Genomic DNA, 121,896 nt, shown 5'->3' with positions numbered 1-121,896 from the left:
TGGCTTTGGTATCAGGTAATGTTGGTTTCACATGAATTTGGGAATATTCCTTCCTTTTATATGTTTTGGAAGAGTTTGAGTAGGATTGGTGTGAACTCTTCTCTGAATGTTTGGTAGTATTCTGCAGTGAACCTGTCTGGGCTGGGGCTTTTTTTTTTTTTAATGATCTTGTCAATTTCTTCTTTTGTTATGGGTCTGTTTAATTTTTTTACTTCAGTTTTTGTTGGTTTAGGTGGGTAGTGTGTTCCTAGAAATCTGTGTATTTCTTCTAGGTTTTCGAATTTGTTGGAGTAGTTTTTCCTGGAATTCTGTTATGATCTTTTTTATCTCAGTTTGTTCTGTTGTAATGTTGCACATCTTGTTACTTTGGTTATTTGCATTTTCTCATTCTTTTCCTTTGTCAGTGTGGCCAGTGGTTTGTCTGTTTCATTAATCCTCTCAAAAAACCAGCTCTTAATCTTTTTGATTTTTTCTATTGTTTTTCTGTTTTCTATTTCATTCATTTCTGTCCTGGTGGCATAGTGGTTGACAGCTTGGCTGCTAACCAAAAGGTCGGCAGTTTGCATCCACCAGCCGCTCCTTAGAAATCTTATGGGGCAGTTCTACTCTGTCCTATAAGGTCATTATCAGCTCAACGGCAACAGAAATCTTTGTTTCCTTTTTTTTTTTGTTGACCATGGGCTTCTTTTGTTGCTCTTTGCCTATTAGTTCAATCTGTAGGGTTAAGCTATTGATTTTTGGCCCTTTTTTCTTTTTTGATGTGTGCATTTATTGCTACGAATTCTCCTCTGAGCACTCCTTTTGCTGTGTCCCTCAGGCTTTGGTGTATTTTTGTTCTCATTTGATTAAAGGAATTTCTTTTATATCATTTTTAATTTCTTCTATTACCCAATGGTTTTTCAGCAAGGTTTTATTCAGTTTCCATACATTTGCTTTTTTCCCTGTTTTTGTTAGTTTTATAGTGTTGTGGTCAGAGTAGATGTTTTGTATTATTTTGATGTTTTTGAATTTATCGAGGCTTGCTTTGTGGCCTTAATGGTCTTTGTATGCTGGAGAAGAATTTATACTGTGCTGCTGTTGGGTGGAATGTTCTGTATATATCTATGGGGTCAAGTTGGTTAACTGAGTTCCTTAGATCTTCTGTATCTTTGTTTAGTTTCTATTTGTTCTGTCCTTCATCAAAAGTGGTGTGTTAAAGTCTCCTATTATTATTATGGAACTGTCAGTTTCTCTTTTCAATGTCATTAGAGTTTGTTTTATGTATTCTAGAGCTCTGTCATTGGGTGCTTAGATACTTATTATGGTGATATCTTCTTGGTGGATTGCCCCTTTAATCATCTGGCAGGGGAGGGGTGGGTGGCTGGGGGTCATGCAAGCTATCTCTCTGGTGGAGGGAGTGGGGAGGGCTGGGTGGGGCGGGCAGCCAGGGAATGGGGAGAGAAAAAAAAGGGGATAGGTCTTACGTATTGCTCTGTGTTTACCATCCACCCTATTAGTCAGGTATTGCCACCCGAGAGTCACCCTATCTCTGGGTCCTGATTTCCTCCCTGTTCTGTGTACACCAGGATGCCTGAGCTCTTGTCCTCCCTCCTGTACTTTCCCTCCTTATTTCCAGTTCGTGTCCTGCCTGCTTACTTGGCTTCACTTCGGGTAAGTCTTTGCAGTTTCTCTGTCTCCTATTGGGAATTTCCTGATGTTGTCTTCCTATGCACCTCACCCAGGGTAGCTGCTGGCTTTATCTCAAAATCGCCCCATGGTGCCGGACTGGCTGGCAGGCCACCTCCACTCCATATCTCCATGTTTGTTGGTGTCTTGCAGTTTCTTATTCCAATCTGTATTAGATCTAATTCTATATCCTTTCGTCAGATGCTCGGGGTTCTAGGGTTGTCACCTCTGTTACACTTTCTTGGGTCTTTGCTGTAGAGGGATGGTGTGGTGCATCTGACTAGGCCACCATCTTATATCAATCTCACCTTCGTTCATTTCATTCTCTCAGGCTGAATGCCCTCTCCTTCCTAAAGCCTTGCTTGAATGAATAATTCCATTCTTGGTTCTTATATTTCTATCTTGTTTTTAATTGACTCGCACTGAATAAACTTGAAAGAATAGAAAGTTGAGCTGGAGGCAGATGTCAACTCAATTTTAGTGCTGGTAGAAGCCACATTAGAACTTACTTGAACAGGTCCAGAGTTCTGGGTACAGCCACAAGAGCTCTGAAAAAATGGGTGTTCTGGATGTTGTGTAAAATGTGACATTTTTACATCTAAATTATTAGAAGAGGACATTGGGGGTCCAGTGGTAGAATTTTCACCTTCCCTGTGGGAGACCTGGGGTTGATTCCCAGTCAGTGCACTTACTGTGTAGCGACCACCCATGACAGTGGTAGCTTGCACATTTGTTATGATGCTGACCAGGTTTCAGAAGAGCTTTGACTAGGAAGATAGGCCTGGTGATCTATTTTGGAAAATCTGAGAATTGTAGATCACAGCAGTCCAATCTGCATCCCAATCACGGGGATGGCACAGGAGTAGGTGGTATTTCATTTTGTTGTGTATGGGTTCACCATGAGTCAGGGGCCAAATCAACAGCAACTAACAAGTTGTTAGAAAATTCCTGAAATTGAGTTGTGACCCGAGGTAAATCAACTTCTCTAGAAATGAATTCTTATTCCTAAAATGAGGGGGTAGAGCTAGATTATTTCTCTGAGTTTCAAATTACATATCTTCTGCTTATTTCAGAGCAAAGATACCATGAAGTCTGAAAGAACTTAGGAATCTTGGAAAGGAAGGCTCTGGATCAGGAGTGAGTTGGACTTTATGTGTCCACTTATTAAGTTTTATAGTTTCGTATAGTTTATACCAAGGATTGGCAAACTTTTCCTGTAAATGGCAAAATAAAGCCAATAATACGGCTTTGTGGGCCATACAATCTCTGTCACGGCCACTCTGCTGTTGTAGTGTGGAAGCCATTATTCACAGACAATACATGAATGAATGGGCATGACAGGGTTTGGCACACACTGTAATTTGCTGACTCCTAGTTTAAGTCCATAATACCTATCTTCCTACCACTTGAAGTTAGGTGAAGAAAAATGAGGGAAAAACACTGTTGATTCAATTTTATTAACTCCAAGTACACATGTAACTGGTCTTTCCCATATAAAGGTAACAATTCAACGGTTTATTATCATTTCAGGTTATACGTATTTTACATTAATGAACAAGATTTATAAAAGATACAAAAATATTCCACAAGCTTGGGGAGATATGATCATGAGACTTCTTTGTAAGGAGTGGTATAAGACAGATTTTTTAAGCTTAGAGAGAACATTTCAAAATTTACACTGTTTAAGAAAGTTCTTGCTTAATCAACATTTCTTCATTCATCAGAAGCCTTTAGTAGAGCAGCTTTCTTCTTATACTTGTCTGCAATCTCTCTAATATTTTCTAAGATATCTTCAGACATGTATTCTTCATACTCTCTATCAACTTTAGCAAGCTGCTCCTCAAGATGTTTCTAGGGGAAACAATTGTTAATGTAAATACATTATTTTTTTAAAAAGTCTTTAATTCTAAAATTTACAAACAAGAGTGTAAAATTTGTAAGTTAAGAACAGGAATAAAAGGAGCATTCTCGTATCTACCATGCAGTCCCATTTTGTGTCCTTTTCTAATCACGTCCCCCTTTTTCCTCCCTCAGAGGCAACCACTCTCCTGAATGTTTTTTTTTTTTTTGGTGGGGGAGAGGTAGCAGGATTGAGAGTGATTTTTATCTACTTTTTGGTTCTTCTGATTTTTTAAAAAAACATTTTATTTTGTTTTTGAGAATATACACAGCTAAACATACACCAATTCAACAGTTCCTAAATGTACCATTTAGTGACACTGATTACATTCTTTGAATTGTACAACTACTTTCGCCCCCCTTATCTGAGTTGTTCCTCCCCCCTTAACATAAATTCATTGTCCCTTAATGTTCCTATCTAATCTTTCAAGTTGCTGTTGTCAATTTGATCCCATACAGTTCTTATAAGAGCTTAATGCTCAAGGTGGACTTTTTTTTTTTTTTTAATTAAGCTAAACTATTTTTTGGTTTTAAGATGACTTCAGGGGATATTTTTGGCTTAAGGTTTAAAGATTATCTAGGGGCAATAGTTTCAGGGGTTCGTCCAACCTTCACGGTACAGGAAGTCTCAGGTCCATGAGAATTTGAAAATCTGTTCTGCATTTCCCCCCTTGTGATCAGGATTCTTCTAGAGAAATCTTCGATCAAAATGTTCAGTAATGGTAGTCAGACACCATCTAGTTCTTCTGAACTCACAACAAAAGAGGCAGTATTCATGGAGGCTATTAGCCATACATTCCATACCCTCCTCCTATTCCCTTCTTTCTTCCTCAGTTGCTCCAGGAGAATAGAGACCAATTATTGTGCCTTGGATAACCGCTTGCAAGCTTTTAAGACCCCAGGCACTACTTGTCTTAGTCATCTAGGGCTGCTATAACAGAAATACAAGTGGACAGCTTCAACAAAGAGAAATTAATTTTTTCAAAGTCTAGTAGGCTAGAAGTCCAAATTGAAGGTGTCATCTCCATGGGAAGGCTTTCTCATCAATCTCCCCTGGACTAGGTGTTTCTCTGTGCAGGAACCCTGGGTCTAACAGATACACTCTACTCCTGGTGCTTCTTTCTTGGTGGTATGAGGTCCCCAACTCTCTGCTTGCTTCCCTTTCCTTTTTGTCTCTTGAGAGATAAAAACTGGTGCAGGCCATACAGCAGGGACTCTCTTTTCATTGGATCAGGAATGTGACCTAGGTAAGGGTGTTACAACCCCACCCTAACCCTCTTTAACATAAAATTACAATCACAAAATGGAGGACAACCACACAATACTGGAAATCATGGCCCACAAAATTGATATACACACTTTTCAGGGGACATAATTCAATACATGACACTACTCAATGGACTAGGAGGTAGAGCAGAAGCACTAGACATGTTGTTAGGCCAGTTAACTGGGATGTCTCATGTAACCATGACCCTAAGCCACCAAACCAAGGAGCCAAATCCCATAAGGGTTTTGGTTGTATATTAGCAGCCTCAGCAGTTTCTCTTTTTGTTGTTGTAAATATATCACACAACTTTTTACAGGTGTACAATTTATTGACAGCAATTACAATAATCAACTGTACAATTCTACCCTTATTCTATATATTTCCATTACCGTTAATCCCCCCTTGGCCATCTTTCTTTCCCTGGTAACCACTAATAAACTTTGTTCTCTGTACATTTGCCTTATTTTGTCTTTTTCTGTAAGTGAGGTGATACAATGTTTGTTTTTATGATTCACTTATTCCACTCAGCATAATGTCTTCCAGCACCATCCATATTGTAGCATTCATCAAGACTTCATTTCTTCTACTGGCTGAGTACTATTCCATTGTATGTATGTACCATATTTTGTTTATCCATTCATCTATTGATGGATATTTAGGTAGTTTCCATCTTTTGGCTATTGTGAATAGTGTTGCAATGAACATACATGTGCAAGTCTGTTTGCGTCTTTGCTTTCAAGTTTTTTGGGTATGTAGCTAGGAGTGGTAGTTCTATTTTTAGTTTTTTGAGGAACTGCTATACTGTTTTCCACAACGTCTGACCCATTTTGCATCCTCAGCAGCAGTGGGTAAAAGGATTCCAATTTCCCTACATTCTCGCCAATATTTGCTATTTTCAGTTTTTTAAAAAAAATCTTGTGTCATCCTAGTGGGAGTGAAATGGTATTTCATTGTGATTTTGATCTGCATCTCTCTGATGGTTAATGGTGCTGAGCATCTTTTCATGTGTTTGGTAGCCACTTGAACGTCCTCTTTGGTGTATTCAAGTCCTTTGTCCACTTTATGATTGGGTTATTTGTCTTTTTGTTAAGTTGTCAAAGTTTTATACACATTTTGTTTACTAGATTCTTGTCAGATGTATGGTTTCCAGAGATATTCTCCCAGTCGGTAGCTTGTCTTTTCACTTTTTTGGTAAAGTCTTTGTCTTTTTAAAAAATTTTTTATTATGCTTCAAGTGAAAGTTTACAAGTCAAGTCAGTCTGTCATACAAAAATTTATATACCCTTTGCTATGTATATTCCTAGTTGTTCTCCCCCTAATGAGACAGCACACTCCTTCTCTCCACCGTCTATTTTTGTGTCCATTCAGCCAGCTTCTGTCCCCCTCTTTGTCTTTTGATGAACAAGTTTTCAATTTTTATGAGGTCCCATTTTTTAATTTTGTCTTTTGTTGTTTGTGCTTTTGTTATTAGGTAATCCATTGTTAAAAGCTAGGCCTGACAGTGTAACCCTTGCTTTTTCTTCTAAAAATTGTATGGTTTTAGTTTTCACATTTAGATCACATTTCACTTTAGATCCTCAATCCATTTTTAATTTGCTTTTGTGTATGGTGTGAGGTATGCACCTTGTTTCCTTTTTTTGCATGTGGAAATCCAATTTTCCCAGCACCATTTTTTGAAGAGACTCTTCTTTCCCAATTGAATGGACTGAGCACCTTTGTCAAAAATCAGCTGACCTCAGCTGCCCGAATGGTATTTTGCTTTTCTTTATAAGTTACTACACACACATACACACAGACTCCAGATATAGATACAGTAGTGTGTCACTTAATATCTATGATACATTCTGTGGAATAGGATGTTATGTGAGTTGGACACTGTGCCAACATGCCTAAATCTCCAGCAATAGCATTCACTGATTTTCCACCTTTGTGTTGTTTAATAACCTTTTGTTTCACTTCCAAATTGATGCTTCTCCTTTGTATCTTGCTACTGCTATCAGTAGCACTGGTTTTGCTATGTTTGGGAGCCAGGATGCACTTCACGGTAACATTTTCAAAAGAAAATTAAACAGAGAGATAACACTACAACACTCAAACACGCATCATACATGAGGTTGGATACTACCGCCTATGAGTCGAAGCATACACTGTCATATGGTAAACTTTTTATTTTTAAGTAGGGAAAGTCACATTAAAATAATGATAGAAAAACACAGTACAGTACATACATAAGCCAGTAACAAAGGCATTTATTATGACTATCAAGACAAACGTATTATAAGTTATATATGTACTGTACCACTATACACCTGTCAGCGCACTTTGTACACAAGAGACATGAGATACATGTGTTGTGTTGAGGGAAGTGGTTGTGTTTCCTACGTCCCATTCACCAGTCAGAATTTCTGAACTCTATTATAACCTTCTGGGACCATGAACGTACATGTGGTCGGATGTTGCCCAAATGGCACTATGTGCAGCGTGACTGTGATACATATGTGTCTGTAAATGATTTATTAGTTTAGTGTTATCTGGCTTTAACTTTCATATTTATAGTGGTATTAAATGTTAGGTTCTATGACTTTTTTTTCATTCAGTTTGAGATTCATTCATGTTAATGCATACAGCTGCAGTTTATTCATGTACTGCTATATGGCATTCTACTGAATGAACATATCAACATCTACTTATCCATTTTACTGTTAATGAATTTATGTTTATTCCCAAGTGTGGTAGGCTGAATAATGCTCTCTCCACAACCCTAAATGTCCTCATTCTAATTCACAGAACTTGTGACTATTACTTTACATGGCAAAAGGAACACTGCAGATATGAGCAAATTAAGGGTTTTGATATGGGGAGATTATTTTAGATTATCCAGATGGGTCCAATGTAATCATAAGGGTTTTTATAAGAGGGAATCAGGAGTATCAGAGTAAGAGAGAGATGTAAGGCAGAAGGAAAGGTCAGAAAGGAGATGGAGGAACGGGCCAAAGTGAAGTAAGCAGCCTCTACCCAGTAAAAACCCAGTGCCGTCGAGTCGATTCTAGATGTTGGAAAAGCAAGGAAATGGATTTTCCCCTGGAGCCTCTAGAAACGATGCAAACTTGTGCATCCATTTTAGATATGACCTCCAGAAGTGTAAGGTAATAAAATGTGCATTTTAAGACATTAAATATGTGGTAATCTTCTATAACAGCAACAAGAAATTAATATACCAGGTTATCTGTCTATCTCTATTTTAAATATTGATACTCTAAAAGAAAAAACCCTGAGAGCAGCTCGAAAAAAACAAAAAGTCACATACAGAGGAGGAACAATAAGACTAAGCTCCGATTATTCAGCAGAAACCATGCAGGCAAGAAGGCAAAGGGATGACATATATAAAACCTTGAAAGAAAAAAATTGCTAACCAAGAATAATTTATCCCACAAAACTTTCATTCAAATATGATGGTGAAATTAGGACATTTCCAGATAAAGAAAAATTAAGGGAATATATAAAAACCAAACAAAACTTACAAGATTTTTAAAGGGAGTCCTTCAGTCTGAGAACAAACAACATCAGACCATAGCTTGAATGTAGGATGTAAGATTGTACCAGCCAGATACCAACCTAGGAAATGAACTCTCATCTACTATCCAAAATCAAAAGAATTGCAACAGGGAACCAGAGAGGTTAATCCGTTAATGACAACAACGTCAGAATAATGAAAGAAAGAATAAAAGAAAGAATAAACAGGATAGGTATAGAACTTTCTAATGGAGAGGAAGGCAAGGTGAAACCAAGTAATAACAGACTGGTTTAAACTTTCAAGGTAACCACAAAGAAAGTTAACAAAATTACTCACCAAAATGAAGAAAAACAAAGTCTCAATAAAAACAAAATCTACAAAAACAAAAGAAATGAAAAAGAAATCAACAAGCGAAAGGAACTCTGCACAGCAGAGTAAGAGGAACAAAGAAAATGTCAGCACCACAAAAAAAAAGCACTAGGAACTGACAGCAATAAACTCATAAAAAAAAAAACAAAACTCATACCTATCAATAATTACACTGAATGTAAATGGCCTAAATGCACCCATAAAGAAACACTGGGTGACAGAATGGATTAAAAAACAGGATCCATCAATATGCTGTCTAGAAGAGACATACCTTAGAAACAAAAAATGTAAATTTATTAAAAATCAAAGCATGTAAAAAAATATATCAAGCAAATAACTACCAAAAAAGAACAGGAGAGGCAATACTAATCTCAGATAAAATAGACTTTAAGACAAAATCCACCATAAAAGACAAAGTAGGGAACTACATAGAGATTAAAGGGATGATCCATCACAAAGACTTAACCATAACAAACGTCTATGCATTCAATGACAGGGCCCCAAAATACATAAAACAAACTCTAACAGCACCGAAAAGAGAAATTGACAGTTCCACAATACTAGCAGGAGACATCACTCTTGATAAAGGACAGAACATCTAGAAAGAAACTCAAAAAAAGATACAGAAGAGCTAAAGAGCACAATCAGCCAACTTGACTTCACAGACATATATAGGACACTCCACCCAACAGTTGCAAAGTACGCATTCTTTTCCAATGCACATGGAACGTTCTCCAGAACAGACCAGATCGTAGGCCACAGAGCAACCTTCAACAAAATCCAAAACACTGAGATAATACAAAGTATCTTCTCTGACTACAATGCCATCAAAGTAGAAATTAACAACAGGAAGAGTAAGGAAAAAAAATCAATTACCTGGAAACTGATTAACACCCTGCTTAAAAACCACTGGGTAATAGAAGAAATCAAAGGTGGAATAAAAAATTCCTAGAATCAAATGAGAATGAAAACGTATCATACCAAACCTTTGGGACATAGCAAAGACAGTGCTCAGAGGTCAATTTATAGCAATAGATGCCCACATCAAAAAAGGGATAAAATCAAAACATTAACTACACAACTTGAATAGAAAGAGAACAGCAAAAGGAGCTCACAGCCACCAGAAGAAAGGAAATAATAAAGATCAGAGCAGAAATAAATGAAATAGAGAATAGAAAAACAATAGAAACAATCAAGAAAACCAGAAGTTGGTTCTCTGAAACGATCAACAAAATCAACAAACCACTGGCCAAATTGACAAAAGAAAAACAGGAGAGAATGCAAATAACCCAAATCAGAAATGAAATGGGGGACATTACAACAAGAGTATTATGAAAAACTATACTCCAACAAATCTGAAAACCTAGAAGAAACAGACAAATTACTAGAGACACACTACCTGCCCAAACTAACACAAAATGGCATTGAAAACCTGAACAGACCCATAACAGAAGAAGAGATTGAAAAGGTAGTAAAAAAAACTCCCAACCAAAAAACGCCCTGGCCTGGATGACTTCACTGGAGAATTCTACCAAACATTCAGAGAAGAGCTTACACCAGTACTACTCAAACTATTTCAGAATATAGAAAAGGAAGCAATACTTCTGTATTCATTCTACGAAGCCAGCATAACCCTGATACCAAAACCAGGTGAAGACCACAAAAAAAGAAAATTACAGACCAATATTTCTCATGAATATAGATGCAAAAATTCTCAACAAAATTCTAGCCAATAGAATTCAACATCGTATCAAAAAAATAATACACCCATGACCAAGTAGGATTCATACCAGGTATGCAAGGATGGTTCAACATTAGAAAATCAATTGATGTAATGTACCACATAAATAACAGAATCCCATGATCATATCAATGCAGAAAAGGCATTCGGCAAAGTCCAACACCCATTCCTGATAAAAACTCTCAATAAATACCTTCTGTCAGTTTGTGACTTGTTTTTCAATTTCTTTCTATGTCTATTGGTGTAAACCAAAAAATCTTAATTTTAATAAAACTTAATTTACCAATATGTATTTTGTGGTTTTTGCTTTTCACGTCTAATTTAAGAACTCCTTTACAACCCTGAAGTAGTCTCTTACGTTTTCTTCGAAAAATTAAAAAAGTTTGTCTCACATTTACTTTCTTAATCTATATGTTCTTAATCTGGAACACACTCTATGTTTGCAACTTCTTTTTGGTGACAACAAATTCTCATGAATACTTACCATGTGTCAAGCATAATGAAAAATGAGAGTAAATATTATAAAATGGTAACAATTTTAAGGCACTTACTATTGCTAGGGGTACAGTTACAAAGATAAAGAATAAAAAAAATTACCAACAGTTCTGTGGTTAGGTGTTTGTAACAGAGCAGTGGTTAGCTGAACACTTCATTCTGCTTCACTAATCTGCAATACTGCTTGTCCCATACATCAGAGCTCGGCTGCTAACCTCTCATTTATGTTCTAGCATCTATTTCTGGACTTGCAATCATATAGACGGTCTGTCTACATCAATACTAGAATGTTAGTTATTATAGCTCTACAATAATTATTGAAACACCTAAACAGACAAAAAATGATTTTGTGTCCCTCTTGGAGGCAGGCGTCCAGAATAGGAGTGAGCAAACTTTTTTTGTAAGGGTGAAATAAATATTTTAGGCTTTATGGGCCAGATGATCTTTGCTGTAACTACTCAACTTCATTGTTGTAGTGAGAAAAGAGACAGTACAGAATGAGTGTGGCTGTGTTCCAATAAAACTTTATTTACGAAAGAAGGCTACAGACTGAATTTGGCCTATAGTTTGCTGATCTTTGGTCCGGAATACCAAGTCACATTAGGACCTGTAATCAGAGACTGCTTGAAGAAACACTTTGTCCCACAAGAAAAATATACCACCCATTAAAGATAGCACTGGATCTAAACTCCTCTGTTTTCTTTAGTCCAACTGTTTATCATTCATTACAAGATTTTCCACTAGGTTTTAATGATGATCTGCTTGCCTTTCTGTGCTTCTTCCATACTTGACTAACTTTACTAAGAAAACTATTATGTTTAATAGATTCACTGGCTAATTGTAAATTTTACATATTGCGAATTAAGTGCTCAGGTAAATGTTTATTGAATTTGGTCTGGTCCTTTTGAACAATACTGTATAGAAAATAACTAAAAACTAATAGTAATCTACCATTAGATTTTCAAATGCAAGACTTTATGTTAACGGATTTAAACTAATCATTGTGGTTACCTTTTATACAATCTCTAGTGATAAGTAGTTACAGGTAATAGAAAGTTAGAGGCGCTAGGGATATTGGAAATTATTTAGTACAACACCCCTCATTTTGCAGATGAAGAAACTAAAGACCAAAAGAAGTAAAGTGGTACATGCAAGTGGAGCTCCTCAGCCAAAGGCATCCATTGTACATTATGAACTTTTCTCCTATACTTCTAGTAATGGTACTATTACATGCCATCTTTGGGAGAACTGGGAAAATCGTCATTCAAATCATTTTCTGGTCTGTGGCTCAGATGAACAATAATGGTTGAAAAAGGCTCCACGCAAGGTTATAGAGCCACTAAGCCCGTTGCTATAGATTCTGACTCACAGCGACCTTACAGGACAGAGTAAAACTGCCCCACAGGGTTTCCAAAAGGCGGCTGGTGGATTCCAACTGCCAACCTCTTGGTTAGCAGCCAAGCTCTTAACCTCTGTGCCACCAGGGAATCACTAAGTGGTTGAACTAAGTTGAAGGGGGGGGGTGGGGGGAATCCAGGTTTTCTGATGTCGTATTCCGCAATGCTTTTCTTAGTTCTTACAACTAAGTAATGAGGAGACTTGGAAACAAGAAAGCAAGAGTTCAATGTCTTTCAGGCGAGATGATACAAACCAGGGTATCTATCACATGCTCATAACGTTTCCAATAAATGTTTCCTATTAATGAGGGTTGCTATGAGTTGGAATCAACTCGACGGCAGTGGGTTTATTAATGAGGTATAATGAGGTTTTTTCTTTTTAAATGACTCTCAACAAGAAATATGTTACCACCTAATAAATTATAGAGAAGTTTTAAAGTTTAGCAATTTATCTTAGCTTTTAGGGCTGTGTACAGCAGGATGGAAGAATAGTTTTTATTATGGAACTTTCAAGCTATGTGAAGAGTGAAGCTAAGGTAAATTAACCACCTTTCAGAAATTCTTTATTCTATGTTTAAATGAAATCAACAGAAAGGAAAAAACATTTTTCATAAAACAGACTTTTCCATCTCAATGTTAATGAAATCTCGTATGTGCCAATATGTTTTTACTATGCAAAACGTGGCCTTGCACATTATCAGTATAAGCTACCGAAGTAGTAAGTATCAGTTTGTTTTTTATGTCATAAAGCAGATTACTTTATAAAATGCAGAAGTGTCCCCTTGAATTCCCTTGCTACACTACTACATAGGATTCTTCTGGTAAATTTTTACTAGATGTATTTTCCATAGAATTAACTTATCTTTTAATTTTTATAGAAACAAAACAAAAATACATCAAAATTAAAAAAAAAAAAAACTTTCTTAGAACGTAGGAAAGACCTTCCCAAACTTACCTCCACAGACCCTACATGTGTAGCAACCATTTCTAAAAGACGCTGCAAGTTATTTCCCACTTTTCGTCTTTCTTCACTTGTGGTCTGCACAACTAGCTGGTATCTGAAGAATAAAATTCTTGCTTTAGTTATCTAAGAAAAAACTTGTGTATCAGCTCTACTTAGCTCACTTCTCATTTCCACACTCAATAAAACCAAGCTGTGATTGGTATATGTGCTGCCTCCTATATATATAATTCATAGAGGCCCTGCTATTAATCATTAAAACAGAAGTAAAAACATCTTCAAGAATCCTTTGCAAGTTAGGTTAATATACCAGCACAAACATAACAAAGAAATTCATTTTACTCAATCAAATATTTACCAAAACAGATTTCCTGACTTAATAGTGTTAACTACATTAAGCACAAAGATGGGACATTGAGCTCTCCTTGGAGAACTGATTAAACATATGATACAGAATAAATTAATTCTTATTTTATTACTTCATCATTTTACCCCCTCAGTAGACATGGGCCCAAGGTATAGGTGAGTATTAAACAAAACCAAAACCTCGTGATTTAATACATAAATTTCTGGAGCAAATGGTCTTACCTGGGCCTCCAAAAAGACTGTAAACTCAAAAGCTTTCAGGGGCAAGATAGATAGACTTGTGAATGGGGAGTAGAAGAGTAATACATTGTTTGAAGTGTAGTGTGGGGCCATAGTTAACTGGAAAGCAGAAGTGCTGTATTTAGGCATTCAAATTCAAATTAAAAACTGTAGGTCAAACAAATCACAACTGAGTTTTCTACCCCTAGCCTGTTATTGTGGCTCTGTGCCCTTGAGTGGATTCCAACTCGTAAGGATCCTATAGGACACAGTAGAACTGTACCGTATTTTTTACTAAAATAACACACACCTTCTACATTTGTTTGCCAAACTATGTCCTCCCCCAACCCTGTGAAATATTTTCATAAGCGCACTATGCTAATATTTTTTTTTACAGCAACATGTAAAAAAATTGGCATAGTGGTGCTTATGAAAATACCTTGTGGGGGGCTGGGGGGAAGAGGGTGTGGTTGGCATGTTATTTGTGTAAAAATACAGTAATCTTCTGGGGGGACTGGGAGGGGTAGATTACCAGGTTTTTCTCCCTCAGAGTGGCTTCTAACTGCTAACCTTTCGGTTAACAGCTGAGTGCTTAACCATTGTGCCACCAGGGCTCCTACTCCTAGCCTACTAATAAGGAAGAGTTGTGACTTTCTCAGTGCTTGTACTTGCAACTTTAATAAGGTTTTCTTGTTATTTGAGGGTCCCTTAATTGAGATTAAAGAAGCCCTGGTGGTGTAGTCATTAAGCAATCAATGTTAACTGAAACGTCAGCGGTTCAAATCCACTAGTCGCTCTGTGGAAGAAAGATGTGGCAGTCTGCTTTCATAAAGATTTACAGCCTTGAAAACCCTATGGGGCAGTTCTACTCTATTCTATAGGGTTCCTAGGAGTAGGAATTGACTTGAAGGCAATGGGTTTGGTTTTTAATCGAGACTTTAAAAAAAAATGGATATTTGTATATAAGAGTACATAGAACCTATGGATTCAATATATTGATGTATTATCAGTATATGAAAGAACTACATACAGACTACTCTTTAAAGAAAGGATGCCATTAGTTTTAGTCATTACTTAGTGCGACTAAAATGTTTCCTATATGAGTGCTAAATTTTAATGGGAACCAATAGAGAAAATCTGACAATGTATAATTTGAGTATAAATAACTTCTAAGAAATATAACAGTCAGTTCTGCTATAATGCTTGTTTAGAAAAAGGAATTTGTTCCAACTTGATCGATACATTAAGTAGCAATTTGAGCATAATGAAAATCTTGCCTTTGCATATGCCATTTCTGTCATGAGAAACATGAGGTGAGCCCAGAAAATGGCACCCAGCCAAATTTAGATGTATAGGGATACACAAAACGCACATACTTCAAAAGGTCTACCAGCTATCTCAGCTCAGTTCATGCACACTCACCTACAACTGCTTACAGCTTTCTATCTGATTTCAGATAATGCTCCTTCCACCTCGTCACAATAACTCACAAGCTGTAATTCTCCTGACAATCAGCTCCCCAAGCAAACTTCAAGGTAAAGTGTCATATTTATCATAGTACTTACAAATTTCTTAACCAGCTAATATATGGAAAACTGTGCTAACATTTTTCATTTCTATCTTTTATGTATGTTCCTGATGAAGTTTTTGAATATTGTGCCCCAATTCCAATTTTCCCCTAAGTCTTGTGGTTTTTATTGCACAATTTTGCACAGCATGGTGATTTTTAAGAAGGCAGATGTTGTGTTACAGGACTGTATAATTTATAGTCTAATTATATTTTAGTATAAATATATATAATTTCTACAAAATATATCTTAAAATATGAGAAACTTATGGGAGTTTAGTGATTTTATTAAAATTCACTAAAAAACAGCCAAAGTTACTTGAATTCATTTAAAATTCTATGTTGCTTTTAGGAATTAAAAGCCATTTATTAACTACATGTAAAAATGAATGATTTTTTTGGAAGGCACTAACTATAATAGTAGTAGAATGTATTTGTAGACAGAAAATATCTCAAGTTATAAGCAAACTTGTAATTCTAAGTATGCTGTCCTGCTTAGGTATCACTCTCCACCCCAAATAGCTCTATAATATAGATTAAAGCAAATTAAAATAGACCTAATTTTACATAACTGTTAATTAATCTGATATACTGTAAATCTTGGAGAGATGAACTTACTCCCGCTGAATAGTATCTAATTCATTCATTGCTTCACTGAGGCCTTCATTAACCCCACTCTCCAGTAGGTGCTTGTGTTTCTCCAAGGACTCAAGCTCATTGGCACATTTTTTGTCCTCTTCCTCAGCTTCCTATAAGGATAAACTCATGGTTACAATTTTTGATATTCCCATTCTATATAATCCAGGCAGATTATTTTCAAAGCATTTCTTCATCAGATCGCATCATTCATATTCTCAGGATGCTTACTGCTTTACGTGTAGAAGACTCTAGATGATCTTTTGGGAATTCCATACCATAAATATAAATATGACCCTTTAAACAGGCCTGTATAATAGGATTCATTCAGCAATACTTTCAATTGTGAACTACTAGAAAATCTTACGTTACTTTGTTTTAAAATTTTTTTACATGAGCATTGAGGACTAGCCTAGGTCAAAATGTAACTCTTATACTACCATCATTTTACATTTGCATTAACTGTGTATCAACCATATTTTCTAGCTTCTGTAAAATGATATTTTAACACCCACACCAAGTGACTCGTCTCCACCCATGTCTGCTGTACCTAGATAAGAAGCTCCCTCGTTTCCCCTTTGGTAAATGTCCCAAGTCCTAAGGTGTATTTCAAATATATATAGGTGATCAATAAATTCCCCATGTACTCTGACCTCTTCCTGTTCCGTCTTCCACTAAAACCACAATAAAGATGCTTGCCCCCTTTCCAGCTCTGTCTGTGACTGTTCCCTGCATTTTTCCCATGTGGTGTTGCTGGGTATGCTGTGAACACCAGGGCCTGTGAGCATAACAGCACATTTCCAGACCTTACCATATCTTAAACATTTACCATTATATCAAGCTACAACACTATGCATAGGTGAAGTGGCCAAATTTATCAATTCTTAGATTTCTCAAGATAAAGTATCGTGAAGTCTTTCATTTAAGCACTTCAGAGAATAAACTAAGTATTGACATAGAGGACAAATGAAAAAATAAAAATCGTTAACAAATGTCTCACATTTTACATGTAGGTCATAGTAAGTGGTATATTTTCTAAAAATTTCACAACTGACTTAAAAACAACAAAAAAGTATAGACCTTAAATATGATACAGGTCAAGAGAAGAGCTTTCTACTCCTGAAACTTTTTTGGCATAATTATGTACAAAATATTGGCATGGTTAAAATTTCCACACCAACTGTGTAAGTGGTGATAAACAGAGTTATCTGAGTACTTCCGTAAGTCAAATGCTACCTAGGGGTTGGGGGAGATGGGGTATGGAATCAATCTTGTTACTTTACCCACATTCTAGATTTCGCATAAATGTTCTTTGGAATTTGGCCAGGATGGTCACTTTGCAATGACTCTTGATGGGAAATTACATACACAAAAAGGCCTTGTTGTTGTTGTTTGGTGCCGTCAAGTTGATGCCAACTCACAGCAACCCCACAGGACAAAACAGAACTGCCCCATAAGGTTTCCAAGGAGCAGCTGGTGGATTCGAACTATCGACCTTTTGGTTAGCAGCTGAGATCTTAACCACTATGTCACCAGAGCTCCACAGAAAGGTCTTATTGGAGCCCTGGTGGCGCAGTGGCTAGTGGTTAAGAGCTAAAGCTGCTAACCAAAAGGTCAGCAGTTCAAATCTACCAGTTGCTCCTTGGAAACCCTGTGCGGGCAGTTCTGTCTTTTGGGGTTGGTATGAGTAGGATTTGACTTGACGGCAACAGGTTTGGGGTTCAGTAACACCAAATCTCTACAGAAATGTCAGCCTAAAAAAACCCAGTGCCGAATGTTTAAAAAATGTTTTAATCTTGCAAAAATACTGAATAGTACATATTCAAGTGCAAAGTACTAGAAACGGAACAGTAAACATGTTCTATGGTAAAATAGTCCTAATCCAGAAATAAGTTTTTTAAAGAATAAAATAACATAATTCCTTACAACAAACTTTTGGAATGGAAGACTAAACTAAAACACAAGTTATAAAATATATTTTAAAATTTCAGTTATGACATCAGAATGTGCCTAGTCAATCAATCCTGACACAGCTTTGGCTAAACTCATACAAACCGTGGCAAAGTTCTTACCTTAACCTTGTGTTGGTAGAGGTCATCCAATTTTTGAACTTCTTCTTTCAGAGTTCTTACACTTCTCTTGCTTTCTGTTACCATTATATTCAACTAGGGGAATAAAATTTTGGTTGAGAAATTATAACTATATGAAATATTTTTTAACAAGTTATTGAATTTTTATATTGCCAATCAACTAACGGAACCATATGATTTCTTCTGGTCCTTTTGGACTCTCACCTTTCACTTGTCCAACAATTTTATATTCCTCAGAGAAATTTATGGTTTTTAATGTATGATTTATACTTATAGTACAAATAAAAAGTGCTTACATAAAGAAGCATACATAATGATTTACTGGAAATATTAATTACCATGTTTAAATGCAAAACGGTAAAGTGGGGCAATAGTTAGGAATGAAAACTTAATTCTCAGTAACATAAGGGTACTAATATCTGCTCTTTCACTAGTGGCTGTAAAAGTGTTTTTTTCGGTTGCTAACCGCAGTTTGAATCCACTAGCTGCTCCCTGGAAATTGTGTGAGGCAGTTCTAGTTTCTCCTGTAGGGTCCCTATGAGTCAGAATAGACTCGACAGCAATGGGCTTGGTTTTTCTTTTTCAGTAGCTATTATACAAATATTACTTACATTACATGTAATATTAATACATTACAGATATCATTATAAATTGTTTTTGAAACCTAGTTTTGAAGTCCAGTTCTATTAGATTTTATCTATGTTAGCTAGTTATCTAGCTTTCCATCTATGCACTCACTTTCTGGGGTGTTAAAGGGACTATTTATATTAGTTTTACTGGATGATGTTTGCTAATTGCTTATACTCATGCCTTCTTCCCAAGAGGAGTAACCACATTTAATTTTGCTAAAGCTTGAATTGTACGATGCATTGACAGCAAAACTGAAAAAAGTTTTTTCTAAAGTTCATTTCCTATTGACAAATACTGATACCAGCTGATGCCAGTAATTAATACAAAGTGTTCTTCAGCTAGACCAAGAGGAAACAGAAAACAGCAATACATAAACAGCTGAGATTTTTTTTAAAGGATGATTCTACGCATACGTGGATTAAAAAAAATACATGTATTTTAGGAAAAATTCAGCCAAGCTATTGTTACCCGGGAAAAGGTAGGGTAGGTGGTCAAACAATTAAAGAAACTTGTAACTTCTCATTTAATCATCAAAAAATCACTTGAAAGTTTTTTCACTATCTTACAAGTGAGAAGAGAGGGGCTGGAAAGAATGCTATTTGCTCAAGGTCACACAACCAGTAAATGTCCAGTACTCGAAGCCAGATGTTCTAACTTGCACGACCTTTTCTTTAATACCACCTGCCTTTCAAATTAAAGACTAGAGTTAATGAAGCTATAATCTTAGCTTCTAGTCTATTTTCACATGTATAATTCAGTGACACTGATTGCTCAGGCTGTGCAACCATTAACACCATCCTTTTCAGGATGACATGATTTCATTTCATAGCTTACAACTTGTTAGTCAGAACACAATCGTTTCTGAAGTGCTGACTTATAAGTATTTTCCTTTAATTGTTTCGTGTTATATAAACAATACCCTTGGTGTACATCTGAGAAGTAGCTTTTAACTTTTCTTAATCAGCTATAACAATGTTTAAAGATTATTGAATATAATAATAGTGCTCTCTTCCAGGGATGTTGGCGATATTCTGTTTCCAGGACCTCTGAAGCAGGAACTTTCGGAAAACTAGTTTTGGAAATTAACTTTTGTATGCATCTAGGTTTTTGAATTTCCCTGAATTTAATAACCCAGAATGAAAAACTTTGTAAAAAGAAACCTCTTACTCTATCACAGCTAATTTTAAGGTAGTCACCTCAAATCTGTTTTCTGTTACTTCATCAATGAAATGTGAATCCTAAGATGTTTAAGTTATTTACTGTACTTCAAATATTTCTAAGTCAAGGTCACTGCCAACTCTCATTTTTCATAATTTTATTAAAAAACTCATTCCTTAGCAATCAGAAAACACAAATCACATTTAATTTTTATTTTTTAAAATTCTGATTTTTGTTTTTAATGACTTTGTTTCATTACTTACTTGTTCTAAGGTATCCTCTAAACCCATTTTTTTATTTAGAACTTTATTAATTTCTTCTTCAGTTTGGTTCAGGAGTTCCTTGAGTGGTGCCTATAAAATACGTAATAATGTGGTTTATATATGACACGTGTATTTATAAAATTTCTCTCATGAGGCATCTACACATGGTGATGGGAGAAGCCACTTGTGGTTTAATACATTAGAGAAAAAAGTGAAGCCATGATATTTTTAATATAGACTAATACACCATCAACAAGAAAAACCAACCAACCAAAACCGTGAATTTTTAATACAATTTCTATAACTGCAGAATGTAATCTGCTTTTTTTCTTTTAGAGTTAGGGTTTAGTGTTTGTGTTTAGGTTTAGGGTTAAGGTTTGGTTTAAGTTTTGGGTTAGGGCTATAGTTATGGTTAGTGTTCAGTGTTAGGTTTACTTTAGGTTTAGAGTGTTCATTAATTTAGGTTTAGCATTAGGTTTAAGTTTTAGGTTAGATTTAGGGTTTAGTTTATGTTTAGATGTGAGTTAGATTAGGTTTTGGGTTAGGGTAACATACGTTTAGGTTTGGGTTTAGGGTTAGGGTAAGGTTTAGGTTTAGTAATTTGCTTTCTTTTTTAATTAATACTGGCAAAATTCCAGATTTGCCATTTAAAAATTTAATTTCAACCAATAATTGTTACTTTCTGTAGAGCCTATTTTAGCCTGAGTTCTTAGTTATTCTGGAAATTCATCTCCGTTATTTAAGTTTATTGCAGTATCTTCCTTTCAAAATAATTCATATGTAGGTTGTATTTTTATTCTTTATATCTTAGATGCACAAATTTCTCTTAATCTTTTTCAACTGTTTAGTCCCACGATTCTCTGCTTTTATGTTTATTTTCTGTTTTACTGATTTAATTTCAATACAGTACTTCACTGCTTCCCACTGTTTTTCTTTTTAATTGAGGTGAATACACATTTTAACATGGTTAAACAGAAATGGTTAGGTTTAAATCAATTTAAGATAAAACTAACCATTTTAAAGTATACACTTCAGTGGCATTTAGTACATTTACAATGTTGTACAACCATTACCTCTAGTTCCAACACATCTTCATCACTGCAGAAGAAAACCCCGTATCCCACTATGTTTTAAATAGGCCTTTTGAAGTTTTTAAGGAGTTTTAATTTTGGCCTGCTCATTTTTGAAAGATGCAATGGCTCCTTTAATCTATTTAAGAGCTGATTTTCAACTTTTCTTCAGTTGTATTTGTAACACCTGGGACTGCATGCCATTGATGCTATTTCTATTATTCTATTATCATATAATAGGACAAAAGGCCTGGCAATCTACTTCTGAAAATCAGCCAGTGAAAACCCTATGGATCACAGCATTTCCTTCCATTATGCATGAGGTCAACTCAACTGCTGCTAACAACAACAGATTGTGATGTAAAACTATTTCCAGAGATCACAGAAAGTTTTCTCCTTTTCTAAGCATATGCATTCTTTATATGCTTGGTAACTTCTTTTACTTGACAGCACCTAACAATGCAACAACAAACTCTTCTACAGTGATTTAATGCAGCTAATTATTGTCTTGGAAACCCTGGTGGCATAGTGGTTGCTACGGCTGCTAACCAAAGGGTCAGCAGTTCGAATCCTCCAGGCGCTCCTTGGAAACTCTATGGGGTAGTTCTACTCTGTCCCATAGGGTTGCTATGAGTCAGAATGGACTCTACAGCACTGGGTTTTTTTTTGTTTTTAATCATTATATTGTACCAGACATGTCAAACTACTGAAAGCAGTGGTGAGCAAACTCCATTCATCTATTTTTTGATCTATCTACTGACTTTAAGAACAATTCAGTGAAAGACAAAATGTTTACTAGGTATATTTTTTCTATTGAAAATGAGTCTAACTTTATTTAATTAATGTTCGTTCATCAAAAGACTAATTGCTATGGAAGCAGGAGCTGTATCTGTTTTGAGTTAGTATTTTATCTCCAGCACTTGGCTGGTTTGGTACATAACAGGCACTCAATAAATATTTGTTGAATGAGTGAATGGTTCTCAAGCAAGAAATGCATAGCTTTATGATTTAGGAAAAATCATTATTATTATTTTAGTTGTAAAAATATCATAGCCTTATGACTTAAATCCACAATTTTTAAACTTAAAAACGAAGTATTTTGAAAATTGGCATTTTTGAGGGGGTTATGGAAATACTAAAATCTGTAAATAGTTGAGAAGTTAGAATACAGCATTTTTAAATTTTCTTCCCTGAATTACAACTTTTGCCATATTTCAAAATTAGGCACTGATTTTTCGTCATTGACTGCTAGTATTATTTAATGCTCTATTACATGTCATGCCTTCATGTGTGTCCTTTGCCTAGAGCTCTTTCCCACGGACTGCCCCCATAAATAACTCATCTTTCACGATTTCACCCCAGCGTCACCACCCACCACCTCTATGGAGTCTGTTCTATTAAATGGGAAGAATGACTTTGTTACCGTATCTGTAAAGATTTCTAATAAAGCATGTATATAGCATTTATGTCTTAAGGAGACCTGAGGAGGCCACTAGCAACTTGGGAACAAGTGTCAGGTAATACTTGTCTTTATAATCCTGGTGTCTATCATAGACCCTTATAAAATGTACTATATGTAATCAAATATTTTATTGATAGTTGAATAGATAAGACAGAAAAAACAGGTTTTATAATTTGAAGAGTAAGATACAATTAAGAGAAGATTTCTACTACCAGGAAGAAAAATGATAAAGCTGCAGTGTTTTATTTCTATGTTTAGTCCTGAGCTATGGACACGCTGAGTTGTAAACACCTGCATATAAATATATAAACCAGTCATCAATCATATCATTTAAAAACCTTTTAAAGTATTCATAATTACTTACATAAACTTGAGCCTTATATTTGACAAGGCAGTTGGCACCAGCCTCAGGGTTAAACTTAATTTCAAAGTCATAACCTTTGGAATTCTCAGCCCCCTTAGGGATAAGTTTTAATTTTCTAGCCAGCTTATGATATTCTGCTAACTGTGCTTCAATCTGTAAGGAGAGGACAATAATAAACAAAAGGAAATGTTAAAAAAAGGCCCCATTCCATCCACTTTTCAACTGTCATTTCTGTAATTTTACATGTGATGTGTCCATTTTTCAGTAGCTAAGTTTTTTTTTTAGTAGTATTTTAAAATACACAAATGAAATGGTTTGTTTCTGCTAAATTTGTAGAACAATTTAAACCCTATAATTGGTTAGTAAGCAATATACTATTATTCTTCCATTTACCTGACAAATATTTAGGATTAAGAGTTCATATTGAGGAATTAAAATTTTACTTTTCAAAGTACCAGAGATGATATTAAAAAACTAAACAAACTTTAGTTTTGTCAATGTACAAATCAAAGCATTCCATCTATCCAAAATAAGTGAAATATAATCATTAAAGTAACAAAATATTATTTTAACTGTTTCAATTTCCCACTCACATTACTTCCTTCAAAACTGTTCAAATTACATCATCGGAAAGGCTTTCCCTCTAATATAGTCCCTAAATCTCTTTTTACCCCCTCACTTTTTTCCTGTAATTTTTAGTTCTATTTTTCTTTATAGCACTTATCACTACCCTGACATGCAATTTATTTTCACACTGCTTTCTCCATTTAATATGTATTAGCTTCTCACTGCTGCTACCCATCCTAAAAATAATTTGAACAGAAAAAAAAAAAAATAGTGACAAACGCACACATCTAGAACTTGTCTAAATAATTCACAATTTCAAAAAATGTACCAGACCGCAAAAGCAATACTACCTATATATTTTAGCTTTTTAAAAATTAATCAGGTCATCATTTCATTTTTTATATTGCAGTATAGTAGTTCTCTATAGATGACTAAAGTACATAGGTCTGTTTGTCCTAACTGTCCTAGAATTGTGGGCTTTCTAGGAGTAGTTCTGTTTTCACTATCATTTTATCCAATGAAAGCTGCTTTCACAAGTCCATGCACTTTATTGTGTCTCAATGCAGGACAGCAAATATGTGGCACATCGCTCACTACTCTCTCCTTTCGACAACCAATTCAGACCTGACAACTCTTTCTTGATGAGACTAGATGCAGCCTCATGTCCACCTCAATACAGAACTCCAGAAAACTACTACCCATCAGAGTTAGCATATGGAAAAAAATTAGTTCAGAAAAAAGGTGATGGCTGAAATGTTTGTGCATCTTTTGAACTCCATCACTGTCCTTACGGTCCTTCTTTCCTGACTCCCAGGTATGTAGTACCCTAAGGCTTTGCTCACACTGTCCATTGTCCTTACTCTGGCCCCTCATCAGGACATAGCTCACTGATTTCCCAGGTTTTTTTTCCCTTTCAGTCTGCACCTCCAAATAAAAAATAGTATCCTTTTTAGAATACCTGATTTTAGTCAGTTGAACTCATACTTCACCTAGTCCAGGGACTCCTAACTTTTCCTTTCCCACAAAGTGCTTGAGATAAGATACATTCATTACTATCAATTGAAGTAACTCAGTTTCCTTTTAGGCCTCTTCAGGGGCCTCCGCCTACCCCAAAATGCTGGTGTTTCCGAGAATTCTCTCCTCGTCCTATATATCCTTCCTTGGAGAATTCATCTACTCCTGTGGCTTCAGTCACAATTTACAGATTTTTGAGAAATCTATATTGCAAACCTAATACTTTATGCTGAGGTCCAGACCCATACATACAATAGCCTATTAAGTATTATCACTCGGATGCCTCACAGATACATATCCAACATACCATCCCCATTTCTGCAGTAATTTCTTCCTTCTCCTTTATTCCTGAATGAACGGTACTACTACTTGCCCAGCTGCCCAGGCCAGACACCTAAATATCTACACTGTGACTGCTTCCCCTCTCATTGACCAGGCCTTACTTACTCTACCTCCTAAGGAGTCAGAATCTATCCACTTCTTTCAATCCCCACTAACAATACTGAAATTAAACTTATAATTTCTCCCCAGATTACTGCCATGGATCCTTATCTGACTATCTTGCTCCTTTCCAACCCATTTTTTAAAGTACCAGAATGCGATCTTGTGAATTCTGGTCATGTCGCCTTAAAAAAATTTAAGGTCTTCTTAGAGTTTTCAGGATTAAATCCAAACTTCTAAACACACAAAGGACTCAACCATCTGGTCTGTGTTTCTCTCTCAAGTCTCATCTCTTGCTACTTTCATCCCTTGCTAATAAGCTCCACTCATACAAAAAGCTTACAACTCCAGAATGTGTCAAGCTATTTTCTCTCTCTTCCACCTAATCCTTTTTTTGCTGACCCCCCCACCTTTGCCATGTTAATTCTTCCAGGTAAACGTCACAATTCGGCTCAGGTGTTCTCTCTTCAAGGAAGCCTTCCCTAAAAACCTCATCCATCTCCCCATACCATGCACACCAAGTCTGGGTTAGGTATACTCTGCTTCCTCAGTACGGTTGTAGTAGAGGTCTGATCCTATGGTAGAAATATACATAGTAGACTGTAGGTTTCCTGAGGTGAGAGTCTGTCTTTTTATTTTCTGTATGTCCAGCATGGTAACCGAGCCATAAAACCCATGGCCTTTGAGTGGATTCTGATTCACAGTGACACTACTGGACAGAGTAGAACTGCCCCATAGGGTTTCCAAGGCTGTAAATCTCTACGGAAGCAGACTGCCACATCTTTCTCCTGTGGAGCGGCTGGTGGGCAGCTGAATGCTTAACCACTGAGCCACCAGGGCTCCTTTTAACCGGCCCATACAAAAAACCAAAAACAAATCCACTGTCATTGAGTTGATAGATGTTAAATGTTTCAGTACTGAATAGGTAAATGAAGATGTGACTCTTTGCCTCTTCTACAGAGTAAAAGGAACTGGATTTATGAAAATTACTTTCATAGGCTTAGAGACTTTTTGGTTTATTTCCTGGCTCATAGTTAGAAAATACAGGCTACCTTAAATATGACTGAGGGAAATTAGGGTGTTCCTGAATTAAGTGTTTTAGTCAGTGCTGATCAATTCTAGCTCTTTGGCCAATTTAGTCTATCCACTGCGTTCTTCTTAACTGAGATAGACCTTTACAAATGTCAGCTCTGATGAGTTCCCATTCTGGAAATGGTATGACATACCGTCTCTTTGCCTCTGGCATATTTTAGCTCCTCATTCCACAACTGCTGTTGTTCAGCCTGCAGGTCCTTGGTTAATTTATTAATGGTTTGCTGCAATTCATTTCTTTCATGATTTATTCTCTCAATGTCTGCAACTGAGTACTTCTGGTTATCAACAATATTCTGTAGTCGAGTATTCTCCTGTTTTACTGTTTCACATTCTATTTCTGCAATGGGATAAAAATGAATTCATTGAGGTGGGGCCAATATGGCAGAGTAGTCAGACACTTCCTGTGGTCCCTCTTATAACAAAGACCTGAAAAAACAAGTCAATCAATTATACGTGACGATCTAGGAGCCCTGAACATCAAAGGCAAAGAGGAAGCAGACTGAGTGGAAGGGCCAGGGAGAGATGGTTCAGAAACAGTGAAGAGTTGACAGACCTGTCCCGGGGGGTACCGGTATCCTGCAGGTCAGACTGGCTGGTGCAAGCGGTGGGATAAGCAGTGGCGCTTGGAACGCATTTTCCACGTTGGGAGAGAACGAGTGGCGGAGGGTCCACTCAAGCCTCCAGAACCAGTGAAAAGCAGCACTCAATCCGCAAAAGTACATGTGTCTAACCTACCACGTGGATAAAAAAAACACCCCTTTGGGAGGAACCTCTCTCCCATTTGTTTGTCCCCCACCCCACTCTGTACCAGGTCTGGCCCAGCTTCAGAGACTGCCGTGTCCCCTGGGCTGGAAGTAGGGCTAGTTACACTCCCTGAGCCATTCTCCTGGCCTTGGAGAGGGAATAAAGTAACAAACAGGAAAAAATAACCCGCCAGCTCTCCTAAGCTGGAAACTTGGCAAGAACAGCTCCTTTGCCTAGGGACAGGCATGAGGGGTCCACGGGCTTTGAATGCCTTTCACCCCTGCATAGACCTGCAAAGACCAGTATGGGCCTATTTCAACAGCATAGGCCCCCATCAGCACGGTACAACAGGGTATATGCCTGAAGCCTAACTTCAACTGTATCAACTATATGGTGGAGTAGCAGGTTTGTGACATTTGACACCACTCTGCCCATTAAGCAGGGTCCTCACCCACCCACATCAGGGACCTCAGGACTGGTGGCTCCACCCACGCCACCTGGCTACCTGTGACAGGGTACCAAGAATAAGTGGTACCTCCCAGTCCTTACATCCAACAGCACTGGGTGCCCATAGTCTGGCCACAAAACCCACCCAACTACACATTCTAGGGAACAGGGACACAATTTTCTCCCAGACATTCAGGGGCAGCTGTCAGCCCCCTGCCTTGCTCAGCACATGACCCCCTACTGCAGCCAAATACCTTTGGCTACTTCAATCACTCCTGCCTGTCTAGGACTGTAAGTGAGATCCCGTACCACACACTTGGTGACCAACTTCCTGGACACCTCAGCTGAATCCATACAAGAAAAGTAAATGGATTCCTTGGCTCACATACCTAGTAACGGATCTAATCGCCTGGTGACAGGACATTAGAGCTTCAAAGGTGCCAATACTCAAACTAGCTCGCATGAGCAGCCTATTTGGGCATATCAAAACAAACAAAACAAGAAGCTAAGGCACAGTAAGGAAACATAAAATAAGTAAATAGAATAACTTACTGATGGCTCGGAAATAACAGTCAGTATCAAATCACATAATGAGGCAGACCATGATGACTTTAGCACACTCCCAAAACAATCAAGAAATTTTCCGGAGGAAGAGAACTTCCTGGAATTACCAGAGGTAGAATACAAAAGATTAACATACAGAACTCTGGAAGAGATCAGGTAAAATGCAGAACAAGCCAAGGAATGCAAAGACAAAGCAACAGAGGAACTTAAAAAGATTATAGAAGAGCATGATGACAAATTTAACAGGCTGCAAGAATCCAGTAGAGAGAGAGAGCAAACAAATTCAGAAGATTAACAATAAAATTTCAGAATTATATAACTCAATAGAAAGTCAAAGGAGCAGAATTGAGGCAATGGAAGTCAGAATTAGTGAGACTGAAGATAAAGCACTCGACACCTACTTATTTGAGGAACAATCAGATAAAAGAATTTTAAAAAAATGGAGAAACCCTAAGAATTATGTGGGACTCTAAAAAAAAAATTTTTTTTTTCTATCAAGGAGAATAACTTATGAGTGATTGGAATACCAGAATGGGGGGGGGGGGCGGTAAAAGAAAATACAGAGAGAATTGTTAATAATTTGTTGGCAGAAAACTTCCCTGATATCGTGAAACGTGAGAATGTATCTATCCAAGATGCTCATGGAGCCCCACACAACGTAGATCCCAAAAGAAAGTCACCAAGACATATTATAGTCAAACTTGCCAAAACCAAAGATAAAGAGGGAATTTTAAGAGCAGCTAGGGATAAATGAAAAATCATTTAAAAAGGAGAGTCAATAAGACTAAGCTCAGACTACCCAGCAGAAACCATGCAGTCAAGAAGGTAATGGATGAAATATATAAAGGCTTGAAGGAAAAAAATTGCCAGCTAAGAATTACATATTCAGCAAAACTGTCTCTCAAATATGATGGTAAAATTTTAGGGCATTTTCAGATAAACAGAAGTTTAGGGAATTTGCAAAAACCAAACCAAAATTACAAGAAATACTAAAGGGATTCTTGTGGTTAGAAAATCAATAACATCAGATAACAACCCAAGACTAGAACACAGGACAGAGCAAGCAGATATCAACCCAGATAGGGAAGTCACAAAAATAAATCAAAGCTAAAATACTAAAATAGCAAAAGAGATATCAATATGTTAAAGATGACAACATTAAAACAAAAAAGAGGGACTAAAAAAAGTAGTCGTAGATCTTTCATATGGAGAGGAAGTCAAGGCAATATCAAGAAATAAAAGATTGGTTTAAACTTGGAAAAAGAGGGGTAAATATTAACGTTACCACAAAGGAAACTAACAATGCTACACATCAAAATAGTAAAACAGGAAAAACATACAGATTCAGCAAATACAAAATCAACAACAATGAAAAAGATGAAAAGAAAACACATGAAGAAAAACAACTCAGCACAGAAAATTAAGTGGAGCAAAGAAACAAACACACAAAAAAAGACATCAAAATGACAGCACTGAACTTATAAAAAAAAAAACAAAAAACCTCATACCTGTCAATAATTAGCAAATGGACTAAATGCACCAATAAAGAAACAGAGCAGCAGAATGGATAAAAAAATACAATCTGTCTATATGCTGCCTACAAGATACACACCTTAGACTTAAAGACACAAACAAACTAAACTCAAAGGATAGAAAAGAATATGTCAACCAAACAACAATCAAAAAAGAACAGGAGTGGCAATATTAATTTGTGACAAAATATAGACTTTAAAATACAATCTACCACAAAGGATAAGGAGGGACACTATATAATGATTAAATGGTCAATACACTAGGAGGACATAACCCATAATAAATATTTATGCGCCCAATGGCAAGGCTCCAAAATACATAAAATAAACTTTAACAGCATTGAAAAGAGTGACACACAGCTCCACAATAGTAGTAGGAGACTTCAACACGCCACTTTCAGTGAAGGACAGAACATCCAGAAAGAAGCTCAATAAAGACACAGAAGATCTAAACGCCAATCAACCAACTTGACCTCACAGATATATACAGAACACTCCACCCAACAGCAGCCAAGTATACTTGCTTTTCCAACACACATGGAATGTTCTTCAGAACAGACCATATATTAGGCTATAAAGCAAGACTTAACAGAACTGAAAGCATCTAAATATCACAAAGTATCTTTTCTGGCCATAAAGCCATAAAAGTAGAAATCAGTAACAGAAAAAGCAAGGAAAAAAAATCAAATGCATGGAAAATGAACAACACCTTGCTCAAAAGCTACTGCATTATAGAAGAAATTAAGGACAGAATAAAGAAATTCACAGAATCAAATAAGAATGAAAACACATCCTACCAGAACCTTTGGGACATGGCAAAAGCAGTGCTCAGAGGTCAATTTATAACAATAAATGCACATGTCCAAAAAGAAGAAAGGGCCAAAAATCAAAACATTAGCCCTACAACTTGAACAAATAGAAAAAGAACTGCAAAAGAAGCCATTAGGAGCCAGAAGAAAGCAAATAACAAAAATTACAGCAGAATTAAATGAAATAGAAAAACTGCTAGAGTTAACAAGACCTAAAGCCAGTACGTTGAAAAGATCAACAAGATTGATAAACCACTGGCCAAACTGACAAAAGAAAAATAAGAGAGGAAGCAAATAACCTGAGTAAGAAATGAGATTGGTGGTATCACAACAGACCCAACTCAAATTAGAAGAATCATAACAGGATATTATGAAAAATTGTACTCTAACAAGTTTTAAAACCTAGAGGAAATGGACAAACTTGTACCTAAACTAACACAAACAGAGGTAGAACAACTAAATAAACCTATAACAAAAGAAGAGATTGAAAAGGTAATTGAAAAACTCCCAACAAAAAAAAGCCCTGGCCCTGATGGCTTCACTGGAGAATTCTACCAAATTTGCAGAGAAGAGTTAACACCACAACCGCTAAAGCTATTTCAGAGCATAAAAAAGGATGGAATACTTCCAAACTCATTCTATGGAGCCAGCATAATTCTGATACCAAAACCAGGTAAAGAAACCACAAAGAAAATTACAATCAATGTCCCTCACGAACACAGACGCAAAAATCCTTGACAAAATTCTAGCCAATAGAATTCAACAACGTATCAAAAAAATAATTCACCATCATCAAGTGGGATTCACACCAGGTATGCAGGGATGGTTCAACATTAGAAAAACAATCAGTGTAATCCATCACATAAATAAAACAAAAGATAAGAACCATGACAGCTTACCAATTGATGCAGAAAAGGCATTTGACAAAGTCCAACACCCATTCATGATAAAAACTCTCAGCAAAATAGGAAGAGAAGGGAAATTCCTGAGCATAATAAAGGGCAATTTACACAAATTTTAACAGCCAAAATCATCCTAAATGTAGAGAGTCTGAAAGCTTTCTCCTTGAGAACGGGAACCAGACAAGGATGCCCTTTATGACCACTCTTATTCAACATTGTGCTGGAGGTCCTACCCAGAGCAATTAGGCTAGAAAAAGAAATAAAGGGCATTCATATTGGTAAGGAAGAAGTATATCTATTTGCTGATGATATGATCTTACACCAGAAAATCCCAAAGAATTCACAAGAAGACTACTGAAAGTAATAGAAGATTTCAGCAAAGTATCAGGATACAAGATAAACACACAAACATCAGTTGGATTCCTCTACAGCAACAAAGAGAACATCGAAGAGGAAATCAACAAATCAATACCATTTACGATAATCCCCAAGAAGATAAAATACTTAGGAATAAATCTAATCAGAGATGTAAAAGACCTATACACAGGAAACTTCAAGACGCCACTGCAAGAAACCAAAAGAGACCTACCTAAGTGGAAAAGCACACCTTGCTCATGCATAGGAAGACTTAACATTGTAAAAATATCTATTCCACCCAAAGTGATCTACAGATACAATGCAATCCCAATCCAAATTCCAATGGCAGTTTTTAATGAGATGGAGAAACAATCACCAACTTCATATGGAAAGGGAAGAGGCCCCGGATAAGTAAAGCATTACTGAAGAACAAAGTGGGAGGCCTCATACTACCTGATTTTAGAACCTATCATACCACCACGGTAGCCAAAACAGCCTGGTACTGGTACAAAAACAGATATATAGACCAATGGAACAGAACTGAGAATCCAGATGTAAATTCATCAACCTATGAGTAGTTGTGAATATCAAAGACCACAGCCTTCAGTATGGATCGCATCTCAACATAAAGAAAACAAAAATCCTCACAACTGGACCAATGAGCAACATCATGATAAATGGAGAAAAGATTGACGTTGTCAAGGATTTCATTTTACTTGGATCCACAATCAACAGCCATGGAAGCAGCAGTCAAGAAATCAAAAGACACATTGCACTGGGTAAATCTGCTGCAAAGGACCTCTTTAAAGTGTTGAAGAGCAAAGATGTCACCTTGAAGACTACGGTGCACCTGACCCAAGCCCTGGTATTTTCAATCACATCATATGCGTGTGAAAGCTGGACAATGAATAAGGAAGACTGAAGAATTGATGCCTTTGAATTGTGATGTTGGCAAAGAATATTGAATATACCATGGACAGCCAGAAGAACGAATAAATCTATCTTGGAAGAAGTACAACCAGAATGTTCCTCAGAAGCAAGGATGGCAAGACTGCGTCTTACATACTTTGGACATGTTGTCAGGAGGGATCAGTCTTTGGAGAAGGACATCATGCTTGGCAAAGTACAGGGTCAGCAGAAAAGAGGAAGACCCTCAACGAGGTGGATTGACACAGTGGCTGCAACCGTAAGCTCAAGCATAACAACAATTGTAAGGATGGCGCAGGACTGGGCAGTGTTTTGTTCTGTTGTGCCTAGGGTTGGTATGAGTTGGATCCGTCTCGACGGCACCTAACAACAACAACATAAGTAGCTGACATTTGACAAAGGACCAAAGTCCGTTAATTGGGGAAAAGATAGTCTCTTTAACAAACAGTGCTGGCATAACTAGATATCAGCCTGCAAAAAAAGGAAATGAGACCCATACCTCACACCATGCACAAAAACTAACTCAAAATGGATCAAAGACCTAAATATAAAACCAAAAACGATAAAGATCGTGAAAGAAAAAATAGGGACAATGCTAGGAGCCCTAATATATGGCATAAACAGAATACAAAGCATTACTAACAATGCACAAACACCAGAAGAGAAACTAGGTCACTGAGAGCTCCTAAAAACCACTTACACTCACGCAAAGACTTCAACAAAAGAGTAAAACGACAATCTACAGGCTGGGAGAAAATTTTTGGCCAAGTCAAATCCAATCAGTGTCTAATCTTCAAAATCTACAAGATACTGCAAAACCTCAACAACAAAAAGACAAATAACTCAGTTAAAAAAATGGGGCAAAGGATATGAACAGGCACTTCACCAAAGAAGACATTCAGGCGACTAACAGATACATGAGGAAATGCTCAGAATCATTAACCACTGGAGAAATACAAATGAAAACCACAATGAGACAGCATCTCACCCCAATAAGGCCAGCATTAATCCAAAAAACACAAAATAATAAATGTTGGAGAAGTTGTAGAGAGACTAGAATACTTATACACTGCTGCTGGGAGTGTAAAATGGTACAACCACTTTGGAAATGGATTGGGTGCTTCCTTAAAAAGCTAGGAAAAAAAAAAAAATACAATTCAGCAATTCCACTCCTTGGAATATATCCTGGAGAAATAAGAGCCCTCACACGAGCAGAGGTATGCACACCCACGTTAACTGCAGCACTGTTCACAATAACAAAAAGAAACAACCTAGATGACCATCAACAGATGAATGGATAAACAAATTATGGTATATTTACACAATGGAATACTATGCAAAGATAAAGAACAACGATAAGTCCGTGAAACATCTCGTAACGTGGAGGAATCTGGAAGGCCTTATGCTGAGTGAAATTAGTCAGCTGCAAAAGGACAAATATTATATGAGACCACTATTATAAGAACTGAAGAAAAGGTTTAAACCCAGAAGAAAACATTCTTTGATGGTTATGAGGGTGGGGAAGGAGGGAGAGGGGTATTCACTAACTAGATAGTAGACAAGAATTATCTTAGGTCAGGGGAAGGACAACACACAATACTGGGAAGTCAGCATAACTGGACTAAACCAAAAGCTAAGAAGTTTCCTGAAAACAACCAAACACTTTGAGGGACAGAGTAGCAGGGGTGGGGGTCTGGGGACCATGGTTTCAGGGCACATCTAGGTCAACTGGCATAACAAAATTTATTAAGAAAATGTCCTGCATCCCACTTTAAAGAGTGGCATCTGGGGTCTTAAAAGCTGGCAAGCGGCCATCTAAGAGGCATCAATTTGATTTGTCCAACCCACCTGGAGCAAAGGAGAATGAAGAACAGCAAAGATACAAGGAAAATATTACCCCAAGAGACAGAAAGGGCCACATAAAACCAGAGACTCCATCAGCCTGAGACCAGAGCTAGACGGTGCCAAGCTACCACCAATGACCGTCTTGATACAGAACACAATAGAGTCCCTGATGGAGCAGGTGAAAACTGGGGTGCAGAACTCAAATTCCAGTAAAAAGACCAGACTTAACGGTCTAACTGAGAGTGGAGGGATCCCAGAAGACATGGCCCCTGGACTCTGTTAGCCCCAAACTAAAATCATTCCTGAAGCCAACTCTTCAGACAAAGATTAGACCGGACTGTAAGACATAAAATGATACTTGTGAAGAGTGTGCTTATTAGCTCAAGTAGATATGCTCATCAGAGATTATTCTTATTTCACTGAGATTTTCAGTGGTTTCATGCGATATTAAGTAGCCACAGTGGTTGGGCTCTTGCTTTGCCTATTTACCAAAATCTGACATGAAGAATGACTATACTGTACTAAGAGAATATAGTACATACAAACAGTAATGGTTATATGGAACAGTAGTTCTTCTACTACCTAATGTCGTTCAGAAAAGACTTTCAGCATTCATGATCCACAGCGGCTTACATTGCCTTTCTGGCTGATGAAGGCTCTCTTAACTCTTCTGTGGCAGTTTGCAAACTGAGGAGACTGATGAAAATAAGATGGCAACTGAAAAACGTGTATGTAGAAACCTTGTAATGAAGCTAAACAATTTTTATAATTTATTAATTGTCTAAATCTGCAAAAGCTGAATTAGTACAGATAAACTATTATATCTGAGAGTTATAGGAAACATTAGCCAAATATCTGCAAAGGGGAATAATTATCAAATTTAAAATATTTGGGGTTATATAGAACAGTGCTTTCCAACCTTCTGTGACTCATGGTTTACATAGAACATGATAGTATTTTTACAACAGGCTGGGATGAATGGATGAAGATGCTCATGACCAAAGGGGCTAAGATAATCATCCTGAGGGCTGAGGGAATTAATATCTTAGCACTGTTATAATCCACCTGCATCATAATAGTTGGAAATCTCCTAGTTGGAGCTTAAAATAATGGTTGGTTTAAGAAGATCTTTTGCATTTTTACAAGAATGTGTAAAAAAATAAATAAATAAAGTACAACATATAGAGAGGTTAAATATGTATCGTTCACTTTTGGCCACAATGGTTTTAAATAATCAAGAAAGTTAAAATACTTATAGAATAAAAAGATCTTGGTTTGGCAGTTATCAAATGAATGTCTCAAACTAAATCACTCTAGAGTGGCAAATGACTGCTGAACTATTTCCTCAACAAAACCCACTCAGTTTGCTACTATTGGAAAAAAATCCTGATCAAGTAGGAAGTATGATAACACTCTTGATTAAATATCAGTAAGAAAAATAATTACAGTATCAATATCGGAAAGTACTGATTTAATTGCATTATAAACATTGCTATAATAAAAACCAGTGTAAAGCTCCTTCCCATCATGGAGAATACAGGACCAAATTAGGGGCCAAGTGAAAAATATTTAAAAAGTTGGCTGAGAGCATATCCAATATATAGAAAATCAGGGGTATCTGGAAAAAAAATAATAAAGTGACTCAGAAATACCCTGGGTTACTAGCCTCGTTTTGACAGAAGATCAATACTCCATAGACTAAGGGTCAAAGTCAAATATCCTAAGGACCATCTACATAGCTCCTACCTGGGACAGATGCAGTGTGTAGAATCCTAAAAGAATAAACATAGAAGCAGGCAAAGACGTGGGATAGCAATACGGTAGTCCATACTGTTATCTGTCTTTTAACCCACAATCCAAAGACTCTGTGATTGTAGATACCTTCCTCTGTCCTCCTGGCACCTTAGAAATGTTAACCAATTGTGTGTGACACATTGTTCTTCAGAGTTTTATGATTAAGATCAATAGCATTTTTATGAAAACAAGATTAGGAACACAAGTTATAGACAGGCATTCTTTAGTTGGGCTTTTGCTCCCCAAGAATTGTATGGTACTTGCAGCTTTTTATCTTATTTTCAATCAGCTTAAGCTAATGAGTTGCTTAGTAGGTGGTGCTGGAGGATAGAGCTGACTGAGGCAGGCAGAGATCAAGAACATGGCTTATTAATTAAAATGTGAAATAGAATACATATTATATCCAGGAAGCATATGTTATGTTCCAAGTGCTTGACAACATGTTAGAAGGTATGGTGGGATGAATAATGAATAAGCATCCAAAGATATCAAGTCCTAATGCCTGGAACTTGTAACTATTACTTTATTTGGAAAAAGGCTCTTTGTAGATGTGATTAAGTGTCCTGAGATTATTAGATTACCCTGGATCATCTGGGTGGGCCCTAAATGCCATTAAAACTGTCCTAAAAGATAGAGGCAGAGGGAAATTTCACAAAGATAGGAGAAAGAGACACACAGAGAAGGTGACGTGAAAACGGAGATAGACACTAGAATGATGTGGCCACAAGCCCGGGAATGCCATCAGCCACCAGAAGGCAGAAGAGGCAAGGAACAGATTCTCCTCTAGAGCCCCCAGTGGGAGTGTGGTCTTGCTGGATTCCAGACTTCTAGCTTCCAGAACTGTGAGAGAATAAATTTTTGTTGTTTTAAGCCATCAAGCTTGCAGTGATTTGTTACAAAGCCACAGGAAACTACAACAGAAGACAACGAAAATGTGAGTGCCTGAGGGAAAAAGGGTGTGGATGACAAACCTGTCTCTATATGTGACAAATCCCAGACACCTCATATCTCAGTCTGAACGATCTTTTAGTGTTAGATGTGCTTACCTACTCTAGCAATGTCTTCATCAAGACCATTCAATTTCTGGTCAAGAATGGCTGAGTGAGACTCCAAATTGCTCATGTATGCCTGATACTTTTGAACATCTGCTTGCAAGGAACCTTTCAGTTTCCTCAATGACTCTAGACGATTCTTTAAGAGAAAAGAATATTAAATTAGTTTCTTTCATCAATAATCACTCCATATTTTGTCTGCAAGTAAAGCAGTATTGTTTAAATTCATCTTAGAGAAAGGTCAATTACAGTTTTCCTTTCATTTTTAGAAAGAGTCAAAAGAACAAAAGGGGACTTAAACCAACAGCCAGGGTAGAAAAGCACATTTTTCCATCTGATGTTTTACAGAACAGTCTGGGTGCTTTGGTAACATAACACACAAAATAAAATTAGACATACGGCTATTACCATTTAGCTTTCAGAAAGCCCTCAGGACACCATATATTATATAAACCCGTTTATTACCATTCCTTTTTCACTAACTACAAAACTCAGGGTCTCTTGTGAATAATACTCCCTGAAGGTATATAACATGGGTACCTTGTACAAAAGATACTTTTGGTCTTATGTAAAGAGGTGAGAATCTTTCATCATATTCTCAGTACCATTAGTCTAAGACTGAGAGACCACAAGGGAAAACAAAGCTCCACAAATACCAAACATGTTTTCATAGGGAGTTCTGCCCTATGTAAAATAATTTAATTTTTTAAAAATACTTGTTAATCTTTTTTTTTCCCCAGTAAAAAAATCGTTGGTATTCTCTGAGGAGGCCCACAAATCTAAAAGAGCCCCCGAATGTATATGCCTATTGAAGACAAGCATGTTTACTAACCGGTTCTTTTTCTCTCTCGCGCTCCAATCTTGCAATCTGCTCATTCAGCGCTTTGTTTTTGGCTGCTAATGATTCCAACTTGGAAGCATCCACATTAAACAAATCCTCTGGAGACAAAACCAGAAGGCCTTACTTCAAATCTGCCCGGAACGTTCTTCCCCAGGGTTTCGCCATTGCTTGCCCCCTCACTTCCTTACATTCTACCCTCAGTAAAACAGCAAAGCCTTCTCTTCATGCCACTGCACTCTCCATACCCTCTACCCTGCTTTATTTTTCTCCATAGCACTTACCATCATTTGACTTACAGTTATTCATTCCGATTACTGTCTTTCTGTCTACGAAAATGTAAGTTCACAAGGGCAGGGATTCTTATCTTTTATTCATGACTGTATACTCAGTGACTAAATGGTGGCTAGCACACAGTAGGTAAACAAACAGTTGTTTGAAATAATGAATGCAATTTGTATGCTTAATTATATACAGAAATACTAAATAACTTACTAGATACTTTCTGTATGAGGTCAATTACCAATATTTCTCTTTGGGAACAAAACAAAACAAAACACCCCCCCATTTACCATGCTCCCTTTCCCATGTGGACAAATTGAAATTGTTCCGGTTATTCTTCAGGAAGGTTATCCTTCCAGAGGGAACATATAGGTAAGCTTTCACCTTTTGTGCTAATAGTGGCAAGATGATATTCTCCTCTTTTGCCTCTCCTTTACCTACCACCCTGGCATTTTATACACAAGGCTATTGCAGTTGAACATTTTAGGATTATCCAGTAAATACCGAATGCCACTATAGTTGAATGAAATAAATAATTTCCTTATTCAGACCATTAACTTTCTGCTACAAATTTTGAGAGATTTTAGGTCTTTTGACAAACTGGGGCTTTAAATTAACAATAATAAAGCAAGGCTATCACAAGGATATTATTCTTCAAGAGAAATAATATTTGCAGGTTATCTTCTGGGAAACCCTGGTGGCGTCGGCAGTTCCAATCCGCCAGGTGCTCCTTGGAAACTCTATGGGGCAGTTCTACTCTGTCCTATAGGGTCGCTATGAGTCGGAATCAACTCGATGGCACTGGGCTTGGTTTTGGCTTTTGATTATCTTCTGTGCTCCTGGTAGTGTCCAGTACTTTACATACATTACCATCTAATCTTGTAAAACTTTGTTAGCCAGGTTATATAGCTTGTTAAGGTCACATAGCCAGTAAGGGGTTATGCCTCAGCATTCTTTCTGCTTATTACTTCTTGCCACCAAAGAAACTATGAGGATAAAAATCAGCAGTCATCAAAATGCATTTAAAGTAAACCGGTTATATAAACACAGGGTAGGTTAAAATAAACTACAACTCCAGAAAAAGAATTAATTTAAATGACCAAAAGCAAACACACCAGGGAGGAAGAACACTTACTAAGCTTTGACTGCAACTCCGTGTTCATCTCTTCGAAGCTGTCTGCACCAGTCATAAAACTCTCATAGCATTTTATGGTGTAGTCCAAAAACAACTAATAGGGTTAAGCAGATTTTAAAAGCAAAGTTATAATTTTTCTGTTTAATTTGTTTTGCTTTTTAAGCGAAAATTTAAATTTGAATTAAATGAATAAACATCAAGAATACTAAGTTATGATACTGAAGAGTTAGAAGTGAAAATACAAATCTAGGGTATATCATTAATTATATGGAATAGACTCTCAGAGTACCCCACTACTTCTAATATGAATAATGAGGATAAAACTAATACTTAAATTTAGATAAAGATGATATATAATAGGTTATCATACCTGTGGAATTTTGGTAAGGTTAAACAAAGAAGCTCATTAATAAATATAATTACACATAAAGTATACAAGCAATCACTTTTAGGAATAATCCACCTTGAGAAAAATACAAGTGTTTTGCTGATCATCTAATTGACAAAATCCAGTCATCAAAACCAGAATGTAATTAATCAAGGTTGCAATTACATTGTAACTTCAGTCTAAAAAGTGGCATGATAAGTGGAGATCTAAACAGAGTATTAGAATTTATTAGCATTTCTCTAGGAGGAAGTACGACATTATGCTTTGCAGACATGAGGCATTTGGGTCACTGCGGATACATACTTTATTAGGAGGCCAGTGATGGCTGATCTGAATTTTCCATAGCCTGGATGAAGTACCTACCCCAGTGTAAATATCCCTAAAGACAAACCTATTCCCTTTGCACTGACGGTCTGCTTACTCAGCAGCCTCCTTATGGCTTAGTTGACACGGAAGGGGTACTGTGAATAGGCATTATGAGTATTTCTGTAACTGGGAAGGTGTACCACTTATGGTAAATTAATAACTCTTCTACTTCACAGATCAATGTCAGGTGAATCTGGTAAGAATGAATCTGTTTCCTTAATAATCTTGGTAAATTCTCATTTTACAGATTAAAAAAAAAAAAAGAGTTTCTGGATCCACAAAACTGAGGATTAGAATTTTACCATAGTGAAGCTAGATACTCTGATAACCCTCTTTAATTAAAAACAGCACTTTATAGTTTCCAAAGTGCTGCTTCTATATATTGTTATTTAAAATAATAGCTAAAGTAGCAAGAACAGCTTCTATCGGTTTTGCTTTCAGGATAAATGTCAAGAAATTTAATACTCAATAGGTGTTCTTATAACTGTACTTGGGTGAAAACTTAGGCGCGACTAAATTTAGGCCGGTATACACACTGTAACAGGGGTGGAGAATTCTTTCAAGGGTAGGATCAAAGGCTGTCTAGCAGCCTCTCCAGCAGGGATAATTCCTGAAGTGGTAAAGGGGCATGTTTATTCCTTTTTTTTTTTTTAAAAAAAAAAAAAACCATGATATTATGCCAATTAGTTGGTATGTCTTTGAACTATTTCCCAGGCAGGCAGTAATAAAGTATGAGGCTGAATTTATTTACACTTCCCTTTTGTGACAAATGTACCAGAGTTAAGGGTAAGGTTAAAATTAGAGTAAAGGACAGTTTTTTTTTTTTTTAGGAGTGTTCCTGGTGGTTGGTCTTTTATGTATACAAGGGGATGTTAATGTACAACCTCAACATTTTAAATCTACTTTTTTGGATTCGCTGTTTTGCTCCATCTGGATATTTATATTTGAGTGTTTCAGGAAATAGGGTGAGGTTAGTTACACAGTTTAGGCTTCCATAAAGCTTGGTGTGGAACCAATTCAGACTGCCTGTTTTTTTCGACCTCAACTACTTTAGGAAGTGGTAATGCTGACTACAGTGGCACTATGCCTAACTACAACAACATGTTACAATTTAATTCCAACCTCGCATTTTTACTTAGGTAACATTTTCAAATTTCTGTTCCTAGTTATTTAGGAAACTACAGTGTGACTCTAACACTAGAGCCATTGATTAATATTTGTAAAAATAAATTTCAGTAGCCTTCTCAGAGAGCAAAAAGACAAGCTCTACAAAAGGATGTATATTAATAGTGACACATTTGATTACTTAATAATATTAAGACAACTCCTTACTATAGTTTGTGATGAAGTATGGTACCTTATTATGCATAATTCCATCTTCAGTTTCTTCTCCCCAAGGCTGTCCATCATCAAATGAAGGCGAGCTTTCTTTCATGGCAGTGTATAACTAATTAGTACACAAGTAACACATGAAGCTGATCTTTAGCTCTAAAACACATAGCTTTCATGTTCTGTCAAATTGTTCATGTTATTTTTAGAAGCATTTACATTATTGCATGACTAAAATTGTCTTCTGAGAGTTATACTGATCCTGTTGATATTTTGGTAAATAAATCCTATACAATTAAGAATGGATGGATTCCATATTTACTTCTGTTCTAAAGAGAAAAACATGCTGACTTTTATGCTGCTATTAACCCAAGCAGAGCAGATATACACATTTTAGTCCAATTCTAACAGAGAATCCAAAACGGAATTATCACATAAAAGGTGAACGAATAACAATCATTTCTTTTATGTGAACTAAATTTTGGGGCTCAAATTTTATCAACTGACTTCTTCGATATGTACAAATGTAAATTTGGACCAAATGTTATTATATAAAATCTTCCAAAAATACTGCAGGTACTTGTTTAAGCTTGAAAGTGGTAACAGATGATACGCTACCATAAAACATTCAGATAGTTCTTGTAACGGACAAGTTAAAAGGAAAATGGTTAAAGGTTTTTTTAAGGAACAGAAGTCTCATTTTGGAACACCTGTTTTTTAAACTTATTTTAAAAAATATCTTTCAAACATGAAAAAAATTTAGAAAATTCAAACAAAATTGCTATAAAGTGTAAAGATATAAGTGTGTATCTAGTAAGATGAACCCTAAGCTTCTAAGAAAAGGGCTATGCATTAAAAAAAAAATGTACATAAAAGAAGAATGTGGTTTCTGTGAAAACATTTAATTGAATTTTCTTATCCTGGGTCTCATATCTGGGATTCATGAGGGAGGACACTGTCCTTAGTCCAGGGCTGCTTGCCCTCCAGCACTTTTCTATTCCAAAGCCACTCATGGGACTTTCCATACACCCAGGGTGAATGCAGGGAAGCTCCATTATCCTCTACCTGTCCCTCCCTTGATAGAGCCAGAGGTGACAGTCAGATTTAATTAAGTCTGAATAACACAGGGTACAGCCCAAGATGAAGAACAGAATCCTCTACCTTGTCATCAGGGTAGATGAAGACAGAATTTCTATTGCCTTGTCAAAGGTCCTTATAAAAATTCAGTGCTCTGTAAGGTTCGAGGAGAACTTTACACAAGGACAAACAGATTTGAAGGAGTTACTGAAAAGACTCTACTACAAGTATTGGGAAGGTCTTCCGAACTTAGAAGATTTGGTCAAAATAGTTTCAACTTGAAGTTGTACAGAGATAAATAGAAACATGGATTTGAGTAATCCTTTTTTAGCTAAAGGTGCCATTTTCCACTATAATACCACATTAAGAGGAAAACACAATAATCTCAATAGATCAGGCAAAAGCATATGATAATCTTCAATAATTACTCTTGATTAAAAATTTCAGGTAAACTTCAACATGAAAAACATTGTCTTCTATCTGAACATATGATAACTAGCTGATAAAACAGAAAGTATTTCATTTGATAACAGTGGTAATAAAAATCAACTGAGAACAGTCATAATAATAAAGTAATTCAATAAGGGTAGTAAACACAAAAATAACAACAAAAAAGGCCTGTTCATAATACTAACAAAATACATGGAATGAAGAGCTAACATAATAGAAAATATGCAGCCTGACATCAAAGAAAACTACATTTCACTGAAAGAAGAAAAGAGACATGAATAAATGAGAAGACTAAATATTGTCAAGGTGGCAATTTTCCCCGAACAAATTCAATGTGATACCAAAAACCAAAAAAACAAAACAAACAAACAAAACCCCTACAAGCTATCTTTTGGAATTTGGAAAACAATTTAAAGTGTGAGAATAACCAGGAAAATTATGAAAAACATTATAAACCTTCCTCTACTAGATAAAAATCTATTATAAAGCTACAGGAACAGAATGGTCACAATGCAGGAACAGAACATACCAGTAACAACTCAAAACTGTGGAAAAAAGATGAGGATTAAATAAATAGTACTGAGTCTTTCTCCTCCTTACACCAAGATAAATTTCAGATGGATCAAGATTTAAACACACACAAAGAAGGCATAAAAATACTAGGTAAAAAAAAAAAAATGGGAATTTTTTTTTCCTGAGAATCAGGGAGCAAAGGAGGCCTTCCTAAGTGTGCCTAAATTTCCAGGATAATGTTACGTGGGAAAGACAATTAGAACAAGAAACTTCAGTCTCCTACTGTTTCTTACATTGCTATAGCGTTCGGCAAACAATCTCGAGCAAATCAAGATAGCAAGGAGGGGATTTCAATGCAGATAGAGGACTTAGAGTCTTTTCAAGAGGTCCCTCCCCAACAGAAGCCATGGCAGCTGGTCCACAAGCTCCTGTATCACTGTGGAAATGTTATCTCCCAACTACATAACAATGACATAAGCTGTTCAGGCAAAAATCTGTGACAACAGGGGTGTGAGATGGTGAGAGCAGAGTACTCAATTACCATCGGCATCACTAGGGAGAGACAAATTGAATGCATGAATGTTATAAAGTCCAATAGAACCTAGTTTCATTAATGGACTATGGTATTGGATTTCTACTCCTATCTTGACAACTGGAGATAGTGAACGTACTAGCATGGCTCCTGGATCAAAGTCCACCCACCAGTACCCAGTACCTGCTCATATTTAGTTAAGGGCTTGCTGATGGCCAAGAGAATGTTGGGGAGACAGTATCAGTTTTAAAGATTCCAGCACTAAGTGAGACAGAAAATTTAGAAGCAGTGAAAGGAAAAGGCTACGCTAAAGTAGATAGATAAACTCAACATTTCTGAACAGTCAAAAAACAGGACATACAATCAAAAGGAAAAACAGGGAAAGTATTTGCAGCATATATGCAGGGGCTAATTTCTCTAACTTAAACATCTTTGACTTATAAAACATTGCTCTTGCGAATCAGTAAGAAAAAAGAAAAATGGCGAAAAACATGAACAGGCAGTTATAATAAACGTGAAAAAATGTTCAAATTTAAAAACAAACAAAAAATGCAAATGTGAAAAAATCAGCTCTTGTTTTTTGCTTGCCACATTGTCCGCTATTAAAAACATTAATATGCTTAATATATAACAACCTCAATATATAAGGGTCCAAATTAATAGGCAAAAACAAATAATCCAAAGCTCAATTATATATATATGCACACACACATATATATAATATATAAAAAATTAAAACCATCTATTTTTCACCTCCCAGTTGGTAAAGATCTTAAAACAATAATGCCTGTGGTGTGGGAAATGGGCAGGTGCATACACTGCTGAGGAGCTTTTAATTTGTAAGAGTTTTCTGGAGAGAAATTTGTCAGTATGTATCAAAAGCTTAAAAAAAAAATACATATTTTGTGCAGAAATAACATACCTTTAAAACCTATAGCCCAAAGAAATGTCATCAGTTGTTGTTTCCGGGCTGCAAGATTATAGGTGTATTACTTCTTGGGTGTAATTTTCTGTATTTTCCAAAACTTCTTCAATGAATATAGATTTTAATTGGGGGGGAACCTAATGACTGTCATGAGGAGAAAATAATAAATCTTCTATTTTTTTGAGTTGTAAACCCTCATGAAAACGAATGATCTCCTTGCAGATATGTATACTTCCTTCCCCTCACCTATGCTATCATGTGTTTCAGTCTGAAGAACTTAGAAAATCAAATGTACTTTGAAAAAACTCTGAAGCAGACTTTGAGATAACTGGCAAAAGCAGAATTGGGAAGAGAAACTGAAAATCTTTTTGACAAAAAAATCTTTCTCATATATACACTTGAAAATGACAAATCAAATACCTTGATGCAGTCTATCAGCCAAACCAAGGCTGCCACAATGTGAGGCCATGTATGAGGGGCCCCCACTGTATACATGGAGCTTTTAGATAATGCAAAAGGATACCTGCAAAAAATGAGAAAAGATAAGCTTACTTAATATGTTAATCTAGTAAAAATAAGGTAATCAAGAAGTCACATTAAAAAAATTTGGCATATACATTCACAGTCTTGACATACTTAGAAGTTATTTGTTGAGATCTGTCTTTAGTAATCTTACTCTCGAATAATTTTGCTTATTCTTTGGTGTCTTCATTACAGATTGTTCTACATCTAGCCCTCCTAAAACTGCAGAACTTGATTAACAAATAAGTACTGGACTTCTTTCCTAAAAGATCTTTTGTTCCTTTGAATTCAATGTACTCTAAGTTCAGTAAACCACAGGTATGCACTCCTCATCCCCAAATCCATTCCTATTCCTGTGTTTACTCAACAGCAAAATCCTCTAAAAACCAAGCTAAAATTTCTGAAGCCCTTTTTGACTTCATCTCACCCCATTTTCACTACGCCTTCAATCCTGTCTTTCCCACTTCTGTAAAAATTCTGGTATCCAGTCCATCTTTTCTATTTCTCCTGTCACTTAAGCAGTTCAGGGCCTTATATCACTTGTGGTTTTATAACAACCTGAAAAGAGTAAATTGTTTGCCTTTTTAGTTTACTTGGAGCCCTGCTGGCACAGTGGTTAAGAACTATGGCTGGTAACCAAAAGGTCGGCAGTTCGGATCTACCAGCCACTCCTTGGAAACCCTATGGGGCAGTTCTACTCTGTCCTACAGGGTCGCTATGAGTCAGAATTGACTTGATGGCAACGAGTTTGATTTTAGTTTAATTTAGCCTACGTATTGTGCCCACAGTGACCCTCTTAAAGCATGTTATTATTATTCCAATAGTCTCTCTAATGAGAAATATAACATACAAACCCAAGATCCTTAAAGATTCTTGGAACCTCTTCCTCAAATTTTGTATCAGGAAGTTCATAGGAAGGGCACAGGAAGCCATACAGAAAAGTGAAGATCTTTAGGAAGTCTTTAACAGATGGTGCTTGGAGAGATTTCATGGATATACTGTAAGCATAACCATTTTCTGTAAGAAACTATAATAATCTTTATGAAACATGATATTTCATAATAGAAAAATTATTGAAAATACCTAAGAGAACATTCACAATTACAAAATACCTCACAGAGTTGACGAATACACTGCTGAATAAACGCTTTGTCATTTAGTGGTCTTGGGTCCTTGATTTTTTCAGAACTGGAAAATATGCCAAACTGACTGTTCCGGGATCCAGTTCCACTAGTTCTGGAAATGTATTTTTAAAAAAGTCAATTAAAACGAATCCTTCTGTGGTCAAATCTAAATTATATATTATATCTTAACATTAGCATCAAACAAGGAAGTTCAATTCTTTAATTTGTATTTAACTAAACAAAATTCTCTCATCCAAAGCAGAGAAAAAGAACATGTTGAAGGATAAAGCATGACATTATGGCAGTTAAATAACTGAGATGTGAGGGAGAATAAACACGCATTCCTGGAGCTCTGCATTAGCAGCACATACACTGCCCTCTAAGAACATAACTTCCAGTCCAGTCTCAGAATGCGGGTATCAGTGCACAGCCCAAGCCCTCTGCACCACCGGCTCTCCAGTCTAGTCAGTCACCTAGGTCCTTTCACCATCCTAGTCATCCCTCCGTGACTACTCTCTCTCTCACCCCCAACTCCTTCATTTACCATTATTTCCTGTGGGAAAATTGCCTTCCAGTTATGTTAAAAAAAGGTTGTGTATGCTTTTTCTTATGAACATTTCTATGTTATGCAATACCCATACTATGTATCTGATTGTTATTTACTGTGAACATATATGCTGCTTTTTAGTCATTTATGAATATAGCTATATGCTTTATTCTAAGTCCCCACCCACCAAAACAAAACCTCATTAGTTTAAATAATCTCTATGTTTCATTTTTCTTACTTTGCTTGTGCTCCAGTTGAGCTAACCATCATAGCCTATTAAGTATTCTCTGAATAGTAATTTTCTTTATTGGACAGATGCCATAAAGCTGAGTTACAATGAACACTGTTGTAACATCTGAACTCTTCGTCCACGCTTCATTTCTCTGTGGAAGTTTCTTGCAAGTTCTCCCCTGCTTGGTTCTTTAGCTTGAGATGTCTAATTCCACTGCTATGATTAATTAGCTATTTTTTCCCTGGGAACTTGCTAATTTGAGAACCACCTTTCCATATACATTCTATTACTTCATTTTTAATATTTTTTACCATAACAAAAAGAGATATATAGAAATATGTGATGGGATTCAGCTCTTATTCTACACAAAACTCGACTTACAGATATCTTTTGAAATTATAAGAGAATTACCTAACCAATCAAAATAACAATTTACACTTAACAGCATAGGCTCTAGAGCCAGAGAATATGGTTTTAAATTATGTCTCTCTTACTAGCTGTGTGACTTTGGGTAAGTTACTTAACCTCTCTGTGCTTCAATTTCCTTATCTATAAAATGGAACAGTAACACTAGCACAATTCTGAGGACTGATTAAAAGAGTTAATATAGATAAAGCATTTAAAATGCTCAGCAAATGACAGGTTTCATAATTATCCACATCATCTCTGAAGCTCAGCTCTGGGATGAAAGCTACATTACAAAAATGTCTTAATATTGTTCACCAACTGGAATAAATGTGAGAAACAGAAGTCTGACTTGATATCACAGCAGAGATTTTTATAAGGTGACAAATATTTCACCTCTAAATATTTTCAAAATAACTGAACAAACAGGTTTGTCTTAAAAAGTTATATTTTGTTGTGGCAAGAAAACAGAACATAGTTTACTTTCATAATTTTAGGGTTGAACATTTAACATCAATTTTATTGAGATATAATTTGCTTAGAATAAAATGCACCTGTTTAAGGTGCACAGTTGATGAACTTTGACAATGCATACACCTGTGTAATCTTTACTACAATCAAGATACAGGACATTTCCATCATCTCAAAAAGTTCCCTTATCCCTCTTAACTGTCAATCCTCCTCCCATTCTCCGCCCCAGGCAAGAACTGATCTGCTCTAAAAGTAGTTCTCAAAATGAGATCTTGGGGTTGGAGAAGTCAAAACTATTTCCACAAAACTAATATGTTATTTGCCCTTTTTACTCTCAGTCTCTCATGAGTGTACAGTGGAGTTTTCCAGAGGCTACGTGACGTGATACTGCAAGACTGAATGCAGAAGCAGATAGGAGAATCTAGCTGTCTTCTGTTAAGCCAGACATTGAAGAGATTTGTACAAATGTAGAATGCTACGTTTCTAACTGAAATTGCTTTGTCTTTGAAAATAAGTTGTTTTAAAATTTAAAAACATGTTATTCATGTTAACATGTAATGGGTTTATTATTTTTAATTGGATATACAATATTTTTAAAAATTTCGTTTTAATTTTTAATACGGTAAATATCGATAAATATAACCCAGAAAGCAAATGCTCTTAGGAGTCCTCACTAATATTTAAGTGTAAAAAATCTGGGACCAAAACGTGAACTAGATGATGATCCCTCCTAATTTAAAAATGCTGTAACCTAAAGGTTGGCAGCTCAAATCCCCACAGTGGCACCACAGAAGAAAGGCCTGGCACCCTGTTCAGTAAAGATTACAGCTAAGAAAGCCCTATGGGGCAGATTTACTGTGTAACACATGGGGTCACCATGAGTTGGAATCAACTTGATGGCAACAAGCTTGGTGGGGTCTGGGTACGATTTCACAGCATCTCAAAGGCAGGCAAGGAATTTTAGATCAACTAGATACTTGTAACAAACAGTGGTCTGAATGTGCTAATATATTTCTTGGCACCATCAAAATAAATATAACCATTGCTAACCATTTAAAATAAAGGAAAATTAGAAACTAACTTTGTCTTGGAAAAGGACCATGCCATATAATTCTTTGTAGTCTGAGAGGATCTAGCTGAATGCATGACTATAACAGTTCTTTCATTAGAACTATTCAAGAAATATCATTACCTTTTGCCAAACACAGAGACTTTTCTTTCAGATGTAGATGATGTGGGTTTGTTTAAACTTAACTTTCCAAAGGCTGATTTCTCTTTGCTTTAAGAAAAGGAGAAAAATATCTCTTTAAAATAAATATTAAAAATATTAGTTTAAGAAATTTTTGGAAATATGTTAGACCCAATTACCTCCCAATGCCTGTAAAAATAATTCAAAATCATAAAAATTTTCTAGCGTATAAGTTCTAATGCTAAGACATTAAGAAAAATGCAGAACAAATATCACATCTATATTAAGATTTCAATTACTTCATATACTTATGGATAACAACTTTTAGGAGAAAGAAAAATTAAAAAATTAGATATGTTTAATCATAGCATGATAGCTACAGTAAAATATATTTTTAATGTTGTCGTATTTGTATAGGTTTAAAAGTATTATTTAAAATCTAAGCTTTCTTAGAGTGCAGCTGCTCTTAAGAATATACATTATCTAAATTACAGGCAAAACACATTGGCGATAGTGACCTTTTAGCTTCTAATGCAACTCACGGAATAAATCTTTTTCTTTTTTTAATTTTTTTTTATTTTATTGTAGTTTAAATGAAGGTTTACAGAACGAGTTTCTCATTAAACAGTCAGTACACATATTGTTTTACAACATTGGTTAACAAACCCACAACATGTCAACACTCTCCCTTCTCAACCTTGAGCTCCCTTTTACCAGCTTTCCTGTCCTCTAGTCCCTGCCCCTGCGCTGGTGTGGCCCTTTAGTTTGTTTTATACATCTGTGCAATCTCTGGCTGAAGGGTAAACCTCAGGAGTGGCTTCATTACAGAGCTGAAAGTGTGTCTGGGGGCCATACTTTAGGGTTTCTCTAGTCTCTGCCAGGCCATCAAGTCTGGTCTTTCTTTTTAAGTTAGAATTTTGTTCCACATTTTTCTCCAGCTGTCTGGGACCCTCTATTGTTATCCCTGTCAGGGCAGTCAGTGGTAGTAGCCAGGCACTAGCTAGCTGTACTGGACTCAGCCTGATGGAGGCTGTGGTAGATGTGGTCCATTAGCCCTTTGGACTAATCTTTCCCTTGTATCTTTAGTTTTCTTCATTCTTCCTTGCTTCTGAAGGAGTCATACCAATGGAGTATTCCAGACGGCCACTCGCAGGCTTTTAGGACAACAGAAGCTACTCACCAAAGTAGAATGTAGAACATTTTCTTTATAAACTCTGTTATGCCAATTGAGCTAGATGTTCCCTGAGACCACGGTCCCCACAGCCTCAGCCCAGCAATTCCATCCCTTAGGGAGTTTGGATGTGTCTATGCAGCTTCCATGACCTTGCCTTGTACGAGTTGTGCTGGCTTCCCCAGTACTGTGTACTGTCTTACCTTTCACCAAAGTTACCCCTTATCTATTGTCTATTTAGTGTTTTTCCCTCCCCACCCTCATAACCATCAAAGATTGTTTCTTTTTGTGTATAAACCTTTTCATGAGATTTTACTGTAGTGGTCTCATACAATATTTATCCTTTTGTGATTGACTTATTTCACTCAGCATAATGCCCTTCAGATTCATCCATGTTATGAGATGCTTGACAGATCTGTCGTTATTCTTTTATCGCTTCCTAATACTCCACTGTGTGTATGTACCACTGTTTATCCATTCATCTGCTGATGGGCATCTAGGTTTTCTCCATCTTTTTGCTGTTGTAAACAAGGCTGCAAGAACATGGGTGTGCATATGTCTATTTATGTGACAACTCTTATTTCTCTAGGATATCAAGGAATAAATCTTTTTGTGTAAGTAATGTGCAACAGTACAAAAAAATTGTTTAAAGTGTTCAGATGGAAAAATATATACATTCTTCAAATTTTTAAAAGCAGCAGAGGCTCATACTATATAAACCTAAGTAATCTAAGAACACTTAGCAAGTAACTTGGTATTAGAGAAGGATTGATATAGCTCTGCTGAGGCTTATGAATAGCCTTCTTTTTAAAAAATTCATTTTATTTTTTAATTTATTTTTGGTAGCAATATATATAATCAAATGTACACACATTCACAATTTCTACACGTGCAGTTCAATGACATTGGTTACATACTTCATATTGTGTCACCATTCTCACTATCTCCGTGCATATTGTTTCATCACAATTAATCTAGAATATTCTGCTCCTTAGAGTTCTCATCTGTGTTTTAGATTAACTGTTGTCAATTTGAACTCACATAGAGTCTTCTTTATTAGAGCACAATGCTCAAGGCAAACCTGTATTAATTGAACTAAACTGTTTCGTTTAACGATGGCTTCATGGGATGGTTTTGGTTCAGGGTTTGAAGATTATTTCTGGGCAATAGATTTGGGGGTTTCTTCAGTCTCAATGGATCCAGTAAGTGTGGTTTCCGTATGAACTTGAAGTTCCTTATGAAAAATCTGTTCAATGATTTTCCTCCTTTTGATCAGGATCCATCTACTGGGTCCTTGATCAAAATATCCAGTAATGGTAGCCAGGGACCATCCATTTCTTCTCGTCTCACTGGCAAAAGAGGTACTAGTTTATGGAGACAGCCTCTTAATTGGAACAAAATCACTCATAGAAAAAAAAAATACAGTTTATGATAGCATATTCCTTTGGACACTTTTTTCCAGCAAATCTTAAGGAAACAGACCAGAGAGGTGGTGTTCTGTAGGCTGCTACTACACTACAGCTCATGATCTGAGCAAATACTACCTTTGACTGAGAGCTCTGCTAGCTGGATACACCTCGATAAATTATTAATTACAGTAAGCAGTTCTAGAATAAAGAGAAAAACTTATAGCATGCTTGGAGTCTCATAAGTGGATATTATTCTAGACAGTCCTAGATAAAGCTACCCACATGGAAAGTGAAAACTAACAAGGTTAGCGATATGAAAATGTGCTCAAGGTAAATTAATAGTTGTTTTAGGGGCTGCCAGACAAAGGTCATTGACTTAGTTTTGGGAATTTAAGAAACAAATTAGACAAGTCACAACACCTGATATTGTGCCTATCTTCACCCTTCACTGATCCAAAATTAAGCATGACTGGGAACAGATAGGAAACCCTGGTGGCGTAGCGGTTAAGTGCTACAGCTGCTAACCAAGAGGTCGGCACTTCAAATCCACCAGGCACTCCTTGGAAACTCTATGGGGCAGTTCTACTCTGTCCTGTGGGGTCGCTAAGAGTCGGAATCGACTTGATGGCAGTGGGTTTGGTTTTGGTTTTGGGAACAGATAAGGAAACCCTGGTGGCGTAGTGGTTAAGAGCTATAGCTGCTAACCAAAAAGTCGGCATTTCAAATTCACCAGGTGCTTCTTAGAAACTCTATGGGGCAGTTCTACTTTGTTCTATAGGGTGTTATGAGTCAGAATCAACTCGACAGCAACGGGTTCTTGGGAACAGATAAAATTCACCAAGACACCCAGTCATACAACATCTTTGTATTGACTATTTTTACAGATTTCTTTGCCCTAGACAAAGCATGCAGGTGAGAACCACAGGTGGAGGTACTTACTTTTGAGGGGTATAGAGGCCTTGTTTATTGAGGTCCTGGGATCTTAACTCTTGCACAGAGAGGCGGCCAGCACCACCGGTGGAAACTGAACTGCGCTTCATGCTTGTGACCTACATTCATGAAATCAGTATTTAAAAATCCTTCCACACATAGACTGCACATTTAGCAAGCATCATTATCTTTATCTTCAAACAGAAAGGAGGCCAAGTTTCATTCTTTCTTCAAGATAATCTTTCCCCTGCACTATCTTTACTCATTTATGTATTGTGTACCATAGCCCTCATTTCAGGGAATGTCATCTACTTAATTGCATTTCTAAGTATTCACCATACATAAACATTTACTAACTACCAACCACCTACACAGGAGTGTGCCAGGCAATGCAGAAGATACGATGAATAAGGTATGATTCCTGCCCTGCATGGTAGTTAGAGACCTGAATCTTAACCCAGACCACATCTCTATGGTTGGCTGTGCCTATTTCAAATGGGAAGGCAGAGGCTACATGAGAAGCCCAACTTCTCAACTTCTTGCATCCATCACAAAATGTTTCTTTTTCTTTGGTCTCTGAAAATAGAATTTATTGTTTTTTCTTAATGACAATCTCTCCTGCTCTATCCTTAACTCATTATTTCTCAGTTTAATATTCTTCAATCACCGCCCCTCTTGCTTCACTCTCCCCTTCAACAAGGATAAATCTGGTCCACAGAAGCGTCTCTAGGCCACATCCATCTTCTTGGGCCACATTAACACCTCATTCCCTTACCTGTACTGAACCTGCGGCCTCCTAGGTTACTCACGATTGCCAATTTTGGGGGTTCTGTCTCATCTCTCAATGGCATTAGGCACTATACATACAGCCAGCCTTCTCGGGTCCTGCCCTGGCTTCCATGAAAGCGGACATCTGTGGTTATCCTTCTACTTCTCTGGGCACTCCTTAGTCTTTTACACTAATCAGGCTCTTTCTCGGTTTTGGCCGCCTATTTCCTCTCCCTCAATATACCCTGCTTTCTTCTTACAACTTTCCCACTCTCGCCTACTCGTTCACTCCCCATCTTCACTTAAGGAGCAGAGTTCCAGATGCACTCCTCCCACAGCCAGTAGGATACCATACTAGTATCTCAACCCCCACCCACCAAATCACAATTCCTCATCTTGCTCTCTCCTCTCCCCATCAGTGGCCCCCTACGCCCTCCCCTCCTCCCTGAGAATTCCTTGGCAGTAGAAATTTACTGGTCTCTGAGAAACTAGCGCCCCGCACAGATGCGGCCCGAGGCCTCTCACAAAGCGGACGCTAAAACATTGTGCCTCAGCGTCGCTCAAGGTAAACTGTCGGCGCTATCGCTTTCGCCCGCCGGGACCGTACCGGCCGGAACAAAACTAACCCAAAGGTCTTTCATGAGTCCACCACCCGTTAGTCACCTTTCGTCCAGCTTCCCGACACGACCTAGGGGCCGAATTTCTGAACGGCACGATTCCGTAGAAACACCGCTCCCTCCTCTACCCGCCCGCGCTCTTCAAATTTTAAAATCTCCGCCCGTGCGAACGTCCCCACGCACGACGTGCGCGCGCATGCGCAATACTCGTACGCCTCCGCCCCGTCGCCGGGACTCTGCGTGCGGGCTGCGCCCCGCCGCCTCGCTGGCTCCGCCGGCTTCCCCAGGCAGCGTCAGCGTCTCCTACGAAGTTTAGTCCGACCGCTCGATTTAAGTTCTGAAGACTTGAGGCCTCTGTGTCACTGAGGAGCGGGCAGAACGCTCGAAGTCGCCCTGGAAACGCTTTCCGTACAGCAATATGGCTGCGCCCGTTGACGCTTAGAGAAGGAATTTTCCCTTCGCTTTAAAAGGGGCTCCCTTCACGACAACTACTTAGATGGGCGCTGTTCTTACTCTGGGAGTCTGGGAAGGCGGCGGGCATTTTTCTGACAAGGGAAGCGGTGAGGTAGGAGGTGGGGGCTGCGGGGTGTGCGTGTAGCCGGCTCCGAGCATCGCCCTGCTAATACTCATGGAGTTAGAAGGTTCAGTTTAAATGTGCTATTAGCCCCTTACTTCGCAGCAACTGTGCTGTTAGCCACTTACTTATTTCTTGTCTTGGCCTCCTCTTCAATTCTCCATTACACTAGTTTGAGAAAGCAATATCCAGAACCGTAAATCATCTCTTGAAAAAAGATGAAGTTCTGAAAAACCTAGTTTCCTGAGAAGTACTGCTCAGAAGCAGTTACAGGTCTAGACCCTTAATCTTACAATTTTGCTAAGGTCCAGTGCTTCTGATGTGCAATTAAAAATTGCATTTTGCTGTGCCTAGACCAATAGTTTGCCATCTTCATTACCCCATTATTCCGTTGATAGCAGTGGTTTACTAGGGCAGTGATACTGAAGAATGGGCTAAGGGGAATGTTTGAAAAAACAAGGGCTGTTCTGCTAATATGTTCTCTTGGAATTCTGTGACTCTCAAGATAGGGTCGCTATGAGTCGGAATCGACTCGACGACACTGGGTTTAATTTTTTTGGTTTGGCCTCAAGATAGGTTTATATCATCAAAAGGGCTGAATTTATATAGATAATGTAGTGTTTTTTGCTTTAACACGTCACTTTCACCTTTCAAGGATTCAATGATTTCCTGACTTGGAGACTGTGTACTTGGTTGCTAGAGCCACAGACTTAAGCAAGAGGTTGTGGAGGGCCCAGGAAGAGAGGTAGATTAAATTGGGTTTACGGAAATAAGATCAGGTATTGACTATCTTTGGCAAAATTGGCTGACAATTTTAAATGTTCAACTCTGACATTAAAAGAAGTTAATATCAAAAAGTTGCCATTTTCCTTAGAACTACTATATAAATGCTAAATATGTAAAGTTTATATATATTTGTACATCAAATGTGCTTGTGTGTATGAAGTATATTTTTCCTGAAATACAGGGTATTTAAAGACTTTATATGGAAAGTTGGGCTTTAATTCTAGTCCTTAATTTCTAGAGGTACTTTTTATGGGAGAGAATGTCTGTGGTGCACCAGCTGTCACCTGGGTGGTTACTGGATCATCTTTCATTCATTAACAAGATAAACTATCAACTTCATCAGCATCACAAGGCTTGTTGCAGTAAAAATGAGCCTACTTCTTTTGTCCACTTTGATTCTCTTCAAACGGATTCTATGTCTTCTTTTGGACCCTCTGCTACATATGTTGCTTCTTACTCGACCACTATGCCTGAGAATGTTGGTAGAGGAAACAGTGACATGCTCATACAAAACTATGTTTTTCGATCTGAATTATTTGATGTCACCAAACCCTATATAACTTCAGCTGGTCGTGAAGAATGCCAACAAAGTAATGAAAAGGAAGATCTAAGAGATGGTGTTAAAAAAGAAAGCTCCACTCCTATCATTGGGAAGGTAGAAAGTTTAAAAAAATTTTGTTTATAGGAAACATGAAAGAAATTTATCGTTACAATATCTTAAATATCTTGTGATGTATTAAGTATAAACATCAGTAAAGCATAAGAAGGCTTTAGCATATCCAGAATAGTTTTTAACTCTTTCCAAACATTTCACCATTCCTATAAGACCAAATTTGCATAATTCAAAATTAAGCAATGTTCACAGGGAGTGAATGTAAGTTAAACATAACAGTCAGATAAAGAGAAATCTCTGCTTTTCTACTTAGGTGTTTATATTGATGGCATGTTTTTTTTACAACTGATTTTACTCAAAAGCATGTTTCCTTTTCTGCAAAATTCCAAGGTAGCAGTTGGATTTTGGGATTTTTTTTTTAGAGGCCTGTCCTTTGGGGAGAGGAGCCCTGGTGGGATAGTGGTTAATGCGCTCGGCCACTAACTGAAAGGTTGGCGGTTCGAACCCACCAGCTGCTCTGCCGGAGAAAGATTACAGTCTTCGAAACCCTATGGGGTGGTTTTACCCTAGTGTCCCTATGAGTTGGAATTGACTCAACGGCAGTGGGCTTTATCCTTTGTGGGTAAGCTCAGATAATAACATTTAGACGAGGGTGATGTTTCTGAAAAATTTCTAGTGATGGAAATAGAAAGCTATTGTGGAAAATGTGTAGAGTTTTTTATCTTTGTATACACACAGTGGCAATCTTTTAATAAAGTTTTGAGAATGTCATATAATACCAAATTAATTGTGCTTCAGTAATTTGTATTTTTGAAGAATTCGGAGATAATTATACAAAGTCCATGTCAGATAGATACACTAACATTTTCTTTGGTGGAGATAGGAATAGCATTCATTATTCACCCAACAAATGTTTGAGTTCTTTTCTGTGTGCCATTGTACATAGAGGGATGAAACAAGATAAACACAATCCCTGACTTCATGAATCTTATAATGGAGTGGAGAGGAAAGATACTAAGCAGGGAAGAAAGTATCTTGAGAATTGGAATAGGAAAGTAATAGAAATAGTATGTTGTTACAGGTACCTGAAGTAGAATTTTTAATATTCTTATGATTTCTTCTTGTACATTATCTTTTTCCCTTTCAACAAATATTTATTGAGCATATGCTGTGTCAGGTATAGAAAAGGTGTAGTGTTGCCTGAGATCTCAATAAAATAGTATATAAATACTGTATCATTGCTATTAGTAATTCAGACAAATAAACATTTGTAAAGGACTTTACAATTTACAGAGTATGTACACTACCTTTTAATGCTTAGTTTCTTACGTGGGGTAAGTTTCTCACATTTTAATGTTGAAAAATAAGGTGAACATATGGAATGGTGTTGATGTATCTGATTTGTACCTAACCCTCAGATAAATCCTAAAGAGTTACTACAAGATACGTTGCCACTTCTTTTGACTGTAGTACGTGGGTAGTTCCTCTCCTCAAAAATGAAGAAAGATGAGAATAATTATACTCTGTATTTCAACTCATAGGTGACACTCATTACTGTTCATATAGTGTCACTGCCAGTGCTACATTTTATCATGTGGTGGTGGTGTTGTGTGCTGTTGAGTTGATTTTGACCCACAGTGACCGTATATGACCCTATATGACAGAGTAGAACTGCCCCGTGGGGTTTCGTAGGCCGTAATCTTTACTGGAGCAGATTGCTGGTTCTTTTCTCCTGTGGAGCCTCTGGTAGATTCGAGCTGCTGACTTTTCAGTTAGCAGCTGAGTGCTTTAGCCACTGCACTGCCAGGGCTCCTTGTCATGTTGTACTAGTTCTCATTAAACAGGTAAGACTGAGGATGACCTTTCATTACCTATTAAGTTGGGATTTATTGATTTATTACTTACTTTGGGGAAGTCTGTCTCCTTAGTCCATACCCTTTCCATTCATTTTGACCTCAACAGGTGATTATTATCATTTAAAGATTGGAATACACAATATGAAAAATGTGACAAAAATGAAATACTGATATATTTCAAAAGATCAACATTGTGACAGATGGCAACATAATTTTTTCCTTGTGACTTATCTACCCTTTAGAAGCGTAAAAGGTGTGTGGTTTTCAATCAAGGTGAATTGGATGCTATGGAATACCATGCAAAGGTAAGTGTAAAATGTTCATTGATCACATTGGAAGATTTACATGACATAGTATAATAAAGGAGTCCCTGGGTGGTGCATAAGGAACCCTAGTGGCACTGTGGTTAAACATTCAGCTGCTAACTGAAAGGACGGTGGTTCGAACCCACCAGCCACTCTGTGGAAGAAAGTTGTGGCAGTCAGCTTCTGTAAAGTTTACAGCCTTGGAAAACCTATGGGGCAGTTCTACTCTGTCCTGTAGGGTCACTATGAGTTGGAATCAGATTGATGGCAGTGGGTTTGCTTTGGTTTGGGATGGCACATACGGTTAAACACTCGACTGTTAGCTGAAAGGTTGGCAGTTTGAACCCACCCTGAAGTGCCTGGGAAGACAGGCCTGGCAATGTGCTTCCAAAAGATCACAGCCTTGAAAACCCTATGAAACACTCATGGGGTTGCTGTGAGTCGGAATCAACTTGACAATACCTTGAAAACAACAAAAGGATGGCTTAATACTATAGGATTTTTAACGTACTGAAGATAGCCGAGGACACAGAAGTTGAATCCTTGAATATCAAAAGTCTACTGTATCTATTAATTTTGGAAACATACCTGTTGCCTGGAAATGCCATTTGTGCGATTAAAGTGCAGAGAGATGCAAAAATCCAGGATATGATATGATACATGAAGAATGTTTACTTTAAGATGTTAAATGATATTAGAGAATAGAGTTTCTTGAATATATGTATATTCAGAGTGCTAAATGAACTACAATACATTTGACTGTTAATGGTTAATACGAATTATGAAATATTTGTGTGCATCAGAATAGAATCAAACTTAAATAGCCATAAAAGAAAGAAAAAGTTTTTTTTTTTTTATAGGATATTTAAAAAATCTTATTTAGATCTCTTAGTGCTTCGGTAGCAAATTTGAATAAAGATAATATAGGGTATTTATTATCAGTGAGTAATTTCATAGAAATTAGAATCTATTTGCTATAGTGTAGTGTTAAAAAATGAACTATTAAAAGGGCTGGAACCAGGGCTGTTAATAGCTAAGATATCTAGGTTATTTTAACTTATATTAAGGAGAAGCCTGAAGTAGAACTTGCCTTGTTTGCTTTCTTTACTGAAGTTATCGGTCTCCCTCCCTTCCTATCTAGTTCATTTATCCATTCACTCACCGAATCATTAAGGTTATTTACAAATATTCGTTGAATGCAGACTTCATTCCAGACACTGTGTCAGCCTTAGGACTTCAGTGGAAGTTGAGATAGAGTCCTTCTATCACAGAATTTATGATCTTCTTGAGGGATACAGACAAATTACATTACATTGTAAAAAGCACTGTCATAGGAGAATTATAGTATCTCTTGGAAACCCTGGTGGCATAGTGGTTAAGTGCTACAGCTGCTAGCCAAAGGGTCGGCAGTTCAAATCCTCCAGGAGTTCCTTGGAAACTCTATGGGGCAGTTCTACTCTGTCATATAGGGTCGTTATGAGTCAGAATCGACTCGACGGCACTGGATTTGGTTTGGGTTTGGGTATGGGGGCATATAGGAAGGCATCTAACCCAGACTTAAGGATGGGGATGTCAGGGGAAAGCTTTATGGAGGCAGTGATAATTGTTCAAGTTCAATTCTTTTGAGTAGACATTAATCATGAAGAGAGTGATGGAGAGTGTTCTAGGCTTAGAAAGTAATAGTGTTTGCTAAAGCTTAGAAGCAAGAGGGAGTATGGCTTGTTTGAAGAACCTGTGTTTTCCTTCAGCTCTTTGGAAATATTTAACGATGTTTTAAAACTTATGTTTAAGTCCATTATCTGAGCTTCTGTGGGGATTGTTTCTGTTATATTGTTCTATTGAATGATCCGTCTTTTCTTCTTTCTGTTTTTGTGTCTCTTGTTAGTTTTTGTCAAAACCAGGACATTTAAGTATTATAATGTGATAACTTTGGAAATCAGACTCTTCCCCTTCCTTAGGGATTGCTGTTTTTTCTTTTCTTTTTTTAACTGCGGTAATGTCTTTGTTTAGTGACTTCCCCTTTCTGTATGTGTGTTGACATTGAAGACTCTGTTTCTTAGCTTGTGCTCAGCTAGTGTTTTGAGAGAAATTTCCTTTGAATATCAGGGAGAAAACGAACAAGCAGTGACCTCTCCCAGTCTTTGCAAACTGGACTTGTGCCAGAGCCTTTCTTCAGCAACCCCTCCCCCCAGCTGATTTTCTTTTTTACTCAGAGAAATTTGATTATGATGTTCCTTGGTGTAGTTTTCTTTATGTTTCTTTTGTTTGATGTTCACTGAGCTGCTTGTACCCGTGAGTTTATAATCTTCATCAAATTTGGAAAATTTTTTTACCATTACTTCCTCAAATATTTTTTTCCATACCTGATTTCTCTCTTCTACTCTAGGGTCTTCACTTATACATATATGAGACCACTTGAAAGTACCTCACAGCTCATTCGTATTCTTTTCATTTTTAAAAATCCTTTTTCTGTTTGTGGTTTTTTTTTGTATACTTTCTTACTATGTCTTCAAGTTCATTAATCTTTTATTCTATAATGTTCAAGCTGCTGTTAGTTTGATTCAGTGTATTTTCATCTCAGATATTGTTATTTTCATCTCCAGAAGTGTAATTTTCTATTTATGTCCCTACTTTTTGAAAAGATGCAATTATAATAACTGCTTTGCTGTCCTTCTATGCTTATTATATCATCTGTGTTAGTTCTGGGTCCGTTTTGATTGATTTTTATTACCCTTCCTCATTGGTTGTATTTTCCTGCATCTTTTTATGACAGGCAGTTTTTGATTGGATGGCAAACATGGCAAATTTTACTTTGGGTGCTGAATATTTTTGTGTTACTTTAACTTTGATTTTTAATTGTATTTTCAGTGCTGATTTTTTTTTTTTTTTTGATTCCTATAACTTTGAATAGATTTTCTGCCTTGGACTTTGTTCTGAGATGCAGTTATTTGAAAACAGTTTAATCTTTATTCTTGCTTTTCAAATATTATAGGTGGGCTTAGAACAGGGGTTGGCCTAGGGCTAATTGTTCCCCTTTACTGAAACAAGATCCTTCTTCCCTACCCAATGTCAAGAACTGTAAAGGATCTGAAATTTTAGTGAGCCTGCCACAGTTGCTTGGATGCTGGGAGAAGATATGAAAATCTTAGGTCAGGGACAGAGGATTTTATTATTAACAGTACAGCAGGAAACATATGCTTATGATCACGTATTTACTCTTGTATCCCCTGTCCCATGGGATAATGCTAATCAGCCTTGTTGGATGCTGTGTGTGCCGTGGGTTTGAGTCACATCTTAAGGAACCCCAAGGTTAGGGAACCCCAGTCTTTTAAGTGGGCTGCAGTCAAACCTATTCAAACTTTGCCCCAGATGGAAACTTTATTAACCTTTATACAAACAGACTCTCTGCCTTGGAAGGAGGCGGTATTTCCGTCTTCCATGGATTTTTGCTATACAAATATCCTTGAAATTTTTGTCTGCAAAAAAAGCTGTCGGAGAGACCCGTGGTAAAATTTCTCCCAGTAGCCTTGTGAATCGTGAGGTTTTCCAGTCTGGCTGGTTGACACAGGCATTATTCTTGGCTCTGTGAAAGGAGCAAGCACTGTTGCCTCTAATCCTTTTGGGTGGCCCTTTTCCCAGTCATGCATGCACTGATCAATACTTAGGTGAATTCTCCAGTGGGGACTTCTGCAGATCTTGCTCTATCTCTGTAGCTCTTTGCTGTCTGGTACTCTGTCTTGTGAACTGTAACTGTCTTAACTTCACCATCCTTTCAGCTCCATCTCCCCAACTCAGGGAATCTGCTGGCCTTTGCTTATATTCTTTCTTCTTGTGGTCTGGAAATTCTCTCCAGGCAGCTAGCTGGGGCAGTCATAAGTTTACCTATGATTTCTGTCCCATCTCTCAGGAATCACTGTCTGTTGTTGCCTCATGTCCAGTGTCTTAAAAGCTGTTGTTATCATTCTTTTTGGCTGGAAGTAGAATGCTTAGGCTGCTGTTAAGATTTTCTCTTTATCACTGATTTTAAGCAATATGATTATGATGTTTCTTAATGCAATTTTTTTTTTTTGGTTCTTTGGTGTTTTTTGAGCTTCTTGGACCTGTGAGTTTGTAGTCTTAATAAAATTTAGAAATTTTTGGCCATTATTTTTCAACTTTTTTTTCTGTGTCTTCATCACTTTCTTTGGAGACTCCAGTTATACATATATTAGACTGCTTAAAATTATCCCACTCATTGATACTCTGGTCATTTCTTTTTTAGTCTTTTTTTCTCTGTATCATTTTGGATACTTTTATCACTACTTTTTCAGTTGCACTCATCGTTTCTTCTTTAGTGTCTAATCTGCCAATCCAATCTGGCATATTTTTCATTTCCTACATTGTAGTTTTCACCTCTAGAAGCTCAATTTGATCTTTTTTGGAGGTTCCATTTCTCTTAACGTGTTTATCTTTTTCTTCATGTTCTTGAACATATACAATATAATTATAATAACTGCTTTAATATCCTTTTGTACTCCCTCCCCCAATCTTTTAAATGGGCTGGAAGCAAACCTACCCAGCCTTTTCTACTAATTAAATCACATGTACTATTCTTCTGTCCACTTCTATTGAGTGATCTCATTTCTTGTAATGTGTCCTATTTTTCTGCTTTTTTGTATACCCAGTAACTTTTTATTTTTTGTAAGACATTTCAATTTTAGCTTGTTGTGTGCTGGATATTTTTGTATTCCTATGAATATTCTTGAACTTTGTTTTCGACGAGGTTGCTTTGAAGTGGTTGATCTTTTAGAGACTTCCTTTAAGCTTTTTTAATTAGGAGCAGAATATATTTTGTCTAAAACTATTTTTTTTTCTCAGTACTAAGACAGTATCCCTCTGAGTAATCCACCTGATGCCCTGTGAGTTACAAGGTTTTTCACTCTGCCTGGTAGGAGCACTAATTATACCCAGCCCTGTGTCAGCTCTGAGGATTATTCCCTCTAAGCATTTCATCTGGTTCTTTTCCTGACCTCGAGTAGTTTCATCACACACTTATGCTGATCAGTATTCAGCTGGAGTTTTGAGAGGACCCTCACAGATTTCAAGAACTTTTCATCTTTGTAGCTATCTTCTCTCAGTGCCTGCTGTGAAAACTCCAGCGCCTTTGTCTTTCTAGACTCCTGGGTCTATCTCTTTGACTCAGAGAAGACTGCTGGACTCTGAATGGATACTCTTCTCTGTGCTGCTGCCTGTAAACTTTCTCAAGGCAGTAAGCTAGAGTAATCATTTGTTTCTCCTTTCTTAACTGTCTTTGCCCTGCACGGCTTGACATTCCAAAGTCTAGAAACCTTTTTTTATTTTTTAATATGTTTTCATACATTCTTTTTAGTGATTTTACGTGGTAGGGTAAATCTGATCCATGGTACTTCTTGTGGTCCAAAAGCAGGACTCAGGCTTTTAGTTTTATAATTACTGCAGTTTAATTTCTGCAAAGCTTTGTTTATATGTTAATTTACCTGTTATTTTTCTCTCTTGCTCCCCCCCCCCTTTTTTTTCCCACAATTCAGGCTATATTTAAAAAAATCAAAGGCATGTTTATTTTACAATTGTTGTTAGGTTCTGTCAAGTCAATTCTGTCTCATAATAACCCAATGTAACAGAGTAGAACTGCCCCATGGGGTTTACTAGTCTGTAATCCTTATGGGAGCAGATCACCAGGTCTTTGTCCCACAAATTCACTGGGTAGGTTCAAGCGGTCAGCCTTTCAGTTAGCAGCCTAGCACTTAACCATTGCAACACCAGGTCTCCTTATTTTACAATTAACCAAACCCAACCCAGTGTCATCGATTAGGCCACTAGAAATATATTAAATATTGTGATTTAAACTTAATTCTATTTATAGGTTAGAAATTCTGTTTTCTTATAGGAACATTCATATTATCAAGTTCATTTTATATATTTTAAGGAAATGTTTTCCTAAATATATACTACTTGGTTATTTAATTGTCGGTACATTTGTGAGGTTTGTTTCATTCTACAATTAGGGAACAGCAGTTCAGAGGTATACCAACACATTTGTTTTATTCTAGTATAAAGTTATTTTATTATATAATTTTATTATATAATTTTATTATAGGCGTTAAGAATGTTGATTTCATCTAAATTCAAATATTCACAGCATAGGAGGAATCTCATTATTTAGAAAATTGTTTTAATGTCAATGTCCTTTCTTTTAATGTGTTTTTTAAAAATTCTTTTACAGATCAGGAGTTTGATTTTGGATGGATCTTCACAGTTAGTTCAAGAAGGTCTCAAAAGTGGTTTTCTTTATCCACTTTCTGAAAAACAGGACAAGTGTAGCGATCACATTACTTTATCACTTGATACTTGCAGTTTATCAGAATTATGTGAAATGGCAAAGCATTTGCCTTCTCTGCATGAAATGGAACTTCAGACATTACAGTTAATGGAAGATGATATGTCTGTTACAGAGCAGGATTTATTTTCACGGGTTGTTGAAAACAACTCTAGCTTCACAAAAATGATTACTTTAATGGGACAGAAATACTTGCTGCCACCAAAAAGTAGTTTTCTTTTGTCTGACATTTCTTGTATGCAACCACTTCTAAATTGTAAGTAATTATTTTGTTTATTATTAGAAATAGATAATTTTTCTGCATTGTCAAAAGCCAAGACCTAGTCTGAGTTTTGAATAAGGCTCAACATTTTATGAGAGTAGGGTAAACACTTTTCCTGGGTTCATTTTTCCTTTATATTTTATTTCAGTGTTAAATTTTGCTTTTTTAAAATTCTAAATTCTTACTTTGAACAAAGTGTCAAAACTAAATAGCCCCCAGAAGAGCAAATATAGATACTGCTCCATAGTTAAGAATTCATGATACAAATTATGTTTAGTCAAATTACTTAAGTCTTTTTCATAGCAAAGTAGAAACACCTCAGACATGAATATTAATTCCCAGTCTTTTAGGTTAAATTGTAAGCGAATTTTCAAGTTTATTGTCTAAAATTTCTTGGAACATTTTCTTCCACAAAGTTAAAGAATTTAAATATTGAAATCTATAGCCACATAGACCTGGTTTGAATTTAAATTCTGAAGCTTAATTGACTGTGTCTTTTACTCTTCACAGAAATAATGGCTATTTACTTCTCAAAACTGATCCTCTGTTTCCTAATCTGTAACATTTATACGATAGCACCTACTTCTAAGGATCATTTTGAGGATTAAATAAGATAATTTGTGTCTAGTGCTTAGCTCAGTGATTTATATATCTTTAATAAATTATAAGTATTTTAATATTCTTAGGGATGAAGTGGGTAAGAGGTGTATTGATCAAATTGAATTTAATTTGCTGTGTATTGTTATTTGGATATTTTATAACAAGATTTAAAATCTTAAGCAGCTACAACAAAGCTTACTAATGAAAATTTCTTTTAATTGCTGTCAAGCCATCTTACTCACGGGTGGTTATCCATGTACTAATGTCAGAAACTCTTCAGAGGCAAATGACAGGATAACAGATTAATGAGAAATTCATGCCATATGTTTGAACATAGTCTTCAGTTCTCTTTGATCTTTGTTACTCTAATATTTGAAAATCTCCTTATTTTAATTTTTTTTTTTTTTATATTTATGAGATCATGCATTTACTAAGATATGTCTATGTTTATAAAAGGGAGAGAAGGGACAACTGTTTATTACAGCAAAATTCTAATGAATAAATGAATAAATGTGGATAGAGTGATAAAATGATAGAGGTAGTAAATTTCCATTTGGAAATCGTCATGGTAGTAATCGTTATAGGCAGGTATCCTCAGTTGAGGTCAAAATAGTGTTTGAAAATATGAGACACAGGATATTGGCCTAGTCTGAAAGTACTCCCCGACAAGATACTTTTTAGTGATAAAGAGAAAATAATAAATTTACACTGGATCAACGTGGCAGACTACAGTGTAACCTGGTAACCAAATGTAACATCACCAACAATAAGACATATTGGCATCACATACTTGCTGATATGATGTTCTGATAAGGGCACAACATTACTTCTGAGATACTGTTGCCAAAAATGGGCAATCTACATTTGATCATGAGGAAACATCAAACCCAAATTGAGGGACAGTCTATAAAATAACTGGCCAATAGCCTTTAAAATGTCAAGGTCATGAAAGTCAAAGAAAGACCGGGGAACTTTCCCAGACTGGAGGAGATTTAGGAGACTTGGCAGCTAAATGAATATGTGATCCTGGTTTAGATCTTGGACACAAAAAAGTACATAAGTAGTCAACTGGGGAAATTTTACTATGGTTGATATATCAGTTAATATTGTACGAATTTTAATTTTTTGGTTTTTGTAGTTGTATTATGGTTATCTAAGAGGTTAACATTTGGGGAAGCTGGGTGAAAGGTATATGGGAAACTCTTTGCACTGTTTTTACAACTTTTTTATAAGACTGAAATTATTTCACAATAGAAAGTTTAAAAAGAGTAGTAAAGTAAAAAGCACATAGGTTTGAAAAGGCCACATTAATGGCTACAAACTTGAAATGAAAGGTCCACAAATGACTGCTAAGACTTGTGGTGAATTTATAAATCATTGTCATGTAACCAGTGAGCTGTAGCCATCTGCAAGTAGTCTCTGCAAAAATAGCAATAATTGAAATCATGTTAAAACCCTAAAATGAATAAATGATAAGGGAAACCTCTAGTTTTTCAGATAAATTACTCCATTTGAATAAATGCCACAAATCTTTTGTGTTTCATTCCATTATGTTTGTGTCTATAGTGAAAGCATTTCATCTTTGAAGAATATGTATAGTTTTTAAAGTGATCATATATAGAAGGAGGTATTTTCTGAAATTATGTCTTTGTTTTCAGGTAGAAAAAAATATGATGTAATTGTGATAGATCCACCATGGCAGAACAAATCAGTGAAAAGAAGTAACAGGTAAGTGGAAATAATTTATCTGTTAGATATGCTATGGATTGACCCTCTTAATTATTATGTAATGGCCTTTGTTGTCTCTCAACAATTTTTGTTTTAAACTCTATTTTGTCTGATATTAGTATAGCCTTTCCAGCTGTTTTATAGTTACTGATAGCATTCTATATCTTTCCCCATTTTACTTTCAACCTAATTGTGTCTTTGAATATAAAGTTTATCTCATGTCAACGTTATGTAGCTGGATCCAGTTTTTTTAATCCATTCAGCCAATATTTTTTCATTGGTGCGTTTAAGCCATTTACATTTAGTGTAATTACTGATAAGGAAGGGCTTACTTCTGCTATTTTTTTATTTGTTTTCCATGTCATATCTTTTTTGTTCTTCAGTTCCTTGATTATTGTTATCTTTTGTGTTCAGTAGATATTTTCTAGTACAGCATTTTAATTCCCTTGTTGTTTCTTTTACTATATATTCTTGAGTGATTTTCTAAGTGGCTGTCCTGGGGATTACAATTAATATTTTAATTTATAACAGTCTAGTACAGATTAATGCCAGCTTAATTTCAATAGTATATAAAACTTTGCTCCTATATAGTTCTTTTTCCCTTCATCTGTTTATGCTGTTGTTGTCATCAATTTTATTCATATGTTTATTTATACAAACTTTTTTATACATTGTATGCCCATCAACATAGATTTATAAGTATTGCTTTATGTGGTTGATTTTAAATCTGATAAGAAAAAAAGAAGAGTTACAAACAAAAATACATTACTATCTTTCATGTTCTCCTATGTAGTTACCCCTACCGGTATCCTTTATTTTTTCCTATGGATTTGAGTTATTGTCTAGTGTCCTGTCATTTATTCTGAAGGACTCACTTTGAGGGCAGGTATGCTAGCAATGAATTGTCTCAGTTTTTGTTTATGTGACAATGTCTTCATTTTTTCATCAGTTTTGAGGGAAAGTTTTGCCAGATACAGTGTCATGATTGACAATTTTTTTTTTCCTTCCAGCATTGAGTATGCCATGCCACTGATTTCTGGCTTCCATAGTTTCTAATGAGAAGTCAGTTGTTAATCTTATTGAGGTCCTCTTGTACGTGATGAATTGCTTCTTTCTTGCTACTTTCATGATTCTGTTTGTCTTTTTCTTTCAACGGTTTGATTATAATGTGTCTCTGTGAGGTTCTCTTTCAGTTTATTCTGCTTGGACTTTGTTGAACTTCTTAGATTTGTAGATTAATGTTTTCATCAATTTGAGAAGTTTTTGGTCATTATTTCTTGAAGTAATCTTTTCTCCCTTTCTCCTCTCTTTCTGAGACTCCCATAATATGTATGTTGGTTCACTTAATGGTGCCTCACAACTCCCTTATGCTCTGTTTACTGTATTATTTTTCTGATTTTCAGGTTGGATAAACTCAATTGACCTATCTTCAAGTTTGCCAATTTTCTCCTCTGCTCAACTCTGCTAAGCTCCTCTAGTGAATTTTTCATTTTAGTTATTGTACTGTTCATCTCTTGAGTTTTCAATTTGATTCCTTTTTGTAATTTCTGTTTTTTTTTTTTTAAATTGATATCTGTACTGGTTTAGGCATTGTTCTCGAGCTTTGCTTAAGTTCATTGTCCATGGTTTTCTTTAGCTCTCTGAACATATTTGAAATTGCCGATTTAAAGTCTTTGTCTCGTATGTCCAATATCATTGCTTCCTTGGAGACAATTTTTATTTATTGTTCCATATTCTCAGAGGGTGGACTTGATCTCTGGCTCTGGAGTGGGAAAAGCAAAATTTACTGGTGGACTATTGTGTGTGTCTGTTCTGATCTGTCCGAGGGCTGCCTGAAGAACCGAAGTGGGACACTCCACTTGGTTAGGCCTGCCTTGTACCTTATGAGAGGTGGGAAGGGAGTGATGAACAATGCCTAAAGGCTGTGATCACTCTTTAGTTGCCTGGGGCTAAATAGTTTGAATGGAGCATACAGTTAACTCCTAACAGCTGAAGGAGAACCCAGAGTGAGAATTTCTTGCAGAAATTATTGCTTTTAAATGCACTGACTATATGGGGGAGTTGGAGAAAACTACACATTTGTTCAGGGTAAAAACACATGCACTGAAAATGCCCAATAATATCCTATATTGTCACCTGAAGTGGATTCTGAAGTGTTCTATAGCAAGGCTTAGGGTTGAAAGAGGGCGCCAACACAGAGCCAAGCTGCAAAGACTGGCATAGGTTTTGTGTGTGTGTGTATGTGTGTGTTTCAATGGAAGTTATTGTTATTACTTTTTTCTCTTTTCCCTGGAGTACAAGGAAATCTCTTTTTTAAACATAAGTTGGGCACAGGCTGGGGAATAGAGTTCTGTGTGTGCATGTACATCTAGGAGGGCAGTTGTTGCAAAAATAGTTAGAGGAAGTTGCTGAACTGTTATAGCCTTCAACAGTTTAAAAAATATCCAAACTCTGGGGGAAGTTTCAGAGCTAACACATTATAATTTTTAAATGTCTGTATTTCAACAAAGAAATAATAAGGCATACAAAGAAACAGGAAAAGATGGCCCATTCAAAAGATCAAAATGCAGTGACAAATCATCTTTATGGAAGCCCAAATAATGAACAGAAAGACGGTATTAAAGGCAATACTAGGCTCAAAGAACTAAAGAAAAACATGGACAGAGAACTAAAGGAAATCAAGAAAATGATACATGAACAAAATGAGAATATTAATAAAGAGATACTATGAAAAGGGACCAAACAGAATTACTGGAGTTGAAAAATACATTAACTGAAAGGAAAAATTCACTGGAGGGGCTCATTGACAGATCTAAGCTGGCAGAAGGAATAATCAGTGAACTAGAAGATAAGATAATTGAAATTCTCCAGTTTGAGAAGGAAAAAGCAGAAAGAATGAAGAAAAGTGAACAGAGCCTAAGAGAATTGTGGTATACCATCAAGCTAACCAACATACATTATGGGAGACTCAGAAGGAGGAGAGAAAAGGACAGAAAGAATATTTAAATAATGACAGAAAACTATCAAAAGTTGATGAAGGACATGAGTCTATACATATCCAAGGAGTTCAATGAACACTAGTTAGGATAAACCCAAAGAGACCCACACCAAGATGCATTATAATCAAACTCTTAAAAACCAAAGATAAAGAAAATCCTGAAATCAGCAAGAGAGAAGAGAATTGTTACATAAAGGGATCCTCAGGAAGATTAGCAACTTCTCAGAAATCTTTGAGGCCAGAAAGCAGTGGGATGACATATTTAAAGTGCTCAAAGAAAAGAAGTGCCAACCAAGGAAAACTTCTTTCAAGAATGAGGACAAAATTAAGTCATTCCTGGATAAAAACTGAGTAAGTATGTTAGGACTAACCCTGCCTTACAAGAAGTGCTAAAGGGAGTCCTTCAGATTGAAATGAAAGGACACTAGATAGTAACTCGAAGCTTAAGTAGAAAAAAAGATCCTTGATAAAGTTATTTCATGGTCCAGATTTATCGACATTTTTGGTTTGTAAGTCTAGTAATTATGTCATACATGATTTAAAATAACATGCATTAAAATAATTATAAATTGATTGTTTGGATACTTTATGTATAAAGATGTAATTTTTGGTAACAGCATAAATGTGGGGGGGAAGAGCAGTATGGGAAGGGCTTTTGTATGTTATGGAAGTAAGTTGGTATCAATTTAAACTAGATTGTTAAATGGAATTGTCATAGTAACAAAAAGGAAAATATCTAAAAAGTATATGCAAAAGGAAAGAGAAGGGAATCTAAATGGTTTGCTACAAAAAATCAACTAAAACACAAATGAAGGCAGCACTGGATCCATGATCCATCTGACGTCAGCAATGGTATCCCTTGTTCCATGTCCTCTTCTGAATCCGGCTTGAATTTCTGGCAGCTCTCTGTTGGTGTATTGCTGTAACTGTTTTGAATGATTTTCAGCAAAATTTTATTTGTGTGTGATATTAATGACATTGTTGATAATTTCTGCATTCTGTTGAATCTCCTTTCTTTGGAATGGGTACAAATATGGCTCTCTTCATTAGGTTGGCCAGGTAGCTGTCTTCCAGATTTCTTGGCATAGAGTGAGTGCTTCCAGCGCCGCATCCATTTGTTGAAACATCTCAGTTGGTATTCTGTTAATTCCTGAAGGCTTGTATTTTGCCAATGCCTTCAGTGCACCTTGGATCTCTTCCTTCAGTACCATTGGTTCTTGATCATATGCTACCTCCTGAAATGATTGAACGTCAACCAATTCTTTTTGGTATAGTGACTCTGTGTATTCTTTGACCTTCTTTTAATGCTTCCTGCATTGTTAAATATTTTCCCTATAGAATCCTTCAGTATTGCAAATCAAGACTTGAATTTTGTCTTTGGTTCTTTCAGCTTGAGACATGCAGAATGTGTTCTTCCCTCTCAGTTTTCCATCTCCAGGTCTTTGCACATGTCATTATAATACTTTACTTCTTGGGCTGCACTTTGAAATCTTCTGTTCAGCTCTTTTACCTCATTATTTCTTCCTTTCGTTTTAGCTATTCTACGTTCAAGAGCCACTTTCAGAGTCTCTTCCGATACCCATTTTGGTCATTTCTTTCTTTCCTGTCTTTTTAATGACCTTTTTCTTTCTTCATGTATGATGTCCTTGATATCATTCCCCAAGTCCTCTGGTCTTTGGTCATTAGTGTTCAGTGCATCAAATCTATTCTTGAGATGGTCTCTAAATTCAGGTACGATGTACTCAAGGTTGCACTTTGGTTCTCCTTGACTTGTTCTAATTTTCTTCAACTTGAACTTGCATTTGAGCTGACTGTTCTGACTGTGTATTCCATCTGGTGAGGCCCATGTGTGTAGTTACTGTTTATGTTGTTGGAAAAAAATATTTGCAGTGAAGAAGTTGTTGGTCTTGCAAAATTCATCATGTGATTTCTGGCATCATTTCTGTCACCAAGGCCATATTTTCTAACTACTGATCCTTCTTTGTTTCCAATTTTCACATTCCAATTGTCAGTAATTATCAATGTATCTTGATTGCATGTTTGATCAGTTTCAGACTGCAGAAGTTGGTAAAAATTTTCAATTTCTTCATCTTTGGCCTTAGTGGTTGGTGTGCAAATTTGAATAATAGTTATATTAACTGATCTTTCTTGTAGGCTTATGGATATTATGCTATCACTGACAGTGTTGTACTTCAGGATAGATGTTGAAATGTTTGTTTTGATGATGACTTCATCCATGTCATTAAGGTCGACTCTACTTTGAGGAGGCAGCTCTTCCCCAGTCGCATTTTGAGTGCCTTCCAACCTGAGGGCCTCATCTTCTGGCACTGTATTAGACGATGTTCTGCTGCTCTTCTCAAGGTTTTCACTGGCCAGTTTATTCAGAAGTAGACTGCTAGGTCCTTCTTCCTGGTTTGTCTTAGTCTGAAAACTCAGCTGAAACCTGTCCACCAAGGGTAACCTGCTGGTATTTGAAATGCTGGTGGCAAAGCTTCCAATATCACAGCAACACGAGAGCCACCACAGCACGACAAACTGACAGACACGTGGTAGAAAAAAAGAATTGATTAGTAGTATTGAAGCCTGAGAATGGATCTAGTAAATGTTTATTGAGCATTTATTTTCCCTCCACTTGATTTTCTCAGTATGAAGCCAAATTGTGGTATTGATTTAGGATTGGAGGTTTGCAGGAACGGTGAGACTGATAAGCCAAGGGGATTGAAAGTTGAGGGAGCTAGTGAGAAAGCAATGAACTGATTGGTTTCTGGTAGCCTGTGTGGAAGAGGAGTACTTGTGATCAGGGAGAAGATGATATACTCAGTGAAGTAGAGGGATGGGACTCTGGTTGCTTTGATGAGGCCAAGAATAGGTGAGGGAGGGATAGGTGGTTGTGGCCAGAGTTGTTTGTGGTTTCAGGGGTGGAGCAAACCTGAGTCAGACAAGGTCAAGGTTATGGACATTGGAATGAATGAATGAAATAGATGAATTCAATTGTATTTGTTTAGGCAGAGGAGAGTCAAGATGTGTATATTATATGGATTGTGCTTTGAAATTGCTCAATATAATGGCAAGGTTTGTGTAGGTGAGGTAGAGGGATCTCAGAGATGGAGTCCTCGTTGAATATGGAGTGAGAATGAAGTGGATTCAATAAGGAAGATAAGAGGCTAGGATAGCTGAATGGCCTAACTCTTAAAGAGTTTTTTCTTTTTTTTTAATGAAAAAGTACGTGATTTATAGCCTGAAAGCAGTGATGGGGGAGCTAGGAGAATACTGACCTTTCCCCTACCTGTTTTATGTGTTGGGCGTTGAAAAAGAACCACATTCATTTGACTGGGTATTGTAGTGTTCTAGGAAGAGAAACCAGACTTCCTCCGATTAATGGCCAAGAGGTGCAAGGCTATAGGATTTTTTTTTAAATGAAAGACTAAAGGTCTCAGAGAGCCCAGTGGAATTGATTGGGAAGAAGAAAAGCAGCAGCGTAAGAGGTTAGGGGCTGAAAGCACAATGGGTGAGTATGAATGAGATGATAGGTGACCAAGTGACCAGCATTTTGGGCAGGATTTGAGGATTATAGGGATATGAACAGCTTTGTTGAAATAAATTGACTTTAACACAATCAACTTCATAACACTCGTGTGCTGTCAGGTGAAGTCTGTAGATATTCTAGTCTTTTAAATTACCCTTATTGAGGTATAATTTATATACAGTAAAACACATTTTAACAATGTAGTTTAATGAGTTTTGACAAATGTATAAACCCTTGTGTCTAGCACCCCAGTCAAAACAATCTTCCCATTACCCCAAAAAGTTGTCTCCTGCCCTGTCCCAGTCAATCGCCCCACCCCAGGTAGACACTGATCTGATTTCTGACACTAATTTTATGTAATTTTTATTGTTGTATGATATATATGCATATATACATACATATATAAAGTAAAACTTGTCATTCTAACCATTTTTAAGTGTACAGCTCAGTGGCATTAGTATATTCACAATGTTATGTGACCATCACCTATGTGCGGGTTTTGACTTGGGTTGTTGAGACAGTAGTTTCTACAGATTATGGGATCCAAACAGTAATATATGGTTAATTTTGAATGGGAGAAAAGCATATCTTAAATATTAATAGAGTAACTGATATGTATTTAAAAAAAAAAAATAGACGTGATTAAAAAAAAAAAAATACAGCCTGACAATTTTAAGCTAGTACACCTGAAAAAAGAGGTTACTTCTGACCTGTGTATAAACATGTGTCCACTGGATGTCACTGTGGCTCCATATTTAGCTACAAAAATATTTAGAGGAGCTTCGTATTTGTGGAGTCAGTGGTATACAGGTCTTCTCCCTGCTTTTTCTCTTTTGCAGTGATTTAAAAAAATTTTTCTGTTTATTTTTAGGTACAGTTATTTATCACCTATGCAAATAAAGCAAATACCTGTCCCTCAAATGGCTGCTCCAGACTGCCTTGTGATTACTTGGGTAACCAATAGACAGAAGCACCTGCGTTTTGTAAAGGAAGAACTTTATCCCGCGTGGTCTGTGGAGATGGTTGCTGAATGGCACTGGGTAAAAGTAAGTTCAGAAGTTAATTTACTTGTCAATACAGTGTAATATATAAGTCACATAAAGGTAGCATCTACTTTTAAAAGCTTGACATGTCACTGCTCTACTTCTTCAGCATGGTCTAATTAAAACTTTTACTTCGCTGCTAAACGGTTTTATTGTCTTACTCTCAAGGCTTTGACCTGTTTCTTTAGTGTCTTTTTGTAATAGGGTCCCACGCTGCAGGCCTTGGGAAATCACTAGGAGAGACATCAGGATGAAATTTTTTAAAAAAACTTTGGTGTCCGTAGCTTTAAAAAAAAACAGACAAAAACTTTGGGGCATCTAGACATCATTGTCTTCGTTTCACAGGGCTGCTATAACAAGATAGCATAAAGCGGGTAGCTTTTATTGTCTCACAGTTCTGCAGGCTAGAAGTCCAAGTAAACTAATCAGCAGAATTGATTTCTTCTGAGGGCTCTAAGAAAGTAGCCATTCCCTGCCTCTCCCCTAGCTTCTGTTTGCTCCTGGCAATCTTTGGCATTCTTTGGCTTGTAGATACATCTTCATATGGGGTCTTCCCCCTGAGTTTCTCTGTGTCTCTTCTTTGAATTTATAAGATAGTACTCAGAAGGGATTAGGACCTACCCTACTTGGCATGAAGCCCTGGTGGTGCAGTGGTTAAGAGCTTGGCTGCTAACCAAAAGGTTAGCAGTTTGGATCCACCAGCCACTCCCTGGAAACCCCACGGGGCAGTTCTACTCTGACCTATAGGATCTCTGTGAGTAGGAATTGACTCTGTGGCAAGAAGTTAGGTTTTTTGGGTTTTCTGTTTGTCATGACCTCATAACTTAAACGATAATATCTTCAAAGAAGGACTCTATTTCTAAACAAGGTCACATTCACAGGTACAGAGGTTAGGACTTCAACATATCTTCTTGGAGAATACATTTCTGTCCATAACAATCATTAAACATAAAAAGCCTTACACTTTATCTTCTTCTTGTTACACGCACACAAACACACAATTTTGGTCACTTTTTGTGACTTTTTTTTTAATGTTCCAGGAGACAGAAGGGAGAATAGCAAGGTGACCTGGTGTGGGAAGATGCTAGAATGAAGACCCTTTTATAAAATCTTAATTTAGGTCTTCAGTGCCTTTTGTGCACTCACTTACCCATACTCTTATAGTGCCTATTTTTGAAGAAATGATTCCAGCTCTAGGGCAGGTTGAATGATCTTCATATCTCTGCTTGCTGTAAGAATACCAAAAAATACAGAAAAATGACATCAGTTCAGAGTTTATTGGGCATTCTTCTAAAGATACATTATCTACTTAGATGAATTCCACAGAAGCCTTCCTCAATTTTGAAAAGATAAGCCAAATTATTGTCAATTAAATGCTTAATATTCACATAGCTAGTATATTCATTTTAGACACAGTACAGTTGTATTTCTGTGTGCTCTGTGTGTACTTTGTCGTCTGTTGGACTGTCTTGTAAAAGCTGTGTGCATTGTTTATTTGTACCTGTTCTATGGGACTTGACAAAGATTTTCAGTTGTGTCTTTGCTTTCACAGTGTGTCTGTGGTCTTAGCTTTGGTTGATTTGGTATAGGACTATGACGCGACTCTAACACCCCCTCCTGCCCTGCCCGCTCAGACAGCCCTCTTACAGTCAGAGACTGGTGCCAAAACTAGGAAGAGGTCACTTTATGAAACCAAAACCAGTCAAATGTTAACACATAAAAACTGTGATTAATCTTCTGTATTAGTAACCAGTTCTCAGAGATGTTCTGTGAATGGGTTACTGGTAAGACCAGAGTTTAAAACGAAAGTACAGTAAATTATGTGAAGTATTTATTAGGTAATTACACATATTGTTATAACTGAAGAGGTGATCTGTATTGAATGGAAAGGATATCCAAAGAATAAGAATTTACAGTGTTTACATAGCACTGTGTGTACGAGATGTTGTGTCCTAGAGGAGATAGAAGGACCCACTGATTACTGATTAGGTCTTTCAGGTATCCTGATACAGGGTAGAGAGTTTCATACATAATAGATATGAATATTCTAACGATGGAAGTATTTATCCCCCATGGTATATTAATAAATTGGCATTCTTATTATAAATTATGCTTTGAGTTTGATTAGTTTGAGTGAGTTTTGAGAGTCTGATTGCTTCAGGGTGAAATGTTAAAATTAAATATCTGAATTTCATGTTAGGGGCTGGTCTCTAGACCAAGTATTGTGTAGTTCATCAATCATCCAGTTTCTTTCCTTATTAATTTTTAGCACTGATAGTATTTAATGACAATATTTTCTGTAACTAAAGAAAAATACCTTATGATCTACTTACCAAAAAACCCAAACTTACCAGCAATCAGTAAATGGTGTTTAAATGAATGAATAAGTAGATTCATAATGACATGGTTTTCAGGAATAAATTCTAATAAAAAGTAGAACTCGTTTAAGTGCAAGATGATAATAAAGTTATATTTAAAATATCATTTAACCCCTCAGAGCTGTTCCGTCCAGTATGATACCCACAAGCCACATGATACCCATGAGCCACAGTTGGCTCCTCAGCATTGAAATGTGGCTGGTCCATAGTGAGTTGTGCTGTAAATGAAAATTCTGTGTTGAATTTCAAAGACTTAGTATAAAAAAATGTAATATATCTCAATGATTTTTAATTGATTATGTATAGAAATAATATTCTAGATGTTAGATTTAATAAAATATATAATTAAAATTTATTTCACTACATTAAAAAAAACTTTTTTATAGTGCTGTTACTACACCATTTAAAATTACATATGTGGCTCACATTCATGACTTACGTTATATTTTTATTGGACAACACTAGCCTAGAGCTTCAGTCATTTTATTTTAGTAGAAACTATATAACCAAAAACCCAAACCACTGCTGTCGAGTCGATTCTGACTCATAGCGACCCTATAGAACAGAGTAGAACTGCACCATAGAGTTTCCAAGGAGCGCCTGGTGGATTTGAACTGCTGACCTCTTTGGTAGCAGCTATAGCACTTAACCACTATGCCGCCGGGGTTTTCAGAAACTGTATAGTGATGGAAAAAATAACTCTTTTCTGTATACTTAGAGATTTTTTTTTTCTGTTTTTTTTGTGTCAGATCACCAAATCAGGAGAGTTTGTATTTCCATTAGATTCTCTGCACAAAAAGCCTTATGAAGGTCTTCTACTTGGGAGAGTTCGAGAAAAAACTGCTTTACCATTAAGGTAGGAAAGGTTATTTTTCAAAGTTGCATAAAAATATTAAATTTTAGGGTTTTTAAAAATTATTACTGCAGTGACTGTTGATTTTCCTTAAATTTTACATTTTTGAAAATTTCCCAGAGCAAAAAAGGGTAAACGATATGACACGTGCAATTTTATGGTATCTTTTGTTTCATGTAGCGTGTAATTGTCATTATTTATTGTAGAATAGGAAATAACTCAATAGTTAAGTTGTTGATTTCCTTCATTGTTTCTATTCTTTATTTTAAATTCAGATACTATTTGAAAGGGGGAAAAAAATCAAAGCAAATGTGGCTTGTATGTAAAAAAATTCTTGAAAATATAATTTACTTTCTTGTTTTGTTTTAATTAGGAATGCCGATGAAACAGCGCTCCCCATTCCAGACCATAAATTAATTGTCAGTGTGCCCTGTACTCTTCACTCACATAAACCCCCTCTTGCTGGTATGTTTCTTCTGTAAAGTAGAATTATTATTATTGTATGACCTTTGTCAAAATTAAAAAAAGATTGAACGTAGTATTTGGATGGTCTAGAGATAAGGAGCCCCAGTGGTGTAGTGGTTAAGCAGTTAGTTGCTAACCAAAAAGTCGGTGGTCGAATCCACCAGCCGCCCTGTCTTGTTATCTTGAGCTGCTATAACAGAAATACTGTTAAGTGGGTGGCTTTAACGAAGAGAAGTTTATTCACTCACAATTTAGTAGGCTAGAAGTCTGAATTCAGGGTGTCAGCTCAGGGGAAGGCTTTCTCGCTCTGTCGGCTCTGGAGGAAGGTCTTTGTTATCAATCTTCCCCTGGTCAAGGAGCCTCTCTGCACAGGAACCCCGGTTGAAAGGACGTGCTCTGTTCCTGGCACTGCTTTCTTGGTGATATGAGGTCCCCCTGTCTCTCTGCTCTCTTCTCTCTTTTATATCTCGAAAGAGATTTACTTTAGATAGAACCTAATCTTGTAGATTGAGTCCTGCCTCGTTAATGTTACTACCACTAATCCTACCTCATTAACATCATAGAGGTAGGATTTACAACACATAGGAAAATCAAATCAGATGACAAAATGGCAGACATTCACACAGTACTGGAAATCATGGACCTACCAAGTTGACATACATTTTTGGGGGACACAATTCAATCCATAACAGCTCCATGGGAGAAAGATGTGGCAGCCTGCTTCTGAAAGATTTACAGCCCAATAAGGGCAGTTCTGCTTTGTCCTATAGGGTCACTATGAGTTGAAATTGACTTTATGGCAACAGGTTTAGATTTTTAGAGATTACTTGGAAATTAAATCAGATATGTGTTTTTTTAATTAATATTCTAAAATTTCATAGCAGAACTTATGAAATGGAGAATAGATTAGTTTTTATTACCTTAGCCTTTTCTGTTATACAATATTTCAGGTTCTCCTTACCGTCTGTTGCCTCCTTGACAGAATGAAGCCTGATGTTAGGACATCTGAGGACTGTAGTTAAGCTAGAGATTTTGTTTTTCTCCCATAGCTTTATCTTTTGCTTTATCCAAAACCAGGAGCTCAGAATAGCAGTCAGAAAGATGGCTCGAATTCCATTGATAATTTGGTAGAGGCATTTTTATGTTTTTAAAAGGTAGTGTTGCTTTCTTAAGACACTGGAAAGGTAATTGCTACAGCTTACAATTCTTGCTAGTCTTAATGCTTTAGTATAAAGCATTCAGTGACCCCAAAAAGCAGGGTGTAGGTTCTAAGCACAAAAAATTGGATGACACACTGTATCAAAAGAAGATGTAAGGAATACACAGAGTCACTGTACCAAAAACAATTGGTCGATGTTCAACCATTTCTGAGGGTAGCATATGATCAAGAACTGATGGTGTTGAAGGAAGAAGTCCAAGCTGCACTGAAGGCATCGGTGAAAAACAAGGCTCCAGGAATTGATGAAATACCAATTGAGATGTTTCATCAAATGGATGCAATGCTGGAAGTGTTCAGTCATCTATGCCAAGAAATTTAGAAGACAACTACGTGGCCAGTCAACTGGAAGAGATCCATATTTGTGCCATTCCAAAGAAAGGCAATCAAACAGAATGTGGAAATTATTGAACCATATAATACAACATGCTTGCAAAATTCTGCTGAAGACAGTTCAAAAATGACTGCAGCCGGATTCAGAAGAGGACATGGAATGAGAGATATCATAGCTAATGTCAGATGGATCTTGGTTGAAAGCAGAGAATACCTGAAAGATGTTTACCTGTGTTTTATTGACTATGCAAAGGCAGTTGACTGTGTGGATCGTAGCAAATTATGGATAACATTGCGAAAAATGGGAATTCCAGAACACTTTGCACTCACTTGGAATCTGTATGTGAATCAAGAGGTAGTTTATTGAAAAGAACAAGGAGTACCACCTGGTTTAAAATTGAAATTGGTGTGTGGCAGGGTTGTGTTCTTTTACCTTACTTATTCAGTCTGTTTACCTAACAAATAATCTGAGAAGCTAGGTTATGTGGAGAGGAACGCGGTGTCAGAATTGGAGGAAGACTCATTAACAGCTTGAGATTTGGAGATGACACAACCTTGTTTGCCAAACTAAAGACTACTTGAAGCACTGGTAAGGGTAAAAGACCACAGCCTTTAGTATGTATTACACCTGAGTATATAAAAAACAAAAAATCTTTACCAAAAAAAAAAATAATAATATGTGATAAACAGCATCATGATAAGTGGTGAAGATATTGAAGTTGTCAAGGATTTCATTCTTGAATCAACAATCAATGCCCAAGGAAGCAGCAGTCAAAAAGTTGAACAACGTATTGCATTGGACAAATCTGCAAAAGACCTCTTTAAAGTGTTAAAAAGTAAAGATGTCTCCTTGGTGACTGAGGTATGCTGGGCCCAAGCCATGGTGTTTTCAGTTGCCTCGTATGCATGCTAAAGCTGCACAATGAACAAGGAAGACCAAAGAAGAATTGATGAATTCAAATTGTGGTATTGGCAAAAGGATATTGGACGTACCATGGACTGCCAGAAGAATGATCAAATCTGTCTTGGAGGAGGTGCAGCCAGAATGCTCCTTAGAAGCAAGAATAGCAAGACTTCGTCTTGCTCACTTTGGAAATGTCATTAGAAGAGACCCGTTGCTGGAGAAAGACATCATGCTTGATGAAAAAAGGGTCAGCGAAAAAGAGGGAGACCTTTAATGAGATGGTTGTAACAATGGGCTCAAACATAGCAATGACTGTGAGAATGGTACAGGACTGGGCAGCATTTTATTCTGTTTTACATAATGTTGCTGTGAATCAGAGCTGACTCCACTGCACCTAAGAACAACAACAACAGTGGAAAATTTTGGCTTTGGAGATTGACTAATGTGAATTTGAATCCTCATTCTGCTGCTTAGTAGCTGTGTAATCTTGGACTACTTTCTAATCACTTTCCACCTCAAATTCCTCATTTAAAGAGGGAATGGTGGTATTTAATCTTTCAGAGTTGTAAGGATTGGTGATAATGTATTAAAACCCTGTATCGTATATGGAAGCTCGATAAATGCTAAATTTTTCGAGTGAGAGTCTTAAAAAATAGGAGTGGAAGTCCTTGAGGGACTTTGATATTCAAAGTTTACTTTTCAAAAAATTTCTTCAGGAGTACGTGTTTTATAAATTTGGTGATTCCTGCTTTAAAAAAAAATCCGCCAAGCTGCCAATCAGGAAAATTATAGGAAGCTTATGTTATTTTGCAGAATATGGGATAGTACATGAGCTAGGAAACAGAGGAAAGTGAGCTCAATTTACCAGACACAAATTTCCAAGGTAATTTTTATTGGTAGCACTCAGGATTTGTTATCTTCAATTGCTTACCCAGAAAAGGCTATATAGTATTACTTCATTTGAGAAATAGTCAATCATCTACTGATGATCTGTTCTTTGATTTAGATTCTCGGTGATTAACACTCTGGACTGTCATAGACTCTTTAATGCACAAATATGTGACTTAAATGAAAAGTTAAATTGTACTGTTCTTTGAAGGAAAAAACATTTGGTACCAGTTAAACTCCATGAAAAACCAAAAACCAAACTCATTGCCGTTGAGTTGCTTCTCACTCAGCGACCATATAGGACAGAATAGAACTGCTCCATAGGGTTTCAAGGTGGATTTGAACCGCCAACCTTTTGGTTAGCAGCTGAACTCTTAACCACTGTGCCACCAAGGTTTCCATACTTCATGACAGAAGTCTGATTTTTAAATTCTCTTATTTGAATTTTATCATTTGGCGGAAACCAAAGCTTAATTTAGTGTTTTTTTTACTTTTAAAAATCCAAAAGCTAAAACTCAAAGCGTTAACATTCACGTAATAGTTAAACTATTTTTCAGTTCCTTTAAAATAGAATAAAATTATATTTAAAGATTAACCTTAAGGGGCAAGATTTTAAAATACTGAATAAAATTTTGTTTTACCCTAAGGTATTCAATCTGTCTGTGAAATGCAGTACTGCCATACTTCCAGTAGAGAGCAGCACAAACACGTTTTTGGAACTGAGAACATTTTTAAAAACAAAAATTAGATTTGAGGGGAAAATCTGGATGACTCAATATATGTAACCCTGTGTATATGTATGTATGTAACCAAAGTTAAGTAGTGATAGACAAAAAATATTTGTAGTAGTATTTTATCTTTAAGTTCATGTTACTACATATCAAGTGCATTGCATGTATTCTGAGTATAATGATTTAGTCTCTGGATTAGGTTTAAAACCAAAAAACCCACTGCTGTTGACTTGATTCTGACCCACAGCAACTCTGTAGGACAGAGTAGAACCATCCCATAGTGTTTCCAAGGCCATAAATCTTTACGGAAGCAGACTGCCACATCCTTCTCCCACCAAATGGCTGGTGGGTTCCAACTGCCGACCTTTCAGTTAGCAGCCAAGCACTTAACTGTTGGGCCACCAGGGGGCCTTAGGTTGGGTATAAACCAACCAATTACCACTGAATTGATTCCGACTAGCCATCAGAGTTGGGATTTGGTTGGTAGCCATCAGAAAGCAACTTTCAAATTTCTGCAGTATATTTTACTCTGAAGTGATAACTCTAGGGTTTTGGGATAATACATGTTCTGTATATAATGCTTGTAGCTTTTACATGTAAATGTTGTTAAACTGCTTTATGCAAATTCTTAAAATGAGATTTTTGCCTCCAGTTTTTGTCCTAAAAACACCAAGTATTTTTTTAAGGTTTAATTTGTTCTTTTTGCTGCAATATATTAAAAAAAGAAAACTGCATTGGTAGACTATTCCATTTCAAAATGGTGTATTAACTCCATTTTTTAAGTTTAGAAGCTTCTATAGATTGAAAGGTAAGCCATGAACAGCTATGGCTTGTAAGATAACAAGTGTATTTTCTAAAGTTTGAAAGCTTAAGGTAGGGAGACTGTGAAATAAAAGTATTTGAACTAGAATTTTGGTTTCATATTTTACTTTAGAGGAATTTCACTCCTTTTTAGTAATAACAGTCCTATCTCCCCTACTCCTGCCCCGTAGTCCCAGAGCCAGCGGGGATGACTGGCTAGACCTATATCGCCTCCTCCCCATTGGTTAAAAGTATGTTTTTTACTAATACCAGATGTTATGTAATTAAGTATTTATACATCACACTCATATTTAATTTTATACCTTAGCATTTATTTTAAATTGATATTTAAAATTAGTAAGACTAATACATTTCCATTAAATTACCTTAATTTCTTTTACTTTGTTTTGAAATTAAAACATAGGTGGTTTACATCATGAAAGGCACTACTCCTTGTTTTCCTATTTTTCCTAAGTAGAAAGAAAAAGACCAAAACGTGTAAAGATGTGTTATTACAGTAAGAAAGTGGGATGGTAGTAAATGGCTATAGGGTATTTATTTTTTACTGTGCTTTAAATGGAAGTTTACAGAGCAAATTAGTTTCTCATTAAACAATTAACACACATATTGTTTTGGAACATTGGTTGCCAACCCTATGACATGTCAGCACAACCTTGGGTTCCCCATGTCCAGCTTTTCTGTTTCCTCCTGCCTTCTTTATAGACTGGTGCTCCCGTTTAGCGTCATATACGTGGTTGAACTATGTGTGGTGGTGTTTGTCTTATAGGCTGGTATAGGTTATTTTTCAACTCCAAGTACTTGGAGGTCCTTTTCTACTAGACTGTGAACTCTTATAAATGAACGTCCTGCTTTCTTTGTTAAGTCTCCATAGCACTGAGTGTAGTGTGTGCTCAGAATGCTAAACACTTCTCACTGGTTGACTTCAGTTTAAGTTCCAAAATAGATTCCTAACGTCTTTTACTGAACAAACAAGCAAAAATAAACAAACAAATCCTTTCTTTAGTGTAACTTTAGACCACATTAAAAGTGAATCGAGGCTGGTAAGGCATTGAATACGTGGGAAAGAAAATGGAAAAGTGATGTGAGTTATTGTCCTCTAAGACTGGGGAAATCTTTCTCTTTCAAGTTTAAAACCAACCCACTGCTGTCAAGTTGATTTTCACTAATAGTGACCCTGTAGGACAGAGTAGAACTGCTCCATAGGGTTTCCAAGGCTGTAAATCTTTATGGAAGCAGACTGCCACATCTTTCTCCTGTGGAGCCGCTGGTGGGTTCGAACTGCTGACTTTTCTGTTAGCAGCAGAATGCTTTAACCACTGCGCCACCAGGTCTCCTCTTTCAAGTTCAGTGGCATTTAATTGCATACTTATCAAAGGACTAGAAGTTTTCATGCCAGCATCTCCTAGAATCTATCAAAACCCAAATTTGTTGTAATCGATATCAATAAATTGTACACCTGTAAAAAGTTGAATTGGCAAGAGTTGTATGATAGATATATTTACAACAACTAAAAAAAAAAAAAGCTGCTGAGACTGCTTGTGTACAACCAAAAACCTTATGGGATTTGGTTTCTTGGCTGGGAGGTTTAGGGTCATGGAGTCACAGGACATCCCAGTTGATTGGCCCAATAACTGTTTAGTGCTTCCGTTCTACCTCCTAGTTCCTTGTGTAGTGCCTGAGGTCTTAAAAGCTTCTAAGCGGCCATCCAAGGCATGACAATTGGTCTCTATTCGCTGGAGCAATAGAGGAAGGACAGTCAGGAATAGGAGGAGGGTATGGAATATGTGGCTAACTGCCTCCATGAACAACTGCCGCCTTTACCATGGAACCAGAAGAACTGGATGGTGCCCTGCTACCGTTACTGAACATTTTGATCAAAGAGTCTATATAAGAAACCTGATCAAAAGGGGAAAAATGCAGAAGAGAATTTCAAATTCCCTTGAACCTCAGACTTTCTGGAGCAATGGGGGCTGAATGAAGCCCTGAAACTCTTGCTCTGAGGTAATCTTTAAACCTTAAACGAAAAATACCCCTGAAATCTTTTTAAAACCAACAAATAGTTTAACTGAACTACTAAAAGATGTCTGCCTTGAGCATCGTGCTATTTTAAGAACTATATGGGATGAAATTGACAACAGCAGCTTGAAAGAGTAGATAGGAACCTTAGGAGGCAGTGAGTTAATATTAAAAATGTTGTTGTTAGGTGCCATCACATCAGTTTTGACTTATAACAGTCCTGGGTACTTCCAGAACGAAACACTGCCTGGACCTGCGCCATCTTCATTATCTTAGTAATGCTTGAGCCCATTGTTGCAGCCTCTGTGTCAGTCCATCTAGTTGAGAGTCTTCCTGCCTTTCGCTGACCCTTTGCTTTACCAAGTGTCTTAGTCATCTAGTGCTGCTATAACAAATACCACAAGTGGATGGCTTTAACAAAGAGAAGTTTATTTTCTCACAGTAAAGTAGGCTAAAAGTCCATATTCGGAGTGTCAGCTCCAGGTGAAGGCTTTCTCTCTCTGTCAGCTCTGGAGGAAAGTCCTTATCCTCAATCTTCCCCTGGTCAAGGAACTTCTCAGGCGCAGGGACCTCGGGTCCAAAGGACGTGCTCTGCTCCTGGTCCTGCTTTCTTGGGGTATGAGGTCCGTCCTGTCTCTCTGCTTGCGTCTCTCTTTTATATCTCAAGAGATTGCCTCAAGACACAATCCAATCTTGTAGAGTCCTGGCTCACTAACTCAACTGCCTCCCATCCTCCTCATAGAGGCAGGATTTATGACATGTAGGAAAATTACACATGACAACATATAGGAAAATCATGGCGCAGTCCAATGGTTACACACATTTTTTGGGGGACATAATTCAATCCATGACACCAACCATGACGTCCTTCTCCAGGGATTGGTCCCTCTTGATAACATGTCCGGAGTATGTGAGATGAAGTCTCGCCATCCTTGCCTCTAAGGAGCATTCTGGCTGTACTCAATGGGGGAGGGACAGCTCAGAAAAGGAGGGTGCGAATGGTTGTACAACTCAAAGAATGTGATCAGTGTCACTGAATTGTACCTGGAAAGAGACAATTGAATTGGTGTATGTTTTACTGTGTATATTCCCAATAACAATAACAATAAAAGCAAAACAAAATGGTCCCCAAATTTAAGTTCAGTTAAATTATAGACAACAAATGCCTTTAATTCTTTTTTGATTTTTGATAAGCAGAACTTATACTTTCAAATAAATAATTATTTTGATTTGAGAGCTACTGAAGAGTATTACGAAACCTAAAATGTTTGATATGTTGTCTTTTAAACCTCACCTATGTATTCTTAAGGAATCCTTAGAGGAGAGTTGATAGATATCTCCCAAGCTCAATCTTGTATAACAATTAAAAACCATATTTTACTGTGACTCTTTTTCCCTGAATATTATTTTTATACAAAAAAAAATTTTTTTATTATTATTTTCATACCCAGTTTTTCTCATGTGTTTGATATAGTTCACCACCAATGTGATCAAGGTTAAATCGATTTAAATATTTGTCATCCAGATGAACATGTGCTTAAAATATTTTTTTCCATGGTATTCTTCTCTTTCTTTTATTGTAGATGACAACTATTTAGCCAGCATATATGATGTCCTTTTTCCCAAACAAAAGATAATCTTCGATAGCTAATACTACTTTGAATAAGCAATACTTAAGCATGGAAATAATATGGTGAAATTTTAGGTAAAGAAGGATCTCTGTTTGGAACATGAAGAAATGTTCTGGGGACTGCTAAGTTATAGCTAAGGAAGCCATGTTTATTTGTGAGTTATTTGTTCTGAATATTCATATCTGAATCCAACCTTCATTTACTGCTGTTTTATTAAAGAATATGTTTGCAGAGACTTATATTTTATCTTTGTTTTTTAAGTGGGTTGTCTCTGTATTTCTGTAGGCTTTTCATGTATGGATTACATTTATTAAATAAATTAGTCCTCAGGAGATGATAAGTCAGCGGTATTGGAAAATGGAAAAGTCACTCGTATGGGTGTTAAAATCCTCGTTTCTCACGTACAAATGGAAACCGATACATCGAGACCGCTGAGAGTTAAGATGGCGTTGTTCCCAATCCCAAGGGTGCTGTTTCAAATCGCTTTCTAACTATAAATAGTAAAGCCTGTCGATGAAATCCTTGAAATTAATTTGCTGTCTTTTTTTTTTTAAGGAAACATTTTGTTTTTTCTACTTGTAACTGCTAAAAGGAAATTGATTCATTTCTTCTTAATAATCTTTGTGTTTTTGTCTTTTTTGAACAGAGATTCTAAAAGATTACATCAAACCAGATGGGGAATATTTGGAATTGTTTGCTCGAAATTTACAGCCAGGTTGGACTAGTTGGGGCAATGAAGTCCTCAAATTTCAGCATGTGGATTATTTTACTGCTCTGCAGTCTGGAAGCTGACTCTGATCTTGATCAAAATAGTGGTTTTCTTCAGTTTTCCTCCCTTCTTCTCCCTTCATTCTCACTCATTACCTTTTACTACTAATCACTATGCTTAGAAATGTAAATAGGACTTGGTATTTCAGCAAAATGACCAGAGTTACCTAGGCTTCGTGTGATTTTGAGATGACGTTTACTTCAGTTGTCCTGGTATTCCACTTCATTCTAGTCTCTCTACAAATAAAGTGGTAAACAGTTAAAAACGTGGCAGGGCTATATGCTATTCAAAACATTCAGAAAGTATATACACTGAACCAAAGCTCATAATCCTGCCTCTGGATCTATTTTGTTTGGCCCATATAGTATTATAAAAAAATTTTTTTTGAACTGTTACCATGAAAAATCAGGACATTTCACGTAAAAACCCAGATTTCTGTTTCCCTTTAAACATCAGAACTGCTGGCTACTGAGGCCTGTGCTCTCTCATGTCCTCAGTCTGCTGGGCCTAGTGGTGGTCGCGCACTTCAGGAGGGCTTGCACTCTCCAGCTTACTGCAGTGCCACCAACCCTGTCCCACTCATTTGTATTACCTGCTTGGCCCGGGTACGACCTGAATTTTTAACCTCTGGTATACTGTTGCTTTCCTAAAACCTGCCAAATATTGCATCATTATATTGAGTTTATGCAACATTTTGGAGGCTTCAAAATGTTGCAGCTTTTCACTTTTCAAATACTTCTTAGTTTTGCTTGTTTTTCTAGAAGAAAATTAAAAAAAATTTCTTATAAAAATATCAGAAAATAAACATTGTTATGATTGTGAAAACAGTATTTGTGTCATTTACAGATTTTCTACAAATAAATACTTGAGTAAAATGTTTTGACTGAAATGCTTTTTTGAAAAGCTGACTTATTAGGTATTACCTTTTTAAAAATTGAGGCATAGTTTTCATCTAATCGCACAGCTTTCAGTGCAGAGTTGAATGAGTTTCGAAAATGAATTCAGTTTTCTTTATCTACCACCATAGTCACCATATAGAACATTTCCATCACTCCCCCAGATTCCCATGGCATGGATTAAATTGTGTGTCCCCAAAATATATGTCAACTTGGTTAGGCCATGATTCTCAGTATTGTGTAGTTGTTCTCCATTTTGTGATTGTAATTTTGTGTTAAAGATTAGGGTGGAATTGTAACACCACACTTACCTAGGTCATAGCCAACGTAAAGGGATCCAATGTAAACAGAGTTTCCCAAGGGTGTGGCCTGCACCACCTTTTATCTTACAAGAAATAAAAGGAAAGGAAAACAGGCAGAGAGTTGGATACCACCAAGAAAGCAGCACCGAGAGCAGAGCGTTTCCTTTGGACCTGTGGTCCCTGCGCCTGAGAAGCATTTTGACCTTCTGATAACAAGGCATCTTCCTCCAGAGGCGACAGAGAGAGAAAGCTGTGCCCTGGAGCTGACACCCTGAATTTGGATTTGTAAGCTGCTGAACTGTGAGAAAATAAACTTCTGTTTGTTGAAGCCATCCACTTGTGGTATTTCTGTTATAGCAGTGTCCCTTTGCAGTCAGTCTCCTCCTGCCAGTCCTGGCCCCTGGCTACCAAGAAATGACCTGCTGTCCATCACCAACTTTGATGTTTTAGAATTTTATATAAATGGAGTCATGCAGTATGTAATCTATTGTTTGGCTTCTTTCACTGAGCACTTTGAAAAAAGTATTTTTATGAGGTACAGATTTTCTCCAAATATTTATCTACCCAGTAAAATGTTAGACTGAAATGATTGTTTGACAAGCTTGCCTATTTAGTGATTGATTTTATAAAAGAAAAACATGTTCTTTTTGAAGTTTTTTCATACTTTGAGTGTGAGTATAGTATCAGAAGTTTAACTTTGTAGGGGTATTCTAGCTTGTTATTTAAAAGCAAAAAAAGTATTAAAGCAAACTTCTTTCACAACCTCATTTGAAACTTTTCAGCTTTTTGTGGTGTTTATAGATTTTATATAATTTGTGGAAACACCCTCACCAAGTTTTTTACTTTGACTTTTGCATCATAAATACTAGCACTTAAGAGAGAAATGGTTTGATTCAGTGAGCCTGGCATTCATGTGGCTTGAGTTCTAGTCCTTGCTCTGTTCATACGTTGTATAATCTCGGCTTTGTTTGTAAAACATCTGTTTAATTATTGGGCTGTATTTTGAACTACGGATGATTCTGCAAAATATAAGAGTAACACACCTTAAAAACCCCCCCCAAAAAAAAAAACCTTTTTTTTTTAATATACCTTATGAGAGCCAAAATGCAGGGGTGAGAGATGAACTTTGACTTCATTACCAGCTGACCTAATGAACCTAGATATTGTAAGGCATTGCTTAGGGCTTTTATACCTTTATAACTTATCTGAATTTTGTGTTTTTTTCTCTCATGTTCTTTTTACAGGTTTAAGGTCTTCTAAGACTCTGTGGGAAACCCTGGTAGTGTAGTGGTTAAGAGCTACAGATGCTAACCAAAAGGCTGGCAGTTTGAATCCACCAGGCGCTCCTTGGAAACCGTATGGTATGGGGCAGTTCTACTCTGTCCTGCAGGGTCGCTGTGAGTTGGAATTGACTCAGTGGCAGTGGGATTTTTTTTTTTTTTTTAAGACTCTAAAGTTCAGACAAAGAGAAGGGAGCTACCATTTGTTGAATAGTAGGTATTAAAGTCTGGGCTGCACTCTTTACATATTTTGCATTGCAGTTAATCCTTGCACACCCGTGAGGGGGATATTATTCCCATATAATGTGTTAGAAAATTGAGACCCAAGGAGAGTATTTTGTCCAAAAACATAAGTATTGAAACTACTCGCCCATAATGTGTTCTGCATAAGAACATGGAAAATGGAGCAAATGATTAAAATTTCTAAAGTGTTATCGTTGCACCGTAGCCTGTTGCCTGTAGCTTCAGAGTTTGGGTTGATTTGGGCTTACTCCAGAGAACATGAAATCATAGTGGGCATTCAGGGCAATCAGTAAAACAAAGCCTCCCAGCCAGTTTGCCACCGTGTGGCCAGCGGCTGACACCCCTCAGGAAACAGTAGGAAATGGTGACTGATAAGGTCATATCCTCTTCCTGACATACTTTCACCCTCGCACAGGGTCAATTGGAGTAAAGTAACAACACATTTAACTGCTCTTGGAGGCAGATCCTCTTTAACTTGATCATTTCTGTCACGTGTGTTCCTTTCCTGTTCAGCCTTTATTTGTACTCTCTAGGCAAAGTTCATATAGGGTTGCTATGAGTCAGAGGGGACTCGACGGCAGCAGATTTGGTTTTTCTTTGGGGGGGGTGTCAATCAAAGTTCAATTCAGGTTTTTTTTTTTAAATCTTGGCCACTGTAGGTACAAGGACTTTTTAAAATATATATATATATATATAAAGCAGTACCCTGAATTAAAGTCCAGATTGTGATAAAGAGGAGCTTTTAAATCCTGAAATTGAAAAGCAGGGGGTCCAAACAATAACCATAGGCAACATTTTTTGAGTGCTTGAAATATTCCAAGCACCGTTCTCAGTGCTTTACATGGATTAACTCAATCCTTCTAGCAAGCGTATGTGGTATTATTATTGCCCCAATCTACGGGTAGAGAAACTGAGGCTAAAGACTTATCTAACTTGTCAAGGTCAAAAGCTAGTAAGTGACAAAGTTGGAGTGCAAGTCTAGACAAGTTGGCTGCAGATTGTACAGACTACTGCCCTGATTCCAAACCATAGCGTTTTGCTGTCTAAACATTTTTTTTCAGAATCTGGTTCTTGGGATTAGATTTAGCAAACTGCACCTGATTTCATATATGGGAAAGCTATGAATGCTTTCTTTATTCTCATTTGGTTCTACCTAAAAACAAGGCAAAGGCCACAATGTGACTTTGGGACTTCAATTCTTTGCATACCGCCATGCTGACTCTGAGCTGTGTTGCTGCTTCACATTGTTCTTTGCTGACTTCCATAGGTGCTTAATAGATGGCCTTTCTACTGTTCTTCTCTCTTCAGGGCCTTCAGCCCAGGCCACGTTAATTTTGGTTCATAATAGATTCAGTTTGCTAGAGAGGTCACTTTTCTGTGTCACTCAAGGTTTTTTCTAGTTGACTAAGTCACAGGCCAGATAAAAATAAGACCTTGTTCTTCAGATGATCTGAAGGCATCAGTGGAGAATAGGTTTCCCCTTTTGGATATCAACATTTGAGGGAGGCCAACATCACTGTGGGCCGGTGGTCTTCTTGGAGAAGACCTTACAGAGAGGCTTGGGGGAGATGCATCTGTACTTGGCTCTGGGCCTGGCTTCAGTTGCTGCCCATACTGTAGGCTTGTCTACTGTGTCCTGTTCTAGTCCTCCAAATTCCATGACTACTCATGTACACCAGAAAATCCTAGGCCTCCAAATCTCATCTTTTCAGGCTTGCTACCCTAGAGACAAATTCTTTAGTGAATTTCTACGTATTCAACTTCAATGAGACATTGGGTTTTCAACAGATTGTGATCCAGAGGAAGGTTATAATCACCTTAAGGAACTCTCTTCCCTTCTCTGATTCACCCTGTTTGACTCACCATGCACTCACACCCTGGGAAGCACCACAGTACTTTGCATAGTACTTTGGTTACCAGAGTCCTCGTACCGTGGTTATCTCATTTCATCCTCAAAGCAATCTTAGGAAGTTGTAGTTGTAATGAGGAAACAGCTTTATAGAGGTTAGCTGACATGGCTAGTAAGTGACAACCAAGACTTCAGTTTTATCCTCCTGATTCCTGAATTGAGGCACTTTGTGTTGTGCCATGTTTGCTAATGAAGATGGAATCTTAATAACAGGTTCTTTGGCTGCTAATCAGGGGTCCATTGTGTGGCCTGGAGCAAATTTAGAATGGTTCATATATCACCATTTAAATATACTTTTTTCAGTGTATCTGTCGGGTTATTAACATAATATTTTCCTTTAGAAATTTTAGTGACATTAGTTGAACTGGTAGGCTCAGTGTTGCTCAGAATCACTGAATCAGGTGGGCTGTGAAACCATTAGTCCATTTACCATCCAATTGTATTTTACCTACTCAATCAGACTAGGCATTTTAAGTTCATAGTTTGAAGGAAACTTTTCTGAAAATTATTAACCTGGACATGAAGTTGGCCATTTAGTGGTTAGAAAAGGGAGGTTAAGTAAGGTGGTTACAGGTACAAATGATTTTCTGTGCTATGGTGATCTGATAGCAATATTGGATACATGGGCCAACCTAGAACTTCACTGTTCTAGTTAGCTGCTGTCAAGTCAGCCCCTGACTCATGGCGACTCCATATGTTACAGAGTGGAACTGGTTCATGTGGTTTTGTTGGCTGTAATCTTTTATGGAAGCAGTTGGTCAGGCCTTTCTTCTGTAGAGCCGTTGGGTGGGTTTGAGCTGCCAACCTTTAGGTTAGCAGCCGATCACAAATTGCACCACCCAGTTTCCTCAGAACTTCTCAGTGGGCCTTAATTAAATTCACAGCGCTATTGACTAGCCTGCTTCAGCTTGAAAGCAAATCAGTACTACCATGATAACTGCACATCCAGCTTTTCCCCACTAAACGTTCTTAGTGGTTAACCTATACCTCCTGGGGCTTCTATGAACTTGAGTGGAAGCCCTTGAACTTTTTCAATGTCAGTCCAAAACGCTGAGCCGTATGAAAACAAAGTGATCTCTAGGAGTGGAGAGCATAAAGAAAACTATTTGTCCACTTTTTCACATTAGGCTTTGGCCTAATTATCAAATAACTGTGGCACAAAAATGAGATGACTTTGCCTAACAGGTAAGGCAAATGAATGGTCATTTGCAGTCTTAAAATAGTCTTTGGTCAATATGTTTAAGGAAAAAATCAAATTATGGTGCCCAGCCTGCTTTTTAGCTTCTCCCACATACCCCGAACACTTGTCAAACTGGACTATTTGCTATTATGTGAATTTAGGCCTTTTTGCTTTTGCTCATGGTTCTTCCTTTGCTGGGAAAAAAGCAGACTTTGGGATCAGCTGGTTCTACCTATTGAGTCTTGATATTTAGCTTTTGGATGACGTTGAACAATTACTGAGCTGCTTTTTCTGAGGAATAAGAAGGCTTATCTTTGGGCCTTGAAGGATTACTATGAGGATGAAGTGAGAGAAAATATGTGAAGGTGCGTAGTATGGGGCCTGGCACCTAAAAGTTATTCAATGTATGTTTGTTTCTTTTTATTCACGGTTTTTCTCTTATTTCACAATTTTTTTTTTTTAATTTTGAACTAATTTAAAGCTTTCAAAAAAGTTGAAAAACGTTTCCCTATATCTCTCAACAAGGCAGGAATCACTTTTAAGTGTAACCTTGTGAAACCTACTGCTGTTTTGTAGTCAGATGTAATCTATCTTGGATCTAGCATTTTGCATGTTTCTTGTAAGATACTGTCTTAGTCATCTAGTGCTGCTGTAACAGAAATACCACAAGTGGATGGCTTTAACAAACAGCAATTTATTTCTTTGCAGTAAAATAGGCTTAAAGTCCAAACTCAGAGTGCCAGCTCCAGGGGAAAGCTTTCTCTCTCTGTCAGCTTTCTTAACGATCTTTTCCCTGGCTAGGAGCTTCTCCACGCAGGGACCCCGGGTCCAAAGGACGCACTCTATTCCTGGCACTGCTTTCTTGGTGGTATGAGGTCCCCAACTCTCGCTTGCTTCCCTTTCCTTTTATGTCTTGTAAGATAAAAGGTGGTGCAGGCCACACCCCAGGGAAACTCCCTTTACATCGGATCAGTGATATGACCTTAGTAAGGGTGTTACAATCCCATCCCAATCCTATTTAGTTTAACATGAAATATACACAAAATAGAAGGCAACCACAAAATATGGGGAATCATGGCCCAGCCAAATTGATAAACACATTTTTGGGGGACATAATTCAGCCCATGACAGGCACTTATCAAATTAAGTTATTTCTTTGTATATCTTCTATTCGATACATTGTAGTAGGCAGGACCAGCTTTTATTCGTAACTGCCAATGAATGAACTGACTGTTGACCTCCAAGTATCTTTCATTGAATAGATGGGGCTCCTGTAAGAAACTATCAGAGCATAACAAACAGCAGTACAATGAAGCAGTAAGAGCTGTGGAATAGATGGAAGGCGATGTAGAAATTTAGAGAAGCAGATCACTGAATGATCACTAAGAATATGAGAAATGGACAGCAAGAACCATGTCCTGATTAAATTTTGATTTATTTTCTTATTCCAGGTGTTGGCTATAATGGTGTTACTGGACAGTAGGCAGCTCAAATGTGCTAGTTCAGAAGAGTTACAAAGGAAGCATTTTTGTTCTTTCCAGATTATAAATTTTTAAAAATTATTTTCCCAGAAATTTAGAAGATATTAATGCACACAACTTATTTTGTCAACTTAACTGAACTGGAGGTTAAGTTAACTGAGGATTTTTTCTTGCTTCTCTGAATTCTCTGCCTTTTGATTAATGGAAAATAATCCTAATCCCTTAATTTCAAGGCAAATACTTTTTTCCCCTAAATTTTATTTATTTTGGCATTGTTGAGAATATACACAGCAAAACATGTACCAATTCAACAGTTTCTGCATGTACTGTCTAGTGACGTTGATTACATTCTGTGAATTGTGTAACTATTCTCAACCTCTTTTTTAGAGTTGTTCCTCCCCCATTAAAATAAATTCACTGCCCCCTAAGTTTCCTATGTAATCTTTTGAGTCGCTGTTGTCAATTCAATCCCTATGAATAGTTCTTAAAAGAGCATAATGCTCAAGGCAGATATTTTTTTACTAGTTATGCTAACTATTGTTTGGTTTTAAGACTTCAGGGGATATTTTTGGTTTAAGGGCAATAGTTTCAGGGGTTCATCCCATCTTTATAGTTCCAGAAAGTCTGGAGTACACAAGAATTTGAATAAATGCAGACATATTTTTCTTAATTCCCAATTTATGTCAACTGCCAGTTGCTTTTAGGTTCACACACACACACACACACACACACACACAAACACCTGCTTGTTTTGTTTTAATTGTAATAGCATTTAAATAGATGCACAGAAAATAATAAATAGAAAACAATGAGTTACAGAAACATTGGAATTAATTAAATTTGCTTAATTAATTAATCATACAAGAATTTTATAGAATGCTTTCTTTGTGCCTAGCACTGCTCTAAGGAGGTAGAGGGAGTCATGATGGCACATTGGTTAAAGCACTCACTGTTGACTGAAAGGTCAACGGTTCGAACCCACCAGCTGCTCTGTGGGAGGAAGATGTGACAGTCTGTTTCTGTAAAGATTTTGACGAGTAGGTTTAACTTTCCTTGTGGTTACCTTGAAATCTACCCTTATCTTCCTAAGTTTGAACAAGTCTTTTATTACTTGATATCGCCTTGCCTTTCTCTACATTTGAAAGTTCTGTACCCACACCATTTATTCCCTCTTGATTTTTTTGACATTGTTGTCATTTACATATTGATGTCTCTGTTTCCCTGTTTTAAGTATTTTAGCTTTGTTTTATTATGTAGAGTTCTTTACCTAGGTTGGTTTCTGGCTGATGCTGTCCTGTGTCCTAGACTCTGGTTGTTGTCTGATTTTGTTGGTTATCTAACCGAAGGACTCCCTTTACTGTTTTTTGTAAGTTTAGTTTGCTTTTTACAAATTTGCTTAATTTCTGTTTATCTGGAAATGTCCTAATTTTGCCACTGTATTTGAGAGAGAGTTTTGCAGGATATATTATTCTTTGTTGGTTGTTGTTTTCTTTCAAGATTTTATATATGTTATCCCATTGCCTTTGTGGAAACTCTGGTGGTATAGTGGTTAAGAGTATGGCTGCTAACCAAAAAGTTGGCAGTTCAAATATACCAGGTGCTCTTTGGAAATCATATGGGACAGTTCTACTCTCTCCTATAGGGTTGCTATGAGTTGGAATCGACTTGTCAGCAACAGGTTTTTATTGCCTTCTTGCCTGCATATTTTCTGTGGAGTAGTCAGAGCTTAGTCTTGTTGTCTCCCTTTTGTAAATGACTTTTCATTTTTCTTGAGGTGTGACTTAGTCATCTAGTACTGCTATAACAGAAATGCCACAAATGGATGGCTTTGACAAAGAGAAATTTTTTCTGTTACAGCCTAGTAGGCTGCAAGTCCAAATTCAGGACATCAGCTCCAGGGGAAGCCTTTCTGTCTGTAGGCTCTGGAGGAAGGCCCTCGTCATCAATCTTCCCCTGCTTCACGAGTTTCTCAGGCATAGGGGTCCCTGGTCCAAAGGACATGCTCTGCTCTCGTTGCTGCTTTCTTGGTGGTATAAGGTCCCCATGTCTCTCTGCTTGCTCATATCTCTTATATCTAAAAAGAGATTGGCTTAAGACACTAATCTTGTAGATCTCATCAGCATAACTGCCTCTATTCCATCTCATTAATGACATAGTGATAGGATTTACAACACACAGGAAAATCACATCAGATGACAAAATGGTAGACAATCATACAATACTGGGAATCAGGACCTAGCCAAATTGATACATGTATTTTTGGGGGACACAATTCAATCCATGGCATTCCACCCTTTGGCCCCCCAAAATTCATGTTCTTGCTACAAGTAAAACACATCCGCCACATCATACCATAGCAAAAGTCTTAAATCAACTCCAAGTCCAAAATACAAAAATTCCTCTTCATCTGTGAAATTTAGAATACAAGTTATCTGCTTCCAAAGTACAATGGTGGAACAGGTACAAGCTAGACATTTCTGTTACAAATGAGAGAAATTGGAGGGAAGGTAGGGATAACAGGCACCAATCAAGTCAGCAGAACATATTATGTTAGCCCTCAAGGCTTGAAAACAATACCCTGTTCTCTCAGACCCTTTACACAGTGGCCCTGCCCTCCAGACTCTGGCTGTTGACCACACTCTCTGGATTCTGGATAGAGGCCCCTCAGCCCTGGGCTTCAACTCCACCTTCCAGGTCCGCTGGAACAGCAACTTTGCTCCCTTGGCTTTAGGCGCACCATTCTCCTAGTCCAACTGAGTGGTGACTCTGCCCTTAGAAACACCAGAGGCCATGGCTCCACCTTTTGAAATCCCAGAGGTCGTGGCCATACCTTTCGAGACTGAGGCAGCTCGGCTTCCTGTATTCCTCTTCAGCTTCTGCTTCCTCGTTCCACTCTGCCAGTAAACTTTGGCTGGAAGGCACTCAGCTCTCTTGCTCCACTGATAAGTGGCTGGAAGCACCCCACTCCACCAGGAAGCCTCCTGCGCAAAGGCACTCAGCTCTCTCACTCCATGGGTCAGCTCCAGCACTGTCTGGAGCTGGTCTCCTGGTTCTGCTGCTTCTGGTTCTCTGCTGCTGCTGGTCCTCTGCTGCTGTTTCTCACCATCTGTGCCTTCTCTGTTGTTAACACTTCTCACTTCTATCTCAGTCTTCTATCCATTCACAGTTCCAACACTGCTTCCACATTTTAGGTATCTGTTAGAGCAGCACCCCACTCTCTTGGTACTAAATTCTGTCTTAGTCATCTAGTGCCGCTATAACAGAAATACCTCAAGTGGATGGCTTTAACAGAGAAATGTATTCTTCCACAGTCTAATAGGCTACAAGTCCAAATTCAGGGCATCAGCTCCAGGGGAAAGCTTTCTGTCTCTGTTGGCTCTGGAGGAAGGTCCTTGTCGTCAATCTTCCCCTGGTCAAGGAGCTTCTCTGAGCAGGGACCCTGGGCCCAAAGGACACGCTCTGCCTCTGGTTCTGCTTTCTTGGTGGCATGAGGTCCCCATGTCTCTCTACTCACTTATCTCTTTTATATCTCAAAAGAGATTGGTTTGAGACACTACCTAATCTTGTAGATCTCATCAATATAACTGCTGTTGATCCATCTCATTAACATCATAGAGATAGGATTTACAATACTTAGGGAAATCACGTCAGATGACAAAATAGCAGACAATCGTACAATACTGGGAATCATGACCTAGCCAAATTGATATGCATATTTTTGGGGGACACAATTCAATCCATGACAAGCTGCTCTCCGGATTCTTTCTTTGTCTTTGGTTTTGACAAGTGTGACTATAATATGTTTTGGTGGCTTTCTTTTGGGGTCTATCCTATAGAGGGTTTGTTGAGCTTCTTACATGCTCAGCTTTTCATCTTTCATGATATTTGGAAAGTTTTCTTCCAGCAAATCTTCAACAATCTTCTCTATGTTTTCCATTTTCTCCCCCTGGTCTGGAACTCTGATCACGTGCAAATTTTTGATCTTGATTGTGTCCCACATAATTCTTAGGTTTGTATCTGTTTTACTTAGTTTTTTGGGTCTTTTATGCAAAGGGACAGCATTGTACATCTGCCTAGGGTGCCATTTTGGCATTGCTTCTCTGCTTCCATAAAGATTTACAGCCTGGGACAGTTCTACTTTATCCTGTAGGGTCACTGTGAGTTAGAATTGTCTCGACGGCAATAGGTTTGGTTTGGTTAAGAAGAGAGCGGGATACAATTCCCGGGATTTAAAATTTGATTGGAGAGATAAGACATAGCAGAAAATTTAAATAAACTTGCAGGTAGTGTGTGAGTATGTGTCTAAATGTCAGCCTGAATGGTAATGACAATAAGTACCACAGTATCTCAGAGAAGAGAGATATACAAAATAAGCTTTCTAAAAGATGTGAAATGAGAAAGCTTTTTGTTTTTTCTGTATACTTTAAAATTTAGTTTTATATTTTTAACAAGACCCAAATCAGAAGCAAATTGCCTGGGTGGCCTACTTTTTGTCTATCATGTGTTATTTAGAAAATTATACATTGGGGGTGAGCTAGTAGATTTTGAAAGTTAAAAAATGTTGTGTAGGTTGTAATTTTGGGGGGGTTAGCTTTTGTTTATCTTGATTTTCCACCCTGAAAATACAGAAGGTAATTGTGAGCTCAGTAGGGATATCATGGCTCCTGGTCTGGGAAAACGGTCATGAGTGACAGATCCAGAGTATCTTTGGAGAATATCTCATTCTTTTAACCTGTTGGTTCTTTTGAGCATATTGACAAGTAGTCAGGGCCTTTGGCCTTCTCTAGGCATTTCCAGTTGCTTTTTTTCCCTAATTAATCTTACCTCTTCTAGCCAGGGATTTGTAACCAGGGTGTGGTAATAGACTGAGGCATCTAAATCATTTGTGAGGTGCATTCCAAGTAAGGAATGACTTACTTTTCCCACATGTTAGAGTGCTTGTCCCCATAAAGATGAAAAGCCACTCGTTGCACTCTAAAGTGTGAGAGAAGGGGGAGAAATGTTGAGAAGAATTGCACATTATCTAACACCCTAATTTTTTTGTGTTTTTGGGGTGTTTTTAAATTAAGACATCATTTGTCATATGTGCCTTGGTGGATTAAAGGTAAAAAACAATGGTTCTGGCATAAGGACAGAGCTATTTCTCTCTGGTCTCATCTTTTCTTATTGGGAGAGGCTTTTTTTTTTCCTCCCTTGTCTGGATCTCAAATCCACTTTTTGGTAGCTGGCCAAAATTGCTTTCCTTTCAGCCACTTGAATGCCGGTTCAATTAGACTGTGTCTCCTCAGGGCGCCTAACCCTTATTATAAAAAATCACCTAACCCTTATTATAAAAAATGCCCTCGATGTTTAACACTACTGCCCAATTCTAATAACTTCTGTTTTGTTTTTCTCCTGAAGTTTTCCAACTTTCTACACAACTTTGCCTCTTTCTTTTCTTTCTCCCTGCCCTTTTATTTTGGTTGCTCATCTGAGAATCAACTTCTGGTCCATTGTCTCAAATAAATATTAGCAGACCTACCAACTAGTTGCACTTTAATCTCTCTGGCCTCAGGTAGCTTGGTTTGAAGACAGGATTGATTTTTGTTTCCATTGCAATTATTTAATGATTCAACATTTTTAGAAATGTAAACTTCAGAGGGGTGAGTAGCTTCAACATATGTCTAATTAAGCTCCATATTACCCTAGTAAAGCAGGAGGAAGAAGAAGGCAGGGAGGTTGCAATCGTTTCTGCCAAAGCCCGATGAAAAACCAAGTTTTAAAATGTTGAACTGGTGCTAATCTGAATGACTGCTTCAGGTTTCATTTGAGAAAGAATTGTGGCTGCTAATATCACTAAAATATGTGAATCTATTTACATAATCAGAGCTTGATGGGAAGAGCATGGATTTAATGTGGTTTTCGCTCTTATGTATTTTCCAGTACACTGATTAATACTGTCCTCTCAAGTGGAACCCAGTCAGGAGCAACCTGTTAGAGGATGCTTTTCTACAAAATTCAGCCGTACTAATATCTGTGGAAATCTTAGCACTAAAGAAGAGTACAATTAAACTTGCCTTGTGAATTGACGAATGAGGCGAAGGCTAATGAACATATTGAAATGATTTTACATGTTTTATGCATAGCACATTTGTAATTAAAACAGGTCCTGAAGGTAAGTCTGCATATACTAAAATCATGATTTCAGAAAAGCAGAGAGTGTTATTAAATATCTACAGGGCATATTTTGCAAGTCGAGAATGTGAAAATTTAGCTCATTTTACTTCCTCAACAGTTGTTTTTCAGAAACTAGAGATTGGGTGCACCAGCAAAACACACTTAAGAAATTTGTTTATAATGATCATATATATACATATCACATAAATCTATTAGCTCATTCCCAATATATAACCTCCTAGACAATGTTCTATGAGTAACTTTAGTTTCAAATACTCAAATAAATATTAACATTTGTTAAAACTCCTCAGTTTTATGAGGGTATTTAAGACCTTCAAAAATCCAACAGTTTTTGTCCTTAGCAGCTCAAGATTACTTGGCTATTGCAGCCAGGGCCCTTTTAGGATTTGTTACTAATAATTTATATTTGCAAATGAGATCAACCACATTGTAGTTGATAAAATGTTACAACTTTTTTCTCATTTAATCCTCAAAGAAATCCTGTGAGGTAAGAATGAATGTCATTGCTAATATTTTACAGATGAGGAAAACAATGCTGTCTCATAGACTTTTATTTTTAAATATGACTAAGGCCTAGTTACCAATAGCCTCTTAAATGAGTTATTAAAGCTGATTCATATATGACCTTCATAAATGAAAACTAGCAGGTAGCTTTGTCATTGTGTGCCATCGAGTCGATTCTGACTCATAGTGACCTATGAGTAGAACTGCCCTATAATGTTTCGTAGGCTGAGTCTTTACGGGAGCAGATAGCCAGGGCTTTTCTCTAATTTGATGTATTTGCTAAGGAGTCTGGCTACTAAACAGTTCTTGGCAAATTTGCAAAATCCTATTGTATTTGTTAACATGAATGGTAGCAATTCCCACAGTATTAAAGAGGAACACTAGTTATCCCTACATCATCTTTTTTCTTAAACAAGTTATTGTTTTTTTTAGTTGCTACTCTTTTGCCTTGCAATTATAAATTACCATTAGGTTGCTGTGGGTTGCATGGTTAACCTTAGAATGCAGAGTGTTGCATATTTGCACCAACAGCATTCTCGGCCCCTACTTTCATCATAAGTACACCTTAAGTTATACACGCACATCTAAATTATTACATTTTATTGCACCACTAAGTTGTTTATGCACAGATACAAACCAGCATACGTCTATTGAATGAAGCAGATGTATACAACAGTCAGATGGATGGAATGGGTAGACCCTGGCATCTTTGGCATCCTTACATGGGCAGTTTAAACAGTGTTCGAGAACCACTTGTCTTCAGGAGTCTTGCATTGGAGAGTGACGGGCAGCTCTTTGCTTGGTGTGTGGTGACAGGGCCCTGCATGCACACTTCCAGTTTCCATAAGAATCATGTATATGCCTTGTGTTTATAAGAAGAGGCTGGGGCTGTCTGCATAGAGTTCAGGCTTTTACTATAAGGTCATGAAAAAATGGAATGACAATTGTGTTGACCAAGGCTACCATTAAGCTTTATATGTGAAACATAAAAGTGTTGTTTTGCTTTTTCCTTGAAGCCATGATTTTCTGCACAAGCCTAACACTCCCAAACTAGAGGAGACTTCAGAGACTTGCCAAACTTCTTCCCTTTTTGAAGGAAAAATGAGCCACTGAGAAGTGAGGTGATTTGTTTACGACCACCAAGGCTGAGGTAGAACGAGTGATCAGCACTCCTGATACCCTGCCTAGGGATTTTTCTATTTAAATCTAAACTTTATTTATTTTCAGAAGAGAAAATACATTCATATTGTTCAAAAATTACAAAAGGGCTTATATTGAAAATCTTCCTTCCAGTCCACTCCTTAGCCATCCAGTTCCCCCTCTTTGAAAGCAAACAAAGCTATCAGTTTTGTATATTTTCTTCCAGAGTATTTTATGCACAAATATATACGTAGATCTTTCCTGCCTTTTATTTATACAAATGATAGCATGCTGTTCACACTGTTTTGTACCTCATGTTTTTAACGTAACATTTGAAATCATTCCATGATATTACATAAACAGCATCATCATTAATTTCTATGGCTGTATAATATTTTGCTGAATGGCTATCGCGTATTTAAACGTGGACGTATAGGTTGTTTCTAGTCTTTTGCTATATATCCAACAATGCTGCAGTGAATACCTCAAACACATGCTTGAATGTATCGATAGGGTAAAACCCTAGAACTTTTTTTTTTTTGGTTTAAGGCTCAATTATCTGATAGGTATTGTCCCAGTTTACATTTCCTGCAGCAGTATACGGCATTGTCTGTTCTACCATGCTCTTACCAACACAATGTCCTATTAAGCTTTTTTGATCTTGGCCTATGTAACAGTTGAAAAATGGTGACTGAATGTTGTTTTAATTTGTATTTCTCTCATTATGAATGAGGTTGCACTTTTTTTTTTTCAAATACTCAAAAACATTTTGTATTTCTTTTTCTATGAACTCTTTTCCTTATCAATTTGTTGAAATTCTTTATGTATTATTGAACTTAATACATTGTCTCACATATTTTTAGTCCTACTATGTGCTCAACACTGGGCTATTACAGGCTGCTTACTTTTGTGAATAATAGTAGAGACTTTAGTTTTGAATGTTTATGCATATGCAGGTGAGGAATCTTTATTTTTCCCTTGGCTACATTTGGAAGAAGGAGCCCTGGTGATGAAGTGGTTAAGCACTTGACTGTTCAGCAGTTCAAACCCACCAGCTACTCTGTGGGAGAAAGATACGGCAGTTTACTTCAGTAAAGATTTCAGCCTTGGAAACCCCATGGGGATTGGAAGACTTAGTGTGGTCAAGATGTCAATACTACCCAAAGTGATGTATGGATTCAATGCAATCCTGGCCAAAATTCCAACAGCCTTCTTTATAGAAACAGAAAAACCAAACCTCAACTTTATATGGAATGGCAAGAGGCCCTGCCTAGTTAAAACAATGTTCAAAGGGAAGAACAAAGTAAGAGGATTCACACTTCCTGGTTTTAAAACATATTATACAGCTACAGTAATCAAAACAGCATGGTACTGGTATAACAGTAGTCACATAGACTGATAGACTAGAATTGAGAGTCCAGAAATAAACCTGCACATTTTTGTTCAACTCATTTTTGACAATGGTACTAAGTCCATTCAATGGGGAAAGAAGAGTCTCTTCAATAAATTGTGCTGGCAATTGGATTTCCACATGCAGAAAAATGAAACAGGATCCATGTCTCACACCATACGCAAAAACAAATTCAAAATGGATTAAGGGCCTAAATGTGAAAACTGAAACCATAAAATTTTTAGAAGAATAAGCAGGGTCAACACTCTCAGGCTTAGCTTTCAACAATGGGTTGTCTAATATCAAAAGCACAAACAGCAAAAGACTAAATAAATAAATGGGACCTCATAGAAATTAAAAAATTTGTTCATCAAAAGACTTTACCAAAAAAAAATTAAGAAACAAGCCACTGACTGGGAGAATATCTTTGGAAACCATATATCTGATAAGAATCTAATAACCAAAATATATATAAGACTTTGACAACTTAACAACAAAAAGACAACCCAATAATAAAATGGACAAAGGACTTGAATAGACATTTCACCAAAGAGTACATTCAAATGGCCACCAAACACCTGAAAAGATGCTCAGTGTCATTTGTCACTAGCCATCAGAGAGATGCAAATTGAAACCACAGTGAGATGCTATTTTATTCCCTCTAGACTTGCTAAGATAAAAAAAAAAAATCAAAACAAAAAAACAGAGAACAACAAATACTGGCAAGGATGTGAGGAAATTGGAACACTTATCCATGGCTGGTGGGAATGTAAAATGGTGCAGCTGTTATGGAAAACAGTGTGGTGGTTCCTCAAAAAACTAAAAAAAAACAAAAAACTACCATAGACCCAACTTTAGGGGGCAGTGAGTTTATGTTAATGAGGGAGGAACAACTCGGAAAAGGAGGGTGAGAATGGTTGCACAACTCAAAGAATGTAATCAGTGTTGCTAAATTGTACATATAGAAACTGTCAAATTGGTGTATGTTTTGCTGTGTATATTCTCAACAACAACAACAGAATAAATGAAATTTAGAAGAAAAAAAAACTCTGTGGAACATAACAAAACATTGTCCAACTTAAAAACAAAGAAACCAAACCAGACAAACAACTGCAAATGTTTCATCCTCCAGTGAATAAGATCTGAGTTGTTTAGCAACTTCTATTACTTGAAAATAATCTAGATAATTGCAATGTTCAGCTTTTTAACTAACTTCCCAAGCCCTTTGTGATCATGAATTTCAGTGATAAACTGACAGAATGAGACAATCGAGAAGATTTCGTGATGATACCCCAGAAATGGAAAACAATAAAAGTGTATCAAAGGAGAACACTGAATATGATATTACAGTATTATCTCCAATATACTGCACTGAGACAAAAGATCAATTGTCATAATTGTCCAAGAGGTATGGACAAAAAAATTATTCCAATTATTCAAAAATGCCTCAAGATATGGGTGAGGAGGAAGGAAAAAACAATTCCGGGAGTAAATAAAGTGGGCAGTAAAGAACTGGTTCTGAAATCTGATGAATTATGTTACTGAAGTCATACGTCTGTGTATAGCCGATAAGTCATGTTACCTAATTCTATAACTCTAATAAGGCATATTAAGTTATAACTGTAATAAGGCATACTAACTGTAGTTAATAGTTTCTATAAGGAAGAACACAGAACTTCTCTAAGTAACATCAGTTCAACAGTATCATTAGGTCGTGTAGTAGGCTGGTCATCATTAAATCATCTTGGTGACAGCTGGTTGAAGATAACCAAGAGAACGTGTTGATAGCACCAAAGGTGCATTTATCTCATTAGTGGAATAGCCACAGCATGAAGGGGAGTTTTAAGCTAATTTATAAAAAGATGAATTTGTATTCACACAAAGCAATACAAAGCACTTTAAAATTTTAGATAACGTGGCCATATGAGACCTGCTCCAGTCTTTCTAAGAATGTACCTTGCTCTCTTGCTTCTTGGCCTTTGGACACGTAGTTTCTCTGTCTTAAATCCTCTCCATCTCTGCCCTTCTTTGTTTGGCCAACCTCTACTCCTTTGTCAGCTCCCAGCTTCATTGTCACTTCCTCCTGGAAGTTTCCTTGTCCCACCTCAAGGAGGGTTCTGTTAGGTATTGCTGGAGCAGATTGGATTCCCCATCACGAAAGGCATCACTCTGTATTCTAATCGCCTATTTCCTTGTCTCTTTTCCTGACTAGGCTATAGATTCCCAAGGGCTCGAGTCCATTTGTCTTTTATATATCATGTTCTCCTGAGGCATATAGTAAGCTTCAAGAAATATCTGTTAAGTGGATAAATATATGAATACATTCACTTAAGTTACAATACCTCTAAATAGCTTGTTATGATTTTGGTAAAACAAACAAAACTTCAAAGACTATGGTCTAAGTTATAGATAATAATAATAAAATATTTCTATAAATATGCTCTTTTAAAAATGAAGATGCTGTGGACCCTGTTGTTGTAAGGTGCTGTTGAGTTGGTTCCAACTCATAGCAACCCTCTGTAGAACAGAACAAAAAACTGCCTGGTCCTGCGCCATCCTCACAATCATTGCTATGTTTGAGCCCATTGTTGCAGCCAATGTGTCAATGCATCTCATCAAGGGTCTTCCTCTTTTTTACTGACCCTCTACCTTACCAAGCATGAGGTCCTTCTCCAGGGCCTGATCCCTCCTGATAACATGTCCAAAGTGTGTGAGATGAAGTCTTCCCATTCTCACTTCCAAGGAGAACTCTGGCTGTATTTCTTCCAAGACAAACCTGTTTGTTCTTCTGGCACATCATGGTATATCTAATATTCTTTGCAACACCATAATTCAAAGGCATCAGTTCTTTTTCAATCTTTCTTATTTATTGTTCAGCTTTCACCTGCATATGAGATGATTGAAAATACCATGGTTGGGTCAGGTGCACCTTATTCTTCAAGGTGACATCTTTGCTTTTTAACCCTTGAAAGAGGTCTTTTGCAGCAGATTTGCCCAATGCAATACATTGCTTGATTTCTTGACTGCTGCTTCCATGGGCGTTGACTGTGGATCCAAGTAAAATGAAATCCTTGACAACATCAATCTTTTCTCTGTTTATTATGATGTTGCTTACTGGTCCAGTTGTGAGCATTTTTGTGTTCTTTATGTTGAGGTTTAATCCATACTGAAGGCTGTGGTCTTTGATCTTCATCAGTAAGTGCTTCAAGTCCTCTTCACTTTCAGCAAGCAAGGTTATGTCATCTGCATAATGCAGGTCGTTAATGATTCTTCCTCCAATCCTGATGTCCTGTTCTTCTTCATCTAGTCCAACTTCTCTGATTATTTGCTCTGGATACAGATGGATTAAGTATGGTGAAAGGACACAACCCTGATGCACACCTTTCCTGATTTTAAGACACACAATATCCCCTCGTTCTGTTTGAACAACTGCCTCTTGGTCTATGTGTTGGTTCCACATGAGCACAATTAAGTGTTCTGGCACAATTAAGAGTTCTGGACCCTAATCTTCTGTAATTAATCACCTTATAAACGAAGGTATTAGCAAATACATTGTGAAAAATCAAACTAGTATTTACACTGTTTATAGTTTTATTTACCACTTGTTTCTCAGTCTGTTGTACTGTGGTGGCTTGAATGTTGCTATGATGCTAGCAGCTATGCCACCGGTATTTCAAATATCAGGGTCACCCATGGTGGGCAGGTTTCAGCAGAGCTTTAGGACTAAGGCAGAATAAAAAGAAAGGCCTGGCGATCTACTTCCAAAAATTAGCCCATGAAAACATTATGGATCACAACAGAATACTGTCTAACTCACCTGCTTTAGTCACATCATCAGGAGGGATCAATTGCTAGAGTAGGACATGATGTTTGGTGAAGTAGAGCACCAAAGAAGGTATGAGAGGCCATTTACCATGTGACACAGTGGCTCCAATGATGGACTCAAACATGCTGACTATTATGAGGATGACACAGGAATGGGCAACATTTCGTTCTATTGTCCATAAGGTCGCCGTGAGTCAGAGTTGACTCAAAGACAGCTAACAACAACAGCAACATGAATGTATAGGTATTGATTAACTAGCGTGTTGACATTCCTTTGTATTCACTGGTCTCTAGAGCATGCGCTTCCATTATGCTGGCTACTTACAGTAGTGTGCTTTTATATTAAAATATCAAAATGATGTATTACAGATTCGATGATGAAAATTGAGGTGTCTTTGTATTAAAAATGTTACATCCAGCAGTAGAGAAAAATTCAATAATCTAGTACAGTATCAGTCCGGACCCTGTTGAATTATTGGGGTTTTACTGAAACTTGTCCAAGGGCATCTCCTAGTAGATGGCAGAACACTGATTGAAGGAGTCAGCCTGATTGTAAAAGTTATTTTACTATTTTAGACAGTTTTTCTATTCTAATATGGCTCCTTATAGAGGTTTTTGAATAACTGTGCTGATGAATAAAAGACACAAGAGAAAGAATACTATTCTGAGAGAACAAAACACAATACTGTAACGTATGACATAAAGGAAGTAAAGTATGTAATTTTTTTTCATAGTTACAGGAATGTGGTTCTTAGCTAGCCAAGAATCAAATTGTTCTCTTCTTAAAAGAGAGAGTTGTTTACTTCCTTTAAATTAGTTTATTGCATTATTGGTAAGATCATGAATTTTATTCTCCTTTCCCATTCAGGGCCTAAGTCATGATCGTATTTTCTCTTCCAGTGAGATTACTACAGGATCAAACCAAATGAATTCCAGAAAAAAAAGTGCCTGAATAAATGGAATTTCTAGAATCTTATACCAAGGAGTAGACAGATAGGTTGTAGAGAAAGTATGAGTGTAGGGTGTTGAGGCAAATGTGGATGGGTGGGTGGGGGATGTGGAGAGGAGTGAACCAGGGAGACAGAAGGAGTGAGTGGCATTCTCTTCTGGTTTTCTTCTTCTAGACTATGGTCAGAATTTGATCTTTCTCTTTCCTGGTCATTGACTCTGTGACTCAGCAGGGGCAAGGGTGCAAGTCCATGAGACAGAGCTGTCCAAGGTGCTCTACCCAAACTATGCCTTTGTCTTACCCTGAGAGCAGAACTGGTTTGCAGGTATGGAATGGAGGGATTCATCTTTAAGCTGTGGGTAGCCAAAGCAGGGTCCCCCTGGAACTCTGAGGAGCCATACAAATGCACCTCAGATTGTCCACCTGAACAAAGAAGGAAGGTGGCGTTTATCCACTGGCTCTTATCCTCCCCTACTCAAAGACTGCCTCATGGGTTGTGATTTGCTCAGGCTTCCAGATTACGCCTGCATGAATGCCACAGTGTCAGAAGAGCCCTGCGGCATAAAGGGAGAGATGACTGGTACAGGTGAGGTAGGAGCTGCCAGAAGGGCTGGCTCCATGGCATATAGCCCTTGGTTTTTTTAATGCACTCATGTCACTGTCTCAAAATTCTTAATAATATTTGAACAACCGGCCTTGCATTTTCATTTTTCACTGGGCCCTGCAAATTGTACAGTCAGCCTTGGCTGTCATGTTATCTTCACGGAGCTGGTTACTGCACAATGACTGGAATAAAAGCTCTTCTAAGAGAATGTGAGATAAGACACAGTAGGTTGTTTGATACACTGATTTAACATTTGTAATCCCCTTATGAGTTAGGTGTTATTATCCCATTTTAGAGCTGAAGGAACAGATTGAAGTCAGGTAATTCATGTGATGGGTTCATTTCCAGTGCTGGTGGTAGATGATGGAGCTAGGATTCAAAACCAGGTCAGTCTGAATTGAAAGCACTAAGTCTTTCTACCAGATCCCTGTCTTCATGATTGAGAGTGAAGCAGAGCTCATGATAATCATTGAACCAACTTTTACTTTCTTCCTTGTGCATTCTGGACCCACTGTAAAACTCAGATGTTTGTGGCACAGTCAGCCAAAAGGAATGATCTTGCCACATTCTAACACTCTGGAAACTGCTTGCACAGCTGGGTGGACCTGGAATCTCTGGCACCATGTCAGGGTTTTGTTCTTCTGTTTTAGACGAGTAAGGGAGAAGCCATATATTTTAGCCAGCAGTAGGGGCATAAGGAATGAGACATCCATTGCTTTTTCTTTTTCGGTTTTCAAGCCAAAAAAAAAACCAAATCCGTTTCTGTCGAGTTGATTTTGACTCATAGTGACCCTAAACTTCCAAGTGAGAACAAACCAGTATCTGTTGCCATCGAGTTGACTCTGACTCTTGGCAACGCATGTGTGTCAGAGTAGAACTGTGCTCCATAGGGTTTTCAATGGCTGGTTTTTTGGAAGTAGACCACTAGGCCTTTCTTCCAAGGCCGCTTTGGGTGGACACAAACTGCCAGCCTTTCAGTCAGCAGCTCAGTGCATTAAGCATTTGTACCACCTAGGGACCCCGCAGGTGAGAATAGGTGTACTTAACTCCTATCTAATGAATGGAAAGAAAGTGCAACAAAAGGGGAACATGGTTTAATCAAGTTGTCGGCCAAGGTCCAAATGATCAAGTGGATTCCAATTCTGTGTGCAGTGAGAACTGCATAGCCCCACTCTTGGTCTTTTTGCTGCTTGCACTCCTGGCTCTAAGTCCTTTCCTTTGGGGCAGTGCAGTGGATGGATTGTTGGGCCATCGTGTAAGGCTTTTCCTGTCCAGCACTCACTATTCCTTTTTTTGAGTTTCATCTAAAAGCCTCACACAAGCAACCTGCGTGTGGTCTAAGTGGCAAGAAGTATTATGTCCAGAAATTCTCAGACTTATCATGGGTGCCTTCACCAGGGAAATTCCATGTTCTTCAACTTGTAAACATTTCTTTTGTGTTACTGAGGTGCCCTAATGAGGGAGCAGGCAGGAAATTATATTCAGGGAAAGCAATCTAAAGCAACAATTGAACAAGTTTTTAGAAAAAATTGAGTGGAATTATAAATTTGCCTTTATTGTTATTCCAAACAGAAGTAAGTTAAGTTTTGATTTTTGAGTTTTTAGTGTTACACGGCCAGCATCACTGGATAATGGATCACATCTGGATGTACTGGTGTTTTTTAGAAACAATTTGTGTATACGAGTGAGAGAAGGGAAAAAAGCCAGGAAGACTCAGAAGAGGAAAGAAAAAAAAAAAATACCCTCATGTACGGTACAAAGCTAATAATGTAAACTATGCCTCATATATATGTATAATTGAACAAATTTCTTTTTTAAAATGAAGTTGATCAAAACCTTCTGAAAATGTGATTTTAATTTAGAGGGAAAAAAGTAGAAGTCCTTATATTTTCCTCTGCTGTTAAAAGGGTTTTGCAGTGGAAGCATTACTTTGAAATATGTTTTCTTTTGAAGAATTAAAATTTTTTTTTTTTTTAAATCCAAGCCTTTAAACCTTTTCTGGCTTAAATGTTCTTAGAAATAATGGATGTAAATGACCCCCTTGGTACCTCACTTGTGAATCAGCGTGATAGGACAAATGAGACTTAACGATTCCCAGCTGGTGGGTGGTGAGTGAGAAAATATGCTCTGGAACCACCACACTAGCTTCATAGAGACTTGTAATGGGGTCTTTAAAGAAAGCACATAAACCAATGGACCCAAAAGAAAAAATGAAAAACAGTATAAATTATAGATCATTGTACTCCTCTCCACCATCTTTCAGTTTGTTGTACCGTGGTGGCTTGTATGTTGCTATGATGCTGGAAACTATGCCACTGATATTTCACACACTGGCAGGGTCACCCATGGTGGACAGGTTTCAGCAAAGCTTCCAGACTAAAATAGACCAAAGAGAGAGATTGGTGACGTACTTCCAAAACTTAGCCAATGAAAATCCTATGGCTCACAATAGAATGTTGTCTGATGTAGTGCTAGAAGATGAGTCCCCTGGGTTGGAAGGCACTACACAATGGCCTCATCAATGGACACAAACATGCCAACAATCATGAAGATGGCTCAGGGCCTAGCAACATTTTGTTTAATTATACATAAGGTTGCCATGAGTCGGAGCTGACTCAACAACAACTAACAGCAGTACTCCTCTAGCATTTTCATTATTTAAAGTTCTGAGGATTCAGACAACCAATTTTCCTGAGTTACCCTAGAGTCATGAACATGAGGAGATGGACAGGGTGGAGTCGTTCTTAGAGAGAGTCCCAAGCATACCTCGCCTTACTCAGTAGGCATTTCTGTGAAAACTTGTGTCTCAGTGAAATCATATAAAATGCAGTAAATTTAGTCCAAGTGTTGGGTACATAAGTATTTGTTACATTATTCTCAGAAGTTTTCTGGAGTTTTAAAATTTTCAAAGTAAAAAAAGTTTTAAAATTTTCCAAGGGAATTTATTATTTAATAGAAGCAAGTCATAATTTCCTCATTTGTTCTTTTTTGAATTGATGTGTCCGTCCAGGTTTTCTGAGAAGCAGCCAAGATGGGATTGAATGTGGAGGGATTTCACAAGGAAAATGCTTTTGGGAGAGAAGGAGGAAGGGAGTGGGAGAAGGCGAGAAGAGCTGTCAGACAACAGGCAAATCTGGCTGTGTGAAGGAAAGAGGAAAAGAAGGTTGGTGGAAGCATTCTAGACTGCTGTGCTGTCTCAGGAAGCTTTGGCAAAGTTGTCAAGGAGTCCTTGAGCCAAAGGTGAGAGTCAGAAACCCCCTGTCTCCCAGGAATTGTTGTCCTTTAGTATACCTGCTGTGCTCAATCATTGGTCTATGGGAAGTGCAGCTTTGCTAAAATGCTCCGACTCTGACCGGTTTCAGAGGCCTCCCCTGGGACCCTCAATCAGCTATGCTCCCCGAAGTTGGAGATCTATGAGGAGCTCTCTAATGGCTGCCATAACCATGATTTTCTTATCTTGAATATCTACACTATATTTCTATAGTTTGTTTCTCTAGCCAGTACAGCACGTATTGCCTAAAACTTTACTAGTCTTCACATTCTTTTTGGAGAAACACTACACAGAAAGCAGCTATGACTTTTCAATTGTTGTTTGTTGTTGTGGAGTCATCTGTAACTCCTGGTGGCCCTGTGTACAGCAGAACGAAATGTTGGCCTGTCCTGTTCCTTCTTCATGATTGTTGGTATGCTTGAGTTTATTGTTGGCCGTCGCTGTGTACTTTGAGTGTCTTCCAACGTAAGGGGCTCATCTTATAGCACAATATTGGACATCATTCTGTTGTGATACATAGGGTTTTCACTGGCTAATTTTCCAAAGTAAATCATCATGTCCTTTTTCCTAGTCTGTCTTAGTCTGGAAGCTCTGCTGAAACCTGTCCACCATGGGTGACTCTGATGGTATTTGAAATACTGGTGGCATAGCTTCCAGCATCATAGCAACATGAAAGCCACCACTGTATGATAAACTGACAGACTGGTGGTGGGATTTTTCAATGGAAACTTATCTTTTAAAGTAGCCCTGACCAAAGTAAGTTGGCCCTGATGTCTGCACCTTCATTTACACTTTATCTTGGAGAAGATGAACGATTATTTACCGGAGTGATCATTCATTTATTCTTGTAGCAAATATTTATTGAGGGCCTATTATATGCTGGAGCCCTGGTGGCACAGTTGTTAAGTGTTTGGCTGCTAACCAAAAGGTCTGGAGTTCAAATCCACTAGCAGCTTCTTGCAAGTCTTACGGAACAGTTCTACTTTGTATTATAGGGTAACTGTGAGTCAGAATTGACTCACCTGCAACAGGTTGTTGTTTTTTGTTTTTTAGGTGCTAGACACTATTCCAGCTGCTTAAGATAAATCAGTGAACAAAATTGAAGATTCTTGCTGTGTAGTGATTTACATTCTAGCAAGCAGGTACAGACAATAGATAATACACAGAACAAATCAGTAAATTATGCAACATATTGGAAGATGGTGAATGCTATGTAAAAAAGAAAAAGTGGAACAGGGTAAAAAGGATGCACTATGCCAATGGTGAATGGGAGTGGGTTACCATTTTTAATTGGGTGGTCTGAGCAGGCTCCTTTGAGACTCTGACATTTGAGCAAAGACTTGATGACAATGAGTGGTGGAGTTAGCCCTATGGATATCAGGGAAAGAGTCCTTCAATTAGAGGAAACAACCAGTGCAATGGTTCTAAGATGGGAGCACTGCCAGTGTGTTGGGGAAACAACAAGGAGGCTGGTGTCCTGTGGACAGAGTGAGTTAAGGTGCCGATGGGAGAAGATGAGGCCAGGGAAATAAATTAGGGGCAGACCATATAGAGTTTGAAGGCTGTAATGGATTGAATTGTGTCCCCCCAAAATATGTATCAACTTGGTTAGGTTATGATTCTCAGTATTGTGTGGTTGTCCTCCATTTTGTGATTGTAATACTATGTTAAAGAGAATTAAGGTGGGATTTTAACACCCTTACTGAGGTCACATCCCTGATCCAATGCAAAGGGAGTTTCCCTGAAGTGTGGCCTGCACCACCTTTTATCTTACAAAAGATAAAAGGAAAGAGAAGCAAGCAGAGAGTGGGGACCTCATACCACCAAGAAAGTAGCACTGGGAGCAGAGCGAGTGCATCCTTTGGACCCAGGGTCCCTGCACCTGAGAAAGCTCCTCAGCCAGGGGAAGATTGATGGCAAAGACCTTTCTCCAGAACTGATAGAGACAGAAAGCCTTCCCCTGGAGCTAATACCCTGAATTTGGACTTCTAGCCTATTAGACTGTGAGAAAATACCATCCACTTTTATATTTCTGTTACAGCAGCACTAGATAACTAAGACAAAGGCCATATAAGGACTTTGGTTTTTACTTAGAGTGAAGTGGGGAGCCGGGGTTTGAGCAGAGGAGTGAGATGAACTGAAGCACTGCGAGACCAAAAAACAACACCCATTGCTGTGGAGTCAATTCCAACTCATAGTGACCCTACAGGACAGAGTAGAACTTCCCTGTAGGGTTTCCAAGGCTGTAAGTCTTTACGGAACCTGTGGAGCGGCTGGGGGTTTGAACCACTGACCTTTTGGTTAACGGCTAGGCTCTTAATCCCTGTGCCACCAGGGCTTCTTGATGTACCTAGGGACTCCCCTATAGTTGATGAAATTATCGTGTACAGCATCTAGGACTCTATATAGCAATGCATATTTGTAAATGAATGATCATTTGTGATTCTTGAGGTGGGCAGAATGGATATGCAGCCCCTTTCAGAGTGGACTTCACATTAGGCGGGTTTCTATCTGAGTGTGCCATGTTGCTTTGCTTGGATCAGCAATTTGAGTATTTCTATGACGAATACGGTACATGTAACAGGAATACACAGTTCTTTTAACCGCTGATAGGACTCTGTTTTAGGCAGTACATGCTGTTTAAAATCTCTTTGAGAGAACTACCACTTGGATTAACTGGCAGAAAAGAGTGGCAGGCTTGTCTGAAGCAATCACAGCCTTGAAAAGGGATAAGAAAAGATTCTCTGTGTGATTATCCCAGCTTGAAAGGTATCTAAGCAGCCTCTCTCTCTTTCTTTATAGTGAGTTCTTATTTCTTTGGTCTCCACTGCCATTCGCCTGGACAAACATCTAACAAGATACGGAAAGAGGACTTTTTTGACAGTGAGAGCATAAAGTCATGCTCTGTGTTCTTCCTGCTAATTTACCAGCAATGAAAACCCAGCAGTGGCCATGGCACTTCCTACTACAAGCAGTTAGATCTTCTTGATAACAAACTACCCAGAAGTCATAGCCAACTCTTTCTTCCCCTCCTGGAAAGTATTTTTTTTGGTGGAGAAGTTGCTGCAGATGAAGTGAACAACCTGGGAGATGTAGCATGTATAGTTAGAAGTTAGAGGGTTACCTTTATGATATGATAGTTATGGTTACATGCACACTTCACTATTTAAAGATGGATGCTGATTATTTTTGCTTCCTCTTAATATTTAGCTGCCTCAAACCATCACTAGTTTCTATTTTAAGATCAAACGAAGCAAGAGAGACTTGGAGTCAGAGACTTAAAGCCAAAGGGTTTGATTTCATGCCATATATGACAGAAATTTTGCTAATGGGCAAAACAGTCATATTTTAGTTCACATTTTCTTCAATAGCAAAAAAAATTCAAGGTTCTTGTCCTTTTAGATTCATGTATCTGTAACTAAGATCTTCCTTAATATTTCCTTTAAGCATTTGTGTTTATTAATTATATTAGAGAAATACATATATACATTCATATAATTAAGGCCTGCTTGAGCCTGAAAAAAAAAATGTGAAAATTAAGTGTTTTGATTTACTGTTCAGTATCTCCTCAAGTAGAACCTAGTCGGTTGCTACTGGTAAAGGACCTCTTTCTGAAAAAATACACGATGATGTAATATCCTACTTGATGACTAAACAGAAATCAATTAAAAAAAGAAATCAATTAGCTTATGGCTTAAACTGCTTCTTGCATAAAAAATTCAATCTTTAGTTTTATACCACTGAATTTTGGATGACTATTTCTCACTCTCACACCAGCTAGCTTGCAGACTTACACTCCTTCAGTACTTCCCATGTGACACTGGAGTGGATGTCTACTGTTTTGTGTGTGCTTTGAGACCAGCACCTCCACCATCATGTGGTGAAGCTGCCACCTTAGCCACAGTGATTAGTCTGGGTGGACAACAGACTATTGTTGGGCCAGTGACAGGATCCCCTCTGGCCTCAGTGGAAAGGTGATGCTGTGGGATGAGAGGTTGGAGTTGCTGGGGCCTGCGGCCCCTGCTCCTTCCAAGTCAAGTCCAAAGTGGTGAGGTTGGCCTCACCAGAGGCATGAGACAAACAGAGATGAGAGAGAGAGTGGATGTGTCCCAGTTCCTGGTTCCAGCACCATTTCTACCTTTTTAGAGACTGGTTTAAGTGAATGCCTCTACCTTTTTTTCCTCCTTTAACCTGATGTCATAAAGCGTTTGCTCTTGACTATTAACCATAAGATTGGTGGTTTGAACCCACTCAGCATCCCCACAGAAGAAAATCTTGAAAATTTGCTCCCTTAATATTACAGCCAAGGAAACCTTATGAGCAATTTTACTTTAAAACACATGGGGTTGCCCTGAGTCAGAACTGACTAGATGGCAACGGGTTTGGTTTTTACTTTTAGTTAGGAGTAAGCTTTGTTCACATACAACTTAAAGAATCTTTAAAGGAAGAAAATTCAGTTGCATGCAGCATTTCCTGATTTTTGGTAGACTTTGCTTTTTTGCGGGGGGAGGGGAGGGGATTACACTTAGCATTTCCCTCAATATATTTCTCTCCAATCTCCAACTCCAACCAAAGCTTCTCCTTCCCTGAGAGCCCAGTGTCTTTCTGTAGACCCTTTTTCCTATCAGCATGGGCAACCTGAATTTTCCTACTGGCAGTTCAAATCCACTAGCCACTCTGTGGAAACTCTGTGGGGCAGTTCTACTCTGTGAGTTGGAATTGACTTGACGGCAGTGGGTTTTTGGTTTTTACTCCCTCCAACAAAAAAATTTTCGTTCCAAATGATGACTTCTTCCCTCTTTCTCAAGAAACCAAAAGCCTGGCCAATTTGCTTCTCTTGCAAAGGGACTTATCAGAGCATCTTCTCTCCCTACAAAGGAATTTTTGCATCAACTGTCAAGAGAGTGCAATTTTCTCCCTATTAGAATATTTGCAATGTCTTAGATCATTCTCCTCATTAACTAAGCTCTCTACTGTCATTTTCAAAATCTAATATCAGCACATTTTATTCTAATTAGCTAATTTATACCTGTTGCTTCCCTTTTTTCCACCCAATTTTTCCATGTAAACTTAGACATGCTTCTCATCTGATTTTACTGCTTACTTCCCAAACTGATTAATATAATCTAAATATTCCCTTTTTTCATTGAAGGCCATTTGAAATTCTACCACTTGCACATGTTTTATGATTTCATTGAATGAAATGTTTGAAATGACTTGTTATTTTACTAAAAATTAATGCATATACCATATTTAGCAATCCTGCCCTCACTTCCACCTTTCTCAATTTCCCCCAACTATTCTTGGCAACTACTTTGCTGTTGAAATGGAGGAGTGTCTGAAAGGGTAGAAGATTTGAAAGGAAGGAAGAAAGAATAATTCTACTAGACTTTTCCAATGTTACTTCAGAGAAGGAGAATTCTGGGAGAAGATGACTAGTATAGCTGAAGCCTGGGGCATAACTCTACCTCTGTAAGTTTAATAAGAACATTTGAAGATGTAAGGATTGTGTTTAAAGTGGCCTCTTGATGCTTTCAGCAAATGAGACACTGATATTTTTAGTTACTATGGCTGTGGTGGAATAAAAATGACCATAAAGTCTTCATAACCTCTCTCATCAAGAGATGGAATCCCTTTCTCCTCTCTTTTAATCTGGGCTGGCCTCATAACTTGTTAAGAATGCAGAGGGAGGGATGCATGATTTCTGAGGAAGGCCTTAAAAGGTGTTGCAGCTTCTGGTCATTCTCTCTTGGAATGCTCCACCATCATTACAGAAATCAGAGCCAACCTGCAAGAAAGGCCAGGTGGAAGAGAACTGAGGCCCCACAGCCAATAGCCCCAGCTGACGACCAATATAGGTGTGAGGTTATGTTGCACCACCAGCTTCCATTGGACTGCCAAATGACTGCAGCCATATGAATGAGCTCATAAGAGAACACCAGCCTCAATTGCATAATCATGGGTAAATATATAAATATACTGTATATAAACCAAAAAAATAAAACCAAACCCGTTGCCGTCGAGTCGATTCTGACTCATAGCAGCCCTATAGGACAGAGTAGAGCCGCCCCATACAGTTTCCAAGGAGCGCCTGGTGGATTCCAACTGCTGACATTTTGGTTAGCAGACATAGCTCTTAACCGCTATGTTACCAGGGTTTCCATATACTGTATATATAGAATATTATATATAAAATCTCTAGAGAGGGAAAATGGATGTTACAGGGTACAGAGGGAGCAATTACAGAAGCAACGCTCTGTAGGAAAAAAGAGGTGGTGGAATCCAGTCAAGAACGGAAGGAGCTAAGACCACAAAGAGTTCATCCTTTGTAATAGAAGGGGCGACAACATATACGGGTACATTTGAAGATAAGAGGGCAAATTTGGTGGGGTGTGCTCAGAAGTTCTCTTCATTGCTTCAATTTTTTTAGTGTGAAGATATGAAGGTGAGAGGGAGTTGTAGAGTTTCAGGCTAAAGGGGGACGTATCATTTGAGAGTAAATTGACTATGGGAATTCAGTAGGATTACAGGGAAGCACCAGATGGCTTTTGAGGTCAGCATTTATATCCTTCACTGAGATTTGTCAACCGTGTGATTTTCTTCAGCTGTATTCACATGCTTAGGGATTGAATCATGATTCAAGCTTAGAGTACGATAGAGTGGGATAGGGCTAAAATAACTGAATGTATATGCAAGGGAGTGATTATAATCATGACCCATGGAATACAGCCAATAAAGGGGTTATGGTGAGGACACGAGGAGGGTAAAGGTTTGAGTAAATGAGTAAGATAAATAGATTGAATACAGTCCTGTGAGGAAAGGTATTAACTGTGTTTAGCATTTGATTCTAATATGCATTGTGATCTTGTGAAAATCACTTAAATTTACTTATTTGTAAACCAGGGGGTTGGGCTAGAATAAACTCTAAGATTTTTTTTTCCAGTATTAACGATCTGTTCTATGATTCCACATAAAAGTAACACATGATACAGACACTAATGAGGAATAGTTTCAGTTTTGTAAAAAAAAGTACTGGCAGACCTCTGCTAAGGTTTCTTCCAACACCTTAAGTTTGATTAGTCACTTAATTATTTTCCTCAATTATTTGTTGCATTGTTTTTGTATGACTGCTGCACACGTTTTGAGAGAGACAATGGAACATATCTGAAATCACTGGAAGTATGGGCTAGTGGACAGAACTACACATTGAGAGGTAGGAATGCTGGGTTTCTGCCAGGTTCTAACTCCGTTCTGATTTGCATAAGCCAAAGTTTTTAATAAATATTTCACAGGGATTTATTTAAAGTTCTGAGAGACTTGTGCTTTGCTTCAATATTGGACCAAACTAGAGCTGGACACAGAAGTCCTGGACTAGAGGGAGCATGATTATATTCTTTTCACCTTGTTCATCAGACTCTGGACTAGGTAATAACAGCCACGATGGCATTTTGGGGAGATGTGAAAGCAAATAAAACTTTCTAGTATTACGGGCAAAGACTTTTCATTTTAACTGAAAAGAAGCTTCCATTGCGCATGCCACTGTCCTTGCTTTGAATGACAACCACAACTATGTCTCACTTTGACTATTCCAATTTCCTCATATTCCTCTCCTTCTCCCCTTGTCTCACACTACAGTTTATTCTCCATACAGCAGCCAGAAATATTCTTTAAAAAAAGTAAATCAGGTCCCTTTACTCCCTTGCTTGAAACGCTACGTTGACTTCCCATCAGATTTAGAATAAAATCCAGACTCCTCATTTTGGCTGCCACCATCTTATAGAAATTAGTCCGTGCTATTCTCTCTGACCTCATCCTGAACCCATGACCTCTTCATTCACTATGTTCCAGACACACTGGCCTTTTACTGTTCTAAAAATATGCAGAATTGTCCTCTACCCCGTGGCTTGGCAGCAGTGGGTCCATCTACTTGGAAGGCTGTTTCAGATCCCTGCAGGGCTGGTTGGTCCCTATTAGAATTTATCTATTTTGGTTTTCTGTCTACCTGTGAACTAGACAGAAATACGTGATGTACATTTTTCTATCTCACTGGCTGTGTAGCCTTTGTGCCTACGAGAGAACCAAGTAGGTGCTCCACAAACATTTTTTAATGGATAACAGAGGGACCTAAAAAGTAGACAGAGTAGAAAGTAGCCTGTCTAGGATCAGTTGAGGGGGCTTGAGGCTGGGCTATGTTTTTGAAATAGTGACCATATTATCTTTCCTACGAGTATTAAAGCTTTACTTCTTTCAGTCTTGAGCTTTCGAGATTCCCCTTTTGTAATGTAAAAAAAGCAAAAACCCTGTGAGTTTATTTCTAAAGTTTATACCAACTAATTGAATTACCTTCAGCAGAATTTTGCTTGCATGTGGTATTAATGATATTGTTTGATAATTTCCACATTCTGTCAGATCACCTTTCTTTGACATGGGCAGAAATATGTACCTTTTCCATTTGGTTGGCCAGGTAGCTGTCTTCCAAAGTTCTTGGCATAGTCAAGTGAGTGCTTCCAGCTTTGCTTCTGTTTGTTGAAACATCTCAGTTGGTATCCCGTCAATTCCTGGAACCTTGTTTTTCACCAATGCTTTTAGTGTAGCCTGGACATCTTCTGTCAGTACCATCTTGATCCTATGCTACCTCCTGAAATGGTTG

At 37.4% G+C, this 121,896-nt stretch overlaps 2 protein-coding genes across 8 annotated transcripts; one reads left to right on the top strand and one right to left on the bottom strand.

Moving 5' to 3' along the window:
• Positions 1-3,170: 3,170 nt before the first annotated feature.
• On the bottom strand, positions 3,171-54,578 carry NDC80 (NDC80 kinetochore complex component). Of its 3 annotated transcripts, none has more exons than XM_049901624.1 (17): positions 54,490-54,578; positions 53,068-53,177; positions 49,552-49,638; positions 46,693-46,816; positions 46,435-46,607; positions 45,479-45,581; positions 41,590-41,679; positions 39,479-39,572; positions 38,056-38,162; positions 37,218-37,362; positions 26,382-26,587; positions 23,134-23,286; positions 20,238-20,327; positions 18,169-18,261; positions 16,079-16,209; positions 13,303-13,405; positions 3,171-3,516 (listed from the first exon to the last, which is right to left on the bottom strand). In XM_049901624.1, exons 2-17 carry the CDS (start codon positions 53,166-53,168, stop codon positions 3,379-3,381), a joined length of 1,938 nt encoding a protein of 645 aa, XP_049757581.1. In that variant the 5' UTR covers positions 53,169-53,177; positions 54,490-54,578; the 3' UTR covers positions 3,171-3,378. The 3 variants fall into 3 exon arrangements, with proteins under 3 accessions (XP_049757581.1, XP_049757580.1, XP_049757582.1); XM_049901623.1 differs by having other exon boundaries at positions 54,453-54,516; XM_049901625.1 differs by lacking the exons at positions 49,552-49,638; positions 53,068-53,177; positions 54,490-54,578 and having other exon boundaries at positions 46,435-46,578; positions 46,693-46,812.
• Positions 54,579-54,661: 83 nt separating this feature from the next.
• Positions 54,662-89,642, top strand: METTL4 (methyltransferase 4, N6-adenosine). Of its 5 annotated transcripts, XR_007519300.1 has the most exons (11): positions 54,662-55,008; positions 56,042-56,458; positions 58,515-58,577; positions 64,819-65,188; positions 67,453-67,522; positions 74,918-75,092; positions 78,217-78,323; positions 78,694-78,785; positions 87,279-87,480; positions 87,612-87,793; positions 87,973-88,057. XR_007519300.1 is itself a non-coding variant. In XM_049901023.1 (9 exons), the coding sequence occupies exons 2-9, from the start codon at positions 56,063-56,065 to the stop codon at positions 88,116-88,118; spliced, it is 1,419 nt and encodes a 472-aa protein (XP_049756980.1). In that variant the 5' UTR covers positions 54,662-55,003; positions 56,042-56,062; the 3' UTR covers positions 88,119-89,642. The 5 variants fall into 5 exon arrangements, 2 of the variants coding, with proteins under 2 accessions (XP_049756980.1, XP_049756979.1); XR_007519301.1 differs by lacking the exon at positions 87,612-87,793 and having other exon boundaries at positions 87,973-88,040; XR_007519299.1 differs by lacking the exon at positions 87,973-88,057 and having other exon boundaries at positions 87,612-87,952.
• The last annotated feature ends 32,254 nt before the right edge of the window (positions 89,643-121,896 follow it).

The sequence above is a fragment of the Elephas maximus genome, chromosome 11 (assembly GCF_024166365.1).
Source record: "Elephas maximus indicus isolate mEleMax1 chromosome 11, mEleMax1 primary haplotype, whole genome shotgun sequence".
In the NCBI taxonomy this organism is placed as follows: Eukaryota; Metazoa; Chordata; class Mammalia; order Proboscidea; family Elephantidae; genus Elephas; species Elephas maximus.
The sequence above is the reverse complement of the archived record's forward strand: the minus strand, read 5'-3'. Positions and strand labels throughout refer to the sequence as shown.

Coding starts and splice junctions, on each gene's coding strand:
- NDC80 (XM_049901623.1), bottom strand. Junction 37,363..38,055: donor GCGAGAGAGAAAAAGAACCG/GTTAGTAAACAT, acceptor TTTCTCTTAAAG/AATCGTCTAGAGTCATTGAG. Junction 16,210..18,168: donor TCTACCAACACAAGGTTAAG/GTAAGAACTTTG, acceptor TTATCCTTATAG/GAAGCTGAGGAAGAGGACAA.
- METTL4 (XM_049901022.1), top strand. CDS start 54,940: ATGGGCGCTGTTCTTACTCTGGGAGTCTGGGAAGGCGGCGGGCATTTT. Junction 58,578..64,818: donor CTATGGAATACCATGCAAAG/GTAAGTGTAAAA, acceptor ATTCTTTTACAG/ATCAGGAGTTTGATTTTGGA. Junction 67,523..74,917: donor TCAGTGAAAAGAAGTAACAG/GTAAGTGGAAAT, acceptor GTTTATTTTTAG/GTACAGTTATTTATCACCTA.